This window comes from Lissotriton vulgaris, chromosome 7 (genome assembly GCF_964263255.1).
Source record: "Lissotriton vulgaris chromosome 7, aLisVul1.2, whole genome shotgun sequence".
NCBI classification, from domain to species: domain Eukaryota; kingdom Metazoa; phylum Chordata; class Amphibia; order Caudata; family Salamandridae; genus Lissotriton; species Lissotriton vulgaris.
This window is the reverse complement of record NC_141695.1, coordinates 193,518,516-193,662,694: the sequence shown is the minus strand read 5'-3', so window position 1 is coordinate 193,662,694 and position 144,179 is coordinate 193,518,516. Positions and strand designations below refer to the sequence as shown.

The window sequence follows — 144,179 nt, the reverse complement described above, 5'->3', positions numbered from 1 at the left end:
CTGCTAGGTTGTGTATTCCCTGTCTGGAGTTTGAGTGACAGAGGCTGGGGGATTCCAGGAAACAGGGTGAGTCAGCACAGGGCTAAATAGAGAGATCCGCAAGTAGATGGAGAAGTGTGGCTCACTGGTTAGAGGAGGCAGACCTGGAAGTAGAGGTCAGCCTGGGACCAGGGTTCAATTCCCGGCTCGGCGGGGTCTTGAGTCATAAATGTCCATGGACTCGACAATTCTCGCTCTGGTGCCTACTCGTTTCACGGGTTCACACTCTGCGACTCTGGGCAATAGCTTGCTTAATCTCCACAACGGCCCCTCGCGGCGGGATGCCTGGCTTTCATCTTGCGGATACCCTTCCGGGGTTATCTCACAGGGGAATACCAGGACGGGTTCCCTAAGCAAGCGCTTAGAAACCGGTCGGGGATTTGCGCTATATAAATTCCTGTACATTTACATTTACATATAGATGGGTGAGAGGAGTTGCACCTGGGACCTGAATAGGGTTGTGCCATCCCTCTACAATGCTGGCTCCACCTCTTGTGGTGCGTCTGATGTCCCTGCCCTGCACTGTGAAAGGGAAGGAGTCATGTAAACAGAGTGCTCCAGGACTGACCAGAACTTTTTTGGACTAGGCAAAGGCCTCTCTGCCTTCAGAGAACAAAGAGAAACTGTGTATAAAAAGGGGGACCCCAGAACTTTAGATCACTTTTGGGAAACAAGAAGAAACCTGTGCTAAAGAGAAGAACCAGAGAGACTAAGGAGAGACTATTCCTAAGCTGAAGTGCTGCTTGGGGGATTTGCCTGCAGGGGTTGTCTGACTGCAAAGAAAGGAGAGAGGAACTGTGTGTGTATTTTCATCAACTTGTGAAGGATCTCCAAAGGCTTGAGAAAGAGCTTGACTCCTTCTGAAGTCTCAGGGACAATAGACTTCACCTACCAGCTCCCCAAGAGTTCTTTGGAAGTGCATGCAGTTGTGTTGGGCTTTCTGAGAGACTGCGTGCCGCAAGGAGCTGGAAGCACGACTCACGAAGGAGGAGCGTGTCGCCAAACTGCCGCAGTCGCTTTGCAATGCATCATCATAGAAGTGTGTCGCAGCCGCTGTCGCTGCATCGCTGGGAAAGCGTGATGGCGCTGCAAGCTGTCGCATTGTTGCTGAAGCACCTCGCATCACCGGACAAGAGGATCGAAGTTGCATCAGACGCCACTGTATCGCCGGGAAGCGCGTCGCAGGGCCTATCCAGGCTCAGAAGAATTGTTGAGTCGCCGAACAGCTGTCAGACGTGCACGCATTGTGTCGCATACAAGAGAAGACCCCATCTTTGTTTCATTGCACCGGATCTTCATCGCATCACGGTGTTGCGGCCCGCATCTCCACGGAAGTGCAGTAAGAATCTGACGCATCACCTCCCCTTGCAGAGAAGAACCAACGCATCCCCTATGCATCAGAAGGGACCTAACGCATCACAGTTCTTCCGTGTAAGGAACCAACGCATTACCTTCCCTGTAGCATTTTCTTTGTATAGCGTTACGCATCCTAAGGTACATTGAACTCAAAGTGTCGCATTTTACATCTAAAGAGAACTAAGCTAATGCTACCATTTTTGAGGTACAGTATTGTGGATTTGCGTTGTTTGTGTTCTTGTGTGAAGTCTATATAAAATTACTTATTTTTATAATACAACTTGTGTGGTGTCCATCTGTAGTGTTGTCACTGGTTTACTGTATGTGTTCACAAATGCTTTACACACTGCCACTGAGATAAGCCTGTCTGATCATGCCAAGCTACCAAAGGGGTGAGCAGGGGTTATTTTAGGAGTGTACCCCCTTACCCTGACTAGACGCAAAGGTCCCTATTCGGTCAAAGGTACCTACCTTTGCCAACTAGAGAACCCCAAATCTAACACCTCCCATCAATTGAGCATTTTGCACTTGCACTGCAGCTCTCCCAACTGGCATATATGCTACCAGATACCTCTGATATACCGCAATGTGTGCACATAGAGAGACAACTGCTATCTACAGGAATAGGCCTCTTTGTTTAATATGGATAAGAAGTGTGCCGCCAAAAGCCCTCTAATTCGATATTATTAGCAATGCACATTACTTGGCAAAATGTGCATCGTTTAATGGGCTCACACCCACGAATTCACAAGCAAACCCCCCTCTGGCAGAATGCTGGCATACGCATCAATAAACAGTCGCTATCATGACCCCTTTGGGAGACGGCCGGTATATTCACCTTTGATCAACTCTTTCATAAAGGGGACTTTAAAACATTTGTGCAAATCCAAGAGGAATTTGCCCCTCCCATGTCGCAGTCTTGCAGATATATGAAGCTTTGCTGCTGCCTGCAGAAATGTCTGGGACCGCGCCGTTGGCCATTATCATTACCAACCTCACCATTGCTATTGTACTTCAACATGTGGGGAACGTACAAAGGAGTTACGTCCGGCCTCTACGGAGTACTCACCTTTCACCTTTTCTCACAACACCTATTACAAACCCTTCACAACAGATGGCAAGCCCGACTTTTGGTTTCTTATGAAACAGAGGATTGGGCAGAACTATTAGATGATTTGGACATTGAAAATCTTACACGAGTGGCACTGGTCACCAATGAAATTACATAAAGCAGGCCTTCTCTTGCACATAAATTGTTGGAGATGTGCAAGCACAGCTTTCAATATGACCCATATTATATGTGAATGTCTCTTAGTACAATCCTTTTGGTCATACGTGGGCAAAACCCTGAGCAACATGATACCTTTACGTCTACCGTTTACTTCTGCTGCATCATTCTATATGACCTGCGATGTTCCCCAGAATTTTCAAAACTGCAACGTCGACTCTATCATACAGCACTTACATCTTCCCTCCCCATCTCTTTCACACATTCCCACAGGGTATGTTTAACAATTGACATACTGGAATAGGCATGTCTTTTTCTATTCCTCCCCTCCCCTCCCTCTCTTCCCTCTCCCAGTCCTTCCACCCTCTACCTGTATAGTCTCTTTAATCTTCAAAAGGCAAGGGCCACACATTTTTTTCTGTTGTAACATTTATATGGCTACTGTATTCGTGTGGCCAATGCTGTCAGTCCTACAATGTTATTTTATTCTAAAATTGCTAATAAAGAATTATAAATCAAAAAAAAAAGTGCATGTGCTCCTATGGTAAATTATGCTTCTGGATTGGTGTTTCCATGTTTGGCTTATTTGAATTACTGTTAATTCCCTAGTACAGTGCACTTTGTGTGCCCAGGGCATGTAAATCAAATGTTGCTAGTGGGCCTCTAGCACTGATTATGCCATCCACACAAGCAGCCCTTCATAGGGTTCCCAGACCTGCCACTGCAGTGTCTGTGCGCAGTTGTCAACCTGGCAATTTTATAACACTTTTGGACTCAGATACCTGCCGAGAAGAAGAGTTTCAAAAGCTGTGAGGTGGAACTACCACTTTGCTGTGTGCTATGCTGTGTTGGCCTGCAGTGACTGCTTCCGTCTTGGGCAGAGTAAGGACTTGACCAAACTTTCAGCAACTTCCTTGTTTGAGTTTCTCCAAGGGCGTGATGTAGAGCTTGCTCCCTGTTTCAGACATCTCAGGAACAGCAAAGACTTCTAATTTCATCTGCTATCAGCACTGGGAACTGTGTGTTTTGTGCTACGGCTGAAAAAAAGCAACACAACGCCATCATCAATGCCGACTCCGTGTCCTGAAGGCACCGCAGAGGGCACCGCCAAACTTCACACCGCAACCCTGGTCTCTCCGACGCCACCACCGAACCGCTGCTTGCACCGCCAATTGTGGGCAACGCACATCGCACCACCTTGCTTCACGCCGCCACCTCGTTATCCCCATTGATGCTGCTGCTTGCACCGTGGTTCGAGGGCACTGCTCATCAGTTACAAAATGCACTACCCTCATCCCACACTGCAGCCTTGGCCTTCCGCAGACAGCGCTTTAGGAACTACGATGCCGCAGCTTGCACCGTGACCTGCCAGCACCGCAACGAGCACTGCAACACTTCGCACTGAAGCCATGGTCTTACTGACATCGCTGGGGACTCTCACCGAGCCGCTGACTGCACTGCGACCGCAGGGCACAGCACGCCGTACTGCTGCACTTTGCACTGCAGCCCTGACGCCAGCGCTACCGACTTCAACCGTAAGGGGGTGAGATCTACAACGCATGTGACATCAAGGGCCTGACGACTCAAGCCCGACCTCTGGAACTGATGCCTGCTCTTCAGAGCTCACCAAGAGGTTGCAGACGCACTTCATTTCTAACTGTTTTTCGGGTCTTCTCAACACCGTACCCTGTCCACAAAGTCATGGTCAGCCAGAACTGTTTAGATTTGTTGTTCACGAAGGCCTGATTGCTCCGGACAGAGCTATTTACTTCAAGGAACTGTATTTGTCATCAATTCTGCTTACTGATACTTTTATGAACTGTATGGTGGATTTTTATCATTTTTGGCCTTGTTTGCACTGCTAAAACATTGGATATTTTTCTAAAACTTGTGTGGTGTCCTTTTCTAGGGTTTTCACTGTGTTACTGTTGGTTCTGTGCAAATTGCCACTGGGATAAGCCTAACAGCTCGTGCCAAACTATGATGGGTGTGAGCAAGGGTTATTTTAAGAGTGTATCCCCCTTTTTCTGACTAGGAAAAAGGGTCCCAAATTGGACAAGGTAACAACCTGCCAACTAGACACTCTCATTTCTAACAAGTGGTTAGTATGATCTGACTTTGCATCCAGTGCAGGAGTTACACAGGACAGGGTGAAATATTGAATGGATGTTTATATGGGATGAAAATCAATTGGGGCTGACATTGTATGGGGTGTGAAGTTATATGGTACATACTTCAGCTTGGTCTGGCCAATGTCAGCATCATTTAGGTTGCAGTTCTCTCTGTGATGTAGGTTGGATACGTGGGTGATGTGTTCAAGTTAGATATTTGTTAATCCACACATGGAGGGAGTTATATTGTCATACATTTGTGAACCTGTACGGACATGCCATTTTACCTGTGTGTACCTTACACCTACTTTAGCTAAATGTGTGACAAATGCTGTTAGTGCTGTGTTTGATTTTATGACTTGCACTTACACATTACCTATACATGCATGGCACTAAGTTATGCTATTGTTTGTCCCAGATGTACTTCAATCCACAGGGCCTGTGCACATAGAAGTTTTAAGCCATGTGAAAAATGGACTGTGTCCCAGGGCCCCAGCCTTTCAGGGTTCCCCCTGGTAGAGGCATACCTGTTGTGCAGGGAGTATTTACATTGTGCCCTTTGAATGCTTCTCACGCTGATTATTTGTAATCCTATTTATTCACATTACCTTTCAATGTGGGTGATGTGTGAGAGTCCAGTACATAGTTGTAGCAGCGAAGGTGTGTCTCAGTTTCATGAAACATCAAACAGATGCATCTTTGATCTCACAATAGGACTTAGGAAGTGTGCAATGTGAGGATGTCACAGAGATTAATAGCTGTGATATTGCAGAGGAGGTGCTGTTGTGTGATACAATTAAATACACACATCACTATCACTGATCATTAGATGTAAACACATATTTTTTTGTAGAGTGTGCCTGTGCAGTGTCAGTGACATGGCCAAAGAGGGCATCATAGAGCTGTATTTGGCTTATGCATTGAAAACTAATTCCAAACAGGGTTCCACAAAATTTTTGGCCCAGGGACAACAGCACCTTTGCCAGATCCCTTGCAGGGTATCGATTTACTGAATATTATAACTTACCGTCGGTTGCATCGGCAACTGTGTTTGTTTTGGACATCATCAGGTAGGTACAGCAATGGCAGGACATGTAGGAACGGCTCCATGGTGGCACAGGACGTGTGCAGGTGAGTACAGGTGAGTTTCGGTCTTGTATCCCTCCCTTTCCATTCAGCTCAGATGTGGCGGTTGGACTGCCAAATTCACCCCGGCTGTAAGGCACCTCATAAATGGGCCGGCGCGGTGGTAACACTGGTGGTCCATCCTCTGACATACACTTTGGCCTATCCCACCAAAACCACGGTCGGGATTTCCTGGTGTTGGAGGCAGGACCGCAGGAGTCTTTTGTCTCTATAACCACATGCCGCGTAATAAGGCGGTTGGACCACCAGCGGTGCAGTGGTTAATCCACCGCCACAGTGACCCCAAGACCGCCAGTGTCATAACCAGGCCATGTGTCTGATTTGGCATTTTATCCAAGGTTTGATGAGTGTTAGAAGTTATGTATGGTTGGATATTTGAAGACATATCAGAGAGGGTTCTGGAGTTGAGAATAGATGGTGAGAATCAATTGTTGATATCATACGTTAAGCCTAGTGAGCAGTGAGTCCTGTTACAATTGCTAGATGGTTTTAATCTGTAATGCAGTGGTCTTCAAACCATTTAATGCCACACACCCCCAGTGGATGTAAAAAATAAATGATTGGGCCCCCCTCCGAGTTTTCCACAATTATTCAGTTAAAGTGGAATGTTTAAATACATCTAGACTTATTTAAACATTATAATTAAGTTGTTATCATTTTAAATTGCAATCAACTACATGATTGCCAAACATACTATTTTTGTCTCAAAGGCCTTACTAATGTGTTAAAGGGTGAGGTTTGGAAGAATATTTGCAGTCCCTTCCCTTTCGACATATACTCCCAGCTAGGATATAAGTGACAAAAGATACTAGTCATGGTATTCCCTGCCTAAAATAAAGCACTGGTATCAGCAAAAATGTTTTGCTTTTTTGCAAGAGCCTGTCCTTTTTCCCCCTACCCAGGCTCACCAGTGGCATAACAAAACCTTGGGGCCCCCCTGCAAGGTATGATGAAGGGGCCCTGCTCATCTGCGTGCAATCAACTTCCCTCACCTTTCACCTTTGCATGGATTTTCAGAGCCGCATAGCTTATAGAAACTTTCAGCAGAACTATTCCCAGTTTACACAAATCTTAAGGCTGTGGATTGAATAAGTGCTGTACCTCAAGTGAAAAAGGCCTATAGGCTGCACACACTAAATGGCATCGACCAGACTAGGTGCTAAACTGGGAGTAGGTATGTTACTGATACAAGAAAGAGAGTCATCTTAGACAATTTACTGCAGAGTCCAAATGCAAACAACTGTAGAAAAGAATGAAAATCAATCAATTAGAAGGCTTATGTAGTGCAAACGCATAGAGCACTGAGCACTTACAAGCTCAATACGTTGTTTCATGATTTGCGGACATGGTAGGCAGAAACCTTGAGGCTTTTTAATAAACCATAAACACGTGTTTGCAGATGTTGGTGCCTCTGTCTGAGGCAGCCAGTCTAACTGATAGGTATCAGTCTAAACCCTTGTTTAGTTTGTCCATTTCTCACCAAAGGGAGATGTGTTGAACAGCAGGAAGAAGATGGCGGAAGAGAGAATTTGAGGAAGACAGAGCTTGCCGTAGGAAGCACCTGCAGCTTTATTAGGAACTGGAAAAGGCAAACATATGTATTACATTACTACAATAATGGAAGCCATAACATCGTGCTGCTAGGGGGTTCAGTTAGCTTACTCATCCATCAGTTGTCTTCCTGATGGCATTGCCTTCAGAGTTTGATAACCAACTGGGACTCTTGCCTTTCAACACAAGATCATTACAATCAACACAAAATATGAATATTATCTAGTCAGGAATTCATTTTTTTCCTCCCTATCTCACCGGGTGAGGCACTGTTGGGTCCCTGCGCAGCAGCATGTTGTGGTATCAGCCCCTGTTATGGCAAGAGGGTGTTGTCTCACAATAGATTACAACTTTGTTGTGACTCTTCACTTTAAAAAAAGAAGGTCTGCCCATGGGTGACTGACACTTTTAGACCAAGTTCTTATTTGCCGGTATTGACCAAGTGTCGGAGGGAGTAGTACATGAAATGATCAAGCAGCATGTTTGTACGTTTCACTTGCCGCAAGGTTCTGCAGTTTATCCATTGTTCTTTAAAGCATAAATCGCTGGACTTCCAACTGGACTGAACTTTCAGCAATACAAATGTATGTATGTATGTATGTGTGTTCTTATATAGCGCTCGATTTTACCCTTGGGCATCTCGGCGCTTGCCTTGGGAACCCGTCCTGGTTTTTCCCTGTGAGATCACCCGTGCTGGGCATCCCCAAGGTGAAAGCCAGGCATCCCGCCGCGGGGAGGCCGTTGTGGAGATTAAGCAAGCTTGTTGCCCAGAGCTGCATAGTGTGAACTCGTGCTTAGAGTGGGCACCGAAGCGAGAATTATCGAGTCCTTGGACAATTGGGTTAAGGACCCTGCCAAATGACACCCAAATAAGGATTTATCTGGATGAAGGTAGTTGCCAGGCTCTGTTCCTACATTATTAATGGCTCACAGAAATTGTGGTCTCTGAGTGGTAACATTTAATCATGGAATGATTGCCTTCATCCAAGAGCCTTCATCAGCAACCGCACCAAGCATTAGTTGTTGTCTTGCACATGCCTTCTTGTCAGTAAACGGTATATAGCAAGCTACACACAATGGGAGCTTAAGTGTGACTTGATGGGCCAACTTGGTAGGGTAGGAGGGAGGAGATGGGCACAGCCTCACACTTACACTTGAATAGGCAATGTCCTGTCCCTACCCAAAGGGCTGCATACCCCCTGTAGTGTCTGGAGCCAGGACAGGAAGAAAGCACCTCTGGGAATTTCAAATGCCCTTCTTTGAAGTCTCGCCCACTTCAAAGGCACCATTGTAGTGTAGTTCCTAGTTTCCCACTAGGCCCTGCGCATTGGAATAACATAAACAGTAGTATCGACGTGGAACTGCGGATATTCCAGGCCTCCACTGACTATGCTAAACTTAATTGGGTTGTGTTACCAACTAGCTCAGAGGTCACTGGAAACTTTCTTCTCTGCATAGGAAGTGATCAGCTTCCTTGGCGCAGACAAGAAGGGATTCAGCTTTCCAACAACCGTGCAACATGACAACTTTGCACCTCAGATCAAGAGTCAATCTCTAGGGTCGTGTGAAACAATAGACATGTATTTCACTCAGTCAGTCTAGTGCAGTTTACTTTCACGAGATGTAGAGAATAGAGAGACGGGCGTTTGTCAATAAAGGGTTAACATTTATTGAACAGTCTTTCTTCTCGTACAAGAGAAATGTATTGCCACAATTGCAATAATTGTTATTATAAAAAGTACGTACAGTAAGATAAGTATTGCGAAATAGAACTGTAAAAGCATTGATATGGTTTCTTAGCCATACAATGGTTTAAAAGTAATAAAACATATATACAGTCATATATACATTAGGCTAACATACTCAACTGGTGCTTCTAACTAAGCCTACCCCAGTGTGCCTGACCTAAGCCTAACACGTGAAAGGGGAGTAAGTAAGTAGCTTTAAGTTAAGTTGGTTTTGCCAAGGTTTGTTTCAAGAATTCTCGTCTAAGGGTTTAGTCAACACCATACCTCTGAATAGAATGATGGAGGATTGGTATCTCCTTCAGGGGGTCTCTCTCGATATCCCAGTCACCCGCGAGGGTAGACCGGAAACGCCGTGGCTGGATTTCTCTGCACGAGAAAGGCAGCGGGTCTCTTCAGCGCGTCGAGGAAGGAGGGGGGACAGCGTCCGCGGGCAGCTGGAATCTGCTGGATGTCTTCGCAGAGGACGGCTGTTCAGCTCCTTAAGCGTACTGCACCATAGTTCGCGCTTTAGCAGCGATAATGGTATCAGCAGCTTCACCACCACAGGATAGCAGGCTGCAGCGACAGAGTGCTAGATATACCAACATGGGGTCGTGCAGGCAGCTGGCTTCAGTAGCTCGTACAACAGGCATTGCTTAAGGCAACGTTGGTAATATTTATACCTGACAGGTGCCGGGTTTGACACAAGTTTGCTGGACATAAGACGTCAATTAAAGATGTCACTAGGAAGTGATAGTTATCAGTTGCTCATTAGAGTTCCATTACTAATCAAAACATAGCAAGCGGGGATTTCCAGGTTTGCTGAGTTTTTATCTTGTTGAAGAACTCGGAGTGTTATCTAGGAATATCAGATAGTGACTACTGCTCTGTCATTGCACTAATTGGTCGCAAAGGAAGTGGCAGAGGGAACTATGCTGGAATGTGGCTCTGTTCGTGTGAGGCCAGAGATGACTTTTCAGAAAATCGCACTTGAACGGTTATGCCAATATAGGGAATAAATGGATTTATAGCCGAATAGGGGCATAAGGTCACAGTATCGATCAGGAACCTAGATAAACACGCAACACCCACTCCACGGGTTAATGTCCATCAAAATTACTAAAACTAAAGCAATTAGATGCATGTGTAACATTGCCCACCCCAAAATACATAAATGCATTCGAAATAGGCGTACTTGTAATACATGAACTTAGGTACTGTACGTTTTTTTAAAGCATAGTAATCATTCAAAAAATTATTGCATATGAAATCAATGAACGATTATGCAAAAGGAATTACACATGAAGTATCTCTGACAGAAGAAAAGCGAGATAAATCATCACATAAAAATGCATTGTAATAACATGTGTGCTAGAGGCTGGTGTAATGTTGTTATGTCTCTAGATGTGTTTAGAAATAGAAGTGTGAAGCTTCTGTTCTCTAAGAATAGTTTTTACGTTAAGCAAAGAATTGTTTGTGCCAAAAAAGGTCAATATTAGAAAAATTGTCCAATTCAAAGAATTATTGCTTGAACAGGGAAAAATAGATTTCCAAAGCTCTTGGCAGTTTTTTGTTGATCAAAACTGAAGGCCGAATTCAGAGTTCATGGGAACGCTGTGTGTCGGAAACTTCTAAAAGTTATTGTTTCTGTACGGGTGAGAACATCGTATCAGACAGGCTCTCAAAGAATTGGTCTACAAAATCAGGTGATAGTTCAACCAAATTAGATAGCGCTGTAACTTGGCAGGTGTGAGAATGATTGCTGTCATCGAAGGCAGGACCAGCAATGCTCACAGAACGTTGTACCTGGATGATGTTGCTTTTGTCACTCGCTCCACTGTTACCACTTGGCTGTAGCACAGGAGTCTCCACGAATGCCGTCATCAGGATTGGTAGCCGCTGGGGACAACACAATGCGTGAGCCGTTATTGGACTGAGCAAAGTATCGACGTCCATTGGTACTGCTGATGGAAGTGAAAGACAGATGTCCAACACGCATTCATCGCCGCAAAGCATACACCGTAGCACAGGTAAAATGCAATTTTGCCATATCGGTCTGAATGAAAGGAACCAGGTCATGTTTAGATCTCTCAGCCTGGCCAATCCAAGGACGTTAGTTATCCTGTCCCGGTAGCGCATTGCTAGGATTGTCTCTTCCATTCCCATGGGAGCTATGTCTGAGCCGAGGCTTGCCATAACGTAGCAGGAGGGTCAAAAATAGAATCCCTGCGACGAGTCCCAAAAATATTGGTATGCCGCCAAAAATGGAGTGCACAAAATTAGGAAAGATTCCCAAAATTGCCTGGAAGGGTGTTAGCAGTCCCGTAAAGACTGTCTTAAATATGCCTGGGATGCTTGTTGCACTAGACATGTTAAGGAGTTGGCTGAACATTTCTACAAAATGCACGGGGCAATTTGTTGATAAAAGGTCATGAACTTCAGTAGCTGTCCTTGCAACTAGAAGATCATACGTCTCTTTAGATGACGTTATAGGCACTGTTGTCTGTAAAAGTACAGATTTCATTTTGCTTAATGTATCAATTCGTATAGAATAGAGATTCAGACGAGGCCAGATGGGAGTCACTATGTCTGTCGGCCCACTCGGAAACAATGCTTGCAAACAGCATTTGACCATGGATGTTACTTCTACTAGATAACTTTTCCCTGGCACGAGGCCACAACATCTGTGATCCGTTCTAAGAATGTAACTCCCGTTTGCGAGTTGCATAAAGAAGGGCTCTATCTGAGTTGCAGGTGTGACTAGCTGGTGGCATGAAAGGTTGTTTGAATTTCCATCACATGCTCCGTGTAAATTAATACCCTGACACAAAAGTATACCGCTTAGTGAATGTTTACAGTTCTCACCACTAAGAAATACATTTTTGTCACTGTCACTATAGCAAGAATGAGTGTATGGTAATTTCCATTCGGATTTTACATATCCTTTACCCAATTGTTCATATTGGCCAGCAGGTATGTACTCAAGGCACTTTTTAAATCGGAAAGTTGTTATCGGAATTGTGATAATCCCGTGTATTATCCATTCAATGACAGGACTCTCTGACATTGTCAATGGTAATCTCTCGAGTTTTTCGATGCTCAGGATTGTATAGTCTGCTCCTTTCTGTGCCAAACTGATCTGTTTATCAGTAAGGTTAAAACTGGAAAATAATGACGTTGTGTTGATTAAACGCCAAGGCACATAGCCTGAACGAAGATTTTGCAGCGTCCAGCCCAATTCTATAATAGAGCGTAATTGAGACTGGCCATGTTGTAACATTAGCAAATCTCTGTCTATCACATCAAAGGCAGAGGATACAATATTGTCCAACGAATATATTCTGGAAGACAGAGTCATTAACCCATTGTCTACTACAGAAAGTGATTTCTCCAAATTAATACGATCAATTTCTCGTATTTTTTCAGCAGTTTCAATTTGCTTTACTTTCCAAGCCTCGTTGTAAGCAGCATAGATACTGGTCGCTATGAAACGCTTTTGACGCTGTTTGCGTGGTCCAAGAATGAAATCGCGCAAATCAGCACCCTCTTTTAATAAAGACAAGTGTTGCTTAATTTCAGCCAGTGTGGATGTTGTTAGCCATTCAAGGCAGAGTTTCCCTACACTGTATGTTGTTATTATCCCTGGATGTTGTCTCTGGGAGTATCTTGGGTCTAATCTGGTCATTTTTAACCCCTGTGTTTTATTCAGGAATCTATCTTGACAGCTATTTGTGTCTGTAGGCCAGATTAACCACTTTTTCCAATCAGGATGTGTTCTGTTAAAATGTAAAATTTGTGACACGTCTAACTCAATATCTGTGGTTGTATTCTCAGGTATTGGCTTTGGTACAGACGGTGTTTTAAGGTCTTTGATCTTAGCTAGGCCAAGACAAGATGTTTGGTGTACTGTGTCATTTAAAAACAACATTTGTTCAGGTATCATGCAGGTTCTAAATAGTGCTTCAATGCCTTGCACCTGCCAATCTTTTGTACCCCAAATTGTTTTCGTTTCAATATTATTTTTCCAATAATCAAAACCAAATGTCATCATTTTGTCATAAAATGCTTCTGAATATATCAATTTAGAATTTGTCAGCATTGTTTTCATTCCTATTTTTTCTAACAGTTTGTAATAAAACGTTTCTGCATCACTGGTATTAAACCCTGAGAAGTATTTGAATTTCTCAAAAAATGCTTTAGAACTGCTTTTAGGTGGTGTAGAACAATGTTCCCATTGATTATACATAAAAACATTTCTAGGCTGTGCAGATTTATGCAAGTAATGATCCCCATAGTGGGTATAACAGAATAACTGCTCATAACTAGATGTACCTGTAAATAATCATTGCTTTATATATTTTTATTGCAGAGTTATAAACCACAGGATACAATTAGTCAGCCAGTTCACTCGTGACATCCCCCCGTTCAGTAGTAAAACACAGATCGTACACAGCCATTCAGCCCGCATCCCGGAGGCCGGGCGGCATAATACTCCACTCAAGAGGAAAACATCACGGTGTACGTCCCATAGGGACCATGGTTGATATGTCGTTTTACGTATCTGCTTTTACCCCCCCACCCTCAACATTGCTCCCGTCAGCCATCCCAGTGGTAATCAGTGGTACCGCCCCCGTCGGGACCTGCCCCAGGTGCTGTATATCTATCCTGCCTGGCCGCTCCCCCCAGCCATTCCTCACTCCACGCAGTACCCCACCATCCTATGAATTCCAAGGTGCCCTGGCGGCCACCATCCATGTGGCTTCCGACCCACCCCAAACTCCCGTTAACCAACCCCCCAAACCCCCCTCCCGGCAACTGCTAAGGTGTATGCCTCATCCCGACAAGTTGGATGGATCCATTACAGCGCGGGTCATGATACTGTTTGCGTTCGCCCCGCGGTGTCCACCGGCCTAAGTCTCACTGTCCTCATCTTCCACCATAGAATCACGCAAGGCCTGCACCACTAACTCCCATGCACGCGCCGCATCCAATGCCTTCTCATTCCCCATCTTGACGGCCTGCTTCATCCGGAGCACACTCTCGCAGTCAGACCACCGTAGCAATTCATTCTTCCATCTACGCAGTGAGGGTCCCCCCTGGACTTCCAATGCCACGATATTTCCCTTTGCGCCAGTATCAGGCCCAGATCAATGAATTTGCTCGTCACCTTGGTGTGTTTAGTATGCGGGAACCAGAGCAGCAGGCATGCCGCCATATCGAATTCCACTTCCCTATCAGTCACTTCGTTCAGGAGGTCCCCTACCTCCGCCCAGTAGGCCTCCAAGTGCGAGCACCCCCAGAACAAATGGTCCATGTCCGCTCCCAGAGACGAACACCGTGGGCAACGGGCATCCGGTACCTGAAAGTACCGCTGTAATTTCTCAGGGGTTAAGTAGGCCCTATGAAGCACATAGAAGTGTACTTGCTGAAAGCGCGCATTTCTCGTGCCCTTCCACGTGCGCCGCAGGATATGGCCCCACGCCGTGTCCGGTATGGGCCGGCCCACACTCTCCTCCCATTTAGACTTGAGCCCCTGGAGCGGTTCCAGTCCCTCAGTCAGCATCCTATTATGGAGGCACGTCACAGCTTTGAACGTACCTGCCGCCATTACTACATATTGGCACGCCATAGTCGTTGTCGGTTCCATGAGTCCCTTTCCAGTGCTTCTGTATGGCAGCCACCACCGCCGCGTGCAGGAGGAACCCCCCGTCGGGCAGCCCAAACTGGTCCCGGAGCGCTTCGAACAGTGCCAAAGCCCCGTCTATGTATAGGTCGCCTATTACCTGCAGTCCCGCCTCTTCCCAGTCCAGCAATGGAGACCAATCTCCCCCGTGCGGCAAAGCCGTCAGCATGCCGAGCGGGATCTCTGGAGCATAAGGCCGCGAGGCCTTCGCTCTCCGAAGGCTCCTCTGCCAGCACAGCCGGAGTGTCCGTTCCTCCATAGTGAGGCCCCGCAACTCAAGCCTCTGTTGCATGATAATATAGGACAGTACGTGGCGTTGTATCCCCCGATCCCGGTCCTCCTCCGGACCCCGAAACACCCTAGCCACATTCTGCGTAAGGACCTGCAACTGCGCCGCTAGATCGTACAGCTCGAAGTCGGGCACAGCCATGCCCCCTTCTATCTTGGGGCGAAGTAGCGTGCTCAGGGCCACTCTTCGGCGGCCTTGCCCCCATAGGAAGCCAATAATCATTGACCTCAGGTCTCTGAAGACCCCCTGAGGAATCCAGACAGGCAGCGTCCGGAAATAGTAGAGGAAGCGGGGAAGCGCCACCATTTTGAGAAGTGCGATCCTACCCAGCACCGTCAGCGGGAGGGTCGACCAGAAGGACAAGCTGCCCCTCAGTGCCCGGACACATCGTCCAATGTTGCCCTCCGATAGGTCCGCAGTCGCGTGGTAGATGCGGACTCCCAAATAGGTGAAACAAGATGGCTCCCAGACCACGCCTAAATCGCCGCCGGGGTCGGGCGATCCTGCTCTTAGTGGAAACACACAAGTCTTCGCCCAATTAACCTTAAGGCCCGATAGCCGGCCAAACTCCGACAACAGGTCCATCGCTCCGTCCAGTGCCCGCGCCGTGTCAGCGAGGTACAGGAGCAGGTCATCCGCATATAGCGATATATAGTGGCACTGCCCGCCGCTGGCTATCCCCGCGTACCTGTCACCCGACCTCGCATGGACCGCCAAAGGTTCCATCGCCAGAGCAAACAATAGGGGGGATAGGGAACACCCCTGTCGAGTGCCCCTGCCCACCGGGTACGCCGCAGACACCAGACCGCCCAAACGCACCCTCGCCGTCGCCGAGGTATATAAGACCCTCTTCCACCTGCGGAACCCCTCGCCCATGCCAAACTTCTCCAACACTCCATCCAGGAAAGACCACTCTAAACTATCAAAGGTCTTCTCGATGTCCACGGACAGGGCCGCCGGAGCTCCCTCCCCGTCCAAGATGGCGTCCATTATCCCCACTAGGCGGCGAATATTCAGCGTCGTGCTCCTCGTGGGTATAAACCCGGCCTGGGCCCTGTGTACCAAACCCGTCAAGTGTGGGGCCAGCCTGGTGGCTAGAACTCGGCTCAGAATCTCGTAATCCACCGTCAACATGGATAGCGGGCGATAGGACCTTACATCCGTTGCATCCCGGCCAGGCTTTAGGAGCGGTACAATCAAGGCCTCTCGCATGGACCCAGGCAATTCCCCAGCCTCAAAAGCTTCCGTATACACCACCAGAAGCCTGGGAGCCAAGCTGTCCACATATTGTTGGTAAAATTCAATCGGCAGTCCGTCCACCCCAGGCGTTTTGTTACGGGCCATATGTTTGATGGCCACCCGTATTTCTGCAAGCGTGATCGGGCCGCCCAGCTCCCTCGCGTCTTCCTCATCCAGGACCGGAAGCTGCCTCTCCCCTAGGTATTCCACAATGTCCTGAACCCCCACCCCCAGCTGACTCTGGTACAATTCCTCATAGTACCCCCTAAAACATTCCAATACCGCTGCCTGGGAGTACACCATCTCCCCCCGCGCATTACTAATGCTGAGGACCGGGCAGCCCCTAAGTTCCGGGTTAGCTAGTCTGGCCAAGAGGGTGCCCACCTTGTCCCTTTCCGCATGTGCTCTGATGATATACTGCCTGTAGTCGTAGCACCTTAAACGTTCTGTCTCGATGGCAACCACTTCCTTTGCTTCCAATAACTGGGTCTGCAAATCCGGCCTAGCCGGCCTGCGGCGCTCCAGGTCCCTCAAAGTCTCTTCCGCTTTCATGAGTGCATTCAACACAGTCGTCCGAGCATTCGAAAACCTACCCAAACACACCCCTCTCACCACCACTTTCATTGCATCCCATTCAGTGGACCTACTCGTGGCCGTGCCCTCATTCACTCTGAAATAGCTATCAATGCCTTGCTGGACTGCATCGCTGAACACAGAATCCTCAAGCGTCTCCGGCCGAAGCCGCCATGTTGGTATCGCTGAGCGCTCCCGCTGCCACTGAATGTGTACCAATAGGGGGTTGTGGTCTGAGATGGTCCTAGCCAGGTACTCCGTATGAGAGATCAATGGGGCTAGGGACCCACCACAAAGCACCGAATCGATCCTGACATGCAGATCATGGAGAGCAGAATAAAAGGAGCGTCCCTGTGTCGCTCCCGCCAGACATCCAACAACCCCCATCTATCCTGCCAGTCCTTCCTGTGCGCGGCCAACCTGCGCACCGGGGAGTCCACCAGGGGGGGATGGGACCTATCCAGAGCCACATCCGTGATCGAGTTGAAGTCCCCCCCTAACACTATCGGGCCCGCCAGGAAAGAGGCCAAGGACCCCGAGAGGCCATCAAAATATCGAGCTTGGTCAGTGTTCGGTGCATACACACAGCAGAGAACCACATCCCTTCCATATAACCTCCCCTCCACCGCCACAAACCGGCCATCTGGATCCACCACTTGACTCAACACTTGAAAGGGTATCCCCGCCCTCACCCAGATCAACACCCCCCTGGCATACGCCGAGTAAGTGGTGCCAAACACCTGGCCCCGCCATCTTTTCTGCAAAGCAGTGCACTCTTTTTTGGTGAGATGAGTCTCTTGTAGCATAGCTATCTGAACCCCCCTACGCACTAGGTATGCATGTACTTTGTGGCGTTTTATCATAGTCCGCAGCCCCCGGACATTCCACGTCAGGCATTTCAAATTAGGTAATGTCCCCATTCCAACTTTGAACAGTCCGAATCAAATGACGAAGGTTCATAGCCCACCCAATGCAGTTGCCCCCCCGAACACACCCAGAACAGAAAAACTCCCCAAACCCCACTCCCCAGGACAGAGCACACGAACCCAATGTCAGCCCCCATCCAAACCTTGATCCATCTTCCCACACTCCTACCCTGTGGTCTCTACCACAGTCGGCCTTAAGGGCCCAAGGGGGGTGAGTCACCGCCGACCCCAGCTAGCAGAGCCCGCGCCCCGCGTCTTCATCCCCTACTAAGCACTCAGCCCCCCCATCCGGCATCCCGCCCTCCACCAACAGGATACCACCCTACCATGAAGTTTCGATCAAGTCTCAAGGCAGTCTCAGCCGCAAAATATGCCATCCGATGTCTGTGGGGTCACTATCGGCCCCTTCGAGCTTTCAGCCTCTGAGAGTTCTTCTCCCGTCCTGCTGCCTTCCCCGCCTGAGTCTGATTCTGCCAGTTCACTGGTCTGTTGCGACCCCGTAATGGCCGCCGTCGCTGCGAGTGCATCCCTCTTCTCCGCTGCCATTTGAGCCTCCCGTTTCTCCCGCTGGCGCCTGTTGCGGGACCTGATGCGCTGCGATTGCCTCACCCGGGGCGGCTTAGGTTGATCTCGCCTACTTTTATGCGATCTGTCTGTCCCCGCTCTATACAACTCCAACCATTGCCAAACTTCATCCGGTGTCTGAAAAAAGTGCGTAGTGCCATCCATTATGATCCGCAGCTTGGCCGGGTAGAGCAAGGAGTACTGAATGCCTTCCTCCCTGAGCTCCTTCTTCACCGCTAGGAACGATGCCCTATTTTTCTGGACCGCTTGGGTGTAGTCCGGGAATATCGTGACCTTACTGTTCTCCACCTCATATGGGCCCGACATCCTGGCCCGCTGGATGAGGAGATCCCGGTCCTTATAGTGGAGGAGCCGCACCACCATCGGTCGGGGGGGGCGGCCAAGCCCCGGTGGGCGAGCAGGTACTCGGTGAGCCCGCTCCAGAGTGAAAAAAGGAGTAAGCCCCTCCGGCGCTACCACAGTGCGGAACCAGTTCTCCATATAGGCCACCGCATCCTCCTCCTCAATCCTTTCCGGCAGGCCTACGACCCGCACGTTGTTCCGTCTATTGCGGCCTTCGGCATCCTCCGCCCGTCGCTCCAGCGAGTCCAACCGGGCCAATATATCCGTGATCCTGTGTTCCGCGGTCACCACCGATGGCTTCAGGTCCAGCAACAGTTGGTCATGGTCCTTGACCCTGTCCGCTAGCTTCGCGTGGTCCGCCCGTAGCAGCCCCAGGCCCGTGGCCACTTGGGCGATGTCTTGGTGCAGCGCCTCCTTAGTCGAGGTGATCGCATCGAGGATGGCATCCAAACGCCGGTTCAGCCGCTGTTCCTGGCCCAGCTCCGGGGAGGGAGTTTCGCCCAGCCGGGTTGATGTCGCCGAGTACCCCTCAGCACGCTCCTCGGCCATCGACCCTCCGATCGCCGCCATTCCAGGGTGCTGCGTCACAGGCCCGGGAGCCCGTTTGGTGTCCACTCTCTTAGTTCAGTGCCAGCCCCCTGGCCCCGGGCAGTGTTCAATGTCGCCACCGATGCCCTCGGGAGCAATGACCAGCTTGACAAACTCCGTTCAGCAGACCCCCTCGGCAGCCTGAGGGGGGAAGGATGGGTCCCGGGACGGCGGCCAGCGAGGGTCCCCAAGGTCCGGGCAAGGCAGGTCAGCGTCCCCTGGTCTCTGGACACCGCACCGCTGATCCCAGTGCTCCGAACAGCTGATTGCAGGATCTCTTGCCAGTCGGCGACAACTCGGCTCAAAGCGAAAGTACGGGGCCGCCCGACCTCCTCGTCGCCATTTTCTTCGCACCCTCGGCAACACCTCGGTTGTCTCTTCGGCTCGATCTCCTCGGGGCCAGCAGTCCCCCAGCGACTCTCCGATCGTGCCCGGCTGTCCCCTTACACTTCAGAGGGCAGGAGCGTCGTCTCCGGGTCGCCCAGGGTACCGAAAACAGGAGAATTAGCGGGATTCCGCGCGGAGCTGCGAGCTCACGCCGCCATCCCGATCGGCGACCAAGCCACGCCCCTAACCTTTTAAATAATCATGATCTGTGAATCTAGCTGACATTACTAAATCAGACATCATGTCATTAATACTGTTAAAGTCCCAATCATCAGAGAATGTACTAGGTGTCACAAAGTCACTTAAGGAAACCTTTAGTTGATGAGGATACTTCAGGATTTCGACCGGACCATATATCTCATAGTCTGTTTTCTCCCATACTACCCCACCAGGTATTGGAATTGCTGTGACATTTACTGTTGACAGTTCTCTTTTCTTCACGTGGGATGATCTGTGTGGTTTCAGGACTAGGTTGATGTTCTGACTTGCTGTGTCCATTGTAATATATTTTCCCTCAATGAATTTTCCCAAACACAGTACCATGATGAGCCAAAGCAGGAGGAAAAATACACCTAGACCGAACCAGAACTCTAGCCAAGGGGAAATAAGGTAGATTTCCTTCAGTTGATGAAAGAGTTCCGTTGCTTTTTCTTTAAAAGTCTTTTTTGTTTCTGGCATCACTTCGGGGTCGTTTAAATCTTCAGAGAAGTTGTCGAAGTTGATGAAATAACCAGAGGCAGTTCTGTCAATTGATGGGATTGTTCTTTCAATCTGTCTCTCGGTAGCACTTTCTGATGCCACATCATTGTAGACTGGTGTTGTTTCTTGACAAACTGTTTCAATCTGTGTTTCAAGAGGCACGAGTTCCATGGCATTATTGCATAGTCCTTCATTGTGCACTGCAGGCTGATCGATAGTGATTAGTATTTCAGTTTGAACCTCTTGGATTGTTGCAAGTTTGGGTATTCTGTTGTTTCTTGGGAGTCCACTGGGCCTACTGTTGATTATAGGCCACATGCTTCTGGTTTTACCAGATCGATAGACACGACTCTGTTCTCCTTTTTACCAGCAAGGGGCGGTAGCACAACTGATCTTGTTCCGGTGACTGCTAAGACAGGTACTGCTTTTCTGTAAGAAGGCCCAAATTCCTTCTTAACCGCGATCTTTTCTCTGACTAGATCCCCAATCTTTGGAATCCAGACAGGCCTTGCTGGGGCTGTTGCGGGTGGTGCCTTGTCAGTGGTACTTGGCTGTTGCTTTAACTTTATGTTGCTTAAGGATTTTCTTGTTTCATTCAGTTCCTGTAAAACATCCAAACGATCTTTGATGTCAAAGTCTGTTGTTTTTTCTTGTACCACTGACATCTGACTATCGAGGTCCTGAACTCGCATTCTAATTCCGAACAATAGTTCGTATGGGCTGAAACCTTTTAGAGAATTTCTTGGCATGTTGTTAAGACTAGTCTGGACACTTATTAAATGTTTGACCCACCCAGCGCCTGAACCTAATACCTTCGCTGTTATAGATTGCTTTATGTCACGTTTTTTTCTTTCTACCACACTGTTCCCTTCCGGGGTATGACGGACAAGAATACCGCAACCCAATTCCCATGCTAGCCATGGCCTCCTTATAGGCTCGAGAGCTGAAAGCAGGACCCTGATCAGAATGGAACGTGGTAATTGCGTATGTGCCGATATTGACTCGCAAATCTTTTATAACCGTTCTAGCGTCAGCCGAGCGCTGGAGGCCTCATTTTTTAAGTGCTTTTCGTCTTAACTGTTAATAGGATGCAGGACGGGGTGTAGGCAGCGTTACGCTCTTTCTGACTGGTAGCCGGTAGCAAGGTTCGCTACTGCGATCCCTATTACAGTTTTCACAGTTGTTTGCATATATTTGGTGTTCTACACTCATTCCCGGCCACCAGAATACTGATTGTAATTCAGTCAGTGATTCCTTGATCTCTCTGTGCCTTAGACCCAAACCCATGTGTGCGTCTGCTATTAAAAATATTCTCCTGTTCATGTTTGGAATTACTCTGTCCCCCACTCCAGGGATTCGAGCAAAAGGAACGGAGTTTGCATCGATTATGTATGCATAATTGAGTGGATAGTTCACGGGTAGTGCTGCACAGTCGCCTTTTACGGTCGTTTTTACTGCCAGCATGGTTTCCCCGTCTATGTATTTATCTGTACGCTTTTTTGTGGCTACGGAAGCCGGTTTAGTTGCTTCCGCTGTGGCTGTATTAGCCAATGAATTCCCTGCAACGTGAACGCCATCACGTTGAAGACTCTGTGCGTGAATCACGTGAGTCTTTTGTAGTTCTTTGTATAAAAGAGCTACCTCGTTCCAGAGCAATTTATGCTTTATTGTGGCACCTGTGTCATCTTTGTAGTCGTTTTCGATCCAACTCTGCAGTTTATTGTTGTAAGAGTTGACGCAAAAATGAGAATCGCACACTATAAGTGTCGGGAATTCACGTTCTGCATTTTCGAGCGCCATCTTTAAACATCTGATTTCAGTTCTCTGAACCGAACAGTTTCTTACAGATTCAGTTTTTGTTACTTTCGGTCTGAATTTACCGCACAGCCAACGACCTTTAATGATCGCACATGCTGCATCGTAGGATTTTCTCTCTACGTTGAAATGCTGTACAGAGCTATCTGTATAGATTATACAGGCGTATTGTGGGAGAGGCAGAATTTCGATTGGCAGAGGATATTCTTCTTCATATTTTAAATCATTCAGTTCCTCGAATTGCGGGGCGAAATAGTATTTCACATCTTCCGCTCCTAGAGAATCTATGCACTGTATCCATTTCGGATCCAGTGACACTGTAGGCAGGTTTACTGGGCTGAATAGCGCCTCGAAGGCGGATTCCGCTGTGAGGATATTAATCCGTTTGCCGTGTGCTAGTTCTCGTTCATTTGCTAATGCGATTTGCACTGCTTTCACAGTTCTTTCTGTGTGACTGAATGCTTTTTCTGCTTGTGTGTACAAGTGAGATTTAATTGAAATTGGTACCTTTTCTCCCTCATTAGAGGTCAGGTACTTGAATCCGCATCTTCCTGGGATGACTCGGATTACAAGATCGATCGTGTTGTCACGTGTATCTAATTTTGTTTTTGCTAACATGTCTGTTTACAGTGATCTCAAAATTTCTGTGTGTTTTTGAGCCAATTGATTTGTTTAAAATCAGGTTTAATTAGTTCGTAGAGAGGTTTAACCCTCTCTGCGTAATTTAGAATGTATGTTCTTCCGAAATTCAGAAAACCTAGTATGGATTGTAAATTCTTCAGCGTTTTTGGAGCTTGGAGTACAGCGCACTTCTCTAAGAAGTTGTCCGCTAGGCTTTTCCCTTCACTTGATAATTCGTACCCTAAGAACAGTACTGTCAGATGGGCAATTCGAGACTTTTTTAAAGTTGAATTTGTAACCCTCTGCTGCGAACCCAAGTATAATGGTGTTCACTCTTTTCAAGTGAGTATCCAAGTCGTCGTCCGTGAGATAAATATCATCTACGTAAGATAATGCTTCATCATCATAGATTTGTAGTAACTCTGTTACCCTGGCTGAGAATAGTCCTGGGCTGTTCTTAAACCCCTGTGGGAGTCGACAGAATTTTTTCTGTGACCCAAATGCGGAGAAAGCGGTCAAATATCTGCTTTCTGGTGTAATGATTTGACAAAAGAAACCATTAGAAATGTCTAATGTCGTTTTATATTTTTTCCTAACTATGTTATTCATTAGGGCTGCACTATGCGAGTTTTGTACTGCAAAAGTTTTGCAACATGTATTAAGGTGTCTGTAGTCCAAAACTAGACGATATGAATTGTCTGGCTTGGAGACAGGAAACAAAGGATTGTTCATTTGAGAGGTGCATGTTTCAATCACCCCCTGGTACTCAAGTTGATCTAAGATCTCCCTGACCTGTTTTTTAGCATCTTGCTTTATGGGATACTGCGTTGGGCAGTTGGTTCACTTTTTAGTTGGATTTTATGAGGAGGTGAATCCTCATCCCATCCTACATGATTTTTATATAATGCAGGTGCCTGGGCCACTGCCCATTTCCTTGCATATGTATATTTTTTGTGAATCGGAATGTGATTCGAGAAGGCAGGCATAATCACTTCTTCGCCACGAGGGCACTCCCTGACAAACTCTGGGGGCCAATCTTTTTCAGCTAACAGAATATCATAGCCTTTTGAGAGCTTATCCCAAAATAGACCTCTTATTTTCCTAGTCTTATCACCCTCTATATGCAATGTTATTTCGTATATTTTATGGGGCTCGCTAAGTCTGGCGTCGGCAGTTTCAACTTGAATGAATTCATTCGTGTCCACTGTCTCCAGATGACTCATCAAGATCTTGCGCGCTATACTGATTTCTGCTGCACTGTCCAACATTGTCAATGCCCACTCCCCGTTTTTCAACTGTGTCCTCAGTATTCTCGGCATGGTTGATTACTCTAATACTGGCTACCTTCTTTTTCTGAAATTGAGATTTTTTACTCTGAGCAGGTTCCTTGTCTTTGGACTTGGTGTGCTCTCCTGGGTCTGACCGTCCTCTTCTTTCCGAATTCTGTGGAAAAGATCGAGAGGGACGTGTATCAATACTTTGATATCTATCAGGTTTTTTCAGATTATCCCTATTTCTAAGGTTATATCTTTTCTCAGAGGGCTCCCTCTGGGGAGACTGGTGATCTCGAGTCGGAGTTCTTTCCCTCCGTCGAGGAGACCTTCCTCTGGACTGGAAAACTTTTTCCTTGGGAGTGGATTGTTTATTTCCATCCCAGCTCTTTTTAGGAGTGTTTGAATTATTTTTAATAAATAATTTTTCAGGATTTTCGAGCAGTTGGGGCTTAACTGGTTTTCCACCCAAGCTGTCTCTACCTAATTCTTCATAGCATTTTTCTATGATTTTTGCAAGCTCAACAGGATCTTTTATATCTGTTTCCTTCAACTTCTGGCGAATCGCCACAGATGCTGCTTCTCCTCTAATGTTGGCTAATAATATAGCCGTGACCTGCTTGAAGTCTTTCAGTAATTTCATACCTAGATTTAAAGCGGGCTCTGGACCGAATTCATTTTGAATCTGTTTTAGCACTTCTGGTATTACCGCCATAGACAGAACACCGTGTGTTTTTGTGTAAATGGAAGCAAAGACTGTACCCCAAGTGTCACAGTCCTCCACGTGTGGTGCGATTCCCATAGGAAGGCAGATGGTCAAGATTCTGTGTTTCTCTATAGGGGTAGTATCAGGAAATACTGCCTCTATTTGAGTGATTTTCTGTGCTAACCAGAAAGGAATTTGTTCTCGTTTTACGGGTGTTTTACCAAGACATGACTGTATGTTCTGTGGTGTAATTTTATTTGTGTTCCCCTGATGAGGGGTCAGCTGTGGTATATTAACAGCTGGCTGGACTGTTGCAGTCCGCATTACATATTGGACTAATTGCCTATGTATTTTTATTAATGTGTTTAGCTGTACTAACAGCTCTTCTCTAGACATTTTTACAATGTCAGGATGTGGTGTGTAGCTGGCTAGAACCGGCCACGTTGCTCCTGGTCTACCTAGTGGACCGAGCCTGGTTATGTGATCATTGTGTTTTAGGGCGCCATTAAACCAGAGCAGGTGCTCTTGAAATTTAAGTGGAATTTCAATCTCCTCGAAAGGAGCGTACTCTTCCGGAAGTTTCTCTATTTTGTAATAGTGAAACTCTTTTGTTCTAGCGTTTACCGCTGGAAAGTTTATCCATGAATAGAATACCTCTGTCTGTCGATATTCGTGAGCCTCTATCACGAAAATTACTGTACCACCTTGAGGTGTCAGTCCGTTTTCTATAAGTTTTAAAGTTATAGATCTTCTTAAGTGGACCAGGATGATAATAGCATCTGGGTCTGTGTATTCAGGACCTTGCTGAGTCGCATCTGCTGCGGCCCCAGAGGTTCCGTTTTCTGGCATTATAAAAATGCGAGGTTTGCAGAGTAGGTCTCCAAGGAGACAAAGATTAGGTGCACAATATTTTCGAACACTGTATCCTTCAACGTTGAATAAACCAGAGCTTTACATAGGAATCTCTTCCTACTAAGGTCGGGCGGATTTTAACCTTTCACCCACTCCAGACGTCTATTGGAGTATTTACGGGAGAAAGGGGTCTGTGAAATATGCACGACTGAGTTACTCTAAAAGTCTTGCGTTAGTTTATCGCCTTACCAAACGTTAGGGCGCCATGTAGTGTAGTTCCTAGTTTCCCACTAGGCCCTGCGCATTGGAATAACATAAACAGTAGTATCGACGTGGAACTGTGGATATTCCAGGCCTCCACTGACTATGCTAAACTTAATTGGGTTGTGTTACCAACTAGCTCAGAGGTCACTGGAAACTTTCTTCTCTGCATAGGAAGTGATCAGCTTCCTTGGCGCAGACAAGAAGGGATTCAGCTTTCCAACAACCGTGCAACATGACAACTTTGCTCCTCAGATCAAGAGTCAATCTCTAGGGTCGTGTGAAACAATAGACATGTATTTCACTCAGTCAGTCTAGTGCAGTTTACTTTCACGAGATGTAGAGAATAGAGAGACGGGCGTTTGTCAATAAAGGGTTAACATTTATTGAACAGTCTTTCTTCTCGTACAAGAGAAATGTATTGCCACAATTGCAATAATTGTTATTATAAAAAGTACGTACAGTAAGATAAGTATTGCGAAATAGAACTGTAAAAGCATTGATATGGTTTCTTAGCCATACAATGGTTTAAAAGTAATAAAACATATATACAGTCATATATACATTAGGCTAACATACTCAACTGGTGCTTCTAACTAAGCCTACCCCAGTGTGCCTGACCTAAGCCTAACACGTGAAGGGGGAGTAAGTAAGTAGCTTTAAGTTAGGTTGGTTTTGCCAAGGTTTGTTTCAAGAATTCTCGTCTAAGGGTTTAGTCAACACCATACCTCTGAATAGAATGATGGAGGATTGGTATCTCCTTCAGGGGTCTCTCTCGATATCCCAGTCACCCGCGAGGGTAGACCGGAAACGCCGTGGCTGGATTTCTCTGCACGAGAAAGGCAGCGGGTCTCTTCAGCGCGTCGAGGAAGGAGGGGGGACAGCGTCCGCGGGCAGCTGGAATCTGCTGGATGTCTTCGCAGAGGACGGCTGTTCAGCTCCTTAAGCGTACTGCACCATAGTTCGCGCTTTAGCAGCGATAATGGTATCAGCAGCTTCACCACCACAGGATAGCAGGCTGCAGCGACAGAGTGCTAGATTTACCAACACGAGGTCGTGCAGGCAGCTGGCTTCAGTAGCTCGTACAACAGGCATTGCTTAAGGCTACGTTGGTAATATTTATACCTGACAGGTGCCGGGTTTGACGCAAGTTTGCTGGACATAAGACGTCAATTAAAGATGTCACTAGGAAGTGATAGTTATCAGTTGCTCATTAGAGTTCCATTACTAATCAAAACATAGCAAGCGGGGATTTCCAGGTTTGCTGAGTTTTTATCTTGTTGAAGAACTCAGAGTGTTATCTAGGAATATCAGATAGTGACTACTGCTCTGTCATTGCACTAATTGGTCGCAAAGGAAGTGGCAGAGGGAACTATGCTGGAATGTGGCTCTGTTCGTGTGAGGCCAGAGATGACTTTTCAGAAAATCGCACTTGAACGGTTATGCCAATATAGGGAATAAATGGATTTATAGCCGAATAGGGGCATAAGGTCACAGTATCGATCAGGAACCTAGATAAACACGCAACACCATTAAGTATAAGAATAGGACTTCAGACCCTACCACCTCAATACACTTTTGGACCTGTGGATACGCTGCCAGGAAGAAGGATTGCTGTGCTGCTGAAGGACTGCCAATCTCCTTGATTGCTGATCTGGAGGATCTGCTTTTTTGCTTTGCTGACCTGCTGCACTTCTGTTCTGGGTGAGAAGGACTGGGACTACATCACATGACCCCCAGAGCCCAGAGTGACTCCAAGGGCTAGTTGACTGCCCGCCTGTTCTGAAGTCTCAACAACATAAAAGACTTCCAACGATCTTGCTTCTGCACCCGGGCTCTGCCATCTGTGAGTCTGTCCTGCTAAGTGGTGACACCCAACCACAGCCCTGAACCCTAGGAAGTGGACCTAAGGTGCTTGCTACAGCCAACCGAACGTACCTCCTCGTGAACTGGTGCATCGCACTGATAAAGGTAGATAAATATTGTTCTTATAAAGCAAACTGGGATGAAATGCTAGGAGTACTAATACCACAAGATATTAAATAATTCTGGAAATTAGTGCAAGTGGATTGTAAGAAGGAAATTGGAACAATTATTCGTATGGTAGCTGAGAACGTGTGTGAAATCTACATAAGGAATATTATAATGCAACTGAAACCCCAGATAGTACTGCTTTGATTTACCCAGAGGAAAGTTTGCTAAGCTATTTGAGTGAAAATTCTCTAAAAAGATAATATCCTCCCTCAATGTGACTAGGGTGGCAGGCCAAGATAATTTACCAGCAGTAATTTTAAAATCAAACTTGGACTGGTGTTTATTACTGTACCCCAAACTGGAATCTTTCCCTCTATTTGGAAAGGCATAGTAATTAAACCAATCCACAAGAAAAATGATCCTTTTGTTGTGAGGGCCTTTGCACAAACGCTCCTATTTTCTACATGTTCGCGTTTAAAGTTGACATCTTTTTAAACTATGACTTTTAGCACATTTCGCTTGTGTTCTTGCATGTAAGCACATTATCATACCATTTAACAAACTGTCCAAGGACCCAGTACACTGACCATACTGCCCTTGTATATTGCTGTCTGTTTGGAGACAGCTCTAAATTGGTGGAATAAACAATGACAGCAGGATCTGAACTCAGGCACAGTGCGAATGGTTTCAGTTTTCATTATATAAACCTCCCAAGCCTTATTTCGGCAAAGAAGAATTTCCATGGATTGTCGTGGTCACCCTGTGCCTGGAATCCAGCCCAGATTAATCTCATCACTATCATGAGAAGGATGGCAGCCTGTTCTACACCAGACTGGCTTCCAGATGAAACATACGGACAGGTAAATGGGTAGTTAGACCACTCCAAGGTATATGGCAGAATCATATTCACCCCATGCTCTCTAGGATAGCAGTCCTAGGCAGGAGTACAGTGATATGTATTCATATAACCAATGCAATAATTATAATGATTGAATTATTAATCTTTTTCACCATTCTTATAATGTTGGTTACTATGCTCTGTTTCCTTCTACTAATCATTGCAGCGCGCTTATTATACCCAAGAATCCAATTGTTGCAATAAACGTTTTAAGTGCCAATTTGTGTATTTCTTGTGTCTCCCTTTGGGTATGCCTAAGATGTCAATGAAAGGTAGATCTGTTTCCACGATTTGGGTGACTTTGGGTTGTCTTGTTTTGAGGTTGCAGACACCTTACGGTACTCTGTGAGGCTTAGGGATCCAGATGGCGCACCTTGAGCTAGCTAGGAATCAGGCCAACATAATTTGTTGGTATGAGTGGACTCAGTCCCCATAGTTTTGACGCTTATGTTGTCCAAAAGTACAGTCTTACTGAATTAGTAGAAACTGTTTGACACTTCTTACCCCATTAACATCTGTCTGATTTGCCTGATAGATGTGGAGCCCAAGTATTACTCCAAAGCAATCTAGTTGTATATTGAGAATTGAAGAGAGAGCAATGGTTTGGTCCCCATGGAACAAGGGGGCTTTAAAGAAGGGCATTTCATGATTTATCACTGCTTCAGTTTGAGGGCAAAGGGTCAGAATGCTATAGAAACTACAAGTATTCTCTTTTGCTTCTGTGTAGATAGCGGCTCAGCTTTCGACCTCGTGAATCATAAGATTTTGTTGTCCAAGTTGAGGAATATAGTTATGCCAATCAGAATCTGGCTATTCTAGAAGAACTCTACTGAGAGAATTGGGGTGTAGTGGAACTGGACATGAAGGGATTAGTATCAAGGAGAATTGTATTGGAGAATGGCCTTAGACAAGGGAATGTGTTGGCTCCAATGTTATTCTCCTTAAACTTTGCTAACCGGCCAAAGGCTCTGAGAGTTGCCAAACCCTTCCCTCGAAAAAAGGGGATGGGAGGCATATATTGTCTTTCCTATATGCCAAAGATTTGGCAATAGTAGGTCTGACATTGGTAGGGCTTCAAAGAAAGCTAGAGGTCTTCAGTAAGTAATGTGTGGCAAATGATTTAACCATTAATATGGAAAAAAATTAATTGTTACATTTAGCGAAAAGGTTTAAGCCATTTAAGTGCCTATTGTGGGACAAAGTTGTGAAACTGGCCACCTCGTATAAATATCTAAGAATAATGTTTAATTAAAAATGTAATTAAAATGTACACTTGGAAGCTATGGAATCTCAGGCTTTATCAACGGAAGGGGGGGTAACCAAATTAAATAAAGAGTTTGGTGATCATTCGCTGTCTCCGATATTCAGAGTTTACATGGCTATGGTGCCCACGCAATGCTTATATGTAATGGAACTCTTATGCCTAGGCTCAAATTTAAATTGGTATAAGAGTGAAGGCATGTTTTGTTTTTTAAAAATTCTCGCATTTCCTAAGGTTGTAATGGCTCAGGCTATAAGAATAGAATCCTGTCTGCAGGCCTGGAATGCCTTGGCATGGCAATTGAGATTGCGCTGTAAGGGTAAAGTCGTTGTGCAGTATATCAATGAATTTAAACCTTTTTCCAATGAAAGTCTCCAATAGTAAGGTGGGGCTAATGAGAAATGGCTGCACCTTAGTACAGCTCCACGGTTCACAATATTGATTCTCAGAACGTACGGGAATCTGGTGGATGTCGAGAAGCAAAGCAACTTGATAATATGTGGGGAAAGGTCTGATCATTTGCAGAGATTGGTTGCTGCATGCTGGAGCCTCAGCTCATGGTCCAATTCACGGCAGCGCTCAGACTCATGATCGGGTTGTGGCCAACAAGATGGCAACCGGTAGGTAATGGTAGCGATAAGCACTGAAGCTCTTGATCCCGGCCTTAAGGATCGACTGTTGAGCCCCCCAGATTAGCTCCTGTGGGGAGTGTGCAGAACCAGCTCGTCACCATAGCCGGACCAAACTATCCGGTGACACGTGGTTCTGTTGATTTGTGGACTGGACCACCCTGGGAGAAGACGGAGAGGTAGCAGAGATCTGGCTGCGAAGGTCTTGAGGGGAATCCCTCGTTAAGATTTACCGCTTGGGCGAGGCGTGGCTGCCTTCCCTCCTGGCGGGGATCCATCAGTGATTGAGGCGGCTGAAGTGATATACGAAGGTGAGGCCTGCTGCCTGCGGTGGAAGCCTGAAGCTACAAGCCAACACTGCAGCAGTGCCCGGGCGTGCGGCGGAAAATAAACCAAACAGAATCAGGGGGGGAAGAAACGAAAAACAAGAGTTTGTGCAGGGAGGAATATTGTGTAATTTTATGGCCACAAGAGTGCAGAGGCAACGGAAGACCCTACAAGTATGCTGTGGTAGTGGGAAGAACTTAGCACCTTAGATGCGGCGCAAATATCCCTCCCCAGTGCTGCGCTGTCCATTGGAACTAGTGCTGAATGGACGTCCAATGGTCGTGCGTAGCACTGGGGAGGTAGTGCTGCCATCAGCCAACGCCCCGACGCAGCACTTAAGAGGTTAAAGACATAGCTGTTAGCATACACAGTGGGAAGACACTACAGTCCACGATCCCTGCAGTGCACAAACCCCAATGCTATACCCTCTGAGAAACCAACCAACCACTCTACAGCGGCTAGTACCAGCTATCATAGATCACAAAGGCACTACTAAGCCCTGGTGCACAAACAAAGCACAGTGACCATTCCCAAAGAGACAAAACTACTGGTGGAGATCGACTAAAACCAAAGGTGGGGGGACACAAACTACTTAACAGTACCCAGCAAGCACAGTTATCGAATTATCAGGGTGTTCACAATCAAATCACCAAATTGCACCTGTGGGCAAAACTGACAAAGCTCAATCCAAGCTGACATTTGAAAGCAGGAAAAGCACAAGAGGAGTAATTGGCATGGCAGACGGCTGCACAGGGGAAGACATAGCCCAGGAACGTCAACGGTGGTGAAAATTCTAATAGCGATGCAGCAAAGCTTGCACTCAATAGATGGGAAAATAGACCACCTCAATCTATGAATGGATCACTTTGCCACTAAATTAGACAACCACGCAGTATGGTTGACAGAAGTGGAGCAAAGAATATCGAACACAGAAGACACAGTAAACTCGGTTAAAACTAAGGGGGTCATTAGGATGGAGGATTTTCCGCATCCTCCGGGCCGGCGGAAGCCATCGCCGGCCCGGAGGATGCGAAAAATCCTCTGAGGACCCATCAGGACCCACCGCCACATTAGGATGGCTGGTGGGTCATGGTTTAGGTCCGCAGCTTTTCCGCCGCGGCTGGCTTACAACCGCGGCGGAAAAGCACTAAAATGGTGAAGGTGTCTCTTAGACACCGTCAGCCAGATTAGGATGTGCTTGGGAACATGCTTTTCCGCGGCGGCTTTTCCGCCGTGGAAAAGCATGTGTAACTGCACTGCAGGGGCCCGTTGCGGGCCCCCTAGGTGTAGTGGGTGGTGGGGGGTGCACATGGGGGGTACCTATGGTACCCCCCTGCATTTGCGTGCACAATGCAGCAGGCACCGCGCGGTGCCTGCCGCTTTGTGCACGCAAATGCTGTGCATGCATTTTTAACATTGCTGCGGGTGCAGCTTGAAGCTCCACCCGCAGCAATGTTAAAAATAGAGGATGTGACCGCCACCCTGGCGGTCACATCCTAATCTGCACAGAGGGGACGCCGCAGCCCATGCGGACGTTCCCTCATGCTCTGGGGTCGCGGACGGACTCAAGTCCGTCCGCGATCCTAATGACCCCCTAAATGTCTAAACATGGAAAAAGTACTTGGGGTAATACAAGCAAAAAATGAAGAATCACCAGAACAAAGAACACAGCAGCAAACCGAGGTCAAGCACAATCACTTTCTTAGTTTCAAAATATAGACTTTTGAGGGCAACTACTTCCAGCACCAGCTGCCAAGATGTACAAATTAACAAGAAGAGTTAAAGACAAAAAGGAAGGTGCACTAAACAAATTAAGAGGATGTCGAGTCTTGGGAAATTCTTCTTTATTTTTCAATTTCTTTTGATAATAACAGCGGCACACAGCCAACGCGTTTCGTTCCCCCGTGCCTGGGAACTTCGTCAGGGCTGTAAACAATTATAAAGGACTCACATAAATACACATGCAAGAACAATGACCATATAAAAGTAAAAAAGCAAAAAAGAATACAGTAAAAACGAACATTAATAGTCTAAAGGCAATTTAAATCATACTACAGTAATGTAACACATAAGATGACCCAATATACACTTATAGTAATTCACAATACAGATGATAAACACATGTAAATATGGCCCCATAAGCGTATTCCCTATCAATACAAGAGACACAAATTTTCTGGCCATGGAGATTCAAAAAGAACCTATGTCTGCGGCCAATCACACATATTACAATAAAAACACCAGAGATTTTTTTTTTTTAAATTCACACATTTTATATACTACTCAAGACATGTTAAAATTAAGTTGGGAACAATATGAATAAAGAAGTGGGAAAGTGGTAAGAGAAACAAGCTAGAAAAAGAAGAAGGGAAGAAGAAAAATTAACCGGGAGGTCACACTAAAAAGAGTTTCACCTAGAAAATTAGTAATAATCAGGGCTCTCCAGATTCACCCGAGCGCAGTGTATATCCGTAATAGAGTACTGGAAGCGACCGTCACACCAGAGGAACCATCACAAACCTGAATCTCATAAGGGAGGAAATAGAGGATGCTGTTAAGAAACAGTCCCTGTTATAGGACAGTACACTCAAAAAGGGGTCCAAAAACAGCAGACTAATTAGACAAAGGCTAATAAGAAAAAGCTGTGAGCCAACGTTAGTATAGACTAAATAAGAAATAAGCTAATGGAATCCATGAGTGACCCCTTAGTATGGCTCTAAATAATATAAAAAAGGTCTCACCTAAGTTAAGTCATTCTTAAGGGACCCAATACTTGAATGTAGATATAAATTAATTAGCATAGAGGTGCGGAAGGAACCACAGGAGTGCAATGTCTTCCTCAAAAGTTCCCCTGCAGAGGGTAAGAAAAACAGAGAAGCTGCAGCAATAACTTTCCATACCTAGTTACAAGAAAATAATAATAACCGACATGTGTAAAAAAAAAGGGCCATACATTGGTACACTCTCCTTAAAAAAGGTAGGCTGAGGCTGGCTCGAAAGATCATTTTGGAAGTAAGATCTTAAAAATATACAACGTAGTTAGATTATTTAAAATAAACCCACAACACCTATTCTAGGGCATCATTTAAAGGTAGATAGTAACCTGGTGACTGCAGATAACACCAATAATTCACAATTGAAACAGAATTTAGAGATAAAAAGGAGGACGTTATGTCCATATAAATTAATCCCATCGGGTATAGTGGACCTATTGGGAAGACCTATTGGGAAGATTCACGCTCTGGTAGTAGGAGCCACCGATATTGGTTTTCAAATATGCCAGATTTTAATGACTGGCAACTTAATACTATCACGTACTTTTCATCTCAACAGAACCCACGATACGTTGACGGAGTAGGAGCAGGGAGGCCGAATTTAAATCCCCAGCGGCAGGAGAATCCCCGCCATGCTATGAACGCCAAAACCGAAACACAAGCCAATTGAAAAGCTCGTGATAGTATTAAGTTGCCAGTCATTAAAATCTGGCATATTTGAAAACCAATATCGGTGGCTCCTACTACCAGAGCGTGAATCTTCCCAATACAAATACAAGAGATCAATACTGCGCATGCTACATCAAAAGCATTGCGAATAAATAACACAGTTACTGTCCGGATTTTACAACCGGCCCCCGGCACTCCAGGATATATCTGGAAGCCATTATAAAATACAGAACTTGGTCCTGAAGAAGGTTGTTTATTGTCTCTCCTTAACCGAAACGCCGCGTCGACCCCTGTTCTTACGAATTTTTTAAACCCATATTGTTTTGTTTATCTTTGTATTTTTATATGCTTTTAATGAAATGTATAATATACTTCACGTATATTTTTTAAACTATTTGTTATAACTGTGATAATTGTGATTAATTGAATAAATACACAAATGATATATATTTTTCCAAAAACAATTTTCCGGCTTTCTTTTCCTAGCTTTTGACCTGAATTTAAGTAATATGTGTGCCATATTGGTATAATTCACCTTTACATCCACCATACACTCATCATCGTCCCAGTTCAATTATTGGTTGGCGTCAGCCAAAGTGAGCACATGGACAAGGAGAGAGCAACATCCTGCTACAACCCTGTCCAACCACAACCCAGTAAAGTTAGATTTAGTAATACTGACACAGGGCCCATCAAATCACCTCTGGAGGTTTCATGCCAAGGCGCTACTTGATCCGATATACAAGGATACTATAAGAAAAGCTATTATAGAATATTTTTACAATAATGAGGGCTCAGTGGCTGAGGCGACAATGTTTTGGAGGCATTTAAAGCCACAATAAGGTGTATCTGTATAATTACACAGGTGGGTATACTAAGAGATCTGCGAGCATAGTTGAATATGAAGGAAAACAAACTGCAGTCACTAGAGAGGGCACTAGAAGAAGAGTCAAAAACGAGCATGCTGGAGGAGATTAGTGAAAACCTCACACAATATAACAACATGACACAGAGGGAAATACATTATATATCCAGGCGGTACATAGCTAGGAACTAGAGGGAGAGATACGACCAGCCGGTGGGCACATGCCCATAACAGAAGTAACAGACGAGGACGGAAATTACCCATATGATACATCCGGGATTACTAGGGCCTTCTTAACATATTACGAGAACCTATATGAGTCCAAAGTGTCCTCTTCAGAAGTAGACATTAATGACTACCTCGAAGATATAGCTCTGGCATGGTTGTCAGACGGACAGCGCGAGTATATGTTACAGCCCGTAGACGTGGAGAAGGTGACCAAAACCAAATACTCTTTACCTAACGGAAAGGCGCCAGGGCAAGACGGCCTGTGCAGCAAATTCTATAGGGAATTTGCAGATCAGTTGGTGCTGCGCCTGCTGGAGCTTTATACAGAAACATACACGAAAGAGATCCCACCTCTGACACTACGAGAGGCCCTTCTCACAGTGCTACTGTAGCCAGAAAAAAAACACAATAAATGTAAGTCGTATCGCCCTCTATCACTTATTAACACAGACACCAAAATATTAGCATGCATACTCACCACTAGGTTGCGACCTTTGGTATCCAAAATTATCCTACCAGATCAATCCGGATGTAAGAAAGACTCCAGCCCCATCCTCACCCGTATGCGTAAAAGCCCCAAGGACACAACGTGGATTCCCTACCATTACGAGGATGAGGACACTGTAGGACTGGCACAGCTAACGAACGGCTCTCCCTTCCTCTCGCAGCATACTGAAAGTGCCCCGGATGACCAGTGACCAATCGGGACGCAGAGCAGAAGGGCAGGAGCAGCAGAAAAAGGGAGGAGAAGCGGCATTGGGCACGACTGGAGCTGCAGAGGAGCAACGCCGATGCCGGAGCAGACGAAAACGAAGACGAGGAACCGGAGAAATGGAGCGAAGACTGGTGGAGCCCAGAGGACGTACGAGCTGGAGAGTTGTGGCTCCTAGCGGAATATGGCGAGAAAAGGGCTTAGGGAAGGGGAGGGAGGCTGTAGTGGGTGGTGGGAAGTCAACTGGGGAAAGGGTGTTCCGCGTGTAGCCTGGTGCATACTTGTTCGCCTCTCCCCACTAAACGCCGCACGCCTGGTCTTCTCGTAATTGCCTCGCCTTCCCACCCTACAGTGTTTTCTCTTGTGCCGTAGTCTCCCTACCCTACACAACTTCCTTTTATACATTTCACGTGGTTTGGTGACGGTACCCTATAGTACTTTCCTAAACTGTAATACATTATTTGAGACCAAAATGACAAAATTCCAATTAGTAGAACCAGACATGTTTGATTACAATCTTTCAATTAGAAGCACAAAGCGACAACTGTAATTATCAATCAATCAATCAATCAAAGACATTTATAGAGCGCACTACTTACCCGGAGGGTCTCAAGGCGCTTGGGGGGGGGGGGGTTCTGCTACTGCTCGAACGGCCAGGTCTTGAGCTTCTTCCTGAAGGAGAGGTGGTCTTGGGTCAGGCGCAAGTCGGTCGGGAGGGAGTTCCAGGTCTTGACGGCCAGGTAGGAGAAGGACCTTCCTCCTGTTGTTGTTCTCCGGATGCGGGGGACGGCGGCGATGGCGTGACTGGCTGATCGGAGGTGGCATTTGGGAGCGTAGAAGTTGATGCGGTTGTTGAGGTAGCTCGGGCCTTGATCGTGTAGGGCTTTGTGTGCGTGGGTGAGGAGACGGAAGGTGATTCTTTTGTTGACGGGGAGCCAATGCAGGTCTCTCAGATGTCCGGAGATGTGGCTGTGTCGTGGGATGTTGAGGATGAGTCTGGCCGAGGCGTTCTGGATCCGCTGGAGTCTCTTCTGGAGCTTGGCGTTGGTTCCGGCGTAGAGGGCGTTGCCGTAGTCCAGTCGGCTGGTGACGAGGGCCTGGGTGACCGTCTTCTGGTCAACCTGGAGTGGAACACAGTCACAAATTTAGGCTGACCACAATGGAGCAAAGTAGCAAAAATCCTGGTTTGCAGAGCGCTGTGAGGTCATGTGTAGAGGATGTATTATCAAACAACAGCAGTCCTTGACAGTTAACTATACAACCTTTAAATAATTATAGGCCACAATCTGCGCTATAATGAATGAGGTGTCCAGCCGGACCCTATAACTTAATCAATGAAAAAATAAAGAGCAAATACAAGAGGGCAGGCCAGGATAGCTTGACTCCAGTGGCATGGAGAGCACGGGACCTACGTCTGGGCAAACCCATCCCACTCGGGGTGACAAATGCAAAACAAACAATTGATGGACAGAATGCAGACCAGTGTCATACATTCACCCCAAACGCAGAGATCTGGGACTAAATCCATCATTTGTTTGCTCACCGTGCCATTACAGCTTGGACCCACCCATATGCAAATCAGTCTTGACCATGCACCCAATAGGAACAGTCCAGCTGGAACTGGCAGGCCAGGTCCTCCCTGGACAGAAAACAAGCATCCTAGAACCAGTTTCGAGCTTTCAGCCCTCATCAGCCAGGATAGCTTGACTCCAATGTCATGGAGAGCACAGGACCCATGTCTGGGCATACCCGTACCACTCGGGGTGACAAATGCAAAAAGAACAATTGACGGACAGAATGCAGAACAATGTCATACATTCACCCTTGTGCATAGATATGGGCCTAAATCCATCATTTGTTTGCTCACCATGCCATTCCAGTTTGGACCCAGCCATAGGCAAATCAGTCTTGACCCTGCACCCAATGGGAACAGTCCAGCCCGAACTGCCAGGCCAGGTATCCCCTGGACTAGAAACAAGGATCCTAGGACAATTTTCAGGCTTTCAGCCCTCATCAGCCAGGATAGCTTGACTCCAGTGGCATGGAGATTATGGGACCCACGTCTGGGCATACACGTTCCACTCGGGGTGACAAATGCAAAAAGAAAAATTGATGGACAGAATGCAGATCAATGTCATACATTCACCCCAGTGAGGAGATCTGGGCCTAAATCCATAATTTATTTGCACACTATGCCATTCCAGCTTGAACCCAGCCATATGCAAATCAGTCTTGACCCTGCACCCAATGGGAACAGTCCAGCCCGAGCTGCCAGGCCAGGTCTTCTCTGGACTGGAAACACGTATCCTAGGACCAGTTTCAGGCTTTCAACCCTCATCAACCAGGATAGCGTGACTTCAGTGGCATGTAGAGCACAGGACCCACATCTGAGAGTACTCGTCCCACCAGGGGTGACCAATGCAAAAAGAACAATTGATGGACAGAATGCTGAACAATGTCATAAATTCACCCCAGTGCAGAGATCTGGGCCTAAATCCATCATTTGTTTGCTCACCATGCCATTCCAGTTTGGACTCAGCCATATGCAAATCGGTCTTGACCAAGCACCCAATAGGAATGGTCCAGCCCGAACTGCATAAGAATGATGGATTTAACGCAGATCTCTTGACTGGGGGTGAATTTTTTTATTTGTTCTGCATTCCGTCCATCTAATGTGTGTCTTTTGCTTCCTCGCTCTGAGTGCGCCGGGTATGCCCAGACGTGGGTCCGGTTCTCACTATGCCGCTGGATTCATGCTATACTGGCTGAAGAGGGGTGAAACCCCGAAACCGGTCCTAGGATGCTTGTTTCCGGTCCAGGGAGGACCTGGCTTAGCAGTTCGAGCTGGACTGTTCCCATAAAGGCACAGGGTGAAGACTGATTTGCATATGGTCAGGTCTAAACTGGGGTGGCATGGTGAGCAAAAGAATGAGGGATTTAACCCAAATATCTTGCCTGGGGTAAATGTTTTGATTTGTTCTGCATTCCATCCATCAATTGTGTATCTTTTGCTTCCTTGCCCTAAGTGCACCGGGTATGCCCAGATGTGGGTCCTGGGCTCACTGTGCCACTGGATTCAAGCTATCCTGGCAGTAGAGTTGTGAAACCCCGAAACTGGTCTTAGGATGCTTGTTTCCGGTCCAGGTAGGACCTGGCTTAGCAGTTTGGGCTGGACTGTTCCCATGAGGCACAGGGTCAAGACTGACTTGCATATGGTCAGGTCATAACTGGGGTGGCATGGTGAGCAAAAGAATGATGGATTTAACCCTGATCTCTTGACTGAGGGTAATTGTTTTGATTTGTTCTGCATTCTGTCCATCAAATGTGTGTCATTTACTTCCTCGCGCAAAGTGCGCAAGGTATGCCTAGATGTGGATCCCGGACTCACTGTGCCACTGGATTCAAGCTATCCTGGCGGTAGAGGGGCGAAACCCCGAAACCGGTCTTAGGATGTTTGTTTCCCGTCCAGGGAGGACATGGCTTAGCATTTCGGGCTGGACTGTTCCAATGAGGCACAGGGTCAAGAATGATATGCAAATGGTCAGGTCATAAATGGTGAGCAAAAGAATGATGGATTTAACCCAGATCTCTTGACTGGGGGTGAATGATTTTATTTGGTATGCATTCCGTCCACCAATTATGTGTTTTTTGCTTCCTCGCTCTAAGAGCGCCGGGTATGCCTAGATGTGGGTCCCGGGCTCACTGTGCCACTGGGTTCAAGCTATCCTGGCTGAAGAGTGGTGAAACCTTAAACCAGTCCTATAAGGCTTGTATCTGGGCCAGGGAGGACCTGGCTTAGTAGTTTGGGCTGGACTGTTCCCATGAGGCACCTGGGTCAAGACTGGTTTGCATATGGTCAGTTCTAATCTGGGATGGTATGGTGGGCAAAAGAATGATGGATTTCACCAAGATCTCTTGACTGGGGGTAATTGTTTTGATTTGTTCTCTATTCTGTCCATCATCTGTGTGTAGTTTGCTTCCTAGCACTAAGTGCGACGTGTATGCCCAGATGTGGGTCCCCGGCTCACTGTGCCACTGGATTCAAGCTATCCTGGCTGTAGAAGGGTGAAAGCCCGAAACCGGTCTTAGGATGCTTGTTTCCCGTCCAGGGAGCACCTGGCTTAGCATTTCGGGCAGGACTGTTCCAATGAGGTACTGGGTCAAGACTGATTTGCATATGGTCAGGTCTAAACGGGGGTGGCATGGGGAGCAAGAGAATGATGTATTTAACCCAGATCTCTTGACTGGAGGTAAATGTTTCGATTTGTTCTGCATTTTGGTCATCAATTGTGTGTCTTTTGCTTCCTCGCCCTAAATGCGCTGGGTATGCCCAGACGTGGGTTCCTTGCTCACTGTGCCACTGGGTTCAAGCTATCCTGGTTGAAGAGGGGTGAAACCCCAAAACCGGTCCTTGGATGCTTGTTTCCGCTCCAGGGAGGACCTGGCTTAGCAGTTCGCGCTGGACTGTTCCTATGAGGCACAGGGTCAAGACTGATATGCATATGGTCAGGTCATAAATGATGAGTAAAAGAATGATGGATTTAATGCAGATCTCTTGACTGGGGGTGAATGTTTTGATTTGGTCTGCACTCCGTCCATCAATTGTGTGTTTTTTGCTTCCTCGCTCTAAGGACGCCGGGTATGCCCAGTCGTGGGTCCCGGGATCACTGTGCCACTGGATTCAAACTATCCTGGCTGAAGAGAGGGAAACTCCGAAACTGGTTCTATGAGGCTTGTTTCTGGGCCAGGGAGGACCTGGCTTACCAGTTCAGGCTGGACTGTTCCCATGAGGCACAGGGTCAAGACTGATTTGCATATGGTCAGATCTAAACTGGGGTGGCATGGTGAGCAAAAGAATGATGGATTTAACCCAAATCTCTTCACTGGGGTTGAATGTTTTGATTTGTTTTGCATTCCATCCATCAATTGTGTGTCTTTTGCTTCCTTGCCCTAAGTGTGCTGGGTATGCCCAGACTTGGGTCCCGGGCTTACTGTGCCACTGGATTCACGCTATCCTGGCTAAAGATGGGTGAGACCCTGGAACAGGTCCTAGGATGCTTGTTTCCGGTCCTGGGAGGACCTGGCTTAGCAGTTCAGGCTGGACTGTTCCCGTGAGGCACAGGATCAGGACTGATTTGCATATGGTCAGGTCTAAACTGGGGTGGCATGGTGAGAAAAAGAATGGATTTAACCAAGATCTCTTGATTGGGGGTGAATGTTTTGATTTGTTCTGCATTCCGTCCATCAATTTTTGTGTCTTTTGCTTCCTTGCCCTAAGTGCACTGGGTATGTGCAGACATGGGTACTGGGCTCACTGTGCCACTGGATTCAAGCTATCCTGGCTGAAGAGTGGTGAAACCCTGAAACCGGTCCTAGGATGCTTGTTTCCAGTCTAGGGAGGACCTGGCTTAGCAGTTCGGGCTGGACTGTTCCCATGAGACACAGGGTCAAAACTGATTTGCATTTGGTCCGGTCTAAACTGTGGTGGTATGGTGAGCAAAAGAATGATGGATTTAACCCAGATCTTTTGACTGCGGGTGAATGTTTGGATGTGTTCTGCATTCGTCCATCAATTGTGTGTCTTTTGCTTCCTCGCCCTAAGTGCGCCGGGTATGCCCAGACGTGGGTCCCTGGCTCATTGTGCCACTGGATTCAAGCTATCCTGGCTGAAGAGAGGTTAAACCTCTAAAGCGTGGAAGGGTATTCTCAGATGTGAGACCCTTGCTCATTGCACCATCAGGATTCAAGCAAACCGGGCCGAAGACGGCTGTAATGCCAGAAACCGGTCCCCGGGAGCTTGTTTCCTTCCCAGTGTAAGAATTGGCTTTTGTAGTTTGGTTTGCCCTGTTCCCATCATGCACTGGGACAGGAACAGACTAATTTGCATACAGCCAGGTTCTGAAACTGGGATGGTGCAGTGAGCTAAAAAACGGTGTTGGATCTAGCCCTGATCTCTTGACTGGGTGAGAGCTTTCTGCTTAATTCAGAGACTCTGTCCCTCACCACCCCTTGTTGTAAATATTTTTGTCCACCCTAAGCGTGGAAGGGTATTCTCAGATGTGAGACCCTTGCTCATTGCACCATCAGGATTCAAGCAAACCGGGCCGAAGACGGCTGTAATGCCAGAAACCGGTCCCCGGGAGCTTGTTTCCTTCCCAGTGTAAGAATTGGCTTTTGTAGTTTGGTTTGCCCTGTTCCCATCATGCACTGGGACAGGAACAGACTAATTTGCATACAGCCAGGTTCTGAAACTGGGATGGTGCAGTGAGCTAAAAAACGGTGTTGGATCTAGCCCTGATCTCTTGACTGGGTGAGAGCTTTCTGCTTAATTCAGAGACTCTGTCCCTCACCACCCCTTGTTGTAAATATTTTTGTCCACCCTAAGCGTGGAAGGGTATTCTCAGATGTGAGACCCTTGCTCATTGCACCATCAGGATTCAAGCAAACCGGGCCGAAGACGGCTGTAATGCCAGAAACCGGTCCCCGGGAGCTTGTTTCCTTCCCAGTGTAAGAATTGGCTTTTGTAGTTTGGTTTGCCCTGTTCCCATCATGCACTGGGACAGGAACAGACTAATTTGCATACAGCCAGGTTCTGAAACTGGGATGGTGCAGTGAGCTAAAAAACGGTGTTGGATCTAGCCCTGATCTCTTGACTGGGTGAGAGCTTTCTGCTTAATTCAGAGGCTCTGTCCCTCACCACCCCTTGTTGTAAATATTTTTGTCCACCCTAAGCGTGGAAGGGTATTCTCAGATGTGAGACCCTTGCTCATTGCACCATCAGGATTCAAGCAAACCGGGCCGAAGACGGCTGTAATGCCAGAAACCGGTCCCCGGGAGCTTGTTTCCTTCCCAGTGTAAGAATTGGCTTTTGTAGTTTGGTTTGCCCTGTTCCCATCATGCACTGGGACAGGAACAGACTAATTTGCATACAGCCAGGTTCTGAAACTGGGATGGTGCAGTGAGCTAAAAAACGGTGTTGGATCTAGCCCTGATCTCTTGACTGGGTGAGAGCTTTCTGCTTAATTCAGAGACTCTGTCCCTCACCACCCCTTGTTGTAAATATTTTTGTCCACCCTAAGCGTGGAAGGGTATTCTCAGATGTGAGACCCTTGCTCATTGCACCATCAGGATTCAAGCAAACCGGGCCGAAGACGGCTGTAATGCCAGAAACCGGTCCCCGGGAGCTTGTTTCCTTCCCAGTGTAAGAATTGGCTTTTGTAGTTTGGTTTGCCCTGTTCCCATCATGCACTGGGACAGGAACAGACTAATTTGCATACAGCCAGGTTCTGAAACTGGGATGGTGCAGTGAGCTAAAAAACGGTGTTGGATCTAGCCCTGATCTCTTGACTGGGTGAGAGCTTTCTGCTTAATTCAGAGACTCTGTCCCTCACCACCCCTTGTTGTAAATAAACCTCTAAACCAGTCCAAGGATGCTTGTTCCTGGTCTAGGGAGGACCTGACTTAGCAGTTCGGGCTGGACTGTTTCCATGAGGCTGATTTGCATATGGTCAGCTCTAAACTGGAATGGCATGGTGAGCAAAAGAATGATGTATTTAACCCAGATCTCTTGACTGGGGGTGAATGTTTTGATTTGGTTTGCATTCCGTCCATCAATTGTGTGTGTTTTTTCTTCCTCGCTCTAAGGGTGCCGGGTATGCCCAGACGTGGGTCCCGGGCTCACTGTGCCACTGGATTCAAGCTATACTGGCTGAAGAGTGGTGAAACCCTGAAACTGGTCCTATGAGGATTGTATCCAGGCCAGGGAGGACCTGGCTTAGCAGTTGGGGCTGGACGGTTCCCATGAGGCACAGGGTCAAGACTTATTTGCATATGGTCAGTTCTAATCTGGGATGGTATGGTGGGCAAAAGAATGATGGATTTAACCCAGATCTCTTGACTGGGGTTAATTGTTTTGATTTTTTCTGCATTCTGTCCATCAACTGTGTGTCATTTGCTTCCTCGCACTAAGTGCGCCGGGTATGCCCAGATGTGGGTTCCTTGCTCACTGTGCCACTGGGTTCAAGCTATGCTGGCTGAAGAGGGGTGAAACCCCAAAACCGGTCCTTTGATGCTTATTTCCGGTCCAGGGAGGACCTGGCTTAGCAGTTCGCGCTGGACTGTTCCCATGAGGCACAGGGTCAAGACTGATTTGCATATGGTCAGGTCATAAATGGTGAGTAAAAGAATGATGGATTTAACCGAGATCTCCTGACTGGGGGTGAATGTTTTGATTTGGTCTGCATTCCACTGTGCCACTGGATTCAAGCTATCCTGGCTGTAGAGGGGTAAAACCCCGAAACCGGTCTTACGATGCTTGTTTCCCGTCCAGGGAGGACCTGGCTTAGCATTTCGGGCTGGACTGTCCCAATGAGGCAAAGGGTCAAGACTGATTTGCATATGGTCATGTCTAAAAGGGTGTAGCATTTTGAGCAAAAGAATGCTGCATTTAACCCAGATCTATTGACTGGAGGTAAATATTTTGATTTGTTCTGCATTTTGGTCATCAAATGTGTGTCTTTTGCTTCCTCCCCCTAAATGCGCCGGGTATGCCCAGACTTGGGTCCCGGGTTCACTGTTCCACTGGATTCAAGCTATCCTGGCTAAAGAGTGGTGAAACCCTGGAACCGGTCCTATGAGGCTTGTTTCCGGTCCAGGGAGGACCTGGCTTAGCAGTTCGGGCTGGACTGTTTCCATGAGGCACAGGCTCAAGACTGATTTTCATATGGTCAGATCTAAACTGGGGTGGCATGTTGAGCAAAAGAATGATGGATTTAACCCAGATCTCTTGACTGGGGGTGAATGTTTTGATTTGTTCTGCATTCCGTCCATCAATTGTGTATATGTCTTTTGCTGCCTTGCGCTAAGAGTGCTGGATATGCCCAGACGTGGGTCCTGGGCTTACTGTGCCACACCTTTCAAGCTATCCTGGCTGAAGAGGGGTGAAACCCCGAAACTGGTCCTAGGATGCTTGTTTCCGGTCCAGGGAGTACCTGGCTTAGCAGTTCGAGCTGGACTGTTCCCATTAGGCACAGGATCAAGACTGATTTGCATATGGTCAGGTCTAAACTGGGGTGGCCTGGTGATAAAAATGATGGATATAACCCAGATCTCTTGACTGGGGGTGAATGTTTTGATTTGTTCTGCATTCTGTCCATCAATTTTGTGTCTATTGCTTCCTTGCTGTAAGTGCGCCGGGTATGCCCAGACGTGGGTCCCGGGATCACTGTGCCACTGGATTCAAGCTATCTTGGCTGAAGAGTGGTGAAACCCCGAAACTGGTCCTAGGAGGCTTGTTTCTGGTCCAGGGAGGACCTGGCTTAGCAGTTCGGGATGGACTGTTCCCAAGAGGCACAGGTCAAGACTGATTTGCATATGGTCAGATCTAAAGTGGGGTGGCATGGTGAGCAAAACAATGATGGATTTAACCCTGATCTCTTGACTGGGGGTGAATGTTTTGATTTGTTCTGCATTCCGTCCATCAATTCTGTGTCTTTTGCTTCCTCGACCTAAGTGTGCTAGGTATGCCCAGACTTGGGTCCCGGACTTACTGTGCCACTGGATTCAGGCTATCCTGGCTGAAGAGGGGTGATACCCCGAAACCGGTCCTAGGATGCTTGTTTCCAGTCCAGGGAGTACCTGGCTTAGCAGTTTGGGCCGGACTGTTCCCTTGAGGCACAGGACCAAGACTAATTTGCATATGGTCAGGTCTAAACTGGGGTGGCAAGGTGAGCATAAGAATGATGGATTTAACTCAGATCTCCTGACTGGTGGGGAATGTTTTGGTTTGTTCTGCATTCCGTCCATCAATTGTGTGTCTTATTGTCAGAGGTCACAAAAGACTAGTGTCAAACCCTTTGTGAGTGTGCTTTCTGATAAGTAAGTATGGTTTGTGACACCTTCTCCCCCTCATTAAATCAGAGATGGCCCATCCTGCCAACACCTATTCCTCCTTTGTCTCACTGTCTGGAAGCAATGCACAAAGACTAACTGCCCGTTACACCCAATCCTGTGCCTCAGGATACAGGCTGCATGCCCTAAATGTTGAGGCGAAAAATTGCCATATTTACTGATGTGGGAGCATGTTTACCAGGGCTTTATCTCTGCTTTTTTGGCTTACAAAGCCAAAAAAGCGGAGATAAAACCAGCGCCCTATTTACAAGAGGGTGCTAACATGCATAATCGCATGTTAGCACCCTTTTTTCCAGCGCCTCCCTTTGCATCTCCAATGAGATGCAAAGTGGGCAATGCTGGGCATACCCCAGATGGACTACCTTGCAAATATTGCTGATGTTTACATCACAATATTTACAAGGCAGCCCACATGATTTTATCACACATTAGATTTTGGCAAAAACAGCTAAAAAAAATCTAACGTCTGATAATATCCTGACTTAGCCATCCCTAACATAAGGGGTGGATTATGCTGATACGACCATGTGTGAGCAATTCATCAGGGATGGCACGGGCGGGTACGTCCCCGCACACCCGAAACGAGACACGGACAGGCTGGACCTTGCAATATACAGGCCCTGCCGTACACGGACGTACCCGCCCGTGCTATTCCTGATTAATTACTCGTTCCACTCATGAACGCTCGTATCATTACCCGTCAACGGGGTTGGAATTATCACCGGTCTTTCGATCATATACTCCCTTCGCTGAATCAGCCCTGAACATTCAACTACCTGTTGACGAAACACGTGTCAGCTGGCGTTTTTTGCTTTGAAGAAATTGCATAAACATCTTTCAATAAATGGAACTACCCGTGTTGATCTCTTTTGATTTCTGTATCAAACTAACAGAACAACTGTAATAACTGTATTCCTACATGTGTGCCCGGTACTTGGTTTTGAATTCTGTTTCTGTGGGTTTCTTGGCCCACACTGTAAACAGGGGTTACAGGTATTCCCCTGACCTGGTTGCACCGTGATAACATTTGATCCCCTTTTACTCAATACACCACAAATGTTAACCTGCTTGAGTGCCACTATCCAGTTTGTCTAAAAAAAACCTGCAGAAAGCATACATTTTTGGAATTGTGACTCAAAATCTGACTTTACGATTAAAGAGGATTTATGTATCCTAAGGAAGAGGTGGACCTTGCCATAGTGAAAAACGAATTTAAGAGTTTTTCACTATTAGAACATGAAAACTTTAAAACTGCATATCCAGATTTTTAAATACACTGCACTCTTGGCTTTTAAGGGCATACCCTAGGGGTGACTTATATGTATTAAACAGGAACGTTTAGGCCTGGCAAAAGTTTTTTTTTTCCAGACCGAAATGGCAGTTCAAAACTGCACATACAGGCTAAAAGGACAGGCTTGAGAAATGTTCAAATGCTACTTAAGTAGGTGACACAATCAGTACTGCAAGCCCACTAGTAGCATTAAATCTACAGGTCCTGGGTACATGTAGTACCACTTTACTTGGGACTAACATGTAAATGAAATGTGCCAATTGGGTGTAAGCCACTTTTATCATGTTTATAGGACAGTGCACATGCACATTTTCACTGGTAGCAGTGTTAAAGTACACATAGTCCTAAGGCCAGCAAAAATGAAATTAGCAAAAATATAGAAGTAGTGAGGCAAAAAGTTTGAGGGAAGACCACCCTAAAGCTGATAGGTCAGGCAGATGAATAATCAGAATAGTTGAAACACCAGGATATTGCAGTCAGCATCAATGGTCATCCTGAGACCAACCAGATTGGCACATCATTTGAGTTGGAATTTTGCTGTATAATTAGCTAAATGGCCATATGTCTGCCTTGGTCACGCTTGGCAGGACTGGAAGACAAAAGAGTATGTCACTAACAGCTGCATCCAACGCAATGTGGCAAATCTGGCCTATACCACCAGTGCGTTGTTGATTCCCTCTGACCCTAGTGCAATGCAAACAGAGTTGTCACAGTTTCTTTTAAAGAATGAGATTAAGAACCTTTTGAAATTAGGAGACTACATTTACTTCCAGAATTTAGGAATTCTATCAAATGATATGAATGAGGAGATTGTTTGTAGTAATCCCTCAATGTACAATGGCTTTTTATAAAGACTATGAAGTGTGTTGGAAGGCTTTGGAATAGTTCCTCTAGACTGAGCATTTAGTAATGTCTGGAAAAAAATATGCTCAAATATTTGGAGCGCACGTCTGGGACTATGGTGGAAAGGGAATTCTGCATGAATATGTGATGGAGAAACAGAAATAAAGGTCAGAAAAGAAGTAGGTGCTGACTGAGAGAAGAATGGTTACTAGATTAAAAATGTGTTTTATATTCTTGAAATATTGTCAATGCAGTACTTTTTAAGGTTGAATCACAGTTGGAATGATTTAACATAAAGAGAATTTAAGATCCATTATTGTGGTATATGGTATTAAATAGATGTGATGGTTTTCGAATTGCTTCAATGTTTATTTGAGTCTGGTTACGTTTAGGTGCCACTTTAGGGTATTATCGATGAGTGAGTAATTTCTTCATAGGATGCTTTGAGTAAGAGAGCGAGAGATGTGATGGAGTTTGCAGATGTCTTGGGTGGGAGCAATAGTGCTCATTAGTCAGAAGATGGTTTTGAAATCCGCAGGAGAAAAAAGATGAGCAAACAGTTTTTACCAGGTGAGGACAGATGCTTAGATATGTGGAATCACCCCATTCAACTGTAAAACCAGTTTTGAGGGAATGGTAATCAATTTATTTATAGATAGATACATAATTTGTAAAGACAAAAAGTGCCCTGGATGCTGCTCAAAACCATGAAATCCTTGGAAATCTCAGAGGACTTGCCTTGTAGTTTGGGCCGGACTGTTCTTATTGGATCAGGGCCAAGATTGATTTGCATATGGTTGGGTCCAAACTTAAGTGGCATTGTGAGCAAAAGAAATATGTATTAGAATGCCACCTCGAGCGCTTGCCTGTGGGTAGACTAATTGCAATCATTCCTCCCATTACCTTATGTGTGTTTACATCTAAGAACTCCCAGTGAAATCCATGGATGGTAAATGATACAGTATGAAAATTGTGTTGTAGATTAAATTGCGTAATTGCTTAGCCATATTTTAAACAGTTTTAGAGTATAATCCATACTCTCAAAACATTCAACAGACTAAGCTCACAGGATTATTCTTTGGTCGCGACTGTGCTTCTGTTCGATAGTGCTGGCTGGTTGTTTGCTGTATTTATAAGTTTCAAGGATAGGTCGAGAGGCTGCTCTTTGATGGTTTTTCTCCTTATTGAGGCTGTACTTCTCATTGCGTGGGCTGGCTTGCTGCTCATTCTGGCTTCATTTATCATAGTTAGGTGGAATATATGCTTGCTGAGGATGTTTCATTTACTTGTACTCAGTGGCTGGTCTTGGACAATTTTACACTGGCTCATGCTATAATGTTTCCTCTGGTGATTCCTCCCTTTGGTCTGGTTGACTGTTTGCTTGATGTGGTAATATTTGTCCCTCTTGTGACTGGGGCACTGTTTGCTGTGGTGGCTTCCATCCTGGGTCCTGTGTCTGCGTTGGCTGAGTTTCTGTTTGCTGCGGGGGTTGCCATGCTGTTTGCTGCATCGGCATGGCGCCTTGATATGGTTGCCACGTGAAATTCATTGGTTGCGTTGCTCCTGTTTGGGGCTGCAGCTCAGGGGGCTGTTGGAGCACCATTGCCGGAGCCTGGGGCTGCCAGCCATCACTTTGCACAGGCAAGGCATTCTGGGATTCCCAGGTTGGAGCTTGTGGCTGCCAATTCTCTGGCACCGTCGTGACGTTGGTCTCGGATGGAGGATCCTTTGGCTCAACAACATAGATGTACACACTCACTGCCCCTAGACAGAAACAAGAGGGGAGAATCAGATGAGACAGAAATGCAAAAAACTGAAACAATCAGAATGATGAGGTGCTTAAAGATAAAGAAGATATGGAACAATGATGGATTGATGACAGTTAAGTAGGGTAAACCTACCTCGCTAAGGGAAGATACCACTTCACTTAAATTAAAATACAAACAGAATTCTTTACTAATATATAGAAAGATTTCTTGGAACTATGGTCCAGAAGTAGGAAGGCTATTACCCATCGGTAATGGCCGAAATCGGCTGTTACCGACCGGTAATAGCCTTTTCAGATGTAGGTGGTCTATTTACCGATTCGGTAAATAACTAATCGGTATTTACCGATTCGGTATTTACCGAATCATCATTTACCGATTTGTATTTACCGAATCGGTAAATGAGATGTAGGAAGCACTTTAAAGAGTGCTTTTGAGCTTTAAGGATTTGTTATTTACCACCAACTATCAGTTGGTGGTAAATAACGAATATCTGTGTAAATGCAAATCTGTGCATTTACACCTGTGCCATGTGACAGACATACATGCCCTTAGGGCATGTATGTGTGCCACATGTGCACACCAGCACTATTCAGGGGTGCAAAAGGGTGTCAAAGTGACACCCTGCCACCCTTGACTCTTTCCCAATTTTACAGAATCAGTATTTACCGATTTGGTTATTGCCATTCATTCCTATGGGCCATAGGAATGAATGGCAATTACCGAATTCTGTAAATACCGAATCTTAACGATTCGGTATTGTTTACCGACTTTTTATCTACATTGCATTTACTGATTCGAAAATACCGAATCGGTAAAATTCGGTATTTTCGAATCGGTAAATTACAATTACCTACATTTAGATCTATGTAACTTCTAAATGTAAATTTTTAAATCCTGGCTGAATAAATAAAATCGTGTCTCAGGGAACTTCCTAAAAGATTCTGAAAGATTAAATATATGACTATGTTATTTTGTTAAATTGAGGTATTGCTTAATGTCTTATAAGGATTAAGGAAGTCTAACCTGAGAACTATGAGGTCACACTTTTTTATGTCACATGCGAAATACATGGAATTCATTGCTTAATGTGTTGCAATATTCTATTGTGAAAAGAGTCGCAATTTAGCCAACATTACACCTTTTAACTAGTGCCTAGGTTCCAAATTGCTTTCACTTTAAGTTTTTTTGTTTCTTTATAGGCGAACTACATTGGACAATGTATTGTTAAAACTCATTTAAGATGTATTTCTTTCTCACAATGTTGATATATGTTTTTGTTCTTAGTATAACGTTGTTTATGTGTTAGTTATATGTATTCTTAACATATAACTTGAACACATATGAACAAGGGGCAGACCTAGGCTTGAAATTATAGAACACACTTGGGCATGCAGACTAAACAAGCTAGGAAGGTAAGGGTGAGCTTCAACTCTCCGCTTTTGTCCCAAGAGTCGCTCATCAGAGCAGTTGAAGCGCCCCTACCAACTACACAGGACATGAAGCCTATGGGACGTACCTCAGCCTTGTTCTAAAAAGACAAGACCTCATGTTGGCAAACTTTAAAACTCTCATCTTATTGGTTGTGAAAAGAAATTTTAAACAACTCATCTAATTGGTAGTGAAAAGAAGCTTAGAACCCCTCATCTAATTGGTAGTGAAAAGAAACTTAGAAACACTCACCTAATTGGTAGTGAAAAGAAACTTAGAAACACTCACCTAATTGGTAGTCAAAAGAAACTTAGAAACACTCAACTAATTGGTAGTGAAAAGAAAATTAAAAATACTCACCTAATTGGTAGTGAAAAGAAACTTAGAAACACTCAACTAATTGGTAGTGAAAAGAAAATTAAAAATACTCACCTAATTGGTAGTGAAAAGAAACTTAGAAACACTCACCTAATTGGCAGTTAAAAGAAATTTAAGAACCCTCATCTAATTGGTAGTGAAAAGAGGGGCTGAGTTTAGAAGCCTGTGGGTCGTTCACAAAGAGGCGGAGCAGGTTCTACCGAGTCAAATACTTTCTTTGATTAGTTAATTTAAACCTTTACAAAAACAGATCAGTAAATATAAATTGAGTAAAGTAGAGAATAGATCAAAATAATGGATTCGTTTCTATGACATAGCAACATCAGCAGTATTCGATTATGCTAGAGGAGTTAAAATGTTTATCATTACAGGCGCCGACAAGATTTTGATGTGCAAATTGGTAATATAAATGCTCATCCTATAAAGTGGACATAGCGAGGATGGTGTCCAATCAATTCACACGAAAATTCATTTAAAAAGCAGAGCGAGAAAAACAGCCACCCTAGACCTGCTGTTACAGAAAGTAAACATTTTTTGCTAACCATATGGGGCAAAAAAATCTGAAACAGTCATTTGTCTTTTTATTTTAATGATGCAGCAATGATTTCCATAAACGAACTGAATCTAGTGACAGGAACTAGCATGTGCTGAGCCTCTAAACAAAACAGAATTGTTTGTCAACATCTAATATTGAATTGATTTAAAGGACCACGTGTTTCAGATTTGTAATTAAAGAATCTAAAATATATTTTAATTGGGAGTTTAAACCAGTTTAGTGATGCACCTATGGATGGCAAGAGCCTAAGCCTCAAATACATTAATTTTTACTTATAAAACGCACATAAGGAAAGACCAAGATATTTTTATTTATGTGCTTGTTTATATCGATTGATCACCAGCCAAGCATGGCATCTTTTTCTAAATACTATTTTGTCTTTCATGAAAGGAAATTTATTGTGTAGTTTTATTTGCAATTGTAGTTTTATGTACTATGGATTTAACTAAAATGGGTGTGGACTTCCAGAAGGCCTAGGTAGTATTTAAATAGCGCCCATGGCTACCCCTCAAAGATGATCATGCATTAAGTTTAGAGCGAAGCCCTTCACGCACACTGCACCACTCGCTTGTTCGCCTCCCCACTATTAATTTGCCCCACATTTGATTTCATTAAATGCCGCTAAGAGTGGAACCCCTTCCTCTTGAGACAAGCCTATGGATCAGTCCACATCAGCCGCCCCTCTTGTCTATTCGCTGTCGCATTAACATTAATGTCACCATCGAGCCATCCTGTCCGAGCTTGGACCTCCTTCTGGGAAAGAAAATGGTGGAGACAGACTCTGCATGTAATAGTTCTTTTTCACAGGCCGTGAAGGCTCACCCCGGGAAGAACAAAAGGGAAAGATCAGACCACTGGAGCCTATCACAGAGGGGATGAAACAAATAGCTGTGGAATCTATGGGCAGGGCTTAGTTGTCCAAAGCAGGTCTTCGAACTTATCAATTCAATTTACCATGTTGAAATGCCCCAAGTTGCTCTGCAAGAGGATTCAGACAGGGGTGGAATGATGATGTGTCATCCCAAAATTGGACCGAGGTTCTTCCCTTCTGCACCTTTCCATACCCACTTAAAACCCCTGAATAGGAGAAAAAAGGGAGAGAGGATATGGATTTCACAATTCTCTGAAGAAGGCCGAACCCCTTTCAGGGGTGCTAGGGCACCCTGGATTTAGCCTGCATAGGACACATTGGATTCATCTCCTTGGGGACCCTTTACACCCTCTGAGGGATAGTGGATTGATGGACCTGCTAGGGGAGCCTGGAGTAGAAGGGTTCACTAGGATATTTAATGACTGGGCCTGCAGAGGTATTATCTAATCAGAGGGCCACCCCCTGACTTTTGTTATCACAAGGGTGCCCTAACTGGCCATGGAGGCTATGGGAGCTAAAAAGTGCAGCATAGAGAGTATTCTGCCTTGAGAGTTGCAGGGTGCCACCGGAGGTGACCCTAAGCTGAGCAGAACATCAGGTTCTTGACGGAGAACAGGTCAAAAGTAGGGAGTGCAAAGAAAACAAGCTCTAAGAAAGATTTAAAAACCTAGAGTCCAGGAGAACTGAAGAGACCCCACTAGTAGCTAGAGCTGCCAACTAGAGGCGAAAAGACACCAAAAGTGCCCACATAGGCTCAACAGTCCACAAGAAAAAACACAGAGAAATCTGGTCCCCCTGAGGGATCAGGACTAGCAGTGCAAAATTAACCTACCATTCTGGTTTTCAAGCTACCTCCGGGGAAGGCCCAGGGACCTGGAAGTCACACACGAAAAAACAGAGCAGCTGAGAGGGAGCATGTATGGGACCCTGTCTGCAGTAATATCCTAGTCCCCAGGGCTCCCCTGTCCCCGAAGAATCTAATTTCTTCAATGACCGAAGACCAGAACGGAGCTCACCTGCCAAGCCTGAGTATTGCTGGACGCCCTTCCCCACTCACTGTGCCTGTGTCTGGGGGGAAGCGGTAGGCACCAAGCACAGCCAGCCACACCCACATGTCCAGGAACATGGGTCCTGGACATGTGGGTGATGGGATGGGCAGGGGCAGGCAGCCGCTAAAAGACAAAAAGACGCAATGCACAGCTTTGTGTTTAAAAATATGAAAACAAATGCATCTTTCATTGAGTATGAAGCTGCTCATCACTTATCCATGCCTGAGGGCAGAGAAGTGCCCCAAAAAAGGCCCTGTCAGGGGCTGAACATTTTCATATTTGTCTTCTGTGTTGCCCCAGAAAGGGCAGGGACTCCACCAACAAGAGGAGACAGGCTGTAGGAACAGCTGCGGGGCAGCAGACTCCATTGGAGCCCCAGTGCATGGATGAAGGAGGATTGATACTCCTGGATCTACCGAGGAACATTGATTTTTTGAAAGTAAATGTAAGATGAGGCTTCGACTATTCCGCCCATTACTCTCATAAAGAAACTACTGGGTGTTCCATAATCTACTACTTTATCACTTCTTGTTCCATTTTCAATGTCATCTCAGAAACTAACATCATCGATAGCGCCACCAGTGATCACAAAGGTCTATTTCTTTAAAGATAGGGGCTTATTTGGCAGGTGTGGCCCCATGAACATTTAACAGGATGACGACGAGCTTCGAGAAGCTCACTCGTTGAACTCATTGGAGGCCAACCAAGAATGAGAAATTAGGAGACATTGGCAAGTGTAATCAGTGATAGGGAAACTTGGAACTCAGATGTAATCCTTAAATTTAGGCATTATATGAAATAGTTTGTAGGCAGGACCAAGGGCATAAGATCTCTCAGTGTAGACAAATGTGACAACCAGTCTCATTCCTGAATAAAGGGATTTATTTATTTATTTGAACAGTTTTATATAGCACTGGCTAGACCCGGAGGTATCAGAGCGCTTTACATGAGGACAAGCATTGTTTCAAAGCACAGTTACAAGTTACAACATTGCAAGATACGCAGTTTCAGAGCATAGATACCAGTTGCTGGAGCGCAGCTGCATGTGTTAAAAACGAATACTAAAGGGAAAAAGCAGGCAATGGGAAATCAATTCATATCTTCTCCGGTTGATAGAGGGAAATGGATTACTCTCCTAAAGCAGAGAAAGAAGAAGGTTAAAGGTGGGCCTTAGAAATCAAGGGGCAGATTTACAAGCCCCTTGCAACATTTTTACGACACTTTTGCGTCACTTCTCTGATGCAGTGGTGTCGTAAACAATGCGCCACTATGCGACAGATTTACAATGTGACGCATCTAGTGAGATTTGTCACATTGTAAAGCCTTGCGCTACATTACACCTTTGGCATGGCAAGGATGTCCCGTAAAAGTGTCGCATTGAAATCGACAAGATTTCACTGAGTCAATTTTACATCCCCGCTGCGTCAAAACCTTACGCCTGCTTGAAGCAGGCGTAAGGAGTGACGCAGCATGTTAGGTATAGGGCGCCCCTGAGCATTGCTGTAGTTGTGCCGCGCTTGCTACATGACTCCAGCAATGTGCTGCCCTTACGACATAAAATGCAACACGCATCTGTCTATCCTTGTGCCACTGTGTGTTGCATTGTAAAAGCGACGCATCCGTCATGGCGCAAGGTAATTTCGACATGTCGCGTCTACACTGGCGCATCCCTGCTAATATAAATCTGACTCTAAGAATGTGAGCGCAAATGGATTTAATTAATAGAGGTACCCTTGTGTAATGATACGAAAAAATTCTGGGAGATCATTGCTGAATGCTGCGGGACGAGAGTGAAAAGACTTTCCATTTCTATTAGGGAAGAGCAATTGAGAAGTTATATCACAGAGATATATTCCGCTAATTATGAGGACATTTTTTTGTGTGGGACCCTCTTTCGCTTTGGAATCTGAGTTACACACATATGGACCTCCCACAGCTGAATGAATTGAGGCTTCATTTAAAAAAATGAAAACCTCAGTGTCTGGATGAAGTCCCGATCTGCTTCTTTAAAAGAGAAGCCAAGCTTTCGGTGATCTTTATAGTGCCTGTTTTGAATACAGTTACTCTCATTTCAAAGTTCCCCCCCATCCTGAACTAAGAAAATTTCATAGTTCCACTGCATAAAATGGGAGCTTGAAATATGCCAAATAACTTTCGGCAAATTGCCCTATAAGATGATACAGGCAACATTAATGCTAAAAACATAGGGCCTTGTGAGAAGTTGGCCTGATATGTAGTGTTTCCAATTCTGGAACCACTTGGTATCAGTCCAAACAAACCCCAAAGATGTCTGGTTGTAAGTCAACCTTGTTAGACAAGCTATCCTAGTGGTAGCATGGACTAAGCAGCCTTAAAGGCTTAACTTAAGAGGTCGTGTTAAGCGAGCTGTTTTACCACATACAATCCTGTAATCAAATGAAAGGACACCACACAAGTATATATTGTAAAAATATATGTATTTATTTCTAAATTACTCCCCAGTACTCTTTATGAGGAAAGGGGCACAAGCATTAAATCAAAAGCACAGTAAAACATATAAAATTGCACAATTTTGGATGAGGGCCGGTGGCCACTCAAACCATTTACTAAAAAAGTGGTATAAGGAACACTGATCGAACAGTGGTTAGGCCTAGGGCCTAGAGATTCGCTGGGAGCAGTCAGGACTAGCAATGCTGAAGTCGGGAGTAGCCCACAGGAGACGGGTGCAGCACGGAAAGTGCGGCTCGCACCAATGCAATGTCAATGGTGCGTAAAAGTTACTTAAAGTGAGTTAAAAAATACTTCCGCTGAACCTAGAGGAACAAAACTTTAGACACAGACCCTAGAGGTGTGTACCAGTGTGGGAACACCGGCGTTGCAATGTTACCTCACCCACAGGCCGTGGGTGCACAGGGTCGAAGTGGCGTCGGGTTTTGACACGCAGGCTCTTGGTGCTTGAAGCTGTTGCAGCTGCAGGCGATGTGAAGCAGAAGTGTCCGGTGCGATCCAAGGGTGGATCGAAGTAGAAAAGTACCTGAAAGCAGAGGGGGCAGAGTCTGGGTCACTCAGCAGTGACCAGGGTGGAACCAGGACGGAACCAGGCAATGTCGGGCGCAATCAGGTGGTTGTCGATAGGCTTCTCTCCGCTGTCACGTGGGCTCTGGGGCATCTGCGACGTCCAGGAGCGGGTCACGATCTGTCCCACGTAGGCTCTCGCCGTCAGCACCATCGGCTTCAAGATTGCAGCAAACAGCACTTGGCAAAAGCAATCCTGGCTTTTAATTTCCCTGTGCGCATACTTGCATTTAAACTGTGTCCCTCACCGCTACTTTGGCGGCCCGGTCCCTCGCGCTTTCGAAATTCGGAGCGCCATCTTGGTAGGTTCAGGAAACGCTAGACACTCCCGCGCTCTAGCAGTCAGGAGGACTGGCTAGAGACTGATGCCGGGAAGTGTTTAAAAAGAGGTAGGGCGTAGGATCCTCCTGTTTGGCGAGCGCTCACTGCGTTATGCTCGTGTGCTGAATACTTTTAAATTACCCGTATTTTTTCTTTGTTGTAATTTTATTTTAGTAGCGTCTCACCTGGCTTTTAATTTCCCTGTGCGCATACTTGCATTTAAACTGTGTCCCTCACCGCTACTTTGGCGGCCCGGTCCCTCGCGCTTTCGAAATTCGGAGCGCCATCTTCGTAGGTTCAGGAAACGCTAGACACTCCCGCGCTCTAGCAGTCAGGAGGACTGGCTAGAGCTCCTCTTAAATCGAGGGCGATGACGCGCAGCGTGTGCGCGCAGCGTGTTCGCCGCAGCCACGCCGGAGTCACGCCAGAGTCCAGCCCGTCTGCGCCCGTCCGCGCTGAGGCCGGGCTGGACGGCTGGACTACTGGCCAAAATGAGGTAGGCGCCCCTGTCTTGAAATATTCTTTACAGGACGTACTGCGCCTTAAGCCCTCTCCTGCCCCATGCTTTCACCGGTACAGACCTGAGGAATTCGCTGCACGTCCCGTCTGCGCTTGCTTTCAGAGAGATGCGGATGAGCCTCAGCTCTCTCTCCCTCCTCCTCCTCCGGAGCCTTGCCCTTTTTCAACATCTAAATGTCCTAGCGAAACTTGTCTTCTACTCAATGCTCGCTCGCTTATTAAAAATAATATCGCTTTTAAGGAGCTTGTTCTTGATAAAACACCATCCTGGGTTTTTATCACGGAGACCTGGGCCAAAGACTCTTCAGGCCCTGATCTGGTCGAAGCGGTCCCTGAGGGTTACTGCATAACCCGATATGACAGAATAGGCCGTGTTGGCGGTGGCCTGGCTATTTTGTATCAGGACAAATTCCACTGCCATACTATACCCCTTTCTGACCCCAAGGATGTATTCCAGGTCTTATATTTTTCCCTATCTGACTCTACTAACCCTGCATTTAATGGAATCCTGGTCTATCGCCCCCCCGGCCCAAGAGCAGGATTTGGGCTGAAACTGATGCAGGTTCTGGAACCCTACTTTGGCCGACAAAATCTTACTATTCTTGGCGATTTTAATTTCCACCTAGAGCTACTGGAGGCTCACGATACTATCTCCTTGGTGGACATAATGTCAGCCTGTGGACTCACCCAACTGGTGAATGGTCCCACCCACCGAGCGGGGCATACGCTCAATGGCATCTTTTCTAACGACCCAAGGCTGGCAGTCACCAACCCTTTCCATCTTTCTTGGTCGGACCATCTGGCTGTTCCTTTTAATATGACGTATCTGGCACGGGACTCTGTCAGAAGGGTTTCGAGCACTATGGAAGTGCGAAGGAACTTTAAAAAGATCAGGGAGGACTCTTTCCATCCATGGACATCTAGCCTGTCCATTCCTCGGGAGGTGGATACCTCCACTGCGGTCTCTATATACGAAAACATCATCTCGGAGGCCCTAGAGGAGCTGGCTCCAGCTAGGTCTTGTTACTCTGCTAGGAAAAGACCTTCAGCTCCCTGGTTCTCTGAACAACTACGGCTTCGTAGACAGGAAGTAAGGAGGCAGGAACGCCTATGGCACTCTAGCTGGGCCCCTAAGGATAGAGAAGCCCATAGGGTCCTGCTTAAAAACTATAAATTGGAAGTAATTAAAACCAAGCAGGAATATTTTACGGCACTCACTTCCTCACTTTCATCTCCTAGAGAACTTTTTAGGATTGTTGATTCCCTCACTTCCCTTCAGACCCCGGATCCTGTAGTTGCCTCTCAGGACCTGTGCAACAAGATAGCTGCCTTCTTTCAGTCAAAGATCGCCGACATCTACACTGCTTTGGAGGTCCAAAAATCCTTGACCGCCGTACTCTTGCCGTTTGCTCTTTTTGAGCCTGGTGATGCTGAACCATCTCAACATCAGGATCTGGTATCCTTTCCTCCTCTTTCCTGTCAGGATCTTGAAATCCTGCTTGATAAAACCAAATCTGGCTCTCCGCTGGATGTCTGCCCGCTAAAGATCCTCAAACAGTGCAGAGAATCTCTCCTTCCCCCTCTGGTTGACATCATGAACAGGGCGATGAAGGAAGGCATTTTTCCCAAGCAGTGGAAGAATGCTGTAGTAAAACCTTTGCTTAAAAAGCCTTCTCTGGATCCTGGGGTGTTAAAAAACTTTCGCCCCATTTCACTGCTCCCGGCTCCCGCAAAGATGCTAGAAGCCCATCTGAACAAACATCTGGCTGCATTCGTGGAGAGCTCGGGCTGTTTGGATCTTTCCCAGCATGGTTTCAGGAGGGAGCACAGCACCGAGTCTGCCCTCACCATAGTGCTGGATAATATCCGCACCCGGGTTGATGAGGGTCAGACCTCCCTCCTGATCCTTCTAGATCTCACAGCAGCCTTCGATACCCTATCTCCCGCGGTGTTAACATCTCGCCTGAGGGAGATTGGGGTCCACGGATCTGCTCTGGGACTCCTTTCCTCTTTTCTCGATCTCAGAGAACAAAGGGTAATGCTGGGATCGTTTCTATCTCCATCCCTGTCTGTGCAATGTGGGGTCCCTCAAGGGTCAGCGCTTAGCCCTACCCTCTTCAATATCTATGTGACCCCCCTTGCCAGACTCATTAGATCTTTTGGGATGGAGGTAGTCTCCTACGCGGACGACACCCAGATCTTGGTCTCTCTCTCCCAGTCAGCTACGTCAACTGCCGCCAATTTTAAATCTTGTATGGAGGCAGTTGGCCAGTGGATGATTCACAACTCACTAAAACTGAATGGGGAGAAGACAGAGGTGATGGTTTTTGGAGGAAAGGAAACGATCTGGTCGGCTGAGTGGTGGCCGAACTCGCTGGGCCTATGCCCCGAGCCCACCTCGTCAGCAAAAAACCTGGGAGTCATGATCGACCCCACCCTTAGTATGTGCCAACAGGTCAACAGGACTGTCTCGACCTGCTGGGGGATTATCCACATTCTAAGGAAAATCAGGCACTACTTGTCACCCCAGGCAAGAAAGCAACTTGCTGTCGCATTTCTGGGCTCGCGACTGGACTATTGCAATGCGCTGTATGCAGGACTGAACAAGAGTCAGCTACAGCGCTTGCAGGTGGTCCAGAACGCGGCAGCAAGATTTGCTCTTGACCTACCTAAACGTGCCTCTGCTACCGAAGCCCGAAAGCAGCTTCACTGGCTCCCTGTTGAGGACCGTATCCTTTTTAAATCCATGTGTCTGGTGTATAAAGCCCTAGCTAAATCCAGCCCTACAGGCATGGGATCGATCCTATCCCAGCACAATCCCGGCAGGAATCTTCGCTCTAGTCATAAACTTCTTCTCTCTGTACCTCGTGTTAGAAAAGCAAGATGGGGAGGCAAGGCCTTTTCTAACTTGGCACCTAAATGGTGGAATGCCCTCCCTTTGGAAGTAAGGTCCCGCCCCACTCTACAAGCCTTTAGATCTGCTCTTAAGACCCACCTTTTTACACGTGCATACCCTTAGTGGTGCTTTGCAAACTTTTGTGATTAGCTTTGATAGGCGCCTTGACACCTTCGGGTTTAGTTTGCGCGGTACAAGTTGCTTAATAATAATAATAATAATAATAATAACCGGGAGATTGCTTATCACTCGAACCAGGAGGGTCAGAGTGGGGGCTCCTTTTCACAGGAGCTGGTGCAGATCTGGAACAACCAGAAAAGCAAGTCGTATTTCAAGTTTCGTCGGCACAGGGGCCACAAGCCAGCTGGCAAGTAACCGGGCCAACGCGTCGAGCCGCCACAAGCAGAAGGGCCCCACGCAGCACTCGTCGAGTGTGGAGGGGGTAGCTTTGGTGCAAGTGTAGCTCGGGGTGGGGGCTTCTCAAACCCCGGTGTACAGCTTCGAGGATCACTCGTGGGCTGCACGGTCAGCGTCTCGTGGCCTTTCCAAGATGGCGTGCCCCACGCTTCCGGTCGCCTCCACTGGTCTCAGCTCTGCAGGGACTGTGGATCGGGCAGGTAGAAGGCAGGCAAGCTTGATCTCGTCGATCTCTGTCGCTCGAGTTCCGGCGGGAACTGCAACAAAGCAAGGGTCGAGGGCTGGATGTTGCCTGTTTGCACAGGGTGGTCACTCCTTGACCACAAGGGAGATTCTTCAGTCTTCTGCGTTGAGTAGAAAGTCGAAGGGTCCAGAATTCGTTTCTTATGTTTCTTCAGGATGATCTGAGTTGCATTGGCACTGCTCCCACTCTTATTCGAATCTGGTGGGCTGGACATCCTGCTAGGTCCCCTCCTATGGGTGGGACCCAGGAAGGGGGTGATTACACCCCTTTCCTTTGATCCAGGCCGCGCTGGGACAGGGGCTGGGAGGCCCCAGAACCGGTTTGGCCGGATTATGCAAGGGGCAGCCTTGTGCTCCCCAGGCAGTGTCTGGTTTCTTTGAAACCTCCCTACTCCAATCCACTATCTCCTGTCTGGGGTGGTTTGACACCGCCCTGTGACAGGAAACTCTTTGTCCAGGCCACCATATGCTGAGTTTCGGTCAGCAGCAGGAGGCCAGACCCGTGTCTGTGGCAGGGGCATCCATTTTGTGGATCTGAGGCTCATTTTAAATCAACCGCGTTTCAGTAAAGTAACATGTCTTATCCCTCTAGAAGGGTGGAATGCTACCCCCGTCGCCAGAACTGGTGAGGGGGTAGTATTCTAATTCGTATGACACCTTACACGACATGTTTTGATAAAGCCAAACCAAAGTTGCTATATAACTGCGAGGATTATAAGGCGCTTAAGAGTATATGGTATGGCATTATCCCGGATCAGCTTAGGGAGTTGTTCCCGACAGCTGCAGACAGGCTCAGCTCATGCTAGAGCACCATCTCACATTAAACCACGCACTCTGCCTTCAGGATTGTTAAGGCCTGCCATAGGAGTGGCTCACAGGTTTATATGTGTCCAGATAGGTTTAGATATAGGCATACTATATCTAAGCAAGGGGTGATTACACCACCTTGCCCCAGCTGAGTGATCAGCCAGTTGTGTCAATTTTAGATAGCCAGCCAGGGGTGGCAAAAGATATGCTGCAGCCCCTGGTAGGCCTTGGATGCACCTATGCCCTGGGCAGCTATAGTGCTCGGTACAGGGGCTGATAAGGTGACCCAAGCCAATCTAGTTATGCACCTAGGGTGCATGGAATCCATTTTACAGAGAGAGCAGATAGCCTGGGGCCCTGATTAGCAGGGGACCAGGCCAACTAAGTCGAAAACCAGCTAAACACAAGGCAAAAAATCTGGGGTAACCATAGTCAGGTAGCCACCTTCCTACATAACCTCCCCCCCCCCCCAAACGAAAGGAGATAAGGCTATCCTTGGCCAGGTAAGCCTATATTGCCTGAGTGGCCATATAAGGAAGTACCTGCACTAGCATGGGTACCCCCTGTCTCATGGTCCACTAAGCAGTCCCTCACCCTAGGGGTATTAGAGGGTCTCCACCATAGGGAATCGCTACCTTGGGTGTGTTTATGCAAAGTTAAAGTCTGGTTTGGATATGGAGTATTGAAGTGAGGCTCCACTAATTGTGGGCTCAACTTCCTCCAATTATCTTCCACCATGTGTGCCTTTCTTTCTTCAACTGAGTTGCACTGAGCTCTCAGGGTCAACCTCTGGCTACCTACAGCTGGAGGCTGGGTCCCTCTGTTTGGCTTGCTGGAGGGACAGTTCAGGTTTGGGCCCTTTGGGTCCCAGGTTTGGCTGTGCCCAACAGAATCCATCTGTGGGAGGTCCCTAACTACTTTTAAGGGGGCTCCCTCAGGAGTTTTTAAAGTTTTCACCTTACTAGGCCTACTAGTTTTGGTGCCCCTAATCTGTTGATGGGGGTGCTTTATTTGACAGGGGGCCCTCTGGGTCTCACTGTCCTTCTTGTCCTCTGCAGCCCTGGGCTGACTGAGGCAAGGTAGAGAGGGGCAGGTTACCTGCTCCAGACTGGGTCCCACCTGAGAAGGGTCCACTGCCATCAGGGGCTCCGTCAGGCCAGGCCTAACAACCTCTGGGGCAGTTCCTTCATCAGGGGTAAGATCAGTTCCCTGAGGAGGCTGATCCTGTCCTAATGTCTGGTGAGGGGAAGATTTATCTTCCTCCTCCATGCTCTCAGTTTGGGTGGAGTGATCCATCATTTCAGGCTTCACAACACACATATCTGTTTGAGTTTGGGCTGTGGCCATCACAGCCCCACCAATCTTTTCAGGAGGAGACTCAGTCTGGGTTTCTGCTGTTAACATAACAGCTTTGCTATTCTGTTTTGGAAGAGCTTCTGGTAAAGATGGGGCAGAGAGTTGCTCAGCCCTACCAACCTTTTCAGGAAGGACATCTTGAATTGGGGCTATAGCCAGTACAGCCCAACTAACCTTTCCATTGGAGTTTACCATTCTAGAATGGATTTCCTGTTCAACCTCAGCCCAGGCTGAGATTTCCAAATAATTACCCAGTAGACAGTCTACAGGCAAGTTTGGTGACACTGCCACTCTCTTTGGGCCAATGACACCTCCCCAGCTGAGACTTACTACTGCCATGGGATGATTTGTTTGGATGCCATCAATGTTTGTTACCTGGTATGTGGCACCAGGTAAAAGTTGCTTAGAGGGGACTATACAGTCAGCCACCATGGTGATGCTAGCCCCTGTGTCTCTAAAGGCTTCAACTTTCAAACCATTGATGATGGGTTCTTGTCTATATTTGCTCAAGGTATTTGGGCAATCAGAGAAGTTGGCAAACCCCATGCCAGTCTCATAAACAAGATCATTTGGGGATGGGGACCTGGATAGGCCAGGGTCCCCTTGGGCTCCAAAAGTAAACCCACCCAGATTCCTGGGTGTGCTCCCACTTCCTGGGGGATTACTGCTGACAGTAACAGGAGGTGTTGGAGCTGGCTTTGGAGGTATGTTTTCTTTATTGCCATTCTTGGGACAACAGCTGTCTGTTTTGTAATGCCCAACCTGTTTACAGGCATGACAATAAGGCTTTTTGTCAGTTGATGAAGTGTCTTGGGACCCACCCCCCTTCTTGGAGTTTTGGGGCCCTGGGGAAGTGTTTTCTTTACTTTTATCCCCACCCTTATCTTGAGGCTTGGTAGACTCCTTCTTCTGGTTACTGTCCTGATTCTTAGGCCTAATCCTGGTTCTGACCCATTTATCCGCCCTCTTTCCCAATTCTTGGGGAGAGGTCAAATCTGAGTCCACCAGGTGCTGGTGTAAGAGCTGGTTCTGACAATTACTTAGGATCTGCTCCCTCATAATCAAATTATACAATCCTGTGAAGTCATGTACTTTGCTGCCATTTAGCCAACCCTCCAGAGCCTTAGTTGCACAATCAACAAAATCAGTCCAGTCCTGAGTCTGTGTCTTCTGGGTATCTCTGAACTTTAACCTGTACTGTTCAGTGGTTAAGCCAAACCCATCTATCAGAACACTCTTCAGGACTTTGTAATTGCTGGCATCCTCATGTCTGACAGTGAGGAGCCTATCTCTCCCTTTCTCTGAAAAGGAGTACCATAAGATTGCTGCCCACTGTTCCTCAGGAACCTGCTGTACCATGCAGGCTCTCTCCAGAGCAGTCATCCATTTGTGGATGTCATCCCCTTCCTGATAGGGGGGCACAATCTTTGTCAGGTTTCTACTATCATAGGACCTGGGTTTCTCTTTAGGAATTTTGCTGCCACCAGTGGCATCTAAGCCACACAATTTTCTTTCTCTTGCTAAAGCAAGTTTAGCTTGAGCCAAGGCTACCTCTTCCCTTTCTATTTGGAGTTGGACAGCCCTCATCCTGGCCCTATGCTCTTTTCTCTGGGAGGGAGTCATCCCTCTTTGAGATTCTCTTGAGGCACTAGAAAGATGAGAGTCCCTTGATTGAGATCTCACCCTCCTGTTACCTGGGAGAATTTGGTTATGAGATCTGGAGTGGTGCTGGCCCTCTCCATTCTCATGTAGGTCCAGGTTGGCCTGGTTAAGCCTGGCAACCTGTACCTGGTTTCCCCTCTGATCCTGATCTTCAGGCTCTTCTAAATCAGAGCCTTCCTCTTCCTCTTCCTCCTCCTCTTCTTCTTCATCTGGAAGATTCTCATTCTCAGGGGAGTGTATCCCTTCACCTGAATCTAAGGGAGCCTGACTCACCTTATCTAAGTCATCCTTTTCTAGGATAGCTATTAGGGAAGGAATGGTAGGGCCTCTGCCCCTTTTTAGCCCCCTGGCTGTGCACAAGGCACTCAGGTCTTTGTGGCTAAGGTTGTCATATCTGGATGTTGTCCCTATAGGATCAACTATTACAGGAGCAGAGCCTGAGGCTCTACCTGTATCAGACATGACTGCTAGTGAGGTGTAAGTGATGCACTTACCTACACTGAGTGTTTTCCTACTGTACCTTGCTAGTGAGTTGTAGTCAGGGTGTGCTAATCCCTTTAATCTACAACTACTAAGTTCAGTAGAACTTAATATGCTAAGCTTTTGATTTATATGTACCTAAGGTACTTGATGTGATCTTTCAATTTGATGTAAAGATTGCAATGGTAAAACAAACAGCAAGCTCAAATCCGCACCGCTGCCCACCAATGTGAGAAGTTGGCCTGATATGTAGTGTTTCCAATTCTGGAACCACTTGGTATCAGTCCAAACAATCCCCAAAGATGTCTGGTTGTAAGTCAACCTTGTTAGACAAGCTATCCTAGTGGTAGCATGGACTAAGCAGCCTTAAAGGCTTAACTTAAGAGGTCGTGTTAAGCGAGCTGTTTTACCACATACAATCCTGTAATCAAATGAAAGGACACCACACAAGTATATATTGTAAAAATATATGTATTTATTTCTAAATTACTCCCCAGTACTCTTTATGAGGAAAGGGGCACAAGCGTTAAATCAAAAGCACAGTAAAACATATAAAGTTGCACAATTTTGGATGAGGGCCGGTGGCCACTCAAACCATTTACTAAAAAAGTGGTATAAGGAACACTGATCGAACAGTGGTTAGGCCTAGGGCCTAGAGATTCGCTGGGAGCAGTCATGACTAGCAATGCTGAAGTCGGGAGTAGCCCACAGGAGACGGGTGCAGCACGGAAAGTGCGGCTCGCACCAATGCAATGTCAATGGTGCGTAAAAGTTACTTAAAGTGCGTTAAAAGATACTTCCGCTGAACCTAGAGGAACAAAACTTTAGACACAGACCCTAGAGGTGTGTACCAGTGTGGGAACACCGGCGTTGCAATGTTACCTCACCCACAGGCCGTGGGTGCACAGGGTCGAAGTGGCGTCGGGTTTTGACACGCAGGCTCTTGGTGCTTGAAGCTGTTGCAGCTGCAGGCGATGTGAAGCAGAAGTGTCCGGTGCGATCCAAGGGTGGATCGAAGTAGAAAAGTACCTGAAAGCAGAGGGGACAGAGTCTGGGTCACTCAGCAGTGACCAGGGTGGAACCAGGACGGAACCAGGCAATGTCGGGCGCAATCAGGTGGTTGTCGATAGGCTTCTCTCCGCTGTCACGTGGGCTCTGGGGCATCTGCGACGTCCAGGAGCGGGTCACGATCTGTCCCATGTAGGCTCTCGCCGTCAGCACCGTCGGCTTCAAGATTGCAGCAAACAGCACTTGGCAAAAGCAATCCACGCGGAACCGGGAGATTGCTTATCACTCGAACCAGGAGGGTCAGAGTGGGGGCTCCTTTTCACAGGAGCTGGTGCAGATCTGGAACAACCAGAAAAGCAAGTCGTATTTCAAGTTTCGTCGGCACAGGGGCCACAAGCCAGCTGGCAAGTGACCGGGCCAACGCGTCGAGCCGCCACAAGCAGAAGGGCCCCACGCAGCACTCGTCGAGTGTGGAGGGGGTAGCTTTGGTGCAAGTGTAGCTCGGGGTGGGGGCTTCTCAAACCCCGGTGTACAGCTTCGAGGATCACTCGTGGGCTGCACGGTCAGCGTCTCGTGGCCTTTCCAAGATGGCGTGCCCCACGCTTCCGGTCGCCTCCACTGGTCTCAGCTCTGCAGGGACTGTGGATCGGGCAGGTAGAAGGCAGGCAAGCTTGATCTCGTTGATCTCTGTTGCTCGAGTTCCGGCGGGAACTGCAACAAAGCAAGGGTCGAGGGCTGGATGTTGCCTGTTTGCACAGGGTGGTCACTCCTTGACCACAAGGGAGATTCTTCAGTCTTCTGCGTTGAGTAGAAAGTCGAAGGGTCCAGAATTCGTTTCTTATGTTTCTTCAGGATGATCTGAGTTGCATTGGCACTGCTCCCACTCTTATTCGAATCTGGTGGGCTGGACATCCTGCTAGGTCCCCTCCTATGGGTGGGACCCAGGAAGGGGGTGATTACACCCCTTTCCTTTGATCCAGTTCGAGCTGGGACAGGGGCTGGGAGGCCCCAGAACCGGTTTGGCCGGATTATGCAAGGGGCAGCCTTGTGCTCCCCAGGCAGTGTCTGGTTTCTTTGAAACCTCCCTACTCCAATCCACTATCTCCTGTCTGGGGTGGTTTGACACCGCCCTGTGACAGGAAACTCTTTGTCCAGGCCACCATATGCTGAGTTTCGGTCAGCAGCAGGAGGCCAGACCCGTGTCTGTGGCAGGGGCATCCATTTTGTGGATCTGAGGCTCATTTTAAATCAACCGCGTTTCAGTAAAGTAACATGTCTTATCCCTCTAGAAGGGTGGAATGCTACCCCCGTCGCCAGAACTGGCGAGGGGGTAGTATTCCAATTCGTATGACACCTTACACGACATGTTTTGATAAAGCCAAACCAAAGTTGCTATATAACCGCGAGGATTATAAGGCGCTTAAGAGTATATGGTATGGGAGTTGTTCCCGACAGCTGCAGACAGGCTCAGCTCATGCTAGAGCACCATCTCACATTAAACCACGCACTCTGCCTTCAGGATTGTTAAGGCCTGCCATAGGAGTGGCTCACAGGTTTATATGTGTCCAGATAGGTTTAGATATAGGCATACTATATCTAAGCAAGGGGTGATTACACCACCTTGCCCCAGCTGAGTGATCAGCCAGTTGTGTCAATTTTAGATAGCCAGCCAGGGGTGGCAAAAGATATGCTGCAGCCCCTGGTAGGCCTTGGATGCACCTATGCCCTGGGCACCAATAGTGCTCTGTACAGGGGCTGATAAGGTGACCCAAGCCAATCTAGTTATGCACCTAGGGTACATGGAATCCATTTTACAGAGAGAGCAGATAGCCTGGTGCCCTGATTAGCAGGGGACCAGGCCAACTAAGTCGAAAACCAGCTAAACACAAGGCAAAAAATCTGGGGTAACCATAGTCAGGTAGCCACCTTCCTACAGGCCTCATTTAAGAAAAGTGACGCATCGCTGCGTGAAAACAGCGATGCAGCACTTTTCACTGCGCCCTCCTTGCTACACCAATGATGCATCCTATTTACAGTATGACGCATCATGTCACAAGGAGTTACAGATACGTCAGTATTTCTGACGTATCTGTAGGCGCAAAAGTGACGCATTGCTGGAGTGTGTCACAAAAGTGACGCAACTCCAGCAATGTATACTTTCACATGGGCAAGTTACATGTTGTTAGTGCCTGCATCAGTCTTACGCCTGCCATGAGGCAGGCTTAAGATTTTGACGCATTACCGTCCAAGAAATGGCGCAGTGAAATCCTATAGATTTCATTGCGTCACTTCTATGACTCTTTCTTGCGACAAAACGCCCCCCCTGGCATACATTATACCTGGCGCAGGTATAATGTGGCGCAGGGGGTTACAAAGTGACGCATAAACCTAGATGCGTCACTTTGTAAATATGGTGAAACAAGGCACATTTTTTACTCCACTGGTGCGTCACTAAGACGCACCAGCGGCGTAAAAGTGACGCAAGGGCTCATAAATTAGCCCCATAATGGAGCGCCCCCATTCCTGGGTAGAGGAGGAAATGATGATCCAGTAGAGCAATCTAGCTTCAGGAAAAAACACTACACATAAGATAATATTACAGGTCTTCAACTCATCATGGAAAAATATGTTACTTTTTGAGGTTTCCCACTCCATCCAGCTTTTATCGATTTTTCCACAGCATTTCACAGACCCGATCGTCCAACTCTGTAGAAAAAACTGCATAGAATTGGTTTGCATGGTTAAACTTAATTACTGCCTTACATTCTTCCACCCAACGTCAAGTGCTGCTGGCCAGGAATTACCATCTGTAAATCCCACTAAAACCAGCCTGAAATAGGGTTGTCCAGTCGCCCTCCATCCATCTCTCGTTATGTTTGTGATTTACCTACCCACTTGGGCAGTATGGAGGATTGAGAGCCACTTTGTGACACACATTTTATATGCAAACAACACTGTGATTTTAGATCTAACACCAAATGGCCTGAACAGTCATATGATATCACTATTGTACTTTGTTGATGCTCATTTTCTGAAAATTAATGTCCCCATAAATAAAATGTTGTTCTTAAAGGGTAAAAAACTTCAGAAATATCCGAATTCTGTTGGTAGATAGGTAAATAAAAAATTGGACGTAGTAGAGTCTTACACTCACCAGGGGGAAATTATGTCAAGGTGCTTGAATGATTTTAAGCTTAATTTCTCACAGCAATTGTAAATCCACATTAAAAACGAATGTATTAAGGGTCATATTATCTAGCCTGGGCAATAAAATTATCGCTGCTTTATCGGAAGGAAACTGCTGCTAAAGTGGCGATAATGGGCTTGATTATAGGCTCTAAGGAATTCCAATCGAAGCCCATGTTAGATCTAACATGGGCTTCGATTGGAATTCCATAGAGCCTATTATCAAGCCCATTATCGCCACTTTAGCGGCAGTTTCCTGCCGATAAAGCAGCGATAATTTTATTGCCCAGGTTTGATAATATGGCCCTAAGGGCTTTTAATAATGTGTGAAAGCTAAGGCATTTTACTCATGTACTTTCTGTATATCTGGCAAAATACACTCTACCTTATTGTATGCTATGGAACTAATCGATGTGACAAAATGCGATTCCTCAGAAAAAAAAAACATGGACAAAATTTGAGGACTCTCGTAACTTCAACACTCTTGCTGCCACGCAGGAAATAAGATTAGAATCTGAGTTACAGAGAACTTTTGTGCAAGGCCTAGTAGCAGTGATATGATGGGGCTATCGGTTATTGAGAAGCGACGTGAATTTACTGAGGAATTTTATGCCCACAGAATGTTTTTTTATGAAATAAGAAAAGTCTCTGTTTTACTGGAATTTAACTTGCGTACAAGGCTTCTTTGAGTTAAACCGGGAATATTTGTGTACTTGGTCAAAAATGCAGTTAAAATCCTTTTTAAGCATCTCTCTAGCAACTGAAACCTGCTTTTCGACTTTAAATACTGTGGTAAAAAAAGGGAAATTTGATGTGATAACAAATTCTCACATTCTGAGAAAACCCCAATAATATTTAATTTTGAATTTTGCTGATGGTGTTTGACGTCACTACTTTTAAATATTTTACCTTTAAAAGCCTTAACTGCAAATTGGTCTAAATCAATAATGTAGGACAATGTCAGAAACCTTTGCAATTATAGGGGGTGATTACAATGTCAGGCGGACTTATGTCTGTCCAACACCCATGTGGAAATGGGACTGGCCGACCTCAGGTCGGCGGTCCTGACCACCTTATCGTGATGCGACTAAACACTGTTTGGTCGCATACTTCCATTCCTCTATGGAAGCTTGTGTTATGGTTGTAAACTGGCCATAACACAAGCTCCCATAGAGAAATGGGAGTCTGTGTTCAGACCTGCACTGTGTGGCAGGCACTACAGGGTGCCTGACACAGTGCAGGGATGAACAGGGGGCACCATAGGTATCCCCTTGGTCCCCAACCGGAGGCCTCAAGAGTCAAGGGGGTCCTGCTAGGGGCAACCATATTCGCTCTCCCACAGGCTTTCCATGTCAGAAAGCCCGACAAGGAAATCCTGCCGGGGACCGAGTATCGTAATCCCAAGGGCAGGAAGGCCACCTTGTGGGACTACGGGCCGGGCTCTGACTGGCCAATGGGTTCCTTGAGCCCGTTGGAAGCCAGCCATAATGACCGGCGGGTATAATTCTCGATCACCAGCTTTGTAATGCGGCGGTCGGAAATTTTACTTAGATGCGGCCTAGAAAGGCTCCTTTTCCGGAACGCATTGTAATCGGCCGGAAAGTGTTCAGGATCTCAATCATGAATTATTTAGTTCTCTTTCATTGCTTCTTTCTTGCTCAAAGCTTTTTTAGAACTTTATTTTTAAAATTATTATGCCTAAACGAGGGTTGAAGTCCTTCATCTACTGTTTTCTCCATGTAATGAAATGCTTTGTAAACGAGTTTTTACATGTTTTATGTTTTTTACAATATGTATTGAATAAGTTCCACTTTTAATTTTTGTATCCCTCCTCTATAGTTTTCTTTACCTAGTGACATTTTTGTATTCACTTTTTTAAATTTTCTACATGTCTTTTAAACTTGTATTATAGAGGCTATTTTTATTTATGCAATGATCATACGCTATTTTTCATGTGGATCTCATATGAGTTCAGAATCTTGAACAAATTACTTGAAACCCAGTGATAGTTTTCAAAAAGTTTCTGGAAGTCCCCAACGGTGTTACATTGATTACTCTGGAAAAGTTTGCAAGATTTACAGCACTCTCAGAGCCAAGGCTTTTGCCTTAGGGCTTTAGAGTATGCTGGTCAGTGTTTGTTGGGTCAGAAGGTACAGAGGTAAAAAATTAAGTATTATTAAGGCCCTCATTATGATGGCAGTTTCGACACCACAATTACAATGCGACCACACATAGTGCAGTCACATACTCAATTTTGTCTTTGGGAGCCTGTGCTACGGCGGTAAAACTGGTGTAGCACAAGCTCCCACAGGCAAATTAGAGGTGCCTGCCACACAGTGCAGGGATTAACAGGGGGACACCATAGGTGCCTCCTCGGCCTCCAACCAGAGGCCGAAGGGTGAAGTGTGCTCTGCAAGGAGCCCCCAATGTCGCTTTCCAACAGGCTTTCCATGTCGGAAAGCCCAACATGGAAAGCTTGTTGGAAATCGACATTGTAATCCCTATGGCAGAAACGCAGTCCATAGGAATTACAGGCTGGTCTCCAACTGGCAAACAGGCTCCCTGACCCCATCGGAATCCAGCCAGAATCACTGGCCGGTTTAAATTCTAACCGCAGTATTTTTAATACGGTGGTCGTAATTCAGACCGCGGATGTTGGTTGGAAAACCTCCGAACTGTGGTCAGAAGCTTTCCAACCGACATCCAAATCGACCCCTCTTCCCCTCTTTATGAAGGTCATTTAAATGCTTTGAAAGCTTTATTGACAATCACAGAGTACACAGTCAGTTATTTTCTGATTTAATAAAGGCCATTAAAATATTTTGAAATGCTTTATTGATCATCACAAGGTTAATAGTGAGTCATTTCATGCCCTGATGCAATGTAAGATGGTACAAACCATGTCTGTTTAAGGGTGTGCCATTGATCCAATATGACATATTCCTGCTTTCATTAAATGCAATGACATTCTAACAAAGCCAGTAGGCCTTCTTTTTAGTAGCTAACCCGCTCTTATTGTGTTTAGTGTATCTGAGGGGTGTCCTGCCGTTATAGGTTTCAGGGCTCGCTAGGGGTGTAAACTGATTGTCACTATATGTATCTCCTCCTGCTATCATGTATATATGCATAAATGAATAAGTAATACCGAGTAGTGTGTGCATAATAAAGTACATTTCCTTTTAATAGGAAAAAGCACTGAATGCACAAAGATTTTGGGTATTGTTTGTTGCATGTCTTAGGACTGGGTACTAGCCCACACCATCACCCCTGGGTAGGCTTTGGACTGCTCTACGTATCCTGAGACAGCTAAGTGCTACTTCAATGGGGCATGGTTCCGAGAGGAACCTGGTTTACTTGTGTTTTACATCTGAATGGGTCACATCCTTCTCAACTAATAACCCACTTTCATGTACAGTGAGGACTCTTAACCATATTTTGTTATGTAATTTTTCTTAACATATAGGTATGTTTTGGAGATTTGTTTCTCGCACTCTCAGGGCCACCCATGGCAGATACACGTGTGTCCAATCTATGTGCTCTGTAAAGTATGTGGAGTTCACAAATACATTTTTCGAATGCCTGAAACGAGTGAGGGAGGAAATCTGTTTTACAATCCATTAGCCTTATCCTACTTTTTGTGTAAAATAGATGCACAACATGGGTTTATATGGTAAAATGACTTTAAAAAACTCTTGGTGAACGTTTTAAGCACCATCTAGTGCTGAGGTCAGCCTTTCAAAGACATTGAAGAATTTGCAAACATGTTCATGGTAGTAGTGTAATGGCAGCACCCACAAACTAGAAGACATGCAACTGCACATCCCATACACCCTGTGTCTGATTCACAAACGCATTTATGAGTATGAGAAGTAGTACCAGAGCAGTACTCTTTTAAATGTTCCCACATGCCTCTCCGAATTGGTCCTGTAACGTCCAATTCCCTAGTAGTGCAAATGTAAAGAGAGCACAGTCATTTCTATGTGCACTAATTATATAAGAATGTTACCTGAATATTTCCTTTTTTATATGTTTTGGTGCATGTACTGTAGGAGTAACACTTCATGAATTCCAAAGTTCTTTGGTGACTAGTCTCTAAGGGCCCGATTTACAGAACTAACTTAAGACAAAATCCTAAACTTACTACCATTTTGGTATTCACAGAATAGGAGTCCTAAAGTTAGGAGTCCTAACTATACTACTCCTAAATTGAGAAAAATCCTAACTTTAAGACTTTCGGTATTCACAGAAGGCATTTAGGAGTCCTAAAGTTAGGACTCCTAACTACTGTGAATACCAAAATGTGTAAGTGCCTTCTGGGAATACCAAAATTAGTAAGTGCCTTCTGTGCATACCAAAATGGTAGTAAGTTTAGGATTGTGTCTTAAGTTAGTTCTGTGAATCGGGCCCCAACATTCTAGCTTGAAATTCTGAAGGCACAAATGGTAGGGGTTTCAGATCAGTGTAATCAGTGGGCTTCAGCTGTAAACATCCTTGAGGGGTGTTCATTGGCAGGAATCTTTTGTATTAAAAAAACTAAATAGCGTCATCAATGCAGGTGATTCTCTCTGACCACTGATCCAGTTGTAGAATGCAGCTGTTGTTAAGACATTCCCCACGGCACATTTTAGTTCCCAATCTTCTTGTGGTAATGAGAAAAGGAAGGTGATGGCATGGGTCAGTGAGGCAGGAAACTGAAGAGACAATGGTCTGAAGTCCATATGGTAGTGAGCTGATAAAACTATACTTTACTGCAGTAAGAGCAGTAAAGTGATGTATAATGATATTTAGGGTCAGCCGAAGAGAGTCTGAGAGAGAAATAAAAATTCATATACTGGTTCAATGTAGATAGCTGCATTCATTTCACCCTTGCTAAGCTTTGTAAAAACTATTGCAAAAAGTTAATTCAGTTTATTACATAGAGGTATCATTTGAAATATGCCTCACTTACCAGAAGCAAAAGCACAGATGACTGCGAACCATCCTATGGCGTATGTCCAGGAGAAATAATAACTATAGTTTTCTACGAACCCAATAAGTTGAACTGTTCCGGCAATCATCCCAGAAAATCCAAGAATACCTGTGAAGGAAAATAAGATGCACTTGGACACCAAAGAATCATGACCAGTAAATAGACATATTGCCAGTGACTCCAGGCGACTGTAAACATTTTGATAGCAGCCACAACATGTGATAATCATGCAAATTTGGGTTAAAGGCTATCATCCTTGAAGTGAAGCTATCTAGAGCAGAGATCTCCAAACTTTTTTGTAATAAAATGTATTTATGTTCAATGAAAATCATCACAAGCTACTAACACAAATTATCACTGCTATAACAGTGACCACTTTTGATTTTTTTCATTATTGTGTGCAGGACCACCTCAGAGCATTAGGCAAGGTCACCAGCAGTAATGTAAACAAATAAAAGGCTTTTTCAATTTTAATTTGAAATCTCTTTACATGTCATAGCAGTCATATACAGAAATCTGGCTGGCACCGAGGAAAGAATGTTTATCAGAAAACTCCCCAATGCAGCATTAATTTACCAAACATCAGCTTATCAGATCTGAAAATACACATTTTGGAAAATTATGGGGCTCATTACGATGGTGGGCTATCACCGCCGGCCTGGCGGTGGCGATCCGCCTGCTATTGTAATGAAATTAACCCCATGCTTTTCTGCCGGTAGCAATTGGCATGATTGCCCGGCGGAACGGTCAACATGCTCACAATGGCGGCGGAGCCTAGCACCCTCCGCTGACACAATTATGATGCCGGCGGAAACCAGCCTTTCCGTGGTGGTTGTACCGCCATTGAAAGACTGGCAGAGAATATTTTCCTGGGTTCGTTGCGGGCCCCCCTTGTGTTGGGGGAGGTGTGGGTGCACTGCCAGGGTACCCATTTTACCCGAAAGATACCATAGGTCTCTATTTGATCCTATCACAGTGCAGAGCCTGTACAGTGTTCTACAGAGATAGCTGAGAAATGAAAAGTCACTTAAGTTCAGGAGAGACACACAGAATAGTGAGTATTAAGATACAGTTCAGAGTAGGAACCCTTAAAAAGTACCCATCAGCCCACTCAATAGTGGAACTTCGTCATCTGGGATTTCATGTTTGAAAAATGGTGTCCAAACAGCCCTTCCTCAAGGAGTACTTGAGGCTAGCTACGGAACCACTGGTTGAACCCTCAACCAGATGAGATGACAGAGTTTAAGGCTGATAGGGCTTAGTTGCAGTGCTAGAAAAAAGTGTTAAAGAATATATGAAACAGAAAGGAAATTGATCCAAGTGATTAAAAATACCTATCTTGATGTCAATAAGGAGCATTTATTAGGTCTGCCCATCAAGATGGTATAGTTAAAAGCAGAGTGATAATAGCGAAAAAAGAATAACTTGCTATTTACCATAGATGTAATGTGGTCAACATGTTTCAGCCTCTGTAGGCTTTCGTCAGGACCTATGACTCACTACTGCAACACTTACTTTTTGTGCTGTGAGGGACAAACTACAGTCATTTCCAAAAGTGGTGTATCCTCTCCTGTAGAAAATATAAGAGATAACACAAAGAAAACCATAGAACAACGAGTTATGGTGGTTATAATTATTGTTATTCATATGCATATATGTATGCCATGTGTTTCTTATTTGTGACTTACCCCAATTTTTGGGATGAGAAACCTCACCTCACCTGGCGACGGCTCAGGGTAAAGGAGGACACGCACTAAAAAGTTTCGAACTAATGTGTTTTAGTTCATCTTTAAAATAGGATAAATCCAAATTAGTTTTCCAGATAAGATACATGTAGGCAGGGGAGCTCCAAGAAGAATGGCATTTCTTTAAGATTTCGATGATGTCAAGCGTTCACCCTTTGTTAATTTAAGATGTCAAAGGTCAATTCCTCTTCAAGAGAAGGAAGAAAAGCCGACCATTATATCCTCAAGTCAATAGGCAATGGGACCTGTTAGTTAAAGCGCTATCATAACTAGTAATGATGCGCCTATTGTATCCCTTGTCCTGCTATTTAATTCTAGATAATTTAATCAAGATCTGTATTCTTACCGCAGCCTCGAGCACACCTACCTCTCCGTCGTTGTGCAATTTTTATTTTTATTGTTTTTGTTCCAAAAGGAAAGAGGAAACACTATACTGTAATCGAGTGTTGCTTTAAGGTTACATGATTAGTCACATGGCTGTATTTTTAATCAGACAAGCAAGCCCAAGAAAGCTCATATGTTCATAGAACCATTTCATATATAGCTGGCAACTCGTCGACTAGAAAACAGACATATCGAGTTCTCTATCACTAATCAGGATTGCGCCCAGAAACGATATTGATAAGAACTTTTTTCACCTTCTTTTTTAAAAAAATATTTAAAAAATATCTAATTATATGCAAGAATGGTTCAACTGACTAAAAAGAGTTGAGCATGGCTACTGTGTTAGTACACACGAATGATCACAATACACTGGAAATATAAGTGGGTTTTAACCCTTTCAACACTAGGCCATTACCAACAACAGGTCCAAGTATACAGCGCAGATGCTGCCGACCAACATGTGACAGGGCACTTATTATATCCGATTCTCATGTGAATTGACGTATTTCGAAATACAATTACAACTAAGACATACAATGGCCAAAGAATCGGTGCCGTTCTTATACAGGCACCGCTCTTTGTAGAAAACATTCATCAGGCTGACAGGCATTCATTGGCAGTTTCACGGCCTTCCGGGTTGAGCTGTCAGACCAATCAGGGGCTGACCGCTCTCTGTTTACAGAGCGGTCCGCTAACACGAGATGCGTCTTTCTATCCGGTTTAACCCCTTCCCTGCTCATGAAGAGCTCAGCTCGTCATGAGGCACAGTGGAGCTGTGCTGATGATGAGCTGAGCTCGTCATGAATCATGTACTAAAGCATTTTCCAGCACAGGGGGGGAAAACCCTTAGCAGCCAAGGAGTTAAAGAGGAAGGAGCGCTTGGCTCTGAATTAACATACAGCGCCCTTTCTATCCTGAAGGATGATTGGCCCGCGCTGAACTCATATGAAGAGCCAATCAGCGAGGCGCGAGAGCCGACTTTCACAAAGGTCCGCACGCATACTTTTTATTCTTCCGTATTATACCGGGTCACCACCTCCCCCTCGGCTTAGTATAGCACGAGGCAACGACGGAGAGGTAGGTGCGCTCGAGGCTGCGGTAAGAATACAGATCTTGATTAAATTATCTAGAATTGAATAGCAGGACAAGGGATACAATAGGCGCATCATTACTAGTTATGATAGCGCTTTAACTAACAGGTCCCATTGCCTATTGACTTGAGGATATAATGGTCGGCTTTTCTTCCTTCTCTTGAAGAGGAATTGACCTTTGACATCTTAAATTAACAAAGGGTGAACGCTTGACATCATCGAAATCTTAAAGAAATGCCATTCTTCTTGGAGCTCCCCTGCCTACATGTATCTTATCTGGAAAACTAATTTGGATTTATCCTATTTTAAAGATGAACTAAAACACATTATTTTGAAACTTTTTAGTGCGTGGCCTCCTTTACCCTGAGCCGTCGCCAGGTGAGGTGAGGTTTCTCATCCCAAAAATTGGGGTAAGTCACAAATAAGAAACACATGGCATACATATATGCATATGAATAACAATAATTATAACCACCATAACTCGTTGTTGTATGGTTTTCTTTGTGTTATCTCTTATATTTTCTACAGGAGAGGATACACCACTTTTGGAAATGACTGTAGTTTGTCCCTCACAGCACAAAAAGTAAGTGTTGCAGTAGTGATTCATAGGTCCTGACGAAAGCCTACAGAGGCTGAAACATGTTGACCACATTACATCTATGGTAAATAGCAAGTTATTCTTTTTTTGCTATTATCACTCTGCTTTTAACTATACCATCTTGATGGGCAGACCTAATAAAGTTTCCTTATTGACATCAAGATAGGTATTTTTAATCACTTGGATCAATTTCCTTTCTGTTTCATATATTCTTTAACACTTTTTTCTAGCACTGCAACTAAGCCCTATCAGCCTTAAACTCTGTCATCTCATCTGGTTGAGGGTTCAACCAGTGGTTCCGTAGCTAGCCTCAAGTACTCCTTGAGGAAGGGCTGTTTGGACACCATTTTTCAAACATGAAATCCCAGATGACAAAGTTCCACTATTGAGTGGGCTGATGGGTACTTTTTAAGGGTTCCTACTCTGAACTGTATCTTAATACTCACTATTCTGTGTGTCTCTCCTGAACTTCAGTGACTTTTCATTTCTCAGCTATCTCTGTAGAACACTGTACAGGCTCTGCACTGTGATAGGATCAAATAGAGACCTATGGTATCTTTCGTGTATTGAATTGTATAGTTGGGGGACAAGATATCCATAGGTCTATAAATATGTTCCTTCCCTTCGGGCCCTTCTCCACCCTTTTGTTCTTTGGTACCCATTTTACCCACCTACATTTTACTTCACCAAGTGGCAGGCACAGTGTAGTGCCTGCAGCTTAGTGCAGTGAAATGCACAACATGCTCTTTTCAACATCGTGGCGGTGCTGCTGTCACCAACCACCTCCACAATGTTAAAGGTGCAGAATCCGACCGCAACGGTGGCGGTCCCATCATAATTAAATGGGCGGACTGCCGCACGCATGGCTGTAGGACCCAATCACTGCTACGGTGGCGTGCAGATCAAATCCGCCCTCCATCGTAATGAGCCCCATAGTTTCCAAATTTGGAAAAACACCTGTTTAAGACAAACAACCATTTTAATTTACTATGTTGGGCTGCACATAGGGGAGCTACTCACGGGTAGCTGGGGTGCTACAAGTAGCTGATGAGCTACTCGTTGGAAAACCTTGACCTCAACACCTTGAACAACAAGCATTTGCAAAGCAATAGGTCTCGCATTTATTAGAGTTTAAGCTATTGACATTGAAATGACAATGCCTTTTATTTATGTGTTGTTTTTAGAACAGATAAATAAAAGGCATTGTCATTTTCAATACCAATACCTAAGTCATAGAAGAAGCAAGCAAATGAGAGTGGCAAAGAAGCCAATTAACAGTAAGCAATGGGTGGGTTCTCAGTTCACTATAACCTATTGGTATGTCCAAAAGACCCTTTGCCCCTACACACAGCTAAGAGATCTCTGTTTGGCGAGATTTAGAAACACAGAAATTATAGAAGCCCGAAGGTTTAAGAGGGGAAAAGTAAAGGAATTAAAAAAAACTGAAAATTGGAAAATAGGCATAAGAACGAAGTAGAGCTGAAAAAAAGAGAAGAAAAATGCACCGACAATCAAAAGTGTATATGTAAGCAAGCAGAAGAAACATGGGCAGAAGTGGTAGTGAACGTGAACCCTGCCCCCAATTAACATCGACGTAACGTTTAAAAAAGGTCTAAAACTGTTTTTGTACCTTCTTGTTTTCATAATGTTTGCTGTCACGGTCACCACATTGTTGCCACTTCGGAGTACTGTACAGCAAGCAATGGTATTATTTTTCTGAATGTTATACATTTTATCCGCTTCGGACTTGTCAAATACGGAGACTGCATTGCATGGGTTAAAACCTGCATCCTGGGGGTTATAGACCAATATCTGTACAGCAAGCGCTTTAACCCACTCAGGCATCTCTGCAGGGTAGGCCTTTAAACTGCAGTTCACTTAAGTATGAACTTGGGGGCAGATTTACGTTTCCTGGCACATCCCTGCAAATCAGCAGGGATGCGCCAAGAAACATGCAACACGCAATGCTATTGTTGCACCACCACGATTACCAAACGATATCCCTCTTTAGGTGCTAGAACATGCGTAAGTACTTGCGTGCCTAAATTTCGAAACAACCCTATATCAGATTATTCTTTGACACAAAGGGCCTCATTTATGAAAAGTGATGCATCGCTGCGTGAAAACAGCGATGCGTCACTTTTCACTGCGCACTCCTTGCGACATTCCTGATGCGTCATATTTAATGTATGACGCATCATGTCGCAAGGAGTTACAGATACGTCAGTATTTCTGACGTATCTGTAAGCGCAAAAGTGACGCATTGCTGGAGTGTGTCACAAAAGTGACGCAACTCCAGCAATGCGTCCTTTCACATGGGGAAAGCCCCATGTGAAAAGGCTTGCGTCAGTCTTACGCCTGCTGTGAGGCAGGCGCAAGATTTTGACGCAACAGGGTCCTAAAAGTGACGCAGTGAAATCTCATAGATTTCACTGCATCACTATTACCAGGCTTTTAGCGGGGGAACGCCCCCCCCTGCATACATTATACCTGACGCAAGTATAATGTGGTGCAGGGGTTTAAAAAGTGACGCATCTACCTAGATGCGTCACTTTTTAAATATGGCGCAACAGGGCGCATTTTTTACACCGGCGGTGCGTCACAAAAAGTGACGCACGGATGGGGCAAAACTGACGCAAGGCCTTCATAAATAAGGCCCAAAAGGTCTCTGTACCATGTAGTACTGTATACATACCATAAGGTCAAAGCGAGTTCCCAGAATCCTCCACAGGGCTCTAACCCTGTTGCTGCCTGCCCATCATTAGCCCCTTGCTGTCAACCATTTGTCAGTATCAACATTTCCCTAATCTTGGTCACCATCTGCGCTTTAACGGCACTCCACTGCCAAAGAGCTTTAAAAACAAGGGGGCAGATTTACAAGCCCCTTGTGCCACTTTTGCATCATTTTTAACATGGGAAAAGTGACGCTAAAAGTGGAGCAAGAGGTTTGTAAATATGCCCCCAGCTGTTTTGGGTGAAGAGCTTGCAGGTTAACAACAAGAATTTCCACTGACAAACCAAACCCCTGCCCCCTGACAAAGAGCTTTCAAACCAAGCTGTTTTAGGTGGTGCGCTTGAAGGATAACAACAAGTATTTCCACTGACAAATCAATTAATCTGTGACTTGCTCACTTCTACCACGCTGATTAAAGGAGCCGGGATCATGGCAGTTTGCTGAGGAAATTAAAGTGAAGTAGTGCATGTGTGCGCTTTAAAAACAAGAGGGCAGATTTACAAGGCCCTTGCGCCACTTTTGCATCACTTTTCCCATGTTAAAAGTGTCGTAAAAGTGGCGCAAGGGGCTTGTAAATTTGCCCCAAGCTGTTTTGCGTTGTGCACGTGCAGGATAACAACACGCATTTACACTGACAAACAGATTAACCTGTGCCGTGCTGACTGCGGATCACTGACAGAATATCGACGGACAGAATATCGAGCTACAGGAATATCGAGTCTACAATATCGATGGACAGAATATCGACAGCTTATCTCTACATTGGTAAATATAAAAATATCAAAACCATTTTTGTCGTTTTAAATATTGTTTTTTCTAAATGCCTTAAGAATGATATAAAATAATTAAATAATACATATAATTAAAAAAAAACATAGTTAGAATTATTTAAAAATCTTAAAAACATGAATGATAAATGAAATATAAAAAAATAAACAAACATATTTATTTATTTTTATATATATATTAACATAATATTATTAATAAATAATGATTGTATTTAATTATAAAATGTTTGAAACATAGGAAAAGTTTCAAATACATCTATACTAATATAATAAAGAGAGAGCCCAAACCTTTGAGGCGGGTAATCTCAGGAACCACAGCACCAATCACAACACCCAATACAGCGTTGGAAAGGGCAGTTGCAGCAGAATGACATTGGCTATGCAGATGCCCACCATATACATTTAAAAGGTAAAAGAACCGTGCCAGCAAAGTAGTCCCTTGTGGGTGTGTCTGCGTTGTGCTGTGGGCGTGTGCTGGGGGCGTGATGAACGCTGGGGGCGTGTGGTACGTTCCGCCCTTCATGCCATGTCTCATATATTGTGTGCTGTGTAAGTATGGGCGGAAAATCCATTCCGCTCGCGGATTTTGCGGATTTTTGGTAAATTCGCAATCCGCGAGATTCGCGAATTTCCCGCAAAATCCGCAAATCCGCGAGCAGCGGATTTTATGGCTTGCTCGCACTGTTCGCGTGAGTTCGCGGCTTCCCAGTTCAACTTCGCGCCCCGCGAATAAGCGCTAAATTGCAGAAATACGATCTTAGCAAAACTGAAACTACTTACCAGGTTCAAAAGTTCAAGCTCATCATTAGTAGCCATTTCCTGTAGTGCTTTCCTGAGGGGCCCCTCCAGAGTTCAGTTGCCTACTTGCAACTATTATGTGACCCTGCTCTGACCCTCAGAATAGTTACACAAAGGTCCTGAATTACAGCTAAGGCAGACAAGCAGGAGCCAGGCTGGAAGTTCAAATCCAGTCACACATTAATCAGCCCCTAATTCATTATTGTCAGTTGGGGCAGGGCAGGTGTTGTAACTAATTTTGCAACAATGAAAGCACTTAGCAGTGCAAAAGATCACTAATCAGGAAGCACTAAGGAAGCAGGTGCCAGCTAAAAAAATATTCTGTGACACATTAATCAGCCCCAAATTAATTCAGGTCACTTGAGGCAGGGAAGGTGTGCTTTGCTTTGCCACAATAATGTACACCAGAGGGTGCTGTGATGAAACAGAGGGTGGCATGGGTGGGCCAGAGGGTGGCATGAGTAGTCAGAGAGTGGCAGTGGTGACAGAGAGTGGCAGTGATGAAGAAGAGTGTCCCAAACAGGCTGGATACGTAGAAACAACAAGTTCGCAAAACTTGCGACCCGACAGGTAAGTTCGCGTTTGCGAAATTGTACAAAACCCTCGCGAACTGGCAGAAACCTGCGCGAACACAAAAAAAAATCCGCAAATTCGCGAGAATTCGCGGATTTTGCGGATTGCGAGTTCGCAAATCCGCAAAATTCGCAAACGCGAGATTCGCAAAATTCGCCCATGCTTAGTGCTGTGGGCGTGTGCTTGGGGCGTGGTCTTGTGCGGGATGCGGGATTACGGGAAAAAAAAGCGAGCGTTGTGCCCAATATTTCATTGTTTTTTCTTCCCACGTTCTGTATATTCCAGCTCCGGGTGTGCTTACCCCGCTCTCCCAGTGACGTGCACCTGCTTTAATGTATGGAGGTCAGGCATGGCGCTATTCCCAAGGGCCGGAAGGAGCGCAAACAGGGGCCATTGTGCAGGAAATGTAATTTCGCCTTAACTACCAGTGACGTCTGAAGCGCACACTGGAGATTTTCCACTTCTGTTGCGCACAGGCCTCGTGCCACGCACATCCGGACACAAGGCCCGCCTCCACGGACATAGCAAGAAAGGGACTATCCCTCCCCGGGAATATGTGATGATATTCCGCAAACCAACATCCCGCATACCATCACTCCGCAATTTTTATAACGCAGGACTATTACTCCGCAAAGACATCATTTCTAAAACTTTTACAACGCATATGACTTTATCACGCATGCCATCATAACGCAAATGCATGTGTGGTAAAGTCATATACATTGTAAAAGTACATTATTAAAACATCAAATATATGTTTGTATATATGTGTATGTATATATATATATATATATATATATATATATATATATATATATATATACACATTTTTTTAATTTAATTAAAACATTTATTCTTTTAAATTGCATTATTTATATTATTTTTATTTATTATTGTATTTTATTACCCTTTACACCCTAAAAACTAATCCCACCCTGTTCCCTTTAAATACCCTTGCACCCCATAATCATAACCCACCCTTACTCCTTAAAATACCCCAACACCCTTAAACACTATCCCATCTTAACCCTATAAATATACCCTGTACCCCAAAACCCAAACCTATCCCTAAACCCTAAAAACACCCCTGTACCCCAAAACCCAAACCTAGCCCTGAACCCTATAAATACCCCTGTACTTCAAAACCCAAACCTACCCCTGAACCCTAACAATACCCCTGTACCCCAAAACCCAAACCTAGCCCTGAACCCTAAAATACTCCTGTACCCCAAAACCCAAACCTAGCCCTGAACCCTTAAAATACCCCTATACCTCAAAACCCAAAACTACCCCTGAACCCTAAAAATATCCCTGTACCCCAAAGCCCAAACCTATCCCTGAACCCTAAAAATACCCCTGTACCCCAAAACCCAAACCTAGCCCTGAACCCTTAAAATACCCCTGTACCCTAAAACCCAAACCTACCCCTGAACCCGAAAAATACCCTTATACTCCAAAACCCAAACCTAGCCCTGAACCCTAAAAATACCCCTGTACCCCAAAACCCATACCTATCCCTAAACCCTAAAACTACCCATGTACCCCATAACCCAAAACTATATCTGAACCCTTAAAATACCCAAACACCCCAAAACATATACCTCAGTACCACAAAACATATACCCCTATACCCATACTTACCTTATCCAAACAAAAAAAAACATGCTTTTACCATTCATGCATTTACAACGAATTTTGTTGTACATGTATGCGTGGTAAAAGCATATAAAATGTAATGCCATGCGTTATAATGGCATTGCGGAGTTATGGTACTTTCGTAATGAAAGTATGCGGAGTGATGGTATGCGGAGAGAAAGTTGCGGAATAATGGTTGTTTACCCTTCCCCGGTAAGTACATTGGTGGCATGGCGGCCCACATCTCCAGCAACATACTCATATTTTTTCACCACCCATTTGAAAAATCCACAGGTCTCTCATTGATGGCCAGCACCAACATACACTTTTAGACACACCTCCCGCTACAAGTTCTAGAATTGCGAACTTTAGAGCTGGGGAGCTACGTTCGAATCCCTGCATGAGGTCAACATACTGTGATTCCAGGCAAATCGCTTTGTCTCCTCGTGCCTACCACAAATGAATGGGTTCTCCTGTAATGTAAATTTTGCTCATGCCATGTTGTCGAGTTCACGCTATATAATATTGCAAGGAAAAATAAAGTAGGGAACCTCGAGTTTACACACTACTGAACGCGCACTCTTAAGTGCATCAGCAGTGCACTGTGAATCGGAGCGTTTCAAAGGCCTGTCACAGATAAGAAATGCTATCAAAACGAAATCCTTCAAAACAATATACTACTGGCGGGCAGCAATTCATACCCGGACAACGTCGGGACGGGCTGCAAGTATGTATATAGAGTGTACCGTAATTTAGAAAAGAAGGGGACCCCTACTTCTAATGCATTCACTACTAGAAGGGAGTAAATTGAACTATTTTTTAGAAGAACAAATAGTAGTGAGCTTAATAATTAAGCCAAAAACCCAAGGAAACAAATAAACTAATTGGATAATTAAAGTGACATGTAGACAGAATTAATAGAAACAAACCATGCTTTTTACATTCAATTTATTTAAATATTTTCTTCATTTTTGTTTAGAATTTCATTTGTAAAAAATACATATAAATCATTAAAAAGTCAATGACATACATTTTGTGATTTCAGAAAGTTATCTATACATATTCAAGAACACAAAAAAAAGAGGGGAAGGACAAAAAACAGCACCAATGACTATGGTGATAAATCGGGCTAGTGGAGTAAGCAAAGCGGTGGATGGAGACTCTACGCGCGTTTCGGCCATTGCCTTCTTCAGGAGTCCGTCATTTGCATTAGGACAAAAACATAACAATACGAAGAGGGTGTACACTTATTTGTATAAGTCTCTTGAAGGTCAATCACCTGGATGGGACCGTACTCTGTACCTCACTTGCTAATGTTCATATTATCTTTATTAATATGATACTTGTTGCGCTTGCAGAGGTATTGAGGTCATGCCAGGCGTCGGTTTGACGACGTAGGACATCCAGAACCCCGATGTATCACGGCGCCCGGCTTTGCTTCGGTATGCACTTGTCTCGAGGCGTTTCATCAATAAGGAGTTATATATAACTAAAGAACTGCAACATTGCTCGAGTGCCAAATATTAATTAGACTGACATCGCCTGAGGCACCACAAACAAACAAGATATGTGCTCATAGTAATTTAAACCCTGGAATGTCATCGCGTTTCCATACAAATTTTATACGAAGGTACAGCAACCAACCCAGAAGTTTTGTATATCTACTGGCATGACCTCAATACCTTTGCAAGCGCAACAAGTATCATATTAATAAAGATAATACGAACATTAGCAAGCGAGGTACAGAGTATTGCTTTGCAGGCTGAAAGCTCGAGTGGTCAAGATACCGCCCATTGGAGGAGGGGCATGATGACAGCATTAAGGAGCAAGTTACCACTCACCTGCACCTCGTTTTAACCAGCACAGAGAGAGTAGAGACCCAGGAACAGGCACTGATGAGAGCCATTTGAAAGGCTTGAAACGCGTCTGCCTTAGCGTTTCAAGGGGACTGCTAGCACCACGCACATATATTTTTAATAAAACCCTTGCCCTTGAACTCCGGAGTGTGCTGTGCCTTTTCGATGAGGAGGAGGTGTACTGGTTATATATATATATACATATATATATATATATATATATATATATATATATATATATATATATATATATATATATATATATATATATATATATATATATATATATATATATATATATATATATGTATATATATATATATATATGTATATATATATATATATATATATATATATATATATATATACACATATATATATATATATATATATATATGTATATATATATATACACATATATATATATACATATAAACATGTAATATATATAAAAATATATATATAAATAATAAATTCAAATATTTAAATTTAAATTTATTAAAATAAATATTTTACACTACATTAACTATAAAAGTAGGGAAATGTTGGATATTGCATGGGATAAATTATTATTCCAACTACAGAAAGTGCAACAGGAAAGATATTGGATAGTGGAGGGGAATAATTTACTATTCCCACTACAGCATATGCAACAGTAGGGAAAGTGTTGGATAGCAGAGGAGAAAAATTTCCTATTCCCACTCCAGTGAGCGTAACAGTAGGGAAAGTGTTGGATAGCGGGAGGGTAAAAATTACTATTCCCACTCCTACAAGTGTAACAATAGGGAAAGTGTTGGATATTGGGGTTAAATTTACTATTCCCACTCCAGTGAGTGCAACAGTAGGGAAAGTGTTGGATAACAGGTATGTAGAAATGACTTTTCCCACTCCAGTGAGTGCAGCAGTAAATTGATATGTATGTACTTTGGTGCAACTCCAGATTGGATAATGGGGTATCCTCATCAGTCCCTAGTATATGGTACATATGTACCCAAGGAATAGGTACCCCAGATGACTCTCATGGGCTGAAGCATGTATTATGCCACCCCTGAGAGGCCATGCAAAATAGAAACACAGGTCTGCTACTGCAGCCTGTGTAAGCTGGTTCACTCTATTTATATATATATATATCACTACACTTAAAACCTTATGTCACCTCTATAGCAGGCCTTATCAATCCTGAAGGCAGGGTGCTGGGTTTTATGTGAGAGGGTGCTCCTGCATGATCAGGGCCCATCTGCAGTCTTCATAGACCATTTTCCCGGGCTGTACGTGATACTACCAGACATGTAGATAGAGAGATGTGCATTATAACCTTGTGGTAAATGCTATCTCGAAAACGCCTGCAACGAAGTATGTTGTGTTTGGTGCCAAACACCTTGGAATCATACCTCCACACCAGTAAATGGTGTGCGAGGTATGATTGCTCCCCTCAGAACCGAGGTTCTGGGGGTACCGAAGTCTACCGGTACCAACTTTCTCAAGCCTTACAGCACAAAATGGATGCTGCCAGCCACAGACACAAGTCTGCCCTTCTGCTGCTGAGCCAAGCTCAAGCAGGGAAAGGCAGCACAATAGGCATCCTGTCACAGGGAGGTGTGATCACCTCCCAGATGGGATTTTGTGTATTGGGACTAAGTGGGTGCACTGTCACAGTGCCAGAAAGTCTGGCTCAGGGGCACATTTGGTGTCCCTGTACATAGTCCAGTTCAAACCAGTTCTGGGAGCAATTTGCTCCTGCTCTGGTGCAAACTGGACAAAGGACACGGGAGTAGCCTCCCCCTGTCCTCTCCCTCCAATAGGAGGGTCCCTAGAATCTGTCCAACCCTCTCTCGTGTGTATAAAATGGGTTACCTGGCTACAGGACATTAGATTTTACGTGGATAAGATTCTGCAAGAAGATACCACTACACTTCGACCATCTGGACATGCTGTACTTCGCTGGACCACCCTTGGGCTCGACTTTGTCTTCCCTTGCCATGCCCGGTCTCGCCACTGTCCGTGATTGTTAGAACGGGGAGGGTTCAAATCCCCACCCATTACCACCAATGTTAGAATTGAGGGTCTCTAGTTGGCTGAGGTAGGTACCTAAGTCTAAATAGGGACGCTTGCTTCTAAGTCAGGGAAAGGAAGGACACTTTCTCATATAGCCTCTGCTCGGAAGCTTGGCTCAAGCAGCAAGGTTTATCTCCAAGGCAAATGTGTAAAGTATTTGCAGTCCCTCTCTCAGTAACCCAAAGATGACACCAAAAATGGACTTCACATGAGTTTTCTAAAAAAACAAGTATATGTTTATATAAATAAATATACGATGAGACCACACGATAAAAATCCACCATATGCGTATTCGTAATATTTCACCTGGCTGGTTATTAGGCCAGCAAGCCCTTGTAGGTTCTTGCAGTATTAATGAGCAATTCTCAATGATCCAATGTAGTCCTGATGCAATGCTATGCAGTTCGTAATGCAAGAATCATGCACTTTGCAATGTAAAAATAATGCAGTTCATTATGCAACAATCTGGCAGTTCGTAATGCCCAAAAAATACAATTCATAATGCAACAATCAGGCAGTTCGTTATGCAAAAATAATGCAACAATCAGGCAGTTTGTAATGCCAAAATAATGTACTGTGTAATGCATCAATCAGACAGCTCATAATGCTAAAATAATGTACTGCGTAATTCAACAATCAGGCAGTTCGTAATGCCAAAATAATGTACTCAGGCACCGATAGCGGTGCTCTGGACGGTCTCTAGGCTACTTCTGTCTCTCGGTCATCCAGTTCCAAAATATGCCCCAGCACGGTCTATGATGGAAAACAAAGTGTGGCTCCACACTCTGGCCCCGGTACTGCCACTCCTCAGCAAGTACGAGCCACAATAAGGACATCAGTGGAGTCTCACGCCGCAAAGTGGTAAAGGCCAAGAGCTTTTCACTCATTGCCTGCACCCCGCCCCAGGCGCGGCACATGCACGCTCGCTGAGCATTACCTGGGGGGTGATATCTTACTCTCTTCTCCACGCAACTTGAACCTCCGCTGTGACTTAGTTGATCTTGGGCAGTGGAACATGGCTCCCCCAATGGGGATGGTGCGAGGTCCCTCCTTGGCAAAGGCAGGCTCGGGGCGGAGGCACAGCTCCTCTGGGGATGTCGGCCCCGGCCAATGGCGATGATGAAGGCTGCAACAGGGCACACACATACATCGTTGCTGAGACTCACTTAAGCTACGGGTATACACGATCACAGGGCAATCCTCACGAAGGTCTCAGGCTGCACAAAGCACACGCACACAGTGTCGCTGAGACTCACTTGAGCTTTGGGTGTACATGGTCACAGGACAATCCTCACAAAAGTCTTAGGCTGCATGAAGCACACGCACACAGCGTTGCTGAGACTCACTTGGATTCCAGGTGCCCACGATCACAGGGCAATCATCACGAAGGTCTCAGGCTGCACGAAGCACACACACAGGGTCGATGAGACTCACTTGGACTCTAGGTGCAGATGATCACAGGACAATACTCACGAAGGTCTCAGGCTGCACAAAGCATACGCACACAGCGTCGCTGAGACTCACCTGGAAACATTTATGTTCCTGAGTTTGTACAACAGGGAGCCAGCTCTCCTCCAGCCCTTGGTGACAAGTTACTTCAGGACACAGCACACAGCAAAGTCCTTTCAAGCAGGAGGACACAGCACACAGCAAAGTCCCTTAGCCTCTCCTTGGTTAAATCAGCAAACTGCAGGCCAGCCCCTGAACACACAGCAAGGGTAAGCCCTTTCCATCAGTCTCTTCAGCTGTTTCTTCCGGTTCCTCTTGACCACAAAGTAGTTTCAATCCTTTACAGTCTTCATCAGTCCTACGTTCAGGGGTTTCAGCTCTCATAGTTAAACCCCCAAAATGTATTTTTGAAGTCTTTGTATTCAGGGGGCACTGACCCCTGTCTAAACCAGTTTTAGGTTTCTCCCTGCCAGTGGGGGTCTGGATCCTCAATCACTCAGCAGACGATGGAGCCATTGTTTTATGGTGGCAGCCCAGTCCTCTTCGCCTCCAGGGGCTACTCTTCCCCCCTACACTCCAGATGCAGGTCAGCCTGTTGCTGTCTCACATCCTCCCCTGGGTCAAGACATTCCCCAGATCCTATCACTTTTCTAAATCCAGACAGTCAATCCACAACCAGGCAAAGACACACAGAATTGTTTGAACACAAAAAACAGCCTCTTCTAAAAGTGTGGTTTCTAAACACACAATGCAAAAACCACCTTCACAAAAAGATGTGTTATTAAATTGTGAATTCAGCCACACTAAACGTCACCCCTCCATCTTAAGCCTATGGAAATATAGGCTGGAAACATATTACACAGCCTCCCCATTCTGTCCCATGGGCAAGATGGCCTTTCAACAGTGAAACACGACATGGTGAGTATTTCACTGTCAGGACATGGTACACACCTCAGTGCATGTCCCACCTTTCACATACACTGCAACCTGACAAGGGGACTACCTAGGGCCTACCATAGGGGTGGCTGATGTGCATGAAAAGGGAAGGGTAAGGCCTGGCAAGTGGGTGCACATGTCAGGAAAATAAGGCAGTTTAAGAAACTGAGCGCAGCACTGCAGTGCAGGCCTGAGTTCTCTCTTTAGGGCTACTTGTGTGGGTGGCTAAATTAGTGCTGCAGGCCCACTAGTAGCATTTTCATCACCAGCCTTGGCACACATTATGCAATTTACTAGGGACTTTACTAGTAAGGCAAAAGTACCAATCATGGACAACCAATTACCATAACTCTTTATACAGGGAGCACTTGCAAAGTGCCCAAAGCATCTAAGTCAGCAACACCATGTCAGAAAAAAAGGTCTAGGGGGAGGCAAAAAGTTTAGGGAACTTTAGCCAAAAAGGGCCAAGTCCAACAGTGATTCATACAGGCTCCCTGCATGACCCTGTGGACCTCGAAGACAACAGAAGAATCTCCCTTGGGGTGAAGGAGTCCCTGTAGGAGAGTAGGATCTGCCTCTTATGGTTACCCCCACTTTATGCTGCTGTATCACTGTTTTTGACTTAGACTGACTGGGATCCTGCTATTCAGGACCCCTCTCGATCTTCTTCCTCCTGCAAATTGATTGCATGTACTTTAGATACACTCCAGATTGGATTCTGGGGTACCCTTAACAGTCCCTAGTATATGGTATACCATATACCCAGGGCAGAGGTACCACAGAGGCCTTCCAAGGGCTGAAGCATGTATTGTGCAACCTCTGAGAGGCCATTCAAAATGACACTACAGGTCTGCTACTGCAGCCTGTGTAAGGAGGTGCAGGCACCCCTTACTTAGATATAGGTTGCCTATCTCTATTCTAAATCACTGCACATATAACCCATCAGTCACCCCTATGGCAGGCCTCATCAATCCTGAAGGCAGGGTGCTGGGTTTGGTGTGAGAGGGTCCCCCTGCATGAGCAGAACCCCTCTGCAGCCTTTGGAACCTATTCTCCGGGGTTGTCTGTGATGCAGCCAATCATATATACTTAAGTGCATTATAACCTCGCAGTAAATGCTAACTTTAAAACGGCTGCTTAAAAACAAGTCGTGTTTGGTGTCAAACACCTTGGAATCATATCTCCAGTAACTGGTGGGGGAGGTATGATTCCAACCTCCTAGCGCGACTTATGTGGAACACCAGTATACCCCGTACCAGCTTTCTCGACCTTGGCATCACAAAATGGATGCTGCCAGCCACAGACACGAGTCTACCCTCCTGCTGCTGAGCCAAGCTCGAGCAGAGGAAGGCCTGACAATAGGTTTCCTGTCACAGGGAGGTGTGACCACCTCTCAGACAGGCTTCAGTGTATTGGGACTCTCAAAGTGCCATAAAGTCTGCACTTGGGGCACATTTTGTGTCCCTGTGCATAGTCCAGCTCAAACCAGTTGCAGGGGCCATTTGCTCCTGCTCTGGCGTGAAACTGGACAAAGGACATGGGAGTAGCCACCCCTCTGTCCCGCCCCTCCCCTAGGAGTGTCCCCAGAGTCAGTTCAACCCCTTCCCTGGGTATAAAGTGGAAAACCTGATTACATGACGTTGGATTTTACCTGGACTAAACTCTGCAACAGAAACCAAGTACTTTGACGGTCTACACTTCGCTGGAGTAAAGGAGTTACTCCCCTGCAGCAGCAGGTACCTAGATGCATCTGACTGGTTTGCATCTCCCGAGCCTCTGAGGACTCCGAAGATTTCTGCACCACAGGATGTGGGTTCCTGAGACCAGTATCCTACGTAGGGACCGTGCAACCTGAACCCCAGTGCACCTTGTACTTTTGCAGCAGCATATGCTGTTTGGTAATCTCTGAGGCTGTGCTTTGGATTACGTGTAGTCCGGACCTCGAGCAGCATTTCCACTGAAGATCTCCGGCTTCCACTCCACGAGTGCTCTGTGGGCTGGTGCTTTGTGAATTCGTTCGAGGTCTCCTCACAATCTCTGGTCCGTTGGCCTCTGGGTCCTGGTGAGGATCACTTTGATTTTCATTGAGCCTCTCTGGTTTCTCTAGATATGCCCTGACTCCCCATAGCTTGGAGAGTCTCCTGGACCTTGCTGGTCCACACCATAACCTGTTTCCTCTGCCCACATGTGTTGCCCCTACCAAGGTTTGTTGGTGTTCAATCCGGACACTGACCCCTCAGCACTCAACATCCTTTGTGGGACAGCTCACCTCCAGACTTTGGTTGTCATCGACGTCTCCTGGTCCCCGTGGCTGCAGAGTCAAGCATCCTATCTTCACACCTGAAGTATCCGACATCGATGGGCATTCGTCTATCGTGCCCCTGGTCACCCTGAAGTGACCCAGACTCTGTCCCCTCTGCTTTCAGGTTCTTCTTACCTCGTATCCAGGCTTGGATTCTATTGAACACTTTTCATCTTGCCGGCAGCAGCACTTCTTTGCTACACTCCATTGAAAACAACAAGCTTTTCTGACACCACTTGACCCCTAGGCACTGACTTCTCTGGGATAAGTAACACGGGTACCTCAGTACTCACAATGGTGCTGGCCTTAGTACATTCTATGTTCCAAAGGGTTTGCTTGAAGTCCTCTCCGAAGTGTCCTTAAACTGTAATTTTCCAACTACGACTTTCCCATAGAGTTGTACCGAGCACACTGCAACTGTCCTCCTTGGGCTTCCTGTGTCACTTCTTTGGTTGTTTCCTTGGGGTCCCAGCAATTCTATGTGCTCTAGGCACTATGTATACTGAAGACAGTGTTGTTATACCACTTTCTTAGTATATGGTTCGGTCTCCCCTGAAGCCCACTGTGTATTGTGCTATCTACTGCTATTCAATTGATTAGGTATTGTGTGCTTTATGCTCTAATCTCGTATAGAGATTAGTAGAGAGTGTTCAGTAGGAAATCCATATTTTATATAACACTTGTGTGGTTCTCCTTTCATTTGATCACTCAGGAGGTTCTGTTCTGGTAAAACAAGTTGCTTTACATTTCTTCAAGACTTAGCCTGAAGGCTGCTCTCCATAGCTACCACTAGGATAGCTTTCTTTGAAGGTTATCTTTGACCTAATCGCCATAAGGGTTGATTGGACTGGTGCAAGGTGCCCACTTTAATTAGTGACAGCATATACCAGGCCAACTTCGAGCAGGCACTCCCCAGCAAACGCAGGCACCATAACGTATCTGACAGGCTGGCTGCTCCTGAGCTCCGTGGACTCCGAAGGCTCCAGCAACACAGGAGGTGGGTTTCTGAAGGTCTCCGAGATCGAGCTGCCCTCCTATTAAGTTTGAGGCAGATATCCCTTGTGGGGACCGCATAACGCGTACCCCTGTGCACCGCATTTATTTGCAGCTGCACATGTTTATTGTCGTGCAACAATTCCGTGCATTGGGCCATTTGTAGCCCTGATCCCAGCGCATCTATTCTGGGAAGGACCTTGGCATCCTCACACTCTGTGCACTGCTAGCTAGTATCCAGTGAAACCACCTGAGGTCCCCTCGTGTCTCCTGTGCCTTCTGCCTGTGGGTCCACTTGAGGGTCAACTTTGCTTTAATTGGGCTCCCCTGGTTACTCCCTCTAGGCACCTTCCCTGACTCCCCTTGCTGTGTTGACTCTCTTGGTCCTTGCTGGGCCAGATCGACACAAAATTTGACTATCTACGTTGCTTCCCGCTGCCAAGGCTTGTTGGTGCTCCCGCCGGACACCCACCCCTCAGCACTCGACATCTATTGTCAGACAGCTCGCTTCCGGCTCCTGGTTGTCCTAGAGATCTCCGGGTCCTCGCAGCTGAAGAGTCAAGATCACCGCCATCACCCCTGAAGCAGCCGACATCGGTGGGCATTCTTCTACCTAGCCCCTGGTCACTCCAAAGTGACCCAGACTCTGTCCCCTCTGCTTTCAGGTTCTTTTCATCTAGAATCCATGTTTGGATTCCACCGGACACTTTTCTTACTTCCATCAGCAGAATTTCTTTGTTGACATCCATAGAGAACGACTAGGGTTTCGGACGCCACTTCGTGCCTATGCACCCTGCTCCTCTGGGATAGCTAACTCTGGTAAAAAAGGTATCCACAGGTGGGGTGGCTCTCCGAACTCTTAAGTTCCAAGGGTTGTCTTCGTAATCTGCTCTGAAGGCTCCTTAATCTCTGATTCTCCAACCATGACTTTCCCATTGAATTGTACGGGAGCACGCGGTCATGTTCTCACACTGCCCCCATCCTCCGTGGGGTCCTTACTCACTCACCTTGGTTGGTTCCTTGGGGTCCCAGTGATTCTACACCTTCTAGACTAGGAATAGTCCTGAGTCGTGGTTCTTATACCCGGTATTTAGTGTAGGGTTTGGCCTCCCCCAAGAGCCCACTGTGTATTGTGCTACTTTCGTTTGATTCTTTGCAACTGTATTATTTGATTTGTGTTCTATCCTCGTGTAGAGGATACAAGAGTGTGTTATATGTAATAAATACAGATTTTTATAACTACTGTGTGGTTTTCCTTTCATTTAACCAATAAGACATGGTTGCATTCTGGCAAAACAAGGTGCTTTACATTACTTCAAGTCTTAGCCTGAAGGCTGCTCTCCATAGCTACCACTAGGATAGCTTTCTATAAACGTTATCTTTGACCTAATCACCATAAGGATTGTTTGAACTGGTACAAGGTGCCCACTTTAATTAGGTGACAGCATATACCAGGCCATCTTCTCACAATAGTTTTTGCAAAAAACTCAGTATTGCTTGATAAAGAGCTATAAATAGTGTATTTACAAACAACTTCGGGCTTCTATGTTTAAGATGTAAAAAAGTTCTATTAAACTCTTTAAAAAAATGATTTAATTGCTAATCAGTTACCAACATTTTTGGCAGTTTAAAAAGATAGGTTTGTGAGAAAGTTACATAAAACATGTAATGTACACCATAACTATAAATTATGGATGAGATTAATGAGCAGGAAGAAATAAGATAAGACCATGAAATCTAATTTTTGCTGCTATGGCGAAAGTACCTCAGATTTTACCGCTGGGGAATCCTGTGCATGAACTAGTTTCTTGACTTGACATGAAGAAACACTAGACAAAAAATTTGATTTTCACCCACAACTAGTATTTATAGAGAGAATGTCCCTGATTTTCCAAGTAGATGTTAACCACAGCCAGGCATGGTCCTGGGTGTAGCTTTTTTTTTAGATCTTTCATGTGTGAGACCCCACAAAAATGCCTTTTTGGCCTAGTGGTTGGGTCTGTGACCCCTGAGTCGGGTCTGTCATGTCTGTCTTCGGTTTTCTCCTGAGATGAGGCAAAGCCACCTTTCATATTTAAAATGTACTTTAATCCTCAGAGATGAGAAGAGGTTTAAAATTGTTTATATTTTGACTCAGGAACCTAAAGAGCCTGTGTTTCCCCCGACCCCGCCCTTCTGTGTGACAATTGAGTCTCATTGAAGTCTCATCTGGGATAAGACAACTGATCGGCGCACCTGATTCCCTTGCCGCCCCAGGTACCTGCCCAGCTAGGCAACCGCTCGGTCACCATTCCTCTTGACCTACGATGATAGCAAGTCACAGGCCTCGCCCCTCAGTACTCCCACCACTATGCTCACCCCCGGCTACTTATTGAAGGCTGCACAGCATTAGTGACCTTGTGTCGCCCCGGACCTCGCTGTCCTGCAGGATATTTAAGCTTCATTAAAGCCTCATCTGGGACAAGAAACTCCACCTGATCAAAATCCCTGATTCACTCCCTACCCAAGCGACTTGCCCTGTGTTACTGGATGCCAGGCAACCACCCGGCCACCACTCCTGTCACCCTACAACCCTAGTGCACCACAGGCCTCGCTCCCCAGACCTGCCACCATTCCCCAAGCTCACCCAAAGACTCCGAAGGAGCTTTTCACTGCCTCCACTGCAACTTCACTTGTGACTCCACAGAATCACAGGTCCCTACAAAGACCACTGACGACCAACCCACACTACAATGCAAACTAATCAACGTCTTCTCCCTGCCCACGCATGCCATCGAACTCTGGGACACCATTACCACCACCAACTCTGAGGTAGTGCTCCTCACAGAGACCTGGCTCAAGGGCTCCTCAGCTCCCGAAATAGCCACCACCACTCCAACTAGCTACAAAATGACCCACAGGGACAGGCCAGGCAGAGCCGGAGGAGGTATTACAATCATCCACAAGGACACCATCAGGCTCATCACCTCCAATGACCCGACTCACGTGGCATGGAACACCTCAACATCCACCTCTACACCATCACCAATTCAACTGTCAGAGGTACCCTCGCCTACCCCCCACCAAAGCCCCGACCCTCCCTTCTGGAACACTTTTTCTGAAATCATCTCCCCCCTCGACTTAGAATCAAGACATTACTCTTCCTCTGCGACCTCAACTTCCACTTCCAAGACCATTAAGACACCAACAGATTCTTACCAACCAACTGAGCTCACCTAGGCAGACCACAGCATCATTCATTTCACTATCGATGTCACCAGACAGTCACTGTCACCACGTTCCCCACCACCCGCTCAAGCTGGAACACCATTGATGAATCCCAGTGGACGACCACCTTCAACACCACCACCCCCACACATCCGACGATGTCAATCAAGCCGACGCCCACCTATCTGAATAGATCACTAGGAGCAATGACTCCATCACTCCCATCCAAACCCTCAGCAACAGAAAAACAAACAAGCAATGCCAAATGGTTCACTCCCAAACTTAAAGCAGTAAAACACAAATGCAAACCTCTGGAAAGATGCTGGCAAGCCAGCAAATACCAAGGCAACCACATAGCTTTCAAGACGGCCCACAAATCCTACCACCACGCCACCAGAGAAGCAGAGAAACAATGCCAACATCTACAACAACTTTGAACCCCAACTGCCGCAGGCGGTCCTTCCCGCTAGTCCCATCAACCTCCCGCCCTACATCCTGACCAACTGGACACCTCTCTGCAAATAAACCACAACATCCATCATGTCCTCTATCCATTCCGGAGCTCTGACTGACTGACCCCTGCCTTCAACCTCAGACACAAAGAAATTGGCCCCTGCTCACCAGCATCATCAACTTGACATTCAGCTCTGCCATCTTCCCAGAAAACTGGTAGTATGCCGAAGTCAAACCCCTCCTGACGAAACCCACAGCGGACCCATCTGACCTCAAGTACTACCGCCCCAATTTGCTCCTCCAATTCCAAGCCAAGGTACTAGAGAAAGCCAACAAAAGCCATCTCATAGACTACCTAGAGTCCAACCAGCTGCTCGACCCCTCCCAATCCGGCTTCCCCTCAAACCACATCACACAAACTGCTCTGATAGCTGCAATAGACTATGTCAGAGCAATACTTGACCGTGGCGAGTTAGAAGCCCTGATCTTCCTCCACCTGTCAGATGCCTTCACCACCCACTCCCACCACCTCCTCATCCAAAGACTTTACCACATCGGCATCTATGCCAACGCCCTCAAGCTACTATGTAATTTTCTCACCAGATGCACTCAAAAAATCCCTCTCCCGCCATACAAATCTGACCCAAAGAGCATCATCTGCGGCGTACCCCAGGGCTCCTCACTCAGCCTCACACTTTTCAACATCTACACGACTCTGCTGGCCCCCATCACTCAAAGCCACGGTCTCAACATTATCTCCTATGCCAACAACACCCAGCTTATACTCTCCCTCACCGAAGACACTAACACCACCAGAGCGAACTTCCAAAACGTCATGACCGACGTCGCAGACTGGATGAGAGCCAACTGCCTCAAACTTAACAATGGCAAAACCGAAGTTCTCCTCTTTTGAAGACCCCCTTACTGTTGGACAACTCTTAGTAGCCCTCCACCCTTGGATCAGAACCCACCCCCACCACCAATGCCTGCGACCTCCGAATCATCCTCGAAAGCGAGATTTCCAAGAGACAAATGTCAACTTGGTTGCCTCCATCTGCTTTAGCACCCTCAGAATGCTCCAAAAAGTCTCCAGATGGATCCCAACAGATACCAAAAGAACCTGCACTCAATCCCTAATCACCAGTCGACGACTATTGGAACGCCCTCTATGTCGGAACCACCACCCTCCACCAACCTCCTCCTCAGGAGCCTCCAAACAATCCAGAACGCAGCAGCAAGAATCATCCTAGACCTCTCCAGATGATCCTAGATCACCCCCACCTCCTTACCCTGCACTGGGTTCCCTTCAAGAAGAGATGCCACTTCAGGCAGCTCATGCACGCTTACAAAGCCCTCCACAACACAGGACCAGAATACTTGAACAACCGCCTGAGCTTCCACCAGTCCACCAGCCTCATGCGGTCTGCCTCCCTGGCCCTCGCCACCGTCCTCTACACCTATCAAGCTGAAGCTGGAGGACGCTCCTTCTCCCACCTCACAGCCAAAGCTTGGCTGTTTGAGTAGCTCCACCTCATGCAGCGCCTGGATACCACTTGGGGAGATTAGCTCGCTTAACAAGTACTGATTGATTGATTGAAAGATATAATGTGACTGATTTACATAGAAAGTAAAAAATCCGAACCAGTGGCGTAACAATAGCCCCCGTGGAGCGAACTCTAGGGGACCCCTCACCTGACCGTTCCTGACTGGGTCCGGAGCTTAGGGGGCCCCTCCATAAACTTTGCAGGGGAGGGCCCTCAGGTTTTGTTACGCCACTGATCTGAACACCTAGTAAGGTCTTTGATGACCGAGTGTTGATTTACTATTTTTCGGAATGCCCAACTATTGGCAGGTGTAGGCTGTGCCAGTTCCAGGTTTCCAGGCCCACTACTGGTAATGCAATTTGACATTTTCGTCATATAATACTTTGGACGTTACTATTTCCAGAATGTTGATTTTACACTCAGTACATTTCCTGGGAATGGTCATTTTGCAGGTTGACTTTTTTCTCCATGTAGAAAATGCTTTCTCTGATGAAACCCCCGCACCCCATAAAAATTAGGGGTGTTCATCCCCTTCACATCCTGGTAGTAGATTTACTCAAAATCTTTGCTAGAGAAAATGTGCAACTAGTGGCAGGCTTTCACAATCTCTGAATGCAAATAAAGATTGATCCACCCACTCCACACTCCTTGCATGAGGTCTGCTAATGCATAACTGTACAAAGTTGTGGCTTACAATTGTGCAGTAGTATATGCTGGGTATTTTTTGGTGAATTCTTGACAAACATACATTTCTGGCTACAACTTTGTCTACCTTAGTTGGGTCCACAATGACACTATAGTATGGGATGGAGAGTCTCAATGTAAACATCAAAGTTCCTTTTTGCTGATTTTATTTTTTTTGGGGGGTGAGGGATGTGTGACGTAGACCATCAGGATAAAGGACCACAACAACCTTCTGTTATTTTTATGCTTTATATTTTATAGCTATACTGGAAGATAAAAGCAGCCTTATAAAATGTGTTAATACCAGTCCTTATTGCATTGACAGAGTCCTACCCACTCCAGAAAGTTTTGGGTTATTCCGCCAAAAAAATATGAAATGGTGGTTTGACAACAAAATTTACCAAAACCATTTATTGGTTATGAAACCATATGCCCTACAAAAAATAAAAATAAACTGACAAAAAGCTGCACCAACAGGTTTCCAACTTCTCATAAGTTAGTAGGATTACTCCTTGATCATCTCACCCCTCAACCCTGCCACCCACCCACCTGGTGCAGAAATTTGAGACGCGCACTCCCAGCCCCGAATCTCCCTGACTAAGATACTCCCCTGTACATGGCTGTGCCCAGCATGGGGGTCTCTCCCAGGATTAGATAGTGGTCCATACTGTACCGATTAAAAATTGTGCCCCTGCGACACATGACAGGCAACCCAGCCGGCCTTTCCGCGCGTGCCAAACTTCCAAGATTCCACAGGGAAGGACAATGATGATACCCATGATCATGGCGGTGAACAGCAGGCCCACAGCGGCACCTGGGTAGAGAGGAGCAAACAAGGCAGAATTATTAAAGTTAAGGACATGAATATAGATCTGAAACCAGGCAAAACCCTTCCCACTTAAATTCCTTCTCACACCGGGTAATACCCTGGGGCAGGGTCATCGGTGTCATTCTTGTGGAGATGAAAGTAGGTGAGAGGGCAAGGATGGGTGTGCAGAGAGGTTGCAAGAGAAGCAGTCCTTAAGATTTAAGAAAAGAAGCTGGGAATGGAAGGGTAGGATCAAGGAGAATCAGGGGTGACTGTTACCCCACTTAATTGCCCCCCAAAGCTCCTGGGATGAAAAAAAAAAGGATTCTTCATTACCATTTTATTTTTCATCCACCTATCCCAAACACAGCGTCAGGACGGGGTGGGGCTTGCAGAGTGGCAGTGAGGAGGAGTGGTCGTCAGAGGGCTGCAAATGCACTGTTTAAAGTGTGCATGTTCTTTTGGGCGGCCGTCTTGCGACGGCCAGCCACACATGCACACTTTAAACCGCTCAACCCAGCTGTCTTAAGACAGCTAGTTTGAAAGTTGGTGCAGGCCTCCATAGTGCTGTGGAGCACAGAGACAGGCTGCTCCCTCCAATCAGGGTACTGCTCTCATGCTGGGAGAGCAGCACCCGAGGCCCAGCCCCCTTGATCGGGCCCCAGAAAGTGCCAGTGTATCTCTGTGTGAGGAGTCCGTCAGTGGTAGAAGCCCAGACCCTCTTCATGAGCTCCTTCATGTAAAAGGTACTGCAGTGCAGAGTCTGGAAGAAAGCAGAGGTCCTGAGCGCAGAGGAGGAATTTGGTACATTTTTTAATTATTTAATTTTATTTTGACAACGTGCCCTCCTCCCCTCCCCGTGGATGCCAGCTCCCACTGGCAGAATTGCAAGGGAGAGGGGCAGCCTGGGTGCAGGCTGGGTGAGGTGCAAGAGAGTAGTAGTACATAGTATGCGCACAACGTGACATTCCCTCCTCCCCAAATTCCACCACCTTAGCCCCACTATGCCCAAGAACTCTCAGAATCAAGGTAGGTTGTCTACAGTGTAGCCTTTTATTCACATCAAGCCAAGGAATTAACCACAGACCATTACCAAGGAAAGTATCCTTCTTGGATATAAAATAATTAGTCACAGCATCACACTTTAGCTGCATCAACCGGTGGAGCTACTAAGGGCGCCCCTCCCCTAGGCTTGAAGAGATTTAGACATGGAGAGATACAGGCATGCCAAGGTTGAAGCAGGCAGAGGTGTAAAGAGAAAAAGATGCAAGCAGTGACGATGTGGTCAGGGAGAAGTGTTGTTGGGATAGAGACGTCCTGTAAGAGGGACAGGCAGGGAGTGGTGCAAGCCAGAGGTGTTTTAAGGCATAGGCAAAGTTAACTTTGGGCCACGGCCCAGCCTTCCAGGGGCGCCCTGATATAGCCAGCTCTGTTCTGCGAAGAGTCATGCCCGCATGACTAAGAATAAATCTTAAACAAATTATTTTAACGCATTGACGAAGGACTCATTGCGGTTGTCTGGATGGTTTTTTAATGGTTTTTTACTCTCCCGGTCGTCATTATTATATCACGATCTGGGCACTAAAGTCTTTTGCAAAGGACCTCTTATGATTGACCATGCTCTCTGTGATCGCAGTTCTGAACTATATGTTAAATAGACCTATTATTACATACAGATTCTCACTTTGGACAGATTTATACAAGATCCTTTGAAATCAGCGGACTGTTTTCATTACTATACGATCACTGGACCACTTGTCTTCAAATTGGTGAGACAAGACTATTGGGTCACTGCGTGTTAGAAATGGCGATTTCCGGTTGGCTGAGGCTTGCGCCAAAGCCAGGCAGAAACTACCATTCTAAGTCAGGACAAGGAAGTCACCCGCCAACATAACCCCTGCTCACCCTCTTGGTAGCTTGGCACGAGCAATCAGGCTTATCTCAGAGGCGATGTGTAAAGCATTTGCGCACGTACCCACCAGCAACAACATCCCAGGCCCCCCACACAAGGAACTCCACACAAGGTTATATCAAAAATATTCTTTGTATTATACCAAACACATTTCATAATAAACACACAATTTACACTGAGCGACTGGCACGGGCGGAATTTACAGGGGATTATGTACATAAGACAGGGCCACATTTTTATTTATTTTTATTTATTTAGAAGTTTTCTATAGCGCTAACAAGACCCGAAGGTAACAGAGCGTTTTACTGTAGAGGGAATGAAAAAGAGAACAATATGACACAAACCCAATAAAAGCGATCAGCGAGCGACAATTTGGAATGAGGAAAAGTTCGGACAGCAGGACTTCTTGGTAACAGGATTAAGCGTTACCGCATGGATTCTGGGGACGATTGCTGATCCAAGTTACCCACAACCAAGGGAGCGGATAAGGCACAAGGATTTGAGTTGGCTCTTGAATTCTGCATAGGACGGTATAGTTCTGATGTGCGGGGGATGGCGTTCCATATTTTGGGGGCATTTCCTGAGAAAGAGCAGTCCGCAGTTCTCTTCTTTCTGGTTTTTGGTAGGACGAGCAGCAGGGAGTTAGAGCTTCTCAAATTTCTGGCTTGGCCTGCTTTTTTGAGCTTGTTTGCCAAGTATTCCGGTTTGCCGGTGTGGAGGGCCTTGTGGGTTAGGCAGGCCGTTCTGAAGGTACTCCGCATTTCCGCAGGGAGTCATTCGAGTTCTTTGAGTGCCGGGGAGATGTGGTCAGATTTTTTGCAGTCTGTGATCATTCTCGCTGCCGCGTGAAGTGTTGTTTTTACTGGGGTGTGAAAGTTGAAGAAATTGATGTACATAGACAGCATTCATTCCCCTTCTTCTCCCACTCCTCCCCCTGTGAGCACCATGAATACTGTAAACTGTTGACCGTATCACCCTGCCAGTAAGAGCCCGTACCAATATGCATATGTACAGCCATTTCTAGGCACCATGGCCTTTTACCCATTGGGATCCCCGGCTTCCCTCCTGCGCGTATCTTAACCCCCCCCCCCCCTCTCTCATGCATAGACCATGAAACCCTCTCCCTCTGCGCGACCCCGCTGTGAAAGGCAACTCTCCTACTTGACTCGCACAAAAACCCCCCCATTCCTTCTTGAAGAGGCATCCTTCGCCTTAGCTGACGTAGCCCTCCCCAGCTGCACCTGACTGCCCCCGCTCTCTCATGTACGGGTCATCAGATCTCTCTCTCTCTCTGTGTGACTCTGTCCCTGTGTCCACCCTGGCTACCCCTCCCTTCTCCTCACATGGGCAAGTCATAAACCTTCTTCTTCTGCAAGGCCCTGTCCTTGAGAGTCACGGCCGCGCCTGACCAACACCTCCTTTCCTTCCATGAATACCCCTCTGTTGACGAGCCTTCCCTCCGCGCTCGATTGTCTACGCGGCATGAATACCACTCCTTTGATGACCCCTTCCCCCGAGTCCGGCTGACCACACATGTCCGAGGCCATCGCCTAAGTCAGGAGATACCATTTACTACCCTTATTGTATGAAGTCACTCCTCTTCAAAGGATCCGCTATTGATCCTGGCCACCCCACCCCCTGGCTATGATTAGGCGCGCACATCCTAAACTGTTGATGAAACACTCAGCTGCGTGATTGCCCTCCCCTCTTATCAGCAAGTCAAGGGTCCCTATTGTGAACACATGTGGGGTAGGATTGACACGAGGATTATAGGGTTATCTTTCCTTCGTTTCACAATGCTGTGACTGTAATGCCAAATGTTTTGTAAGGTATAAAAGGTTGAGTCTCAGCTCACTTGTTAGAGCACCTCCCGATGGCACCTTGTTTCGTGTCTGACATGACAGGCTCTCCTCATGAGAATTAAACTCTGTTCTTGATTCCTGCTTTCAGCGCCCGTCTCTTTATTTTGGTAATTATTCAGAATGGGAACTAAGAGGCGTCTTGCGCCAGCAGCCTGGGCATCGATGGTAATATGGGCTCCTCTTCCACAATTGGCGTCCCAACGCGGGGTCCATCAGTGACATAAGGTCCAGTAAGAGAGATCCAGACGATGAGGTGAACATCTAAATGATCGGAGTATACCTGCCTTGAGAGGGCCCTCGTCCGGCTGCCGATTGAATGAACTTCACCTATTCTGAACGGACCTCTCTTGAGTGACCTACTGTCCTGACTGGAATCTCACAGGACTGCTGCGGTAAAATCATGGAGTAAGAGAACGATCGGGCGCTGGAAGGAGGAAGGCGAAGAACTGCCCACACGGTCCGGTCCGGGTAAGGTCGCGTAAATGCGACAAATTGTGAAATGATTGTTTGTTGGATAATACTAGTATTACGCTTTGTTGAAACCTCTGGAGATTCACCGTCTGCAAACGGAGAAAACAACAGGCTCTCCCTTTGCAAGCAGTGAAGGATAGGTAACGCAGACTTTTGTCCCCATTGTAATCCGTCGTGCCTATCTTCCTCCCCCACTGTTTCCCGAACTGTCGTTCGTGGATTATTGTCTGGAGATTCTTTGTCTGCAAACAGGGAAGAACAAGGTCTCTCTTTGCAGGTAGAGAAAGAGTAGGTAACGATAACTTTTCGTGCCCACTTATTCTCCCCACTGATTGTTTGATTGACCGAACATTGATTGTTCGATATTGGTTCTTTTGAGGTATTCACCGCCGCCAAACAACGGAGAATAGAAATATTCTGCCTAGTCTTTGCCCGCTGTGATAAGATAGGTAATGCAGACCTTTGTCCCCGTTGTAATCCGTCATGCCTATCTTCTCCCCACTGGTTGGTAGCCTGTTTAGCCCGGACCGCTTATTAGAGATGAACCATCCAGCTCCACTGGAGGGCACACCTAATAAGGACATGTTCATTAAGTGTGGACTAGTCGCTATAGCTTATAATAGGTTATGGCATAAAAATACAAGGAAAAGAGTTGAGCGAAATCAGTAGGCCACTGATGAGTCATCAACTTCGCTAAAAATAAAATAAGAAACAATGGAAATAACCCGCAATAAGAAACATAAAAATGGCGAAGGAAGACAAGCTTGACACCAAGGCAGCCACGAGGTAGCTAGGTTCCGTTGCCTATTCCTGCCCTAAACATGTCTGCCTCATTGCCCACCACGCCCAAATAACGGTCACATGAAATAGATACAAATCAATAGGTACCTACCCCTATTCCGGAAACTCCCGAAGTGCCACAGGTCCGCGGTTACGCCCATCCGGTAGGCGAGGCCTCGAGGCATGCGGGGCTCGCCTGGACGCAGTCGGAAGGGGAGGCTGTGGGGCGGATGGCCCAGAAAACAGTGATGGCCTCTCCTTCTCTCCTCTTCTGCTGCCCTGCAGGCCACGGGGGGGGCTGTCTTGCCTCAGCCACCGACCACCCCCCCCCCCTCTGTCTCTCGCCTGGTCCGACCCGCAAAGAAGGCCGAAGCCAAAAGCAAGAACGGCGGCACTTACAGGTAGTCCCGCCACATGTCAAATTCCTGCATAGTTACAGGTAGTCCCGCCACATGCCGACGCCTGGACAAGCGCAAGTAGCCCCGCCACATGTCTACCCCTGGAGAGTTGGAGGTAGTCCCGCCACATGTCAAAAGGGGGGGGGGGGGCTGTCTTGCCTCAGCCACCGACCCCCCCCCCCATCTTCAATAGCCGGCACGGCCAGTATCAAAGCGGTGGAGCCGAGGATCGGCGCGGGGTCGCTGGAAGGGGGAGGCGGCGCAAACGAGCCTCCCCCACCTCCCTCCAGGTGGAGGCTTCCAGCGACGCCCCAACGCTCTTACTTAAAGAGGGTCCACATCGAAAAGCGGTCCTTTGCCCGGGACGGGCACACGTCCCATGCCTTCTCTCCTCAACTTTGAAGATTCTATGAGAGCCGGGGGGCTACCCGACCCCTCCGCATGGGCGCCCCCGTCCCCCTCACTGGGAACCGCGACATCGACGCACTCTTGCCGGTGCCAGCCTCAGTTTGGAAATGGCTAAAACACCGCCAAGGTACAGACTTGTTCAGTTCCGGTGGAACACCAGAGTGACCCGGTAGGAAAATTGTTGCCGCCCTCCCCACTCTTTGAACTGATGGTCCATATTGTTAGACTGTTACCACATTGCGAAAAACTTTTTGAACTGCCAACGGAAGGTTCTGGTCCAACCATGAGTCATTGGAGACATTCTGACTATACCGGAACCTGCCTGACCTCGCCCAAAATGGCGCCGATACACGAAACAAAACTTTCGAACTCCCTGTTCACCCGGATTGCTCGAATATTGATGCTCTGAGATATGTATGCATTTTTGGGGAATGAAAGTCGATAAGATGGATAGTGATTATGTGCTTAGAGAAGAAAGCAATGTAAGACAGATATGGATCAGGTGTTTGGACAATGAACTGATTTAGGGTGGGTACTAATTATGATTTGGAAAATGAACTGGTGTAATTTAGACAGTGAATGAGCATTTGGATACTGAATTAATGAATTAATTGAAAAACAGAATTCTTGACATGCATCATGCTTGCTCTGTAGGGAAGTTTGATACGATTTTATTGCACTGCTGCACTTTATGCAATGAACTGCCACCAACTTCGTTCTTCTTATGTACAGTTCCAATCTGCTCCGTGGCCGGTCCACTGGGTTGTAGGCCTGTATTTATACATCAACACTTTTTATTAAAAATATTTTGAAAAAGAAAGCATAGTTGTAGCGGTTGCATTAATGAGTTTTGGATGTTTTGCTACTATGAGCAAAGAATAAGTATGATGAAAGCTGAAGGTTAAAAAGGACCAGATATTTAGCAGCTACATTATGTGTCACAGGCAGCCGGAAAAGGGTTTTAGACGCTTTAAAACGACACCACAGAAATGCCACCTGACCGCCACCCTCGCACACAACCAAAAGGGGTCGCGACCAAGTAACTCCTGTAGATACGCAGATCATCAATGATTATCTATCTGACATTACTGGTCCCTCTGGGCTTAAACGCCGAGATGGTAAAGAAATGCAGTACGTGGAGATAGGTCGAGTATGTGGTAGGTAAAAACATTTTCGGACTACTGCATGCTGATGTGCTTTGAATGCTGCCCCCCATCCCTTCTTTCTCCTCCCTTCTGCAGGTCACGTCAGAACGTCGGCTGAAGTGTGGGAGAGCGATGATCGAACCACCGACGAAAAGGGAAGGAGGGAATATGTGCATAGCCCTTATGACGATAAGTTTAAAAAAAAAAAAAAAAAAAAAAGGCGTAGACTTAAACATGACTGTTCCTCCTTAGGACATAGCAACTGGGAGGATGGACTGACATAGAGACTTGACGGGTACTGTAGGACGAAAATTGACTCGAAATAATACGTTAGATAATGTAACTAGACGTTTGACTAGGTAGGGAAAGGACAAAGGAAAGCGTGTGGGTAAGGGTTACCACGGCACCACCCGTCTGGGAAGTTAGAAATGTTGCTGATGTTCAAAATGTACTGCCCCCCTTCTCACACTCTTATAGATCTAGCCAAGCTGTCTGACTGTTCTCCCGATCAATACTTGCCATTGCCTCAGCCTGGAGAACTTCCCACCAAAGGAAGGAACTGAAAAATGGTTTAAGATCCAACCATGGGTAAATAGCGCGACCAGGTTAATTTCAGATCGACTGACCGAGGTGTAAGTATTGGCAATTGAGAACGCTCGCAGAAATAACAAGCGAGAGGGAAAAGGAGGGAAAGGTAAAAAGAACTAAGCACGAAGATAAATAGGATAGTAAAGACATGAAGGATATAAAAAAAAAAAAGAAAAAAATAGATTTTGTTGGCCAACTGTTGTTTTGTGTTTTGTCGTGAATGTCTTATATATATGTAATACATGTACTGTCTTCCTCTGTCTGAGTTCGTGTGTATGTGCTGTAGGGGTTTATGTTCTCCCTTTGTTTGCGTCTCTCCGTTACCTGACCCCCTGCTGTTCTGTGTTGTGAACGCACTAAATGACCTATTTTTGTACACATCTCTCTGTCTTTCTCTATCTCTATCCCACCTTTTTCCTCTCTATATCTCTCTCCCTTTCTTTCTCTCTCTCTCTCTCTCTCTCTCTCTCTCTACATGTCATACGTGTACCAAATGGCTCGTTTAGATTGCGGACGACTCTCACTCTCTGAGAGTCTCCCTATTTCCTCTTCCTTTTTATGGTAAAACCGTGCCTCACTGGCACCAGCCTGATTGGATACTTATTGAACGCGAAGGTGTTCAGCGAAATTGACCGAAACTAAAATGATTGTATCTCGCCATATTACTACCTCTCCTTTCTGCAAAAAATGAATGAACTCGAATTGGCTGAGAAAGAAAGGACAGGTAAGACGACTAAGGTCCCCCAATTTGGCCTTTTATAGGGGAACTGTATGTCAATGGCACCTTATGTCTGTTCTTCAGAGACGAACGCCAACGTCTAGATTGAACCCCCAATGCCCAGATTGCCCCACCCCCTTTTGCACCCAAGCGCAAGCGCCCGAAGCATCCCCGCCCCATTTTTGATAGACCCCAGTTGCTGTCCCGAATATAAACATGATGACCATGAGTAACTGTTGACCCTCGAGAAAACCTTGTTTTGCCTGACTCTCGATAATGGCACCCCCGCCCTGTTTGAAAAGGTTAGCCAGTCCTGAAGGGAAATGCTCCGTAATGTTGAATATGATGTAATGCACAGTTGATGGGAATCTCATTTATCCTCACTTGGGTTATAAATAGGACGATGAATAGACCTGCCATGAACCCAGTAGGAATACTGACACATGCACTGCTTAGTAATGGACCTCTGACTGTGACCAATGAGCGTATCTCCCAAATGCGTAGACTTGAGGGAGGAATTCACATGCGTAGATATCTTCTTTTGCCATTTCTCTAAAACCTTGTCTTATACCTATTCAAAGATTCACGATCACCGAAGGAGATGGGTCAGACGTGACGTACAGCCTGACTGCAGATCTTGGGACACGTGTGACCTCAACCAAAGGTGGAGCCGCAGAGCAACAGGATACGGGGCGAGACCGCAATTTCAACGTGGAAAATGAAAAACGATGGGCCGCCTTGAAGCCCTCCGTCTGCTAACCCACGTGTGCCCGGAGTCTCCGTCCCCCCTTCTTTGGGCCCGATTGATGGGCCTGCCTGCTTGTTATCCTTTGCTCCCTTGGTCCCTTTTGTGTGTCCCAGGAACTCTGACCCAACTCCGCCCTCTCTCCTATCGACTATTTGAACCACACTCACCCTCTTTTCCACGTGACTTTTTGCCAAAGGAAAGAACGGCATTCCAGTGGGAATAGGGTGGTGCCACGGAAAATGTAGGTGCCGAGCATAAGGCGCCGCCAAACGGATTGTTTAGGGAACAGGACTGTGGTCTAACAGCAGAGGACTGACCGCACCCTGCAACGCGTAAGGATAGAACCGAGCTGGACCTATAGCTCCACCGCCGGTGCTCAACAGCGCCAACGAAAGTACACGGACTAGAGCCTACCAGTGATGGCTCACTGATAAAAAGACACTGTGACGAAGAGATCTTGCGTATTGAACTGAATTCCGCTCTCAACTACCTGGTCAAAACTGTTCATTGGTCACATTTTTAAGTTAGAAAGATTTATGCTATGTAGTGCGTTTAATTGTCAGGAACACAACGAAAATGCCATTTCCTATGTGCTGCATTCTGCCCATCACCTCAACTGTCTATGATTGTACGCCAAATGTTAGTATCGACAAAATGCTAATTCATCAACAATGCCTGTCTACCTGTAAACCCGTCAATTGCAAAAATGACTGCTGTTATGTAAAAAGGGGCGACTGTGAAAGTTGAAGAAATTGATGTACATAGACAGCATTCATTCCCCTTCTTCTCCCACTCCTCCCCCTGTGAGCACCATGAATACTGTAAACTGTTGACCGTATCACCCTGCCAGTAAGAGCCCGTACCAATATGCATATGTACAGCCATTTCTAGGCACCATGGCCTTTTACCCATTGGGATCCCCGGCTTCCCTCCTGCGCGTATCTTAACCCCCCCCCCCTCTCTCATGCATAGACCATGAAACCCACTCCCTCTGCGCGACCCCGCTGTGAAAGGCAACTCTCCTACTTGACTCGCACAAAAAACCCCCCATTCCTTCTTGAAGAGGCATCCTTCGCCTTAGCTGACGTAGCCCTCCCCAGCTGCACCTGACTGCCCCCGCTCTCTCATGTACGGGTCATCAGATCTCTCTCTCTCTCTGTGTGACTCTGTCCCTGTGTCCACCCTGGCTACCCCTCCCTTCTCCTCACATGGGCAAGTCATAAACCTTCTTCTTCTGCAAGGCCCTGTCCTTGAGAGTCACGGCCGCGCCTGACCAACACCTCAATTCCTTCCATGAATACCCCTCTGTTGACGAGCCTTCCCTCCGCGCTCGATTGTCCACGCGGCATGAATACCACTCCTTTGATGACCCCTTCCCCCGAGTCCGGCTGACCACACATGTCCGAGGCCATCGCCTAAGTCAGGAGATACCATTTACTGCCCTTATTGTATGAAGTCACTCCTCTTCAAAGGATCCGCTATTGATCCTGGCCACCCCACCCCCTGGCTATGATTAGGCGCGCACATCCTAAACTGTTGATGAAACACTCAGCTGCGTGATTGCCCTCCCCTCTTATCAGCAAGTCAAGGGTCCCTATTGTGAACACATGTGGGGTAGGATTGACACGAGGATTATAGGGTTATCTTTCCTTCGTTTCACAATGCTGTGACTGTAATGCCAAATGTTTTGTAAGGTATAAAAGGTTGAGTCTCAGCTCACTTGTTAGAGCACCTCCCGATGGCACCTTGTTTCGTGTCTGACATGACAGGCTCTCCTCATGAGAATTAAACTCTGTTCTTGATTCCTGCTTTCAGCGCCCGTCTCTTTATTTTGGTAATTATTCAGAATGGGAACTAAGAGGCGTCTTGCGCCAGCAGCCTGGGCATCGATGGTAATATGGGCTCCTCTTCCACAGGGGCCAGGTGCGATTTGGGGATGCCTGTTAGGATTGAGTTCCCATAGTCCAGTCTTGAAAGAACTAGAGATTGCGTGGCTAGTTTGAGGTCCTTGTTAGGAATGTAAGGTTTGATTTTGTTCAGAAGTCTGAGGTTGAAAAATGTGCTTTTCGCCGAATTCTTAATGTGGTTTGTCAGGGTTAGTTTGGGGTCTAGGGTGAAGCCCAGGGATTTAACGGAGTCGGCTAGCGTGAGGTTACCTTTGAGAGCATCGATCGACTTTAGCCACTCAGTGATTTGAGGGTTGTCTTCTTTGTTTGAGATGAGGAGTGTTTCTGTCTTGTCAGGGTTGAGTTTAAGGTGATTCTTTGTCAGCCAATCTTGGACTTCATTTAGGACATCGTTAAGTCTGTGGATGTCTGTAAGAGAAGAGGTTTCCAGGTAAATCTGTGTGTCGTCCGCGTAGAGGTGGAATGGATGTTGGCGTTCCTGAGTAACTTGGCGAGCGGTTCCATGTAGATGTTAAAGAGCTGAGGAGTGAGCACTGATCCTTGCGGGACACCCTTGTTGACTTGCTGGGTTTCCGAGGTGAAGTTCTTAATTTTTATTATTTGCGTACGATTATGTAAAAAGGAGGAAAACCACTTGAGAACTACCTAGCCAAGGCCGGCTCTTTCTTGAAGAGTCATGATGAGGAGCTTGTGGTCCACCGTGTAGAACGCTGCAGAGAGATCAAGGAGTATGAGGAGGCAGCACTTGTCTGCGTCAAGAGATCCGTGAATGTCGTCTATGATGTTCAGCATCGCGGTTTCTGTGCTGCGGCCTTGTCTGAAGCCGGATTGGAGGGGGTCCAGGAGATTGATGTTGTCCAGATGTTGCGTCAGTTGCAGGAGTACGCAGCGTTCAAGTGTTTTCGAGAGCAAAGGGCGGTTGGATATCGGTCTGAAATTGTTCAAGTCAGTTGAGTCAAGACCGGGTTTTTTCAGCAGAGGAGTGACTTGCCCCATTTTTAGACATAGACCACTGTCATTAATAAGCACTTGGTAGAACTAGCACTTAGAACATAGAACAATTGTAGCACAAAATAGCGAATGTAGCACACAACCAGTAACCACTGGTAAAAGGTAAGCACCACCTATCCAATCCTAAACACCTTAGGCAAATATCACGCAGGGAACCAGGAACTCACTAGCATCACCTATACTAGGAAAAACAACCTTCTAAGCATGGAAACACATTCAGAGGTATAGGCCAGAAGCTTCACACATGATGCATAAAAATACATTCAGAGGTATAGGCCAGAAACTTCACACATGATGCATAAAAACACATTCAGAGGTATAGGCCAGAAGCTTCACACATGATGCATAAAAAAACACATTCAGAGATATAGGCCAGAAGCTTCACACATGATGCATAAAAAAACATTCAGAGGTATAGGCCAGAAGCTTCACACATGATGCATAAAAACACATTAGGGTCCAGGTTGCACCACTGCGCAAAAACCTAAACGTAGCAGCTGCACACTATTTGCTGGCCAGCTGAGGACAGAGACAGGGCCTAAACGCTGCAGCTGGCACCAAGTGCTGCGCAGCTGGGGAAGGCCAAGGTAGGGATGAAGGAGTGCGACTCACTCCTGTGTTGGGATGAAGGAGTGCGATGCCCTCCCCTCCGCTGACTACATCCTCCTGGGGGACCTCAACTTCCACCTGGAGAACAACAACGACCGCAACACCAGCACCCTGCTCGACAACCTCGCCAACCTGGGACTCAAGCAACTGGTGTCCACCCCCACCCACCTCGCCGGACACACACTCGACGCCGTCTTCTCATCCAGCACAGACATCGACTTCAGCCACGCCACAGAGCTTCAATGGACGGACCACAGCTGCGTCCACTTCACCTTCAAGAGAACGACGACCCACCACCACCAGCAACACACCGCCCGCAGAAGCTGGAACAAGATCACAGCAGACCAGCTCGCCACCTCCCTGAGCCAACACCCTCCTGCCAGCTCAGCGAACCCCAGCCAGGCCGCCGATAACATCACGAAGTGGATCAGCAACTGCGCGGACGAACTCGCCCCGCTGAGGACCCCACCCAGCAGACCCGGCAGCAAGAAGGCCCCATGGTTCACCAACGAACTCAAGAGCTCCAAGAAGAACTGCCGAGCCCTCGAGAAAGTCTGGAAAAGGGATCCGACACCGGACAACAGGACCTCCTACAAACTTGCCACCCGGAAACACCACCAGCTGATCCGCGCCGCCAAGAGAACAGCATTCAAGGACCGGTTGGACAACAACGCACACAACAGCAAGGAACTCTTCAACATCGTGAAAGAGCTTTCCAACCCCAACGCAGAAAACAACGACATCACCCCATCGCAAGACCTCTGCAACTCCCTCGCCTCCTACTTCCACAACAAGATCACAGACATACACAGCGGTTTCAACAACCAACCAACGCACACCACGACCGACCAGCCACCCCCGCCCACCACCACCCTCCACGCCTGGACCCCGATCAGCACAGAAGACACCATCCGCACGATGAACTCAATCCACTCCGGATCACCAACCGACCCCTGCCCCCACCACATCTTCAACAAAGCCGACGCTGTCATCGCACCCCACCTGCGAGACATCATCAACACATCCTTCGACACCGCCATCTTCCCCGAGAGCTGGAAACACGCCGAACTCAGTGCTCTACTCAAGAAACCAACAGCGGACCCCACCGACCTCAAGAATTACCGCCCCATCTCGCTTCTCCCGTTTCCAGCCAAAGTCATCGAGAAGACCGTCAACAAGCAGATGGCCGCCTTCCTCGAGACGAACGGATCCCTCGACCCCTCACAGTCCGGCTTCCGAGCCAAACACAGCACCGAGACCGCCCTCATCGCCGCCACCGATGACATCCGAGCCCTGATGGACAATGGAGAAACAGCGGCCCTCATCCTCCTAGACCTCTCCGCGGCATTCGACACGGTCTGCCACCGCACCCTAATACGGCGCCTCAGCAACATCGGAATCCAGGACAAGGCGCTGGAATGGATCATCTCCTTCCTCGACGGAAGAACACAGCGAGTCCGCCTACCACCGTACAAGTCAGAGGCCTCCGAAGTCATCTGCGGCGTCCCCCAAGGATCATCCCTGAGCCCCACCCTCTTCAACGTCTACATGAGCCCCCTCGCGGCCATCGTACGCAAACACCACCTCAGCATCATCTCCTACGCCGACGACACCCAGCTGATCCTCTCCCTGACCAACAACCCCGCCGCCGCCAGAGCCAACCTACACGAAGGGATGAAAGAGGTAGCCGAGTGGATGACGACCAGCCGCCTGAAACTGAACTCGGACAAGACGGAGGTCCTCATCCTGGGCTCCTCTCCCTCCGCCTGGGACGACTCCTGGTGGCCTCCCGCCCTGGGCACCGCACCCAAACCGACAGACCATGCACGAAACCTGGGCTTCATCCTGGACTCCTCCCTCTCCATGACCGGGCAAGTCAGCAGCGTCTCCTCGGCGTGCTTCAACATCCTACGCATGCTACGGAAGATCTTCTGGTGGATCCCCACAGAGACCAGGAAGACCGTCACCCAGGCCCTCGTCACCAGCCGACTGGACTACGGCAACGCCCTCTACGCCGGGACCACCGCCAAGCTCCAGAAGAGACTCCAGCGGATCCAAAACGCCTCAGCCAGACTCATCCTCGACATCCCACGATCCAGCCACATCTCCGGACATCTGAGAGACCTTCACTGGCTCCCCATCAACAAGAGAATCACCTTCCGCCTCCTCACCCACGCACACAAAGCCCTACACGACCAAGGCCCGAGCTACCTCAACAGCCGAGTCAACTTCTACGCTCCCAAACGCCACCTCCGATCAGCCAACCACGCCCTCGCCACCGTCCCCCGCATCCGAAGAGCGACTACAGGAGGACGGTCCTTCTCCTACCTGGCCGCCAAGACCTGGAACTCCCTCCCGTCCGACCTGCGCCTGACCCAAGACCACCTCTCCTTCAGGAAGAAGCTGAAGACCTGGCTGTTCGAGCAGTAGCGGCACCCCCCCCCCCCCAGCGCCTTGAGACCCTACGGGTATGTAGCGCGCTTTACAAATGTCACTGATTGATTGATTGATTGATTGTGTCCAAGTAACAAGTCCCCTAGAAAGAAAATAACCTAAATGGTGCAACTGCCCACTACCTGCTGGGCAGCTGTAGAATCAAAACTGCGGCATGGGCCCTCACTGGCCCCCAGGGCAAAGACTGCGCAAAAAGGTTGGAGCCCTCGGGCTCTGGAACAAACATAGGTGCATTTAGGGAGCCCCCTAGGCTCTAGGAATGAACAGTGAACTGCGTGGGAGCCCTCTGGCTCAGAAACAACTGTGTGCCTTGGAGCACTCTAGCTCCTTAAGGAAAATAAATGCCCCTATCGTTGGAGCGCAATGGCTCTGGGGAACACGGGCCCCCCGGGACCTCAGGTGGGGCGGGGGAGCTACCTCGGCTCCTTAAACAAGCATGTCTCCCAACGTAGGAGCGGCCCGCTGACATCCGGGCCCGCTCTGGAGAGGGAGAGGGCACCACTCTGGTTCCTGGGGGGACCTCCACTGGGCCCCTTCCCTTGATTTAGCTCCTTGCAAGAGCCTCCCGGGCTCTAAAAGGGGCCAACATCGGGCTGGCCCGCCACTGCGGGCACTTGCGTTCCTGTGGCCATTCCCCCGCCCCAGTCGTCTTAGCTTACCCGCTGTCGGCGGGGGAAGACTTCTCGCGGCAGATGCGGCGGCAGCGGTTAGGGCTCTCCCGTTCTGGGGAGCCCTGTCGGGTCCCGCTGCGCCGCGCTTGCCCAGACGACCACTCACTGCTGCAGGGCTCCCTCCGCCCATGGGAGCCCTGGCAAGCCGCCATACTTCCTTCTTTCTTCTCTTTGGGGCTCAAGGAGGCGGGGTGGGCTCCCGACCTCCTCTTCCGGCCGCACTTCCTCGTTGCCGCATCACTTCCATCCGGCGGCTCCGCCACAGTCAGGTGGGCCGCGGACGGCGGCGGCATCCTTTGGGGCAGAATCTGAGGGGTAGGCTCCCTCGTAGTTAAAAAGTACCTGGACATGCGGGGTGGGCACCCGCTAAGGGGCACAAAAAGGCGGGGTGGGCACCCTGTGAGAATTAATTAAATAAGCGGGGTGGGCACCCGTGCTCGAAGCATAAGGCAAGGGGAATTCCCAGGCAGGGGAATCCCCAGCACATGATGCAGCCCAGCGCTGCACGGCTGAAATAAAGCGCTCCCTCAGGAGAAATAAAGCTCTCATTAGGCACATTTTTAAAGTAAGATTCAGCATTTCCTTGCTGCCAAAGGTCCTGGAGAGTCCAAGGCAAAAGTCAAAAAGGGGTTACAGAGCAAAGCAAAGTTCCCCAATCATCCCAGGCAAGGCAGAGGGGTCCCAAAGAGTCCTCCAGGCATCCAGGGGCTGGGCAGGGCCCAGGGAGGCAAGCCTTTCCATGGGCCCCAGCAGCAGCATGCCTCTGGTAGATTTCAGTCCAAGTACAATAACATTTTGTGAGGGGTCACAGCCCCTTTTTATACATCTAAATCCTTTGTCTCCAAAGGTGCAGGGAAGGGGCGAACCAGATGCAACTGGTTCTTGAGCACTTTGCTTTGCTCAGCCCCTCTCCCTATTCACAGGTCAGGCTAGGGTCATCAGTCGCACCACAGAGGGCGGAGCCAGCATTGTGGAGGGAAAGCCCAGCACTATTCAGGTCCCAGGTGAAGCCCCTCCCTGCCATCAACATGCAGATCTCCCCATTCACCACCGGGGCAGACCCATCCTGACTTCTGGAGCCAGGCACACCAGCCAGCTCCATCCAATCACAAGCCAGACAGTCAATTCACATTTACTGCACAGGCAAGCCAACGTCTAGAAGTGGCACTTCCAAACTAGACACATTAATGCCGCACACATCATCGCGCAGCATTCAATCTCACGAGTTCGCACATACCAAACTCAACCTTGCACTCCCCACGCATCAGGAATTACCATGGACACACATAACCCCATGCATTCCTATGGGAGGGCAGGCCACTCTCACACATGCACTTAGAGAGCGCACGTACTTTACATTGGGACACAGTGTCAAAGTGCGCAAAGACCAGACATCACTATACTTATCTCAGAGTTCAATGCAAAAAGTTCAGGGGTGAACCTGCCAGAAGGGCCAAGTCCAACACTGCGGTGTTATATTCTTAGATCTTCGCTTATCATCTCTACTTGAAGTATTTTCTTATCAGCGCCCTGGTGAAGTCCCTTTGGGACGAAACGCGTCGGCTGTATGATGCTCCATTGTTTCTATTGAAATAAATATTTGAAATCGAGGAATCTCCATTTCTGTGACTTATTGAAATTGTACCTTATACTGATTAATTATATGTTAAATGCTGTGGTGCACCCGTGCTGCTATGTTTTGATTCAGTTCCCTAGGGAACTAGCATTGTTACAGTGGGTGCTATTCAGTGTGCACACGAACCCCTGTGAACTTAGTAGGGGTATCAATCATCACCTGGGGCTACTTTATGTTAGGTGCTGACCCTGAGAAGGTTCCACTGTTAGGTCTTTATACCTGCAAATTATTTTAAATACCACTTTCCTTTAATATATTTTTAATGTGGGTGATGTGTGACAGTCTATTACAAACATTTTCCTGAGAAATGTTGTGTTTCTGTTTTATGCAACAGTCATAAACATGATTTCTTTTAAATCAAAACAGGGCCTCACATTTGAGAAATGGGAGGGTGTCAAAGAGATTTCTTGCAATAATATTAGTGAACTGCTGCTGTGTTACAATATTGAAAACATGTCTCCATCCCTGGATATTAGATGTGAACACATGTAGAATTTAGAGGAGTGTGCCTGAGCACTGTCAGTGACCTGGACAAAGTGGGCAGGAAAGAGCTGAAATTGGAGGTACACACAGGCAAAAGGTAAAGCAAATAGAGGTGCAGTCATAGGGACATGCAGGAAATGTGCCGCATTGCAATGGTCCGAGGGAGAGGTGTGAGCAGGGAGATGTGCACGCAGGGAGAGGAGTGATCATGGAGAGGTGAGTGCAGGGAAAGGTACAAGCAGCTAGAGGTGTGAGCAGGGAGAGGTGAGAGGAGGGAGAGGCTTGAGCAGGGACTGGAGAGCTGAGAGCAGGGAGAGGTGTGAGCAGGGAGAGATGTGAGCAGGGAGAGGTGAGAGCTGAGTGCAGGGACAGGTGAGAGCAGGGAGAGGTGAGTGCAGGGATAGGTGAGAGCAGGAAGGGGTGAAAGCAGGTAGAGGTGTGAGCAGGGAGAGGTGAGAGGTGAGTGCAGGGACAGGTGAGAGCAGGGAGAGGTGAGTGCAGGGATAGGTGAGAGCAGGGAGAGGTGAGAGGAGGGAGAGGTGAGTGCAGGGAGGGGTGAAAGCAGGGAGAGGTGTGAGCAGGGAGAGGTGTGAGCAGGGAGGGGTGAGAGGAGGCAGAGGTGTGAGCAGGGAGAGGTGTGAGCAGGGAGAGGTTACAGCAGAGAGGAGTGGGAGGAGGGAGAGGTGTGAGCAAGAAGAGGTGTGAGCAGGGAGAGGAGTGAGTAGGGAGAGGTGTGAGTAGGGAGAGGTATGAGCAAGGAGAGGTGAGAGCAGGGAGAGGTGTCAGCAGGGAGAGGTGAGAGGTGAGTGCAGGGAGAGGTGTGAGCAGGGAAAGGTACGAGCAGGGAGAGGAGTGAGCAGGGAGAGATGTGAGCAGGGAGAGGTGAGTGCAGGGAGAGGTACGAGCAGGGAGAGGTGTGAGCAAGGAGAGGTGAGAGCAGGGAGGGGTGAGAGCAGGGAGGGGTGAGAGCAGGGAGAGGTGAGAGCAGGGAAAGGTGAGGCAGGGAGAGGTGAGAGCAGGGAGGGGTGAGAGCAGGGAGAGGTGTGAGCAGGGAGAGGTTACAGCAGAGAGGGGTGGGAGGAGGGAGAGGTGTGAGCAGGAAGAGGTGTGAGCAGGGGGAGGAGTGAGTAGGGAGAGGTGTGAGTAGGGAGAGGTATGAGAAAGGAGAGGTGAGAGCAGGGAGAGGTGTGAGCAGGGAGAGGTGAGAGGTGAGTGCAGGGTGAGGTGTGAGCAGGGAGAGGTGTGAGCAGGGAAAGGTACAAGCAGGGAGAGGAGTGAGCAGGGAGAGATGTGAGCAGGGAGAGGTGAGTGCAGGGAGAGGTACGAGCAGGGAGAGGTGTGAGCAAGGAGAGGTGAGAGCAGGGAGGAGTGAGAGCAGGGAGAGGTGAGAGCAGGGAAAGGTGAGGCAGGGAGAGGTGAGAGCAGGGAGGAGTGAGAGCAGGGAGAGGTGTGAGCAGGGAGAGGTTACAGCAGAGAGGGGTGGGAGGAGGGAGAGGTGTGAGCAGGAAGAGGTGTGAGCAGGGAGAGGAGTGAGTAGGGAGAGGTGTGAGTAGGGAGAGGTATGATTAGGGAGAGGTGAGAGCAGGGAGAGGTGTGAGCAGGGAGAGGTGACAGGTGAGTGCAGGGAGAGGTGTGAGCAGGGAGAGGTGTGAGCAGGGAAAGGTACGAGCAGGGAGAGGAGTGAGCAGGGAGAGATGTGAGCAGGGAGAGGTGAGCGCAGGGAGAGGTACGAGCAGGGAGAGGTGTGAGCAAGGAGGGGTGAGAGCAGGGAGGGGTGAGAGCAGGGAGGGGTGAGAGCAGGGAGAGGTGTGAGCAGGGAGAGGTTACAGCAGAGAGGGGTGGGAGAAGGGAGAGGTGTGAGCAGGAAGAGGTGTGAGCAGGGGGAGGAGTGAGTAGGGAGAGGTGTGAGTAGGGAGAGGTATGAGAAAGGAGAGGTGAGAGCAGCGAGAGGTGTGAGCAGGGAGAGGTGAGAGGTGAGTGCAGGGAGAGGTGTGAGCAGGGAGAGGTGTGAGCAGGGAAAGGTACGAGCAGGGAGAGGAGTGAGCAGGGAGAGATGTGAGCAGGGAGAGGTGAGTGCAGGGAGAGGTACGAGCAGGGAGAGGTGTGAGCAAGGAGAGGTGAGAGCAGGGAGGGGTGAGAGCAGGGAGAGGTGAGAGCAGGGAAAGGTGAGGCAGGGAGAGGTGAGAGCAGGGAGGGGTGAGAGCAGGGAGAGGTGTGAGCAGGGAGAGGTTACAGCAGAGAGGGGTGGGAGGAGGGAGAGATGTGAGCAGGAAGAGGTGTGAGCAGTTAGAGGAGTGAGTAGGGAGAGGTATGAGCAGGGAGAGGTGAGAGCAGGGAGAGGTGTGAGCAGGGAGAGGTGAGAGGTGAGTGCAGGGAGAGGTGTGAGCAGGGAGAGGTGTGAGCAGGGAAAGGTACGAGCAGGGAGAGGAGTGAGCAGGGAGAGATGTCAGCAGGGAGAGGTGAGCGCAGGGAGAGGTACGAGCAGGGAGAGGTGTGAGCAAGGAGAGGTGAGAGCAGGGAGGGGTGAGAGCAGGGAGGGGTGAGAGCAGGGAGAGGTGAGAGCAGGGAAAGGTGAGGCAGGGAGAGGTGTGAGCAGGGAGGGGTGAGGGGTGAGAGCAGGGAGAGGTGAGCGCAGGGAGAGGTGTGAGCAGGGAGAGATGAATGCACTGAGGGGTGAAAGCTGGGGGACGTGTGAGCAGGGAGATGTGAGAAAATGGAAAGGTACAAGCAGGGAGAGGTGTGAGCAGGCAGAGGTGTGAGTAGGGAGAGGTGAGAGGAGGGAGAGGTGTGAGCAGGGGAACGTGTGAGCAGGTAAAGGTAAAAGCAGGGAGAGGTGTGAGCAAGGAGAGGTGTGAGCAGGGAGAGGTGAGAGCAGGGAGAGGTGAGTGCAGGGAGGGGTGAGAGAAGGGAGAGTTGTGAGCAGGGAGAGGTGTGAGCAGGGAAAGGTAAGAGCTGGGAGAGATGTGAGTAGGGAGAGGTGTGAGCAGGGAGACGTGTGAGCAGGGAAAGGTACAAGCAGGGAAAGGTACAAGCAAAGAGAGGTGTGAGCAAGGAGATGTGAGAGCAGGGAGAGATGTGAGCAGGTAGAGGTGAGAGCAGGTAGAGGTGAGAGCAGGGCGAGGTGAGAGTAGGGAGGGGTGAGAGCAGGGAGAGATGTGAGCAGGTAGAGGTGAGAGCAGGTAGAGGTGAGAGCAGGGCGAGGTGAGAGTAGGGAGGGGTGAGAGCAGGGAGAGGTGACAGCAGGGAGGGGTGAGAGCAGGGAGAGGTGATTGCAGGGACGGGTGAGAGGATGGAGAGGTGTGAGCAGGGAGAGGTGAGAGCAGGGAAAGGTGTGAGCAAGGAGAGGTGAGTGTAGGGAGAGGTTTGAGCAGGGAGAGGTGTGTGCAGGGAGAGGTGAGAGCAGGGAGAGGTGAGGTCAGGGAGGGGTGAGAGGAGGGAGAGGTGTGAGCAGGGAGAGGTGTGAGTAGGAAGAGGTGTGAGCAGGGAGAGGCTTGAGCAGGGAGAGGTGACAGCAGGGAGGGGTGAGAGCAGGGAGAGGTGTGAGCAGGAAGAGGTGTGAACAGGTAGAGGTGTGAACAGGGAGAGGTGTGAGCAGGGAGAGGTGTGAGCAGGGAAAGGTACAAGCAAAGAGAGGTGTGAGCAAGGAGAGGTGAGAGCAGGGAGAGGTGTAAGCAGGTAGAGGTGAGAGCAGGTAGAGGTGAGAGCAGGAAGAGGTGAGAGCAGGAAGGGGTGAGAGCAGGGAGAGTTGACAGCAGGGAGAGGTGTGAGCAGGGAGAGGTGAGATCAGGGAGGGGCGAGAGCAGGGAGAGGTGAGAGCAGGGAGAGGTGTGAGCAGGGAGAGGTGACAGCAGGGAGAGGTGTGAGCAGGAGGAGGTGAGAGCCGGGAGAGGTGGGAGCAGGGAGAGGTGTGAGCAGGGAGAGGAGTGAGGAGGGAGAGGAGTGAGCCGGGAGAGGTGTGAGCCAAGAGAGGTGTCAGCAGGGAGAGGTGTGAGCAGGGAGGGGTGTGAACAGGGAGAGGAGTGAGCCGGGAGAGGTGTGAGCCACGAGAGGTGTAAGCAGGGAGAGGTGATTGCAGGGACGGGTGAGAGGATGGAGAGGTGTGAGCAGGGAGAGGTGAGAGCAGGGAAAGGTGTGAGCAAGGAGAGGTGAGAGCAGGGAGAGGTGTAAGCAGGTAGAGGTGAGAGCAGGTAGAGGTGAGAGCAGGAAGAGGTGAGAGCAGGAAGGGGTGAGAGCAGGGAGAGGTGAGAGCAGGGAGAGGTGTGAGCAGGGAGAGGTGAGATCAGGGAGGGGCGAGAGCAGGGAGAGGTGAGAGCAGGGAGAGGTGTGAGCAGGGAGAGGTGAGAGCAGGGAAAGGTGTGAGCAGAGAGAGGTGAGAGCAGGGAGAGGTGGGAGCAGGGAGAGGTGTGAGCAGGGAGAGGTGAGAGCAGGGAAAGGTGTGAGCAGAGAGAGGTGAGAGCAGGGAGAGGTGTGTGAAGGGAGTGGTGTGAGCAGGGAGAGGTGAGTGCAGGGATAGGTGTGAGCAGGGAGAGATGTGAGCAGGGAGAGGTGAGTGCAGGGAGAGGTGTGAGCAGGGAAAGGTACAAGCAGGGAGAGGCGTGAGCAAGGAGACGTGTGAGCAGGGAGAGGTGTGAGCAGGGAGAGGTACAAGCCGGGAGAGGTGTGATCAGGGAGAGGTGTGAGCAGGGAGAGGTATGAGCAGGGAAAGGTACAAGCAGGGAGAGGCGTGAGCAAGGAGAGGTGAGAGCAGGAAGAGGTGTGAGCAGGGAGAGGTGAGAGCAGGGAGAGGTGAGGGCAGGGAGGGGTGAGAGGAGGGAGAGGTGTGAGCAGGGAGAGATGTAAGCAGGAAGAGGAGTGAGCAGGGAGAGGTGTTAGCAGGGAGAGGTGTGAGCAGGAAGAGGTGTGAGCAGGGAGAGGTACAAGCAGGGAGAGGTGTGATCAGGGAGAGGTGTGAGCAGGGAGAGGTATGAGCAGGGAAAGGTACAAGCAGGGAGAGGCATGAGCAAGGAGAGGTGAGAGCAGGAAGAGGTGTGAGCAGGGAGAGGTGAGAGCAGGGAGAGGTGAGGGCAGGGAGGGGTGAGAGGAGGGAGAGGTGTGAGCAGGGAGAGATGTAAGCAGGAAGAGGAGTGAGCAGGGAGAGGTGTGAGCAGGGAGAGGTGTGAGCAGGGAGAGGAGTGAGGAGGGAGAGGAGTGAGCCGGGAGAGGTGTGAGCCGAGAGCGGTGTCAGCAGGGAGAGGTGTGAGCAGGGAGGGGTGTGAACAGGGAGAGGAGTGAGCCGGGAGAGGTGTGAGCCGGGAGAGGTGTGAGCCATGAGAGGTGTAAGCAGGGAGAGGTGATTGCAGGGACGGGTGAGAGGATGGAGAGGTGTGAGCAGGGAGAGGTGAGAGCAGGGAAAGGTGTGAGCAAGGAGAGGTGAGTGTAGGGAGAGGTTTGAGCAGGGAGAGGTGAGAGCAGGGAGAGGTGAGGTCAGGGAGGGGTGAGAGGAGGGAGAGGTATGAGCAGGGAGAGGTGTGAGTAGGAAGAGGTGTGAGCAGGGAGAGGTGAGAGCAGGGAAAGGTACAAACAGGGAGAGGTATGAGCAAGGAGAGGTGACAGCAGGGAGAGGTGTGAGCAGGGAAAGGTACGAGCAGAGAGAGGTGTGAGAATGGAATGGTGTGAGCAGGGAGAGTTGAATGCAGGGAGGGGTAAGAGGAGGGAGAGCTGTAAGCTGGGAGACGTGAGAGCAGGGAGAGGTGAGGTCAGGGAGGGGTGAGAGGAGGTAGAGGTGTGAGCAGGGAGAGGTGTGAGTAGGAAGAGGTGTGAGCAGGGAGAGAGGAGTCAGCAGGGAGAGGTGTGAGCAGGGAGAGGTGAGAGCAGGGAAAGGTACAAGCAGGGAGAGGTATGAGCAAGGAGAGGTGACAGCAGGGAGAGGTGTGAGCAGGGAAAGGTGAGTGGGGAGCGCAGGGAGAGGTGTGAGCAGAGAGAGGTGTGACCACGGAAAGGTACGAGCAGGGAGAGGTGTGAGCAGGGAGAGGCGTGAACAGTGAGAGGGGTGAGCAGGGAGAGGTGAGTGCAGAGAAAGGTACAAACAGGGAGAGGTGTGAGCAAGGAGAGGTGAGAGCAGGGAGAGGTGTGAGCAGGGAGAGGTGAGAGGAGGGAGAGGTGTGAGCAGGGGGACGTGTGAGCAGGGAAAGGTAAAAGCAGAGAGGGGTGGGAGCAGGGAGAGGTGTAGACAGGGAAAGGTACGAGCAGGGAGAGGTGTGAGCAGGGAGAGGCATGAACAGGGAGTGGTGTAAGCAGGGAGAGGTGAGTACAGGGAAAGGTACAAGCAGGGAGAGGTGTGAGCAAGGAGAGGTGAGAGCAGGGAGAGGTGTGAGCAGGTAGAGGTGAGAGCAGGGAGAGGTGAGCGCAGGGAGAGGTGAGAGCAGGGAGGGGTGAGAGCAGGGAGAGGTGAGAGCAGGGAGAGGTGTGAGCAGGGAGAGGTGAGAGGTGAGAGCAGGGAGAGGTGAGAGCAGGGAGAGGAGTGAGCAGGGAGAGATGAGAGCAGGGAGAGGTGTGAGCAGGGAGAGTTGAGAGCAGGGAGAGGTGTGAGCAGGGAGAGGTGGGAGCAGGGGAAGGTACAAGCAGGGAGAGGTATGAGCAGGGAGATGTGTGAGCAGGAGGAGGTGTGAGCAGAGAGAGGTGTGAGCAGGGAGAGGTGAGTGCAGGGAGAGGTGAGAGCAGGGAGAGGTGTGAGCAGGGAGAGGTGTGAGCAGGGAGAGATGAGAGCAGGGAGAGGTGTGAGCAGGGAGAGGTGTGAGCAGGGAGAGGTGTGAGCAGGGAGGGGTGAGAGAAGAGGGAGGTGTGAGCAGGGAGAGGTGTGAGCAGGCAGGGAGAGATGTGACAGGAAGAGGTGTGAGCAGGGAGAGGAGTGAGCAGGGAGAGGTGTGAGCCGAGAGAGGTGAGAGCAGGGAAAGGTACAAGCAGGGAGAGGTGTGAGCAGGGAGAGATGAGAGCAGGGAGAGGTGTGTGCAGGGAGAGGTGTGAGCAGGGTGAGGTGTGAGCAGGGAGGGGTGAGAGGAGAGGGAGGTGTGAGCAGGGAGAGGTGTGAGCAGGCAGGGAGAGGTGTGAGCAGGGAGAGGTGTGAGCAGGGAGAGGTGAGAGCAGGGTGGGGTGAGAGGAGGGAGAGATGTGACAGGAAGAGGTGTGAGCAGGGAGCGGAGTGAGCAGGGAGAGGTGTGAGCCGAGAGAGGTTAGAGCAGGGAAAGGTACAAGCAGGGAGAGGTGTGAGCAGGGAGAGGTGTGAGCAGAGAGAGGCACAGGCAGAAAGACGTAATGTGAAATGGGCAAACTTTGCCATGTTGTGAAATGAAATGACAGTAATTAATAAGCCTTAATTATTTTCAATGTGCCACTTATGTACAACATGATGGTTTGAATGAATGCAAACCGCAATAACAATATTTCGACATTAGCTGAAAAACCAAAAATTGTGCTATCCTAAATAAACTTTGAAAAGAGTCAGCTTTTTAGTTTTTTTTCCAGAAAGCCAATATGTGACAGGTTTTGTTATAATCAAACTCACTATATGTCTAGCTGTTGTCTTTGTTTTAGTAACAGAATCATAATTTGGCAATAGCAGTGGTACTAACACAAATTTACAGTTTCTAGCGCATTTCTCACAAATCCTGTACTCACACGTCTTGTTTTGAAAACATGTTGTATATCTAGCTTTTTAAAAGCATTGTCAAAATGTTTTAGTGCATGCTGTCCTATTGAAACATTCTTTATTTTAGTTGTTCTACAGTTCAACAATGGAGAAGAGATACATGATATCTAAGATTTGTTACGTTAGTGTCTCAATGTCAGAAAATAAGACAGATTGTAACAGAAACACACTCTATGAATTAGAAACGTGCGTCTTTATAGAACCTAGGTAACTAACAGCATGTGTGTGCATGCTGTGAGTCCAACAAGAAGTTGTTGGAAAGTCATCGTTTTTCCCCTAATCACCCCCATGTCTTAGACTGACACTGGCGGTTACTGACTCTGAATAGTGTAATTCTAAATAGTGTAATTATAGTTGGCCAAGTTAACCTACCTAAGTCCCTGGTCTATGGTAGGGTATGTAGGTTTAGAGACTCCATCGGAGTTAATGCACTTAAGAGTGCATTGCTGTGGTGTCTGGAGTACTTTTAAAGCCAGACTTGACTTGCAGGATTGCTTAAACATAAAACGGTGTCCAAATTCAACTTTGGAATTAAAAGTACTTCAAAAGTTCAAGCCTACCGTTTTGTAATATATAAGTCACCCCTAAGGTCTGCCATAGGTACCCCAAGGGTAGGATGCTATCCAACAACTTGCCAAGGTCAGATTTATTACAACTATTGCAGGAAAGTAGTTTTAGAACTTACTATTCTGAAGTTACCTAAAACAATCCTGTAGCAGCCTCTTCTGATTTGCCAGTCTATGTCAGCCTGAGCCAAGTTTCTCCCTGAATAGTTGTGAAGAGGTCTGGGGCTGAAACAATACAGGCATTTGGGAGGAGAGTTGCTTTCTGGAGAAGCCTGGGATAGGAAGGGGGCTGGTGCGATAAACTGAACTTCAAAGGTAGAAGCACATATGTGACAGGACCTAGGCCAGCCCCAGTTTTCTTGATCCCCAACCAGATGGGAACCCCTCTAATATGATTAGGGGGTGGGGCTGAAAGTGGAGTGTATGGAAAGGTTAGCCACACCTGTGGGTTGGGTTATCCAGAGCTGCACACCAAGAAGAGAATTTCTTCATTTTGATTTTTGAAAAAATGTGCATTGTTGGTAAAAAAAATGTGCCAAACTTCACAGAAAGAGGTCATTGCAGAGGGTGGTAAATGGAACATCATTGGTTGAGTTGCCCCCTATCTTGCCAGCCTAGAATGGGGAATAAATATGGGAGATATGCAGAAGCCCCTCAGATCCCTGCCACCACATTGGACTGCACTCAGAAGAACTGCACTTTCTGTACTCTAAAGGCCCCCACAAGAAGGACTGTGGTTGTCTTAAAGGATATGGAATGAACTCCCTGAGCAGCAACCAGTAGAAAAGTGCTGGAAGAAGCCACTTGCAACATTCTCTGAAAAGGAGACTTAAGCTGAAAAACTTCACCTGGATTTTCCTGGACTGACCAGGTGCATTGTGGAAGACTGAGTCCCAAACACCAAGAGGCAAACCAGAGCTTCTTAACCCTTGACTGGTGCCATTGGACCCTTTCTGACACTCAGGACGCTTTCAGAAAAAGATCTGAAAGTTTGTGAACTTTTTGGAATAGTTTGGTAAAAATCTCCAGGAGAAGCCTGCCTCGGTTTTTGAGAGTTAAGCTGCCGTCGTCAACTCAAGAATCGGCCTGACTGTGCTAAGAGCACCCTGAGGACAAAGACCTCCAGAGAACCACTGAGGCATCCCGCAGGAGCAGGCTGCTGCCGACAAACCGAACATCGGATCCAAAAAACCGAACACCCGCCGACGAGCTAGTCGACAAGAGAAAAGCTGTAAAAAGTGACTACATGCAAAGAAAGGTAAAATCTTAACTGAGACATAGCACTCATCGCAGCCGACCCGTGCTCTATTGCGCTTGGCCTAAAACTTTGTCTTTATCCCAGTCTAGTGTGACCAGATAGCCGTGGTTGCCGCTTTACACTTTTTGGCGCTAGAAAGCACATTTTTTTATTTAATCTTTAAAAATTCACATCTCCAGCTCCCTACATTGGGTTTTAATTTTTCTGATCCAACATCACATTTTAGAGGAAAGCAAAAGGAGCTCACAGAAATTAACACTGAGGGTTTTGGCAAACAATGTGGGGAATATGCTGAACAGAAGTTAACTCCTATTACTGCAAAGCAGGCTAGAAGAGTAATATGCCATGGGCGGCGTGACGGAGCTCCTGGGCCTAGTTGTGTTCTGCAAGCCTTATATAAAAGGACCAGAGTTTTGGGCAAGAAAAATGTGCATTCTGTTTAAGAATATCTTGCAAGCAGAAACCATCCTAGGTAGCTGGTGTGGCTCAATCATAAGTCCAATATTTAAAGGTGGAGATAGAACATGGCGGGTGAATTACTGATTGATCACATTATTTGATGAAGAAGCTAAATATTTTGCTACAATCCTCTTGAACTAAGTTACCAACTGGGCAGAGGAGAATAAACAGATTCCCGTAAACCAGTCGGTTGTGTAAAGGGCACTGGAACCTCCACAAAGATTATGTTCCTCTCTGTGTTAATTGATAAGATAAGGGGCAACAAGCAGATTCTAGGGGCATATTACCAACGTTAGGCGATATTTACCGCTAACGATGCTTAGCAACGATTATTTTAACGCTAAGCATCGCCGGAAATTATCGCAGAGATAACTTGCTATTAGCAAGGTTTATCTCAGAAGTGATAAAAATCCTCACGCTAACTGCCAATTGAGAGATTATCTCTGGAAAACCAACGATAATCTCTCAAAGTTTGGCGTTAGCTTGATGATAGGGGCTTACAAACTTAGCCGTGATATCCACCTTCCATAGGGTATCATGGCTAAGTCAGGAAAGTACCAGGTGTAAAAAAAGCAGCGCTAACCGCCGTTAGCGCTGCTTTTTTTATCACCAACAGGGTTAGCGAAATCCTTGATAATAGGAGAAATGTCGCTTAACAACATTTCTCCTATTATTTTTCTCTGGAAGGCCCCCTTTGCATCTCATTAGAGATGCAAGGGGAAGTGTAGAAAAAAAGGGTGCTAACATGCAAATTTGTGTGTTAGCACCCTGTTGCTGATAGGGAGATAATTTTATCTCCGCTTTCTTGGCTTTTAAAGCCAAACAAGCGGAGATAAATCCCTTGATAATATGCCCCCTACATCTCTGTCTCATGGACTGCAAGTCTGCATTTGATGCAGTTAGTAGGAACATCATCCCCTGGGCAAAGCTGTACAGGTGGGGTATACCGGGTCTGCTAATAAAAGCAATCCAGCTTCTGTATACAAAGACATGGATTTTAATAAAACTTGGAGTTTTTAAAAGAATATCAAGGAAAATCCCAACACAGCAAAGCTGAAAGCAGGGTTGTGTCCTGGCACCCGCCTCGTTCAAGATCTAATTAATGTTATATTACACTCGCCCCGATTTAAACAATTTCAGTGTTTCTAATTTATTTTATGTGGACAATGTAATTCTTCTCAGCCAAACACCAACGTTGGCTTACAGAGCCTGTTAAATTCTTTATCTCAGCATATGGAAGCCTTGTAATGCAGATCAACTGCACTTAAACAAAAATCATGTCAATGATAAGAAAGAAGCCAGTGCGGTATAAATATTTCCGAAAGGATCAGCCACTCAAGAACTTAACAAACTATAAGTGTCTCAGATTTATTTTATGATGGACTCAAAAGGATCATTTGCCGTGAAAACAGCGAGGCGTCTTTTCTCATTGCGCCCTCCTTGCGACATGCTGGATGCGTCATGTCGCAAGGAGTTACCGATACGTCAGTATTTCTGTCGTATCTGTAGGCGCAAAAATGATGCATTGCTGGAGTGTGTCACAAAAGTGACGCAACCCCAGCAATGGGTCATTTCACAAGAGCCAGTCATATTTCAAATGTGCTTGCGTCAGTCTTTCGCCTGCTGTGAGGCAGGCATAATATATTGATGCATTTGTGTCCTAGAAGTGGCACAGTGAAATCTCATAGATTTCACTGCGTCACTTCTACGAGGCTTACTTGCGTCGGAACACCCACTCTGCATACATTATACCTGGCGCTTGTAAAATTTGGCACAGGGGTTTACAAAGATGCGTCACTCTGTACAAATGACGCAACATGGCGCATTTTTTATGCCACTGGTGCATCACAAATAGTGACGCACCAGTGGTGCAAAAGTGACGCAAGGGCTCATAAATAAGCCCCTTAGAATTCAGGATTCTACAGCAGGAGCTATCAACATATGGAGTCTCAGGAAGCACTGTTACAGATAGAAATCAGCACGAAGAGGATCCTTAAATGGAATTTTATGGGAATCCTTAGAGTCAGGCGAATACATATTTGTAGGAAGCAAAAATTAGGCTTCAGCTACATCCCATTGGCATTGCTACATACATGACACTGTTGCCTCTCGCAAGACACCTTCAAGAAAATGGTAAACTCGCTGGTTAAAAGATGCAAATTTTAAAGTGGTTGGATGTATTGATGACTATTGGCACGTACACAATAGAAAGGGTTCATTTATCACATATTAGCATAGGGCAGGGATGCACTGTATTTAAGCAACATGGTGCATTCCTTTCCTTACTGACTGTGCTGGTGCCATTTTGGCAGCCTAGCACCAACAAAGACACCCTTGCACCATGGTTCCTGTGTTGTTGGCAGGATTGTTTTTGTGCAGTAAGGGGCACCTTCCTGTACAAAAACAATCCTACAAGGCATTTTAGTCTTTCTATGTGTGCTGCAGCAGCACACATGAAAAGAGGAAAAAACGAGGAGAAATACACATATTTCTCCTCAGGAGGCGTACAGGTTTGGTGCTTCCCCAGATTTACATCACTTTGTAAATCTTTGGCAGCGTCAAATTCCATGTGTTGCATTGGAATACCCACTGCAATGGCCATGGAACACCTCCCAAGCGCAGAGTAAAGTGATGCAGCGATTTGTGCTGCATCGCCTTACTCATGATTTATGAGGCCACTCAAAGCCACACAGGGCGGCTTTGCCAAGCTTCATAAATCTTAATGAGAGCCCAGCGCCATGCATGTACCACTTTAGGTCACTCCAAGGAATTGCTGGCTTACCTCCTGTTTTCTGAAGTCTACGGTACACAAAAGACTTACTTCAATCATGCTGGTGCTGCTGGACTCTGCCATACGTGAGTTCAACCCATGCCTAAGGTTCTGTCTCCTTTCCGGGGCTATAGATGTGGGCTTTGCAGCTGATTTCTGCAAAAAAAGATGTATTGCCTCGAATACATAAGAATATCCGCCGCATCGCCCTTCAACACTGACACAGAGGCTGCTCGGCGACGAAGAATCTACAGCCTGCGCGCTTATGACGAGCTCAGCTCATCATGAGGCACAGTGGAGCTGTGCTCATGACGAGCTGAGCTCATCATAACTCCCGCGGAACGCCCACGCAGGGCTAATCACCCTCCTGTGCGGATGTTCAACAGAAGTGGGCGGAGTCGTGATGAGCTCAGCTCATCATGAGCACAGCTCCACTGCAGCATGACGAGCTGGGCTCGTCACGAGCACCACATCGCCGCGCACAGCCCCCCTCACCCCTGCTTCGCGGGGGAATTAGCCCCGCATGGAAGGGGTTAAGTTAAGCCTGACTGGTCTGTGCCAAGCAACCAGAGGGTGAGCACAGGTTAAGTTAGAGGGTGTGCCTGACTTACCCTGACTATAGAGGTGTGGTTCCTACTTGGACATGATGCAAACCTCTGCCAACTAGAGACCTCATTTCTAACATCATGTTTCTACAATTGTGTAGTTTTTCAATAGGATTTGTATTAACTTTGCTTATGCTGTATAGACTATTAATTGGCTCTATTTTCTTATGTCAACCAGAATATGTATACAGGGTGGTTATTGCCCTTTAGCCCTGACACTGTATTTGCTTCTATCTATCATTACATCTCAATCTAACTAACTGCAAAGCATGACAAGCACATGCACAACACTAGATGAAGGGATCTAATCTAAAGTCCTCTCCCTCACTGTAATTTTCTTAATTCAATTCTGTAAAAACAATCATGAAATGAGATCTTCCAAACTAAAAAAAACAAATAAAACCGTCCCGCCACAACACATGCTGGATCAAGTGATGAAGACATCATACAGAGAATTATGCAAAATGTGATCATCCTCTTGAAACAAGAAGACATCACAAGTACACTCAAGCAGGCAAAAGTAAGCAAAACATATCAACCAGTGCACGAGTAAGTGAAACTTGCAACTGACTTATTTCTCAAGAATAAAAAGTCTTGCAAAATCTGGATTTTGATTAGGAAAACTATGAAGCATTTAAAAATATGTTACTATTCAGGTAGAGAGTATCTGAATAGGAAAACTATGAATCAGTTGCTGAGTAGTTCTAATGCTCCATATGTTTGATAGGGGAGGGGTCCTCAACTATTGCACAAACTGACCTGGGAGCTCTCCAAGTATTAGCCAAAAGCCAGGCCACAAACGTGGGAACTTATATCTTGGTGGTGACCTTAAATTAAATATCTCTGCAGACATAATTAGAAAACCTGGATAATTTAACTTCTTGATGCAGATAATGTATCAGTATGGTCTAGATGCTATCTGAAAACAGCTCAATGTTGAGAAATCCAGAGTTAGATTCGGCAGTAGAAGACATACCAGTACACTTGGATTGATTTCTTTTTGGTCTCTTTCTCTCTCATGGGGGCATTTTATCAAGGGATTTATCTCTGCTTTTTTGGCTTTAAAAGACAAGAAAGCGGAGATAAAATTATCTCCCTAGAAGCAACAGGGCGCTAACACGCTATTTTGCATGTTAGTACCCTTTTTCACTACGCTCCCCTCTGCATCTCTAATGAGATGCAAAGTGGGCGTTCCAGAGCAAAATAATAGGAGAAATGTCGCTAAGCGACATTTCTCCTATTATCAAGTTCACGCTAACCCTGTTAGAGACAAAAAAAAGCAGCGCTAACCGCGGTTAGCGCTGCTTTTTTTACACCTGGTATTTTCCTGACTTAGCCATGATATCCTATGGAAGGTGGATATCATGGCTAAGTTTGTGAGCCCCTATCATCAAGCTAACGCCAAACTACGAGAGATTATCGTTGGTTTTCCAGCGATAATCTCTCATTTGGCAGTTAGCGTGAGGATTTTTATCACTTCTGAGATAAACGTTGCTAATAGCAAGTTATCTCAGTGATAATTTCCGGCGAAGCTTACCGATAAAAAAATCGTTGCAAAGCCTAGTTAGCGATAAATATCGCTACTTGTTGGTAATATACCCCAAGGTTTCTAGGTCGGCTATAGATCCTACGTTTTTTTATATTTACAACCTAATTCTTATTCTGCTGGAGACCTTGGGGGCTAGTCTGGCTTTTTTGCATACAAGATGTATTGCTCAATCAACACTCTTAGCTAACTCAGGGCCTGATTCACAAAGGGGCTTATGATTAGTAAATTTACTAGTGGGGAGTCTTCACATTCGTGGCTAAATCTCCACATCCCAGTGCGGGATTCACCCTCCTCTGAGTGCAGAACCCCACACATAACTTTATGAGTAGTAAGTCCCTTTGTGAGTCGGGCCCCATGAGGTTGAAGAGACACTGAATGAGGAGATTGATGGTTTTTCAAGACATTTTCTTAGGGTGGAGTCTACTTCTGCAAACAGTAACACTGTCAAAGAAAAGAATATGAGCAAGGATTTAATGTATGCAGATGTGTGTAATTAAGCTCAATTTCAAATGAAATTGAGACACTACATGAAGAGATTTATGGATTTCAAGGAATTTCTTGGGATTCAGGCTACTTCTGCAAAAAGTAGCATGGTACAAGAGAAGAATATGAATAAGGATTTATTTTTTGTGAAATCCAATTAAAGCTGTAGAATCAATTTTATGTTTTTTTTAAGTCACCAAAAATAGAAGATAGAATTATAGTCTCTTTATTTAGAAGAAGAAAATCAGATCCACTGGAGTGTGGTATTCCTACAAATTCAAGAACTTTACTCTTTGAGATGCAAGCTCTAGCAAATGCAGACGTAGAAACAACTTAAAGCTTGGAGATATCTCCCTCTTTCTAATAATAACTGGATACACATTATTAAAATGGTTGTGCTGTCTAGGTGTATTTTTCTATTTTAAAGCATGTCATGCATTTTGAATATGGTTTTTATGGGAAATTAATTGACTCTCAGCTTTACCTGAGAGGCGAAAATGTTCTATATCTAATACAGAAACCCACTTGAGTTTTAAATGATGGCGCATTAGTGAGTCTAGACTGTGAGAATTATTATTTTTCGGCTGTCCTTCCATCGCTTAGGAGACTTATCTTGCCGTTTTATGACAATTCTTTCATAATTCTGAATTGGAAAGCATGAATCTTGACCATAAATCAAACGCTTTCTTTTTAAATGTCAAAATCCAATTTTCTTTTTAAAAAATAAACTTATTTTAAAATGATTATTTGCTCTTGCAAGAATTGAAATATGATCCGCCATGCCTAACACGTGCATTCATGGGGCAGTAACACGCCTCTTTAGAGAAATCTAGATTTTCATTATTTTTCTCTAACATATATAAAGTGCTGAATACAATCAATATATTAGATGATACCCTAATAGTACAGATGGAGTAAGGAACATTAGGTATATCCCTTTTACTTGAAGTACAAGAATCTATATAAAGTTATTCACAACCTGCTCATGAGCACCAGGTTAAGAAGAATTCTATACTTTGGACTGTGTAGATATTATTTCACTTCTCCAGCTGCAGTTTTTCCAATATGATCCCTGCAGATTGTCCTACAAGTGATGGTGTGACTGGCACTTGAAAGCGCATGTTCTTAGAATGCTCATCATTGAAGGATTATTTGTCTGTTATTGATCAATTTATCTTCACCATGCTGGGAGTAAATACAAGTCAGGCTGAGATGTGTAAAGGTTTTGAAGGAAAACAATCAGCCGACAATTTAAATTGGGAGGAAATTTACTATACGTATTTGGGATTAACAAGAAAATGGGAGAGATTTATTAAGTAGAGCGATGCACACTAATTGTATAGGTTATTGATCCTTTTTTATTTTTTGTGGTTTCTATGGCCACTTAAGTGCTGTTCTGTTCTCATTGTTATATGCTCTTATACTCCAGAGTTAGCCCATTTAGATCACCTTGAGTAGTGTTTGGTGGGGCCAAAAGGAGACAGTGTACTTGTTGGATTATCTTTGAAGTAAGTGCGGCTAGACCTGCATTAGGAGTGGCCAGTGTTAGGATGGGAATCAATTTAGTTGGTCCTGTGTTGGTGTTGTGTTAGTTTGGGCATACATCATCTATTCATTAGGCTGGGTGTGACTTAATGCACAAAGAGTGGTGTAGATTATGTTGGGCTAGAACTGGTCATTTATCTTTGGTGAATTATTATTAGTTTGTGAAAGGTGCTGAAAGTCCACTTGGGAGTGATCCGCCTCCTTATTGCCTCTTGAGCATCATTCTAGTGGAGAAGGCACATATCTCTCTCTTGCACAAATTCATAATACTTCGAAAAGACACATTTTACTTTAAGTCATGCTTTTAATTACTGAAATAATTCAGCGAGACATCAAACCTCCTCCTTTTTTGCAGCCTCCATCACCATTTGTTTCTCTCATGTATATTGCGCCTTAGAGCTTTTTCAGAGGTAAAAAGGGTATTGTGTATTAGGTTGTTCTCCACTAATAATAAAACCAACATGGCCACCTCTGACATATGCTGTGAGATGCATGTGTGTTAATTCAAATCCCAATAATGCTAGCTCGGATCCCAATCCTTCAGAGGTTAGTAAACGGAGAACCACAAAACTAAATATTCATAACACCTGTAATTTACAGTGTTTACAAATGCGAAAAGATATGTAGGAAGTGCTGGCTAATACCAATGTCAGAGTGTAAGATACATAAGTGCCAAATAATAATAGCAATATATAAAACAAGTTGCCCAGCTTGAAACATATTATCAAGGATACAAAAATAGTGGTTACCAGTCATTGGCTATGCCAGGGTAGGGCCAAGGCTTCAGTTTACAGATGTGCAGTTCACACTCCATCTTAAATTTTTCCGGGTGAATCAAATGTTCCTATCCAGGGTTAGATTGCACCAGTGGTAGGGTAAAAGAGGAGAAATGTTGTGAGTTCTCCGAAGCATAATAGGAGATAGCTGGGTTAGGTAGAGGATGGAGGAGGGTTTTGAGGTTCAGCAGTGATTGTCTGTGATCCAATCTGCTAGTAGTGAAGAGAGGCAGGGGAGGAAGGAGAAAGTGTAGGCAGCAAATAATGGTACATGTGTTAAAGTTCAGGATTTATCTAGGGTCCATGAAGAATAGAAGGTCAATTTGAAGAGAAGTGAGTTGCAGTGATCTATTTCACTGAGCACAGAGTGCTAATGATGGCTTGGGGTATATGGCAGGTGCGATTAAGAAGGATGAAACAGATGTTCAGCAGCTGGCGTTAGTGGTAGTTAACTATGTGGTGAGTCACATATGGTCGGGAGATAGGGGAGCCGCATAATATGGTTGCTGTGGAGGGAAGGATAACGATAGCGATGGTTAGAAAATTATAATAGTTGCACTGGCCGAGTCTAACGCGAATCAGTGGCATCAGTCTTGCTGAGTTGATGGTGAGACAGTGGGAAGGCATCTGGCTCCAACAAGCCTTGAGTCTCATAAGTCTCCGCACTCACATAGTTGGAGCAATGATTGGCAGGGAGAACAGTTAAGTATAATGAAAGTTTAGGGGATACTCTACAGGGCACTGGAGGAATGATTTGAGTGGTGTTGGCAAAGCAGTGGCTGGTGGCGCCAAAGGAAGACAGCATGCTCATAAGAGGGAGAGGAGAAGGATAAGCTGGGCTCTGCTTAGGTGGGCATGTTTTACTTTGAGCCTGGGTTAGGCCACCATCACATACCATTTAGGTTGACACTCAGTTGTAGCCCTCAAATGTGTTACTAGTGCTACTGACTTAGGGCCTGATTTCGATCTTAGTGGATATGTTACTCCGTCACAACGGTGATGGATATCCCGTCCGCCAAACTATAGATCCCATAGGAAACAATGGCATTTATATTTTTGCAGGTAAGTCTAATAATCAATTATTATCACATTGCGCACTGCTGTCTTAAGTGCACTGAGGCACTGTAATGAATTTAGCCCTGTTGAAGAGAGCCCAATGTAAACTATATTTCCCAATCGATTAAGTCCAATGTAAAGTAAGGGTATTTGCAGTTACAGGCTGTGATTCATCATGTAGGCAATGAAGAAACATAGGTAGTATTGTCGTGTTGGTGCAGAAGGCATATAGCAAACTGTATTTCCTAATTGGTTGAGTCCACGGTAACGTAACATTCCCTAGTACAACTGTGCAACATGCATTACCTATAGTGAATCGTGTGGGTAAATGGCATGCCCTTTGAGCCTTGCCCTTGGGCCAGCCTGTAAGCTGTTAACAAATACTTACCTGCTGACAAGAAGTAACAGCCTGTTGGGTTACAGGTCCGCAAGAGCCCCACATTGGCTCTAAGTTCTGGAACTATCATCCAATGGTCCAAAAGGACGGCGACAAGGAACAAGGGTATAGAGGCGACATTAAGGGCCAGCACCCCCCACTTCAGGCGGCAGAGGACATTTGAGGATGGCGGCTGTGATTCATCCTGTGAGCAATGAAGAAACATAGGTAGTGTTGTTACAGAAGTTACTTTTAATACCCTACACCTAAAACCCTGCGGGTAAGGCCTTCCGAAAAATAAACTGTGGATTCAGCCCACCTGGCATTGTCTCCAGCCTTGCCAAGAGTTACTTCAATCAATCAATCAATCAGGGATTTGTAGTGCGCACTACTCACCCGTGAGGGTCTCAAGGCGCTGGGGGAAAGGGGAGGTGGCAATTCAAGCACCTCTGGCTCTTCCTGAATGCTTGAACTTGAAGTTGGACCCTTTGTAAAGGCCCTGAGCTCATCACCTCTTCCCCAGAGTCACTACACTTGTCCCTCTGCCAGGCTCTGTGTTTATCACCTCTACCTCAATAGTGGATTTAGTGATGTAATTGATTAAATGTCATTGATTATGTCATAAGTCATGCATTAGTTGATGTCATTAATGATGTCATAAGTCACATACCTAAAGAGTTTCAGTAAAATATTATGTATTACATCAAAACTTTGATGCCCCTTTGACTAAAGTTATTCTAGGGCGATGTCTTTGTTTTGTATAGATGTTTACAATCTAAATAAAAAATAGAACTTCCCTGCAGCCAAGATTTTGTAGGGGTCTGAAGTATTGTTTTATTGTGCTGCTGTGCCATGTTGTGTTGTACAGTGTGTGCTATGTTAACTTAATATGGTGGCGTGGTGCTGTGTTTTGTAATGATTCGTTGTGTTGTATTCTTGTATTGTTTATTGTCGTGGTGTTGTGTATTGTTCTGTTTTTGTACTGTTGTGTTGCAGTGTTGTTTATCCGTTGTATTTTTGATCAATTACTGACGTGTCTCCAGACAAGCTTTTATGGCACTGGAAGATGAAACCATGCCAGAGCTCTGGGTGGATGCCAGGGGAGAGAGAAGATGAGAAAGAAGTCAAACACAGTAAAGGAGAAAATCAATTATGCAACTGACTAAGACTAATAACATGAGAGCGTCAAACAGAGAGAGAGAAGGTGTGCAAAAGAAAAGGAGAAGAAGAAAGCAAAGATGGAAGGATGGACAGAACTGAAAATAAAAATGCAGGATAGAGATAAAAGTAAACATGGTACAGAAAACAAAGGAGATTAGAGTAAAGATGATATAAACTAAGGAAGGAGATGAAAAAAGAAATAGCAAAGGATGCATAGGAGAAAATGAAAATGAATATGCAGATCAGATAAAAGCATAGAAGGAAATTTGGAATGAAATGGAAGAAAGGATGGACCTTAGGAAATATGTGAAGTAGGAAGGACAACGAAAGGAAGGAAAGTACAATGAGGGAAGGAAGGAATGATGGGAGGAATAATGGTAAAAAAGAGGGTTGCAAGAAAAGATTAAAGATGGGAAGATGATAAAACAGTTACTAAATAAAGTGGGAGCTAAAATAAAGAATGCCACCACAGGGTGGAAATTATGATGACGAGGGAAAGAAGGATCAATGAAAAACACTGAAAATAATGTAAAAGAAAGAAGAAAGAAAAGGAATGGAAGAAAAGGAAGAAAAGAAAGAGGGAAGATGGAAAGGGATAAAGAACGAACCGGTGGATGGAGGAAGATGGAAGTGGAAATAAATGTAAAAAATAAAAAGGAGAAAATAAAAAGTAATCACGAGGAGTAACAAAAACAAAATCCAAACATAAAATAAATTCAAAAGAAAGTTAAAAAGAATATCACAAAAAGGAAGAATGAAAGAACAAGCCAAAAGTGCATAAACTTCAAGACGATGAAAAACAGGAGACTGAAGGAACGCCTGGAAACAGGAGGATCACAATGGAGACTGAAGGAAGAAAAAAATACTACCAGATCTGCAGGCTCTGGACAGAGGTCTGGCAATTAACACAAACTCTTCCTTACCTTCTGTACTTCTGCCTCCTCCTGCATTGTTAGGTGTTCTCTTCTGGGGTCAGACTACTTTGCACCCACTCTCTTTAGCGCAAGTTGGATATTTTCTGCCAGGCAGGAGCTGATGGGGAAGTTGCATAAAATCTGCATTTAGTGGAAGTGCAACACACAGGAAAGTGAAGAAATAAGATGGGGTTTCCGGAGTATTGGAGTGAGTGACAGAGGGTCAAGAGGCACCTGAGTCATAGAATTAAAGCTAAAAATGGCGAACTGAAGTGAGCAATGTACGCAGAAAATGCCACCAAGACAGCCATATTTTTAGAAGGTTTAGGACGAATCATTTCTCCACATAAAAAACATTGGGGCATATTATCAAGACAGGCGATAAAATTATCGCCACTTTAGCAGCAGAAAACTGCTGCTAAAACGGCGGTAATGGGCTTGATAATATGCTCTATGGAATTCCAATTGAAGCCCATGTTAAATGTGAAGGACATCTAAAATGGCCTTCAAAAGCCTATTATCGCCGTTTTAGCAGCAGTTTTCTGCTGCTAAAGCGGCGATAATTTTATTTTGTCTTGCCTGTCTTGATAATATGCCCATTATCTATGTGAAAGCAATGAAAATGTGCTGGAGGTGGGCGAGACACTGAAAGCTCGACCTAGGCTCAAGCCTGAAGCCTGGTGCAGCTTGAAGTCCTGTTGAAGCCTCGAGCCCATAACGAGACGAGCTTTCATGTGACTTCTGGCTCTACCAGGCATGTTGTGTTATGGTCAACTCTGTCGACTATGGGTGATATTTACAAGGGAATATTGCCACCAGAACATCACTTTTTGCGGCGTTCTAGTGGCGATCTCACCTTCTCCTTATTTACAAAGCGGCATGAAGCCACTTAACGCCAACTTGTAAATAAGGCCCTGTTTGACGCTTCACTCAGCGTGAAAGGGGTGTGCCGTGGGTGTTGCAAAAAAGCAATGGTTGTTGTGGCACACCCATTGCTTTTTGACACTGTCCCATATTTACAGGGCTTGGGAAGCACCAAAAATGAAAAATAGTGAATACTTGGTCTCAGAACAGTGATAAGAGGTCAAATTAACCAGCGCCAGGGGAAACACAGGGGTACACTGTATTTTTGTAAACACAGTGCATCTCTGGGTTTTAAAAATGTCAGAGCACAGCGTTATCAATTTTGGTGTAACACAGCACTCAGCCATTTTACTGTAAAATTCCCCTATGAAAGTCAGGAACCAGGTTCGAGTTTCGTTATGGGCTCAACATTATGTAATTCTAGGCAAATCCCTTAATCCCCCTATGTCTATAAACAAAGCATGCAACCTTGTACAATGTAATTTGTGCTCAAATAAGCGCTCCAATACCTTCAAGCTGGAGTTTGCGCTATATTTTTTAAACTGCAGAAGAATGCACTAAGATGTAAAAACAAGGTCTTAACATGAGGAAAGACCAATACATACCTATTTACTGGCTGGTTACACAGTGAAACCAATCACCCTGGATAAATCGCAGCTTCACTACTTAAATTGTTTGATCAAAGGCAGAAAAAATATTTTACCAAAAATCTTTGTATGAGAGCACTTTTGAACATGTGAGTTCAGACTACCAGTTGTACAAAGCCATCCCTTTTAATATTTATTTATTATTTTATTTCCACATTTATTAAGCGCGCTGTTACCGAAATGGTGTCCTGGCGCTGGGAGACTACTAGAGTGCATGCCGGAGAAAATTAATGTGTAAATAGCCAAGTTTTCAAGGCCCTTCTAAAGGGCAGCAAGTCTGCGATTTGCCTTAGGGCCAGTGGCAGGGCATTCCAAGCCCTGGCTGCTCCAAGGGAGAAACTTCTCCCCCCCCCAGCAGGCCTTCCTGACTTTAGGGACTATGATCAGTCCTTGGTCCGAAGACCTAAGTGACCTGGTCGGTTTGTACAGCTGAAAGAGTGAGGTCATGCAATTGGGGCCAAAACCATTTAGTGCTTTAAAAACTACACAGAGAGTCTTAAAGGCTATTCTTTTCCGCACTGGTAGCCAGTGTAGCTTTACCAAATCTTGTGCTACCGAGGAGAATTTGGAAGTACCCGTGATAAGGCGGGCAGCCGCATTCTGCAGTATTTGGAGTTTATTTAACAGCCCCTGTTGGGCGTTTAGGAGCAGACTGTTACAGTAGTCTAGGCGGGATATTGCCAATCCCGTTACTACGGTCTTTCTATGTTCGTCAGGTATAAAAGGGAGCACTTTTCGTACAGTTTTAAAGACATAGTGGATGGAAGAAGACAGGGCGTTAACTTGAGGCTTGAAGGAGAGAGTGTCGTCCCTCAGCACCCCCAGGTTATTGACCTTAGTAACTGGAGAGGGGGCGACCTCATTTCCTCGGGCCACCATCTTGGGGACCAGAAGTTATCTTTAGCCCCGAATAGCAGAACTTCAGTCTTGGCTGAATTCAATTTAAGACAATTTTCTGCCATCCAATTACTAACCTCACGCATACAGTCCCTGAACCTGTCAGCTGTGTCATCCACTCCACCCGGTAGCAGCGACACTACAATCTGTGTGTCGTCTGCATATGATGTTACGTTGAAGCCGAAGGATCTTATAACTGGCGCCAGGGTGGAGATGTACACATTAATAAGTCCTTCTCACTGCAATGCTATATTGTGCCCTATTAATGTCAAAGCTTCCACATGTTACAGAAAAACACTTTTTCTGAACATTATATTTGATGTTTTTTGTTGTATAAATTATATAGCACATATTTTCAGTGCATGGGTTCTAAGATCCGAGCTAGGTTCTTGGCGCGGCTCACCTTGATAATTTGTTGGCTTGCACCCTGAGAGTTTTTCAATTTGACATCAGCGAGAAAATCTATGGGCCATATGTACAAGGACTGGCAATAACTACTGCTAACACTAGTTAGCAGCAGTTTTCTTACCGCTGTGTACCACTGAAAACTATCACCTTGTTAGCGACGTATTTACAAGAAGTCCATGCATAGCAATAGCTTCAGTGATCAGCAGTGAAAACTGCCGGTAACATTGGCATGATGGCGATAGGAATTCATGCGTTAGTGGGCGAAAACTAACAAAAGGCCCTTTAGCGGCAAAAAAGCGCATGTTAGTCAGCCCACCGTAAGGTTTTTTGCCCCTATAGCCAAAAATAGCTTATCAGTCGACCTCCAATGAAAAATAGGCCAA

At 46.6% G+C, this 144,179-nt stretch overlaps 1 protein-coding gene across 2 annotated transcripts; it reads right to left on the bottom strand.

Annotated features, from left to right (window-relative positions):
- Positions 1–48,998: 48,998 nt before the first annotated feature.
- LOC147701163 (uncharacterized) lies at positions 48,999–141,125 on the bottom strand. 2 transcript variants are annotated; one of them, XM_086929923.1, is made up of 5 exons: positions 140,990–141,125; positions 138,918–139,110; positions 101,843–101,983; positions 75,324–75,452; positions 48,999–50,139 (listed from the first exon to the last, which is right to left on the bottom strand). In XM_086929923.1, the coding sequence occupies exons 1-5, from the start codon at positions 141,014–141,016 to the stop codon at positions 49,706–49,708; spliced, it is 924 nt and encodes a 307-aa protein (XP_086786049.1). In that variant the 5' UTR covers positions 141,017–141,125; the 3' UTR covers positions 48,999–49,705. The 2 variants fall into 2 exon arrangements, with proteins under 2 accessions (XP_086786049.1, XP_086786050.1); XM_086929924.1 differs by lacking the exon at positions 101,843–101,983.
- Between the last annotated feature and the right edge of the window lie 3,054 nt (positions 141,126–144,179).

Bases quoted from the DNA above. Each gene is read 5' to 3' on its own strand.
- LOC147701163 (XM_086929923.1), bottom strand. From the start codon at position 141,016: ATGCAGGAGGAGGCAGAAGTACAGAAG. The intron at 101,984-138,917 runs GTAAGTATTTGT...CTCTCTACCCAG, and splicing joins CTGTTACTTCTTGTCAGCAG to GTGCCGCTGTGGGCCTGCTG. The intron at 50,140-75,323 runs GTAAGTGAGGCA...GTTTCTGTCTAG, and splicing joins CATCTGTGCTTTTGCTTCTG to GGGCAGTGAGTGTGTACATC.